Source organism: Carettochelys insculpta, chromosome 13 (genome assembly GCF_033958435.1).
Source record: "Carettochelys insculpta isolate YL-2023 chromosome 13, ASM3395843v1, whole genome shotgun sequence".
NCBI lineage: Eukaryota > Metazoa > Chordata > Testudines > Carettochelyidae > Carettochelys > Carettochelys insculpta.
The window spans coordinates 13900247-14019121 of NC_134149.1; the positions used below are offsets into that span (position 1 = coordinate 13900247).

Consider the following 118875-nt stretch of genomic DNA (forward strand, 5'->3'; position numbering starts at 1 on the left):
GACGTAGCCATGCCGCAGTGACTTTCCAGTGCAGACCAGCCCATAATGTTACCAGGTCTTTGCCCACGAAAGCTTCTGCTCCAGAATGTCTTAGTCTATATGGTGCTACAGGACGTCATGTTGTTTTTGAAGATCCAGACTAACACAGCTACCCCTCTGACACTCAGCTCCGTAATGGTTCATCTCCTGGGGGTAAAGCACCATGTTTTAAAACACATCACCCTCCTATGGCAGGTTTAAAAATGGCACCTCACTGCCTGCCAAACTTATTAGCCTGCAGTTCTGTCAGGTGCCAAGCAACCTTGATTCACGTGGACCTTGATGGGAGTTGAGAGCACTCTGCACCTGCTGGGATCAAGGTTCTCTTGCAGGAATACCAGTTCTTCGTCCTCTCTCTTCTGAAGCCGAAACACTCCAATCGCCAGCATGAGAGGAAGATAAACGCTATCTGATAATGCAGTCCGGTGAAATGCACTTTAATGCACAGGACAATTTAAAATGCAATGCAGGAGATTGCGGCTCTAATAGACGAGGGTTTGCAGCACTGCGTGCTACAGTACACTTCATGGAGCCATTAAAAACCTTCTGCCCAGAGCCAGGAAATGTAACTGCAAGGGGATGATGTGTGCGTGTGATAGACGATATTTCACTTGAACAGGCTCCACCTCTGCTGGAATTTGCAGAGGAACGTTACACCGCACTGTGCAATTATTTGCCTGACATTAGTAACCGAGTCACACAGACAGAGTCAAACCACTGTCACTTTTTTGCAGTTCTGGTTTTCTCCCGTGCATTCCCCACGTTGCAGTGATGGAGGGGTTCTGCCTTTGTGGTGTCTGTCATTTGGAGAAGAACAGGCCGTTCTTACAGAAAGTCCTTCCTGATTAAAGCCCTGTTAATCAGACCCTCCAGCTGGTGTCACATCATCTTCAGTGGTAGCGTCTGAAACAGTGCACTCAGGTCTTCAACTGGTGTAACTGTGCTCGCAGAGTTTGGGGAGTGATGAAGATCTTCTCCCAGTACCATGGAGCCCCACCCCCATCAGGCTTCTGGCAGGAGCAGTTTCATCTCACCCAACACATGCCTAGGACCCAAGCAAATCTAGAACCCGCTGCAGCCTAGGGAAAGGCTCACACTGACTCCAGTAAGGTTTAGATCGCACTCACACTCTGGCCTCCTCTGGGTTCCCTGGAAGTCTAGCCAGATCCCCTCCTGTGCGTTGTTAGGTGTAGATTTGGCTGGTGCTTTTCATGTCCAAAGCTTTCTTTTTCCCCACAAACCTGCTCATTATTCCCCTCATAGTCTACGTCTACACGTGCACACTACATCGAAATAGCTTATTTCGATGTAGCGACATCAAAATAGGCTATTTCGATGAATAACGTCCACACGTCCTCCAGGGCTGGCAACGTCGACGTTCAACTTCGACGTTGGGCAGCACCACATCGAAATAGGCGCTGCGAGGGAACGTCTACATGCCACAGTAGCACACATCGAAATAAGGGTGCCAGGCACAGCTGCAGACAGGGTCACAGGGCGGACTCAACAGCAAGCCGCTCCCTTAAAGGGCCCCTCCCAGACACAGTTGCACTAAACAACACAAGATCCACAGAGCCGACAACTGGTTGCAGATCCTGTGCATGCAGCATGGATCCCCAGCTGCTGCAGCAGCAGCCAGAAGCCCTGGGCTAAGGGCTGCTGCACACGGTGACCATAGAGCCCCACAGGGGCTGGAGAGAGAGCATCTCTCAACCCCTCAGCTGATGGCCGCCATGGTAGACCCCACTATTTCGACGTTGCGGGACGCGGATTGTCTACACGTGCCCTACTTCGACGTTCAACTTCGAAGTAGGGCGCTATTCCCATCCCCTCATGGGGTTAGCGACTTCGACGTCTCGCTGCCTAACGTCGATTTCAACTTCGAAATAGCGCCCAACATGTGTAGCCGTGACGGGCGCTATTTTGAAGTTGGCGCCGCTACTTTGAAGTAGTGTGCACGTGTAGACGCGGCCATTCTGTCCTCTTCCTCACCACCAAAATCCACTCACTTTCCCTTTCTCTCCAAATCCTTTGGCTGTCTCCTTTTCCCATCTCCCCTACCCATCCCCCAGCCTTGGCACTCCCTTGCGCCCTTTCCACCCCAGCCTATCCCAGATCATCCCTTCCCACCAATACCCCTCTCTCCTGCCCCCAAAGCTCCACCCTCGGCAAACCCCCTTTCTTTCCTGCCTTCACTTCCTTCCCACTCACTCTTATCTCACCACAATTCAGTCACTCTCATGGGGTTTATCTACACTACCTGGGAGATCAACTCGATCAGGGTCGATCTTCCAAGGTTCGATTTTGAGTGCCTACAGGACTGTGAAATCGAACTATCCGGGGTCGGCAGCTGACCTCTGTACTCCTCAGTCACGCGAGGTGTAAAGGTGGTGGATGGGAGAGTTTCTCTGGTTGCCCCTCCTTCGTGAGCACAGCCAGCTAAGTTGATGCAGATAGGTCGATTCCAGCCACACAGTTCCCACAGCTGGAACTCCGTACCTATGATCGACTTCAAGGTCTGGTGTAGACTCAGACACAGTGTCTCTCCTTGTTTTCCCAAACCACCTTCTGATTTTTTTTCTCCCCAATTCCTCCATTTTTTTCTCCTTCCTTCCCCAACCTGGTGCACTGTCACCTGCTTCTCACCCCTCCCTTATTGCCTCTTCCTTTTTCCTTCTTCCAAGTATTCAGTCTTTTTCCCCCCCTCCTAGTCGCCTGTGTCTCTCCTCTTCCCGAACAATCCCTCCCAAATTCTTGGCCTCTCTGCCCACTTCTCCGCCCTGCAGGCTCTGTGGTCAGGCAAACCCATCAGTCCGCCGGGGCGTTCGATGAGACAAGAAACTGGAATCCCAAAAGACGAAACATGAAATTTGCCCCAAGTAACTGGAACAAAACCAAACCAGACAAGATTTTGAAACTGTCCCAGGCCTGATGTGATTTTCCCACCATGCTACATCTCACGCTAACAGTCCTCAGCACAGCACAGAACCACAGATCATGAAAGAGGTTTTTCAGGGTGTTGTGGCTTATTTGAAACAAGATGGGCAAGGAACTGCGTGGGTTAGCAAATGTCAGTTTCCGGAAGACTGCTTGCCACAGGGCCACAAGAGAAGGTGAGGTAAATCTGATTTTTTAGTCTTGGGGGGTTAGATAGACTCATGTTAGCCTAGATCTCAGCAGTTGGACTTCATGGATGACAGGTAGGTGCAAGTTTGGGATGTTAACAGTTAACTGGTAAGCTTCACTCTGAATGTATCACTTATAGTTAACTGGTGAGGGCTACTCTAACCCCATGGGATCTGCTGCCTGTGGAGGCCACTCCAGCCCAGCTGGAGCAGCCTTTGTACATGGCAGCCCAAGGCACACCATAAGCAGGGGTGCTTCAGCTCGGGCAGAGCAGTCCTTGTCTGCAGCGGACCAGGCCTGTGTCGCTGCAGGCAGGAGTGCTACAGCCCAGCTGTCTACAGTGGGGGAAGGAGGTGGTCCCTCCAGCTCAGCTGGGCTGGTGCAGCCGCCCAGCCCTTCCTCCTCTTCCCATGTAATCAGTTAACCAGTTTACCTTTAACAGGATTTTACATCCCTAGTGCAAGTGCAAAGCCAGGAGGTATTTTGGAGACAAAGTGCATCTCATCCCGTGAAAAGAAACAAAGCCTGTGGCCATGTCAGAAGACACACTGGTTGGCTCTGGTCCTAGTGTGCAGCTGCATCAGAGTGAAGTCAGAAGGCTGGGGCCTGAAAACTTACCAAATGGCGCTCTCATATGCAAAGGGCAGTGCCTGGCCCTGAACGTTAACCCCTGGCGAACTTCTCGTGAGGGGAGAAACCCTTTTTCTCCTCGGCTGAAGTGGATCAAACAGCCAACCCCATCCACATGGATAACAACGAAGGGCCAGGCTTGTGGGGGCGCAGGGAACAGCAGGGAGGGGGGCAGGCAGTGCAGGGTCAGCAGTGGGTTAAAAAAGGGCCCCTTGTGCCTGGTGCAGGAGGGGTTTGGCGCTTCCGTGGAAGAGCCAATGTGAGAGCAGGGCTGGCCCTCAGGTTTGTGGGTCCCAGAGCAAAGTAGCACATGGGCGGCCCCATCCTGCCCTTGCTCGCAGCCCCTTCTGCTGCAGGCTTCCACCACACGGTCTCCTCCAGCTGTGTAACCTGCCCCCCGGCCCGTCTCCCCACACATTTAGACTGGGCCGGGAGAGGAAGCCAAAGGGCAGCTTTCCAAGCATGCACTGGAGGCGGCAGGTGGGGTCAGATGAAGGCCTGGGGACGGTGGTTTCGCAGGCAGGGTGGGTGGCCCAGGAATAAAGGGGACCTGTGTGTCTGCACAGAATACACAGGGAGCCAGCAGCCACGGGGCCTGATCCTGCAACCTTCACTACTGAGGCAGGTCTCTTGCCGAGGACCAGAGCAGTGCAGACTCCAGGCTCCTGGGAGTTAGCAGAAGCCCTGCTTGCTCTGTGCACAGCAGCAGGGACCTCAGCATTGCAGCACCACTAAGGGTTGGGCAGGGCCCTTCTCAAGGTTCCCTGAATTCACAGGGGGCTTTTGAGATGTAATTCCAGAGGGGCCAAGCACCTCTGGCTGCTATCACCTTCAGTGGGTGCTCAGTGAGGGTGGAAGCCAGACCCCGGGCGTTTGAGCCACAGGCTGCTCAGCAGTTGCTGGTGGGTTTCTGACTCTAACTTTATCTGTAGCCTAAGAAGGGGGTTCAGAAAGTATGGAAGGGAAAAGCTCCTGCATCATTCATTGCAGACTCTGCCTTCCTTTCTCAGTGCAGCCACTTGTCTCTTGCAGCCCAACAAGGATGTTGTGTTCCCCCGAGCTGTCTATTTGCACTCAGGAGATGTTTATGTAACCCTGATCTGGGCTCTCAGATGCTCTGAAAACATTTCAGGCTTCAGCTGGGAGTAGCAGCTGGGATTTGCTGAAACAGCAGCCTGGGAATGGAAAATGAACAGGAGCAATTGGCATGAAAGTCAGCCCATCTCATCCGGGAGGGACTATGTTTGTCTCTGTACGGATAGCAGCCCAAAGATTCGCTTTCTCCTCGCCATCTCCCAGCCAAGCGGGATTACTCCATGCGGAATGATACAGGAAGGCCAGCGGATGTGTGCACACACAGTTGGAAAAAACCCCACCTCCACTGAGACAACTGCAAAACCAGATCAGAACAAAAGTATTTGGCGCATCGGTTTATCAGAGCTTTGATCCAATATTCTCCAGCTGCTTGGCCTCTGGCAAGGGTCAGAACCTGCGATCTCAGAGCCTCCCTCCTACACACCACATGGAGACATTGAGCAAAGCCAGTATAGTGGCCTGCAGGGTGCTGGTTGGAGTCCCGACAATGAAATCAAATTATGATTTATTGTTAGTTATATTGCAGCAGCAACTGGTGCCTCAATTGTGGACCATAACCAGGGTTCCCTTTCATTTTTTCCATCATGGGGCAGAATAAGTTTTGTTATGTGCACCAAGGCATATGGAGATGCACTGCCTGTGGGTGCTCTGCTAATTAGCTGAGTGGCACCTGAATCTCTCCTGGATGGCTGCCCAAGCATGCAGCTTTCAGGGAACACTGACCAAGACCCCACAGTGCAAGGCGCTGTACAAACGCAGAGCAGACAATCCCAGCCCCAGAAAGCTTCCACGCTAAGTAGTAACGCTCACCTGAGCTTGCACAGCTACAGGCCAGAACGGCCACTCCAGTTTTCATGCACAAGCTTTGGTTCTTCACCTGCATCTGGAGCAACTCCACTGATGGCAAAGGGCCAACTCCTCAACTGGTGTAAATCAAGGTGGCACCACTGAAGTCAGTGCAGCCACAGCCCTTAAAACTAGCTAAGGGCCTGGGCCTCACACCAGTGTATAATGGGCACGAGAGATTGTGAGCCAGGCCCTCAGATGTTCAGAATTCAGCCACAGCCAGTGCAGGTCCTACTCAGCTGCATGTAAAGCAAATGCAATTCTCTTGAAATCTATAATCACACCGGGGCAGAAATTGACCCACGGGCTTCTTGGCCAATGGGGGAGGGGCAAAGGGGGTGGTTTACTCCAGGGCCCAGCAGTTCAAAGTGGTTGGGGGGCTCCTGGCCACCACCTCTGCTACTGTGGCAGCAGTCTGGGAGGTGCTGAGGGCTGGACGCCTCAGCTCTGCCACTTCCGCCTGTGGCCCCACCCCTCTGGGGTGCAGAGCCGCTTCCTCCATCTGGCCTTGGGGGTCTGAAGAAGCTGCCAGCCCCCTATTCCTGGGGCAGTGAGCTTTGCAGGCTACCAGCTGGGCAACATCACTTGCCCCTTCAGCATTTCTCATGTGTACCAGCCCCTTGTACTCCATGCACAGGAGGAGCCATGAAGAGCAAACGGATCGATGTTTGCTGTGTCCCCATGACACCTGACACCCAAGCTCCTCCTGAGGCACAGGAAAGCCTGTTACTGCCAGGCTGGACTGGAGAGCACTGGAGGTTCTAGCAGTGATGAAAAGCCAACAAATGGAGGCTGAAGAGGGGACAGCAGCTCCTCGATAGAACTGAGCTGGTTCCCCAGACGCCCGCGCCCCAGAATTCCTGCGTGTCCAAGCCCCTCCGCTGTAGGTCCAAATTCTGTAGCCAGCCCCTCCTTTTCTCAGGGACTGAACCAAACCCCCAGATTCAAACAGCTCCAATCACTGGGGCATTCTAAAGCCCGGTCCCCTTCCAAACCCTGCACTGTGAGCCCAGGTGCTCTGTTACCAGGTGGCGTCTGGAGTCTGTGTTTCTTCACTGCCAGATGATCATTGCTGAGGCCATGGGCAATACTTGTGATTTCCTGAGGCCCATAGAGAGGGCTAGAAATAAGTCAAAAAGCTTCCCCTTCCCCACTGCCCTGCGATGCTGTTGGCTTGAGCGTGTGGAGCTGAAGCCCACCCGGATTTGACTCAAGGAGTCTAGACATAGATAAGGTTCTACAGAGCAGTGATGGACTGGACCAGTTGGTGGACTTGCTGCAAAGGCTTCACCAAAAGCTGACAGGAGATGAGTTGGGGCTAAATTTCTCCCCCAGAGACACATTGCCAGCACAGGAGGAAACATCTCCGTATTACTGAAAAGGAGACGTGGATAGAGAATGGCACCAATTCCCAGGGCCAGATCAGGCCTGTTCCCGGCTGCTAGGGTCAGCACAAGGCAGCAGTCCTGGGGCCCCTTTGCTTTGGGGGCTGATCACTGTTCCAAATCCTGGGAAAGCAGGTGGCCAACTGGGGAGCCATAGGACCCTGGGTCCTCTCATCTACACCAGCCTGAAGTATGTGTCTAGCACACTGCAGGGAGCACTTAGCACCAACTGAATGCATGGTGTAAAGCAGGCACCTCAGGGCATAGGAAGTCTATTGGGGTCAAATCTCCCCAGTGCTGCCCCTGTAGGATGGAGTCTGATCTCTTCTACCAGTGTAAACCTACCTGCCAGTGGAGTCTCTCCACAGTTACATCAGTGTGTGCCCAAGAACGGAACCTGTTCCCAGTGTGCCAGTTTACAGGCCCATAGATCACCAGACAATGCAAATCACAACCCTGGGCACACGTGCCCAACCCACGTTCCATCCCATGTGTCTCTCGGAGTTATACACACCCCTGCTTAAACCAGGGAGGAATTTCGCTCAATGTGCACCATTCACAGTTAGTGCTGATTCCTCTGGACGTGATCTGTCTGGTGCAGCAGCGTGTCATGCCCGTCATTCGCCAAGCCATGAGAGCCACATGCCTGTAACCAGACCGCAGGAGACGCTTGGAAACCCAGCAAGGCTGCCTGCTGTTCTTGGCTGTTTCTTCGGATTTTCTCCAGCTGGTCAGGACCAATTCCTGGAGTTATATCTGTCTGGGAAACTGACACTGCACAGTCCTAGCTGCTGCCTGCTTTGATGCAAAGGGATAAATATAGCACCCCTGCTGCAGAAGTTCCTTTGTGAGCATTCAGCAAGGGCTTGCCATGACTGACAAGCACACATTGACGTGCAGCTTCAGCTGGCTAATTTGTTAATCGCTAGCAAGCGACTCCTGGGCTCCAAAGCCTGAGGGGATGGCGACGACCTGCTCCCTAAGTGGCTCTCTTATTGGGAACCGAATGGTTGTGTTGTAAGTGGAAGAGACCCGCAAGCATTGTCCTGGCCCCTGTTGCCTGAGCTCAGCCGGCTGATGAAAGAGTTATTTTTTGAGCCCTTCTCAAACATCTGCCTCTTCTTCGCAAGATCAAAAAAGACGCAGCTTCCAGCGGAAAATAAGCAGAGGTCTCTCAGCATTTGCATTTGGTGTTCGGGCTGAGCCAGCTTTCTGCCGCCTTTTCTTGGGCAGGTAGTTGGAACACACGATGGCAGTGTGCTGACTGTGTCGGGGTGGCACGCACTGTGCGGAGAGCAGCTTGTGTTGTTAACTCCAGACGTGGCTTTCTACAGCACCAATTGGTCCGTTTTTCTGCCTTTTACACAAAGCCATGGAAAAGAACGCCACCTCCGGAGGGGCAGAAGGGCAGCAGGAGAACTACCGCCAGAAGCTGGTGAGTCTTTTGGCTGTTGCCAATGGACCCTTAGAGACATAAGGAAGGGGCTATGCAGAAAGAAGGTCCCATGTCATGTCTGAGGGCAATATATAGCGTGGCTTTGCCTGAGGGATTGCTCTTGCTCGGGTCTCCTTGTACATAGTGTGTGCACTTACTGTTAATCTAGAGTGACCTCCTGCTGGACATGGGGCAGGGAGGGCGAGGCACATAGGCAAACCGGATTGGAAACTGCAAACAAGCCAAGCTTTCTCTGCTGCACCCAGGACAGGATTAGCCCTTTCCAAGGAGAGCTACAGGGCCTGGATGGGGAGTGAGAACAGCCCAAGGAAACAGGTCAAGAGCTCCCAGGGTTCGGAGCAGGAGAGTCGCAGCCTGAGTGAGCCAAAGTGATTTCATTTAGGCCAATGAGTGCTGCCTCTGGCTGGGGTCTAGTTCTGTGTGACCATTACGTCTTCCAGCCCTGCTTCAGAAGCAGGGCTGGAAGGAGACATGGAAGGGCAGATTCTGAGCTGAGCTGCACCACAGTCAACGGGGCATAAGGGCCAGTGAAATTAATGGGAAAAGGTCTTCCTAGCTGGCAGCCTCCCCCACCCCAGAGGTCTGGGTTAGCGCATGGGTTGCACACCGTGCTGGGACGTGGCAGGGCTGCGCTGGGAGAGCAAAGTAGGTATGCTGGCTATTCTGGGAGGCTAACTGGCCCCACAGGGGCTGTTCATCCTGGACTAGGGTTGCCAGTTTGGGCTGGCTATATTCCTGGAGTAATCTGTAATTCCTGCTGACTCCAGGACACTCCTGGAAGGTTGGCAACCTTATTCAGAGCATGTCAGGGCATGCCTCGAGGCAGGACAAACTTCCCCACAGCAGAATCCTGAGGCGGAGGTGCCAGAAGACACTGTTCTCCTCCTGCAAGGCATGACAGGCTCCACCAGGCTGCAGGCTCCCACCTCACTGCGGGGCTGTTTTCCCTCAGAAGAGGGACAGTGCGTTTCATCAGGGAACTAGGTAAGTGCATAGGTGAATGGACAGCACCCTGCGCACCCCGGCAGAGAAAGACTTGCCCAGGGAGCTGTGCCAGGACAAATGATCCAATTGAACGGCTGTGCCCTGGGAAAGGCTGCCAGACACTTAAATAGCCCCCTTGGTCTCTCTCAGGACAAGCTGTGCTCTGATGTGTCCTGTGGATCTGGGTTACCTTAGGTAAGAGTGGTTCAGATGAGTCCACTCTGCTTAGACCAGGACTTAGCTGCTGCGTGAACCTGCAGAGATTCAGTACAGAAGGTGCATTCAGTGGCTCATCCCAGTGGTCCCCATTTATGTATCCAGTTTCCTGCTGCTGGTCCATGACGACAGGGACATTGAGGCAGGGTTCCCGCTAATTGCTTCCATCCAGGGGTGGAATAAATTTTGTCATGTGCACTAAGGCATGTGCAGATGTACACCACCAATAGAAACACAGGCTGCCGGCTGTGGGTGCTCTGCTAATCAGCTGGGCAGCACCTGAATCTCTCTTGGGTCGCCACCCAAGTGCTCAGCTTTCAGGGCACTCTGCATTCAGGGCTAGATTCTCATCTCAGTGACATCAGTTTGGATCTCGGTGGAGCTGAGCAATATCCTGGTCCCGTCGACATTAATAAGAGTTTTCCCATGGGTGGTGGGGATGGCACAACTAGGGAAGTCAAGCCCCAGCCCTGCCCCTTCCACCCAAGGCCCCCACGCTTTATACCCACTGAGGCCCCACCCCTTCCACAACCTGCCCTCCTCCCCAAACCCCCACAGAGCCAAGATGTGGCCAGGGAGCTGGGCTGTCCCATCACAGCCCCAGCCCTCCCAGGGGGTAGGGAGTGTAGGCAATTTTGGGTAGGCAATGCCCTCCCTTGCCTACATTACCCACCACCCATGGCCAGGCCCATTGGTGCACCTGAGAGGCTCTAACTCCACACCTTAACAAAGTGACTCCATAAACCCATCAATGAAGAGCAGTGGGATGCAAGGGTCACACACATGTGGGAGAGCCCTCCAGCACCCCCCAGCCAGTGGGACACTGTGTCCTGTCCCAGACACGTAAAGGAGCTCTTAGCGCATTGTGCTCTGTGTGATTTGTCCCATACATTCGCTAGCTGATGGCTCATTAAGAAAGAAGATCAGGAGCAACCCATGAAGGGTTCATCTGGGCTCACCTCCAGGTTACAAGTGGAATGGCTTTGCCAATGCAGTACTAATGGACTCTCTGCTGTATCCATCGCAGGAATCCACTGCATTTAGAGACAGTCTCTGGAATGTTTCCAGGCGCTCCTGTAATAGCCCTTTTGGGGATGTGTAGAGAGGAGGGAAAGGAGAATCTTCTAATCATTTTCACACCACCTTCCTCACTGGGAGCGTAATATAAGCTGCTGTTACAACTCACATATTCAGCTACTGGTCCAGTGTAGCGGCAAGGTAGAACCCCATTGTGCAGGCAACTTCCTGTGCTTCTCTTTGGCCCAGTCTTCCTACGGAAACCCAATCAGAATTCACAGTGCTCCTCCAAACAGGTTCAGGGAAGCCCCCTCTGCTGTAACTTCAGGTTTTGTGGTCTGTCCTGCACCCTTGATTCGTAGTGAGTTGGTGGGTTGGACTAGTCAGCTGTGAACCTTGTAGGCGCAGGTTTAAGACCAGCCCATGTATACGTCAAGGAACAAAGACTGCAAGTCACAATTACAGGCAGGACTTTCTCAGGGGAAGGAGGGATGCTGAAAAAGATAATGTGTTGGATAATCAGCTGAACATGAGCTCCACAGGTGACACATGAGCCAGAAGAGCTGATGTGATCTTGGATTACATAAACAGGGACCCTCCAGCGGGATCAGAGATTCAGGTTACCTCTGTGCTTGGTGTGGCAGCTGCTGGAATCCTGTGTCCTATTCTAACTTGGTATCCCCAATTCAAGCAGGACGTTGGTAAAACTGGAGAAGGTTCAAGTCAGAGCCTGAAGAATGTCTAGAGGGTTACAAAAAGATGCCTTATAGGGTAGATTTGCACTGCAGTAAAAGTCCCATAACTGACCCCGGTTTGCAGGGCTCAGGCTGTGCAGGGTAGACATTTGGACTTGGCCTGGAGCCTAGTCTCTGAAATCCCCACAAGGGGGAAAGTCTCTGAGCCCAGAACACAAGTGCTGCAACATTTAGCATAGAGATCAGTGTGCTTGAGTCAGCTGATCTGGGCTCTAAGACTTGGTGCTGGCTTGGGGTCGGGGAGGCGTGTTATTGCGATGTATATACCCAAAGTGACAGACCCACAGCGCTACGTGGATTAGATATGAAGATGCACTAAACTAAGCGGAGTGGCTGGTGTCCAGTGTGACTGTAGAGCATAATTACCTTGGGAAAACGAATCCTGGGTTCCAAACTATTATAATCCACTACCACCAAAAAAGTGCCTCTCCATAACAGAGGCACAACGATGGAGAAATGGAAATTTGAAACGTCTCCAGATATTAAAATACTCTCTTTATTTTTGGCCAATGAGGTATTCGTGTGTGTGTGTGTGTGTGTGTGTGTGTGTTCCGTAACTATTCCAGGAAAATAAAGCTGCAGAGAGAGCACAGCACTGTGAAGACGAGCAGGAAGAGAGCAAGAAAAAGATGGGGAAGAAAACTTTGGCTGATGTAATTCAAGAAATAAAAACTTTCCTGTGGAATTCAGAGAAGAGAGAATGCATGGGAAGAACAGCTCAGAGCTGGGGTAGGTTAAAGAGCTGAATTTCTCTCTTGATGCACTATCAGTGAATTTCCCTCCTAGGACACAGCAGAACACAGGTTATCCAAATCCTAGGCCAGTGTTTCCCAATTTTATTTGCCCATGGAACCCTTTTAAACATGAAATAATTTTGCAGAACCCCTAATAACAGTCTTATATTTGGAGCTGGAAAAGTAGACCACAAATAAGTAAGGATAATAATAAACAAACACTACACTAGGTCATAAGATCAACCTTTAGTTTAACTGCACATATTTAAGAACAAAAATCACATTTAATGCGTACAAAAAATTAACCTAAAAATGAATATGCATTTCATTGGCAGCTTGCAATGTGCACAGTGGACTTTCCTCTTTTCTTGGCATTCAGTTTAATACTGGAAAGTTGGGTTCGCATGTCTGATGCGGCATCCAGTCGATTTCTGCATTTCATTTTTGTTGCTGCAGAATTCAAGAACCCAGTTTCACACAAGTACGTGCTGGCGAAAGGCAACAACTGACAAATTGCGCCTCTTGATAAGGCTCAATATTCTTGATGTAAGCTGCCCCAAAATGATCCACACCCCCTGAGAATGAGTCTGGGGATTTACTGTGGAATACCACTGGCTATCGTACCACACAGTGACTGCCCACGCAGCACTGAGTAGCGACATCATTGTCCCGCTCTCTGGCTAAGCTGGAATTACACCAGGACATTTAACGTGGCAAACGCCAATGAAAATTGTTTTTGATAAAAGTCATAAATTGTTAAATAATTATTATTTTTAAATAATAAAATGCTATTGTAATGGAGCTTTCTCACAGAACCCTTATTTTCACTTCATGGACCCCTGGGGTTCTGCAAAACCACTTGGGAAAGATCGTTTTGGACTTTTAAAGCCCTGTACGCACATATCTAGCAGGTGGCTCAATAAAGACCGACAAAAAGCTCGGCAAGGTGCCCATAGCACATACAGCTATGGGAAAGTTACCCTTGGTTTTGGTTGTGCCAGAAACATATTGCTGCCGTTAATTTTCTGGTAAACGCCTCCCAGCCAGAGCCTGCACTTGCCACCTCACCCCCTCCTCCCAACCTCTGCCCCCCCGTTGTGTCCCCACCCCAGGTCACCACTCAAGCCCTCTGCACGCCACTCCTGCACCCATCCCCATTCCCACGCTCCAGGTCACAATCCTAATCCCTGCAGCCAAATTCCCTCCCGGACCCCACATCCCCTCCTGCACCCCAGCCTCTTACCCCGAGCTCCCTTCTGCACCCAACCTTCATCCCAGACCCCACACCTCCTCCATTAATACCATAGAAGAGTGCAGCCCTTGAGCACTTACCAAATTCCTGGTGTGCCCACCATCAAAAACTATCACCCACCCCTGTATTGACATCTCCAGGATTATTTACAATACCCATCAGGAGACTGCTGCTGATGCAGGCGGACTCCAGTCCAATCCTGGAGGCTTGACAACCCTCCTCTCCACTGGGTGTTACAACCTGGCGCCTGAGCTTGCAGTGCTACTGAGGTTTGGCCTGGCTGCCCTTTATCACCAGGGTGGACAGCCAGAATGGGACTGCTGCTCCAGGTGGTCTGGGCTCCTTGGCAGGGCAAGGCACAGGCAGTGGCAGGGGAAGGATTTCTGTATATTATTGTTATTAAAAAGGCCTAGCTGAATTTCCCTACCCATGACTCACACACCGATTTCCCCAACTCAGCACTTGCCGAATATGTCCCATGGCTGCTCCAGGATATCTGACAAAAAATGCTGCGACCACGCTGCAGCCCTAGCTACCATCCAGAGGGAAGGACCAAGGTAAATCCCGGCCTAGCGTGTGAGTGCAGGTACTTCAGATGTCCAAGGCTGAGGGATTTTACTTAGAGTGAACCACAGATCTGCCCGGCAGCCTGTAGGACCTCAGTGGGTTTCCTGCTGAGCTGACACTCAAAAAATTGTCCTCTGGGCAAACCGTGTGCAATGGGTTAAAAACAGGCCTCGGAAGAAGGCCTGCCACTCCTCCAGTCCCATAAGCACTGCTGCCTCAGCTGCACACCCACATTCAGTCTCACAGCCCTCACACGCCAAGGGGCATTTGTGGGGCTGTTTTCTAGCCTTAAACAGCTTATTCATGAGCATGAAAATGGTTAGGCCTGAATCTCAAGTAAAACAGAGCAAGCAACTTTGGCTTTATGGCCTCAGAATACAGCCAGTCATGGTCTTAGTCTGTTTCTGGAGTAGTAGAACCAGCCCAGGCAATGCCAGGGCTGGCATCACATTAAAAAAACCAAGGAGAGGCATTTTGGCAGCACTGAGCCTTTGGCAGCAGTGATGCGCCTACCAGCCTTGCAGCTTGCTTCCTCTTCCTGCCAAGTTTTCAGCGTCTCCAGCAAAGCCTGCAGTGACAGGCTGAGAGACCTGTTGTTGGAGATCAGCTGAAGCAAGATCAAACAGGGAGTGCTTTACAGACGCAGCAAGAGCTACCTAGGCAGTGAGCCGAGTGCCAGGGTGTTAGTGGTGAGTCAATGGTAGTTTTGTAGCAGAGCTGTAGCCCTGTTCACTCCCTGGACATGAGAAAGACAAGGTGGGGGGAGGTCATCTCTTTTACTGGCCCAGCTTCTGCTGGTGAGAGAGACAAGCTTTCAAGTTTACACAGAGCTCTTCTTCAGGGTCACAGCAAAATGCCACGTGCAACGGATAAAGGGACTAGTTAACCAGTGGTTTTTTTGTGCTGGTACTGAGTACGGGCACCTTGGCAGCCCCAGCTGCAGGACTGGCTGCCGGAGGGGACAGGGGGAGCCAGCTGAGTATCAGATCCTCTTATTTGTTTAACACAAAACAAAAAAAAATGGACACTAGTTAACATGTATTTCAAGGGGAAAAATCAAGGCCCCGGGCTCATCTTCGGACGGTGTCATGTAGGTTTCCTATGAGATCTCATATTCTCCCACTGATTTCCCGCACGCTGGTGGAGTACTGGGGTTGATGGGAGAGCGACTAGCAGTCAACGTAGCACATCCCTAGTGGACCTGCTAGATTGACCCCAGGAGATCAGTCTCCAGAGCATCGATCTCCCATAAGGGTAGAGAAGCCCTGGGATGAGTCAGTTGTGAGTAGACACCCGGCCAGCACAGATGCATTGACTGACACTGCATATTCTTACTGCACCGCAGGGTGAATTAACTCCAAGCTCCAGCGAGTCTTGAAGCAACAAACACGCATTTTCTGAAAAATTATCAGAATCATCAAACCCCTTATGTAATTCTGTTGGATTGCCTCCCTCTCCCTTTGCGAATGCACAGGAGGGGCTGAATATACAAGATTCCCCCACTCACAGCTCCCAGCAGCCTCCCCGCTGAGCTCCCCTGTGGCCCTCCTGCACTGTAACCCTGCCCTGTTCAGTCCTCAGAAGAATTTTCCTTTCCATGTTGTTCCCATCACTAACAATTCCACCCAACATAAACGCCTAGAGAATGCAGAGGTGAAAGGGCACATCTGTGTCCTCAAGGCTTGTTCTGCAGCTCGAATCATGGATCCCCTGGGAAATGGCTGTGTTACTGTAGTTTCTATACCACTGGTTTTTATTTAAGGCTTTATTCTCCCAAGACAATCCCCACCCTCCATCGGCACCTGGAAAAAAGAAAACCCCAAACAGTTCTCTGGGCACCGGGCTTATGAAATAGGAAAATGTAAGGTGTATTTGGAGCAGCTGAATTTCTAGTGGGTGGTATTTGTGGTGTTCTCTGGTATTTTGATACCTGGATTCGGGGGAGGAGCAAGGAGGCAATTTATTTATCTGTTGAGTTTCCTAAGGAATTCAGAATGTGTTAGAGGCTGGCTGGTCATTGCTTCTTCCTATCTACAATGTCGGTGTTGCTACTCAGAGAGGGTCTGAAGCTGCTGTGGGTGAGATCTGGGTTCAGTTTGATCCAATGTAGGAAAGTAGGTAAGCAGGTCCTGTTCAGACCATCTATGATTGCGATAGCACAGAATCTGAATTTTCCCATCACCTGGAAGGGTTCATATCCCTGGTTTGCATGGAAACAGCCACAGACAGTGGCTGGCTGAGAACAGGCTCGGATCCAAATTTTCCCAAAGTTTGAGGCTTGTGGATTGGGGAAGGTCATTTTGATAATTGAAGATTTCGGTCAGTGTTAGTAAAAACCGTACAGAAGAAGAGTGATAGGGTCTGTCCTTTGCGAGGGCAGCAGTGCCAGCGGCTGTGCTAACAGCGACACGTCCTCTGTGTCTTGCAGGCTCGATCTTACTCTTTTACCTCGTTTTGTACGCATTTCTGGCGGGGATATTCTCCTTTTGCATGTATGGGATGCTGCTCACGCTGGACCCCTACACGCCCACCCACAGGGACAGAGTCTCCCCACCAGGTAAGCTCTGCAGCTCAGCTATTCCGACAGCCTTTGCAGACCCAGTCGGGCCTACAACTGCCGGAAAGGTCTCTGTAGCCACCCACAGGCATGTTCTGTGCTTGCGGCTGGTGGAAGTGCATCAGTTAGGTAGCTACCATCTCACTTCCTGGATGGAGAAACCTAATGGGAGATGCTGCTGAACAGATGACAACTGCACATTTCTTGTCATGCTTGGATGAGTTCTTTTCAAAGGTGAGATGCACAGAGGAGAGCCTGCTGGAGGGATCTGGATTAACGTGAAAGGATCCAGCTAAAAAGACAGTGGTTGTTTCCCTGGTATAATGTTAATGTTTCCACAGTGGGCTAAATTCTCGGCTGGTGGGAAGCAAGGTAGTAGCAGTCCACGCATTTACCCTAGGTGAAAATCTGGCCTGGTGTGTTTCAATGGCCTGTCCTGGCCTCTCTTATTAGAAGAGGAGGATTCACATCCATTTCTAGGAGGCCAGTAAAACGGTTAGTAAAATAGATTGTAAGTTCCTTGAGGCAGGGACTCTGTGCCGCTGTGTGTTTGCACAATGTCAAGCACATAGTCAGACACCATAACTACGATTATCATAATCAATTATGATATGGAATGTCTATCCTGACATAATGGTGTCATGAATGATGCTACAAAGCCTCCAATCAAAGGATCTCAAGAAGATGCAACCCTTTTAAATATCCTGACATGAAGTATCTATTCTCATTTATCCTCAAGATGTACAAATAACCTAACATTCGCGGGACAGACTCTTAGCAGATAACGCCCACGGGTGCACCTGATGTCCTTTTAAACTGAGGTCTTAAAAGTGAAATCAAGGCAAAAGAAAAGCTTTGGCCTTTTTACTTCTTCTCTTTTTCGGTGAAGTAGAAACACTGTTGAAATAATTGTTTAAAATGTATTTTTCCAGCCTGTCTGTTATTTGCTTTCCTCTTGCCTCGGTAAGATCTTGGGGGACCATGAATGGGCATATCCTCAAAGGCTTGAGTCTCCTTTCACTTTCGCTGTGGCTCATCAGAAGGCCTCCCTTTGAGGGCCAAGGAACTACACGTGTGTAAAGCTAACATGGGAGGGAAATCAGCCCTCCAGTCTTAAACCCTCTCCATAAAAATCAGGTGGAAGCTTAAATTCGTTTGCTAACTCACAAGGCAGCTCTGTAATATTTTATGCTCTACATGTAAGTGGGGGAACGGTCCTGCTATTGAGGGAAAAATCCCTAGTACCTGCACTTTCCCTGTGAAATGGGCCAGCTGAAGGATCGGAGGCCCTCCCCTACCTCCTTTACCCAGGAGCTCCCCTTCAACTCGCCTGTGTGTCAGAGTTTGTGTAACCCCAATAAGACTGGGCCCAGGATTCCTGGGGGCTCAATCCCCAACCTTACTGTTATCAGCTAGGGCACAGGCTGGGGTGTCCCACCTCTGGGGCCCTCTCTTCAGACTTGCCTGACCCACTGATGATTATGGACAGTTCAAAGCAAATACAACTTACTAAATATCAATTTAAAAAAGACAAAGAAAAAATGGGAAAAGCTCATGGGCAAATACATTACTCTGCCCTGTGACTCACAAACCGTATCCCTGGAACGTCACAGCCTGTGCCTGTAGGTCCCAGGCCACCTTCTCAGCGCCCACCAATGCTGCAGGTCAGACATTTGCTCTGGGCGGCAGGACCCTCCTCCCCAGCATCAGCTCCTGCCGCGTCTGGCCTGCAAGTTTTCTTAGCTGGTGGAGTCCTCCTGCCCTGGGCCTCTACCCAGAGTCTCCCCTGCTGCCTCCCACACCCAGCTCCAGCCCCAGCTCCACTCCCTCCATCTGCTGGGCTGTTTCTCTTGCCCCCCGGCTCTGCAGATGCAGCCCTGCCCCCAGTGTGGCTCTGCTCTCTGTCCTGCAGGTCCCCGGCTGGCTTCCTCTGGCTGCCATGACTCTGCTCCCAGCTCAGCGCAGGCACGTTGTCCCCTTAGCTAGGCCCCAGTCAGCCTGACCCAGCAAATTTAGCTGACAAGCAGGAGGACAGGACTCTCCCAGACTCTTCACTCCCTCACTGGCCTTCCCACCCTGGCAATCAGGCTGACCTGGAGGGCTGGCTTCTTCCCGTTGTTCCTGGGGGCCGTCAGTCTCAGGGTCCTGATGACTCAGAGACCCTTCCCCTTCCTTTGAGCCTGGGAGCGAACCAACCAAAAATCCCCACCGAGTTTCAGTAGGGGGCCAACCGTCCCCTTGCGTACAGCACTCTAGCACACAGGGGCAGAACCTGGGTTTGGGCTTCTGACGGGCTTTACTCACCGCAGTAGTGTCTCCTTCTGGCTGCTCCAGGGGTTCTCTCTGCTGCCTGGTGTTCCTGCTTCTGGTGATGTCCTGCTGCCCTCACTTCTGCCCCACGTCACTCCCAGGCTGTGTTCGCTCTATGTTTTTTCCATCCAGGTGTGGAATACATTTTGTCATGTGCACCAAGGCATATGCAAATGTGCACTACCAGTAGAAGCACAGGCTGCCTGCTCTGCTAATCAGCTGGGTGGCATTTGAATCTCTCCTGCCCAACTGCTTAGCTTACTGGGAACACTGCTCCCAAGACTGCAGCCCTCTGTTCCTGACACAGTCCTCCAGCCCTGTCATGCTTTCTTCTCCTGCTTTCAGGAGTACTGTGGTCCACTGTCCAGCCATTTGCCTCATTGGCAACTGCAGCCAATAGTCTGGCCGCTTCAGTGGTAAGCAGTCGGGGGTGTTATGCCAGGTCTAACCCCAGGGACCGTATAGATGTCCTCCACCTGCTATGCTCCCTCCAAGTCATCAGTGCATTTCCCTGGGCAACTTCCCCGCATAACCCAGCACCCTCTTCACCCTTGCTTCAAAGCATCAGCCTGCGAATCCCCACAGCTAAGCAGGAGCCATCCTTAGCTCCCCCCAAATGCTGGTTGCTCTGTTCAGTGTGCCAGTTTTGTTCTGCTAGGAAGCCAAATCCCCTCCTTAAACACCAGGGAATAACTGAAGCTGCTGTGCCCTGCAGCTCTTTTTATATGGGCCCTGCCTGGCCCTGATTGGTTGCTATTTGCAGCCTTCCAAGAGCCCTCTCTAATTGGCTGCCTCTTGCCAGCCTCTCAGAGGCACTTTTAACCCCTTATGGGTTGATGTGGGACGGACACCCCATCACAGCCCCTGCGTGCTACCACAAGATAAATGCTAAATAAATAAGACACCATGCAATGTTGAAGAATAAATATCAATCTGCATTACTCAAATTAATCCCTTGGACGTATATCTGAGCCAACAGAATCTCCATGACTAACTAATACAACAAAGGCCTTTTTTGTTTCCCAGGAGTAATGATTAGACCATACTTACATGGATTTACCATTGCCTTCAATGTCTCTGACCCCAGCACATGGACACCTTATGTGAACAGCATGCATCACTTCCTGGAAGGTAAACTGGTGGGTGCTTTTTAAAAAAAAAAAACCAAAACGAACAAAACACAGTCTTGATATAACTTTGTTCTAGTTGCTTTTATTTTTCACCCTCTGGACACTGGGCAACAGCAACAAGGTGGTGTTCAACCCACAGGTCATGTCAGCGAAGTTGGTGTCAATAGCTCAGTGACATTTGCAAAAGAGCTGATGTTATAAAGGCTCTAGGAGGTGGCAGTGAGCTTGTCCAAGCCTAGGCAGGGCCACACGAGAAGTGGGGTGGGGTGAAATGTTTCCCTGTCTGAGGATCTCTCCTGAAACCGGCAGTGCGCTGTGGCAGCTTCCTGGGAGAGAAATGAACCTGAGCATTCACTCCTCTTATTCCTGGCTTTTGCCTTCACTCCCAAGTGTTCGGTGTTGCTTTTTCCCCCTGCCGTGGCATCCTGCTAAGAACACAGGCCTTGTCTCCACTGGCAAAACAAACCGCAGGAAACAAACAACGTGAGACCCCTGTAAAGATGGGAGACTAGTTCGGGGAGAGGTTTGCGTACACCACAAGCCCAGAGTTAGGAAGGGCTTGATTCTGCTTCTTAGTAGACTGCAGAGCAGCAAGCCCAACCCCTTTGCTTTCACTTGCCATTGTAATAAATAAGAACGTAGCCTGAGGAAAAGGTGAAGCATAAACTAAGCTATAAAAATCAGGGCTCTTACTTCCACAGCTGCTCAGCCATTTTTCAGGCTGGAGGAGTGAAGGGCTGTTCTCACAGGTGCAGCCTGCACAAAACTCTCATTGAGAGGGGCTGGAATGTGAAGTGGGAGAGAAATGAACGTCTAGGTGTTATTTCCAGCCCTGCCATTGACTAAGGTCCCAGTTCAATGACGATCTCTGCATGTAGGTCGCATTACGCAGCATGGCCCATAGGGAGAGGTTCCGCTGAAGTGAACTGCTCTGAAGTTAAGCAGAGGCCTAAGGTCCCAAGTGTGTAATCTTGACACCACAGGTCAGCCTCTGGTGCCTCAATTCTCCTACCGTGGGGGCCGGGAAACAGTACCGGGGACCGTGATACTGCCTCTGTATCAGGGGTTAGCTACGTGCTCATACACGGCCACAAGTGTCTGTCTTAAAAAAATTGAGGCCTGGGATGATTTTTCAAAAAAATCGAATGACTGAATGACATAACTCCCTACGTCCGTCCCAAAGTGCAGTCGTTTTGGTCAAGTGTCCCGCACCCAACATGGTGGTGCCGAGCCCTGCTCCTTATGAACAATTCACCGTTGCTAAAGCTGGTGCAGTTTTCATACATGGAACTTCTGTATTAAACTTTGTCTTCTGGGAGATTTCCCAGCTCCCTCTGGTGCCTTTGATAATCGCAGCCTTGATGTTTGGATGGCTTGTGATCATGCAAAAAAGCATTAACCAGCTCTTGGTTCGTCTTAGCTTACAATGACAGTGTTCAAGAGGAAAAGAATATGGAGTGCCCAGCAGGCCGGTACTTTGTTCAAGATGGGAAGGAAAGCGAAGAGAAGAAAGCCTGCCAGTTCAAGCGATCCCAACTGCAGAACTGTTCTGGGATTGAGGATCCTACGTTTGGCTACTCCACGGGCCAGCCGTGCATTTTGTTGAAGATGAATCGGGTACCGAAAAATCCAGTCATTTCAATTTCCTCCTTGGGCAGTAAACTATATATTATTATGCTGGGTTTGAAATTAGGCTAATTCTCTGAGCCAGTAAAATCAGCTCTAAAATCAGCTCCCCATATCAGGTGGAAAAATAACAGCTCCATAAACCATCAGGGACATTCCCAGAAAGAAAATTTGCAAAGCCCCATAAACCTTGGTTTGCTGAATAAGCAGGCAGCAAGAAGATGATTCTTTGCTGGTAATTCTTTCCAAGCATGGAGCTATTTTCTGAGGTCAGGATGTCCCGTACGCTGCTCTCTTTATAACTGTGCATTTTTACAGACCAATGCATAATCTGAATGTTTCAAATAGTATAGAGTTAAAGGGCAGGTTGGTGGCAGAATAAATATATAATTCATATGTTGCTTGGAAAAGTTTTTGAAGAACTAGGAGTAGGTGTTTGATTGTGGTCAGTGTTGTAATTTTCAATATATGATGCTTCTGTTTGTCTGTCAAGCTAGGGTCAGGCAGCCATTTGAAGAACCAGCAAAAATTGGCTGCCTAGTAGACCTGGTTCTTTCTTCAATGGGTGAAAACCACACTGGAAATCTGCCAGAACGCGTGAAAGTGAGGTCTGGTTAGTGGGTGGGGGCCCATCCTGCTGAATTCACTGTACAACCTCAACTTGAAGGGGCAGAGAGTCAGTGGTCTTTTCCATTCGAGTTCTGAGAGGTCAGGTCCATAAAGACACGTGGGCATGTGCATGGGGTGAATGACATAATTTGTTGGTGGCAGAAAATGCCTCCAAGATAACTTGCATTCATACGCAGTGTGATCAGCTAAAATGGAGACAGAGACTGGCTGGGCACTGCAGGCCAAGCTTCGCAGCTCACACCCACGAACGGCTTTTCTTTTCCTAGATCATAGGCTACCGACCTGGCTCTGGGAGGCCGGTGAGCGTGGACTGTGCCATTCAGGTAATGCTTTCACCTATATCCAGTGTTATTTGCAGGAGGGGCTGTACCGCTCCCCAGAGACCGTGATGAATTGCAATGGAGATCCAAATGTTTTACCAACCCCTGCAGCAGTATTGCAGGTCCCACTGCATTTGTGGGAGTTGGCCCAGGCCCTTAGCTAGTAACAAGGGAGCACTGAAGCCTGGAGACAGATTTATGGGAGGCAAACATGACCTTTGTCCTGTTTGCTATTGCGCACCTGCCCTTTGACGCATTCCAGCAGCAGTTGGGTCTATTAGTCAGCATATTGGGTATAAACAGGTGACAAAGCGCCGAGTCCTTTGTGGTCTCTAGAGGAGCCTGCCAAAGCCCAGCTGTGTTGTTGATCTGAGGGGAGCTGTACTGTACTGCCCACATACTACACATCTGCCTATTTTTAATCACAGAAAGGCAATGAAAGTGCTCTTAAATCAGTGGACTTCTATCCAGGCAATGGAACGTTCGACCTCATGTACTACCCCTACTATGGGAAGCTCACTCATGTAAGTAGAAGCTCAGGGGCAGGTGCTCTATTGGCTTCCCTGTAATCTCTCCTAGGGGAAGTAGGGTGGACGGTAATGGCTGATTGTAAAGTATGCTTGTTTGCCTGAAACAGCTAGAAAGCGCAACCCAGCAAGGAGGCACTGAGGGAGGAGGGAGGAGGCAGCAGGCTGGGGGCTGGCCGTTAGGCCTCCTGTGTTGTATTTCTTGCTCTGAAGGGCTCCCTATGTGAGCAGCTTGTTTGCCTCAGTTTCCCCAGCTGTAAAATGGGCATGCAAATATTTACCAGGGGCTCAGTCTTGTTCAAATTATTCTCCTTAGACGCAGAGGATAGGACAAGAAGCAATGGGCTAAAATTGCAGCAAAGGAGGTTTAGGCTGAACATGAGGAAAAACTGCCTAAATGTGAGGGAGCAGTTAAGCAACAGAACAAACTGCTGAGGGAGGTTGGAGAGGAGATTTTTTTTAAGAGCACATTAGAGAAGCACCTGTCAGGAATAGTCCAACTATTACTTACTTCTGCCTTGCAGGTAGGGGAGTGGGCTAGACAGTAGGATTTCCAGGTGCCCAGCTTTTGACCAGAAGACCCCATTGAAAAGGGACCCTGCTTGCTCCAGTCAGTACTACTGACTGAACAATTAGAAGTCTGGCGTGTGAGGGGCTGGCTCCCTGGAAGTGGCTGGATGTCCCTGTGACTCCAGGGCAAAGAGACAGCCCCAGGGGCTCTGTGTGCTCCTCCCCTGCCCCCCCACCCAACCACCTCATGCACAAACGCTGCAGCTCCGGTTGGCCAGAAACGGAAGCCAAAGGGAGCTGCAGGCATGGAATGCTTGGCCAGAGCCAGCACACAGGCTCCTGACTGTGCCTCTGCCTAGGACCACGTTGTTACTTGTGGGGAGACACCCAAGGTGAGCGCTGCCTGGAACCTGCTCCACAACCATCTGCCCCAGCTGTGAGCCCCCATAACCAGCTCCAGCCCATAACCACCTCCTGCATCCCAAAGCCCTTGGCCCCAGCCTGGAGCCCTCTCTTGCACTGCAAACCCTCATCCTCAATTGCACCCAGAGCCCCCCTCCTGAACTCCCCAATCTCTCATCCCCAGCCCACTGCCCACATCCCCAGCCCCTACCGTGGCCCTGAGCACCCTCCCACACTCCAAAGCCCTCAGCCCCAGACCATGGCTCCCTCCTGCACACCAAAACTTTCATCCCTTGCCCCACTCCAGAGCCCCCATCCCCTGCCCCAGCCTGATGAAAATGAGTGAGGGTGGGGGAGAGCAAGTCACAGGGATGGGGGATGGAGCGACCAGTTGTCAGGACTCAGGGAAGGGGCAGGGCAAAGGCATCTTGTGCCTCCCTCCCACCTTGCCCCAGGGCCCACAGCAGCTTTGGCCCCACTCACTATTTGTAGGGTTTGACCTAGAGTGGTTTAGATGGGCAGAATACATTCAAATAAGAGTTCAGGCAGAGAGATGTGGGAGCATCAAAATGTCCCTTGTAAAAACAACCGTACGTGAGGGCAAATAACAGTTCCCTTCTGAACCGTGAGCTAACTGCCCTGCCACTGCCTTTTACATGGGGAACACAGGTCACATGGAGCATGACTTCTGTTCTTTATTATTGCAGACAAAAAGAGCATCAGCTTAAAGTGGCAGAAGGTATTTTATACCTCATTGGCCTTCTCTTCTCATCATAGCTCTGGGCTTAACTAGTAACAGATCAACCCATGCAGAATATTAGGTTGCTCAAAATGTGTCCTCATTTTCAAACATACTGGTTCAGATCTGCAGCCTTGTGCCCATCACTTCCCTGATCCTTTAGGAGCCCATAGAGCTAAATCAGTTGATGCCCCCACAGTATCAAGGCCCTTTTTCTGAGCAGCATCCCATCCAATTGTTGTGCTTATCCAGACTCTCTCCTTTTCAGGTCAACTACACCTCCCCCCTCGTGGCAATGCATTTCACCCATGTGAAGAAGAATGACTTTGTCCCCATTCAGTGCCGGCTGAACGGGGAAGGAATTGTGAACGATGTGAATACTGATCGTTTCCTGGGCCGAATCATCTTTACACTCAGCATTGGAGTGTAGCCACAGCTTCAGCAGGGACTTTGGCTATCTATGTTTATGGTAATCATGTTTCCCATGCCACTACCTTTAAACCATAAGGACAGAATAAAACACCTCTTCCACGGGGAAACAAATCATTTCCCATGTAACAGACATCTTAAATCGGATATAAAGGTCTCCCTGAGCTGTGAATGGAAATTGACTCGCTGTATGGCTATGCAGGGTGGTGCTGGTTAGGGCCACTCTTCTGCCACAAAACTTTTCAAATCCTTAATTCCTCAGAGCCCACAAGATCACAGCAATCGCCTCCCTGAAGGCTGGAAAGGTGGAGCCATTTATCTTTACGGCTGAAATTAACAGCATGTTTTCAGGCAGGGTAGTGCTTTTTTCTTTTTAAAAAAAAAAAAGCTAGTGAATGGCCAGTTGGTTAAATAAGCACCATCCCATCAGCATTCAGCATGCTCACAATGATTTGTTTCACACAGGACTGTTTAGACCAGGGGTTAGCAACCCCCAGCACAGGTGCCAAGAGTGGCACACAAGCCCATTTTCATTGGCACATGGGGGGGGGGGAGCGGAGCGGAGCCAAGCCCTGGCCCTCCTGTCCCCCATATAGCCACACACACGCCCCCCACCCCACTCCCCAGACAGTCAAAGCCATGCTGGTTATGGATCAACAAAAGACCAGCTAATGCTTCCAGCCACCACCCAGGGTAAAGCTCTGCCTCCTTGTTGATTTACTAATTAAGCTGTTGTAAGACTATTAGTGACTTTAAAAAGCATCACCAGCCCCTGGACTGTACATAAAGGTCAAAAGGTGAAATTTCAGCACTCTGCCTCATAAAAGTTACTGACACCTGGTTTAGATCAACCTCACAGAAGTTGAAATTGAAATGTTTCATTGTGCTCACAGCCCCTGATGTAGCATCCTAGGAGTGGGAGGCTGTGGTGCCTGTTTACCTGAGGTTACTAAGGAGTACAAGACTGTCAAGGCTGCTGCTACCTTAGGACTCAGGGGGCATGCTGGGTTATGCAGTGCAAGCCTTATTATGAAAGTGGGGGCTGGCTATAGCTCTTTTTAAAAGGAAGTTCTACCCTCTATGAAATGGGCCTGTGGGAGTTTGAGAGTTTTTTTTTTTTTAATCTGACTCCTGCAAATTCAGATTGTGCTCTGACCATGCAGCAGGGTCTCTTTTCTGTAGGTGGAAGAGTGCTGAATGGGCATTTCCTAGGATACTTTACTACTGCTCTTGAAGCCCCCTGCAAAGCATTTTGCAAGCCAGCACTACTGTACAGGCTATGACATCAAGAGTCCTGTAGTGCTGTTCCTAAATTGGTCAGGAGAGTCACCTCAACAGCAGTTAAGTGCTTCCTCTTCTCCAGCCCCTGAACCAAAGCTCAGAGACTGGCCATCTAGGCTTCTTACTTGGCTACAACCAGGCCCTGTACATTTATTATACATATTTGCTCATTATGATTTCATCACATCAGCAACTGGACCTTGATTAGGGTCCACATGGGGTTCTGGGACCATTTAATCTCACTTTGTGGCCATGGTACCCACCAGCAGAACAGAGCAGGACCTTTGCTACAGCTATAGGAGCAACCCTAGGACATGTTTGCACACTAACCAATTTTCTAAAGTGAATGGGATGAACATGGGAGCACTCAGCCCCTTGTGACAGGTCCAGACTTCACCAACTTCAGAGGTAGCTCTAGCAGCCTTAACTCCAGTTACTGAGCATTATAATTCTGTTCTGACCCCTCTGTCTTTTCCCAGGACAAATCTTTTGTGGGAAGGTTGTAGGATTCAAATATCATGGGACCCAAAAAAAGTCACAAGCAGCTGTAATTACATTAGGGTTGCAGGAAAAAGACTAACCATGCTCAGCTATTAGCTTGGAGCAAGTTTTTGGACCCTAGGTGTTTAAACACTTAAATCCACATTCAGACATCTAAAATGTGAACCTTCCCCCCCCTACTCCCACAATGTCAGCTGTATTTATGGGTGCTCAGTACCTCTGAAAAAGAACCACCCCATCCCACCATAGCTCTATAGAGTTACTTCGCTTTAGAACTTAACTATGGAAAAAAAGGGGGAGGGGTAAACTGCCACCTTCTAAATAGTTTGCAGAATCACTCTAATCACTTACCTTTAGTGAGGCATCTGTTGATAGTTAGATCATCCGGGACAGCTGACAGGGTTGAACTAAAAACTTTTCTAGGCAAGAGTAGTACAAACATTTCCTCCATCCACTGCAGAAGATTAAGCTGTCCTCAGTGTACAGCCCAGATTTCCATAAGTAATACTTAGCAAGCAGAATTTGCAATTTGTGGGGATGGAAACACTTTTCATAGTTGCTGCTGGTTGTGTTGGTAAGCTGAAGAGACTGAATGTGGAACCATAGAGAGCCCTCTCCCTCCAAGTGCAAAGCCATGCTGCTTAGTGTCACAGGAGTTGAAGGACTCACAGGTGTGACAGGCCAAGGCCATAAAAAACAGAACAGCCACAGACATCTCTGGTCAGCCATAATTGGAGGCAACTACCCCCCCACCACCTATTAATGATAACAGCATGCTAGGCTTTGCCTTGATTAAGGTTAACTCTCCCTCCTCTTATCTGTGGTCAGCCACAGGGTACAGCTCACACAAGCAATAGCAGCACCAATGCCACCTCAGTGAAAGTTGCCTGGGGTGAAGGAGGGCAACAGATGGTTGAGTTTGTACAGCCACTGAAGCCACACCAGCTCCTTCAATAAAGCTTTAAAAGCTACATCGTCTCTACCAAAGCTATTAACGCTCAACAAAACTAGACAAAACATCAAAGTTAACTTTAATATATACACACACTCTTCATCAGCAGATTTGTACAGTCTTTAACACACCCAAAGAACCAGGCTTCCACCACTCTTCATCTTACAGTAATTTTAAAGTGCTTGTTTGATTTTGACTTCTAATAGCACTTTGTTAGGAAATTGTCACCCACCTGGATTAAAAGGATGCTAGGCATGAAGCTCAGATCTGGAGCCTGATGAACAGGACAGCAGGAATAGAACCACCTCATGACATGGTGGATGCAACATGGTTGAAGGGCATGTGTGTGCTTTGTGCAAAGTAGCCCATTTAGTGCTTTCCTGCTTATGGAAAGCACTGCAAGAGTCACATTGGGACACAAACTAACCCCAGTAGGTTGGGGTTTTAAGTCCCCAGCATGAAAGGCTCATCTGTGCAGTGTTCTATTGTTTATTCTGTGGAAGGTACAATCACAGCTTTGCTTTAGTCCTCCGGTCAGAACAAGACCAAAGCAGTTTTTGTGATCCGAGTGAACAGTGTCTCTTTAAAATGAGCACCACCTTTGTAGAATTTTCCCTCCCCAACATTACTCAACTGTAAATCTGTTTGATTACCTCACATGAGCAACCCTCCCCTGTGCTTTTACTTAACTTTGGCTAAGGCAGCTATGCTTCTAGAGAAAGCCAAATTCAGTGCGAATTGGTACATGCTCTGCTTTACATTCAGCACCTCACAGGCTGTATCCTCCTAGGTAGTATCAACAGAACTGGGACATCACAGCTTACTGCTGGGCTTTTCCCTTTTTATTACACTAGGCTTGTCTGCACAGACCACTCCTTTTGTACCTAACAATTATAAATAAAAATGGAAGACCACTTCTCATCTGATTTGACTTCATTAGCCCCCAGCTACCCGCATTTCCAAGATCCAGTCTGTAAAACTAAAGGCACAAAGTGTAATTTCACACCTCTCTCTCTCTGTGTGTGTGTGTGTGTGTGTGTGTGTGTGTGTGTGTGTGTGTGTGTGTGTGTGTGTGTGTGTGTGTGTGTGTGTGTGTGTGTGTGTGTGTGTGTGTGTGTGTGTGTGTGTGTGTGTGTGTGTGGGGGGGGGGGGAAGTGCTCCCCAAGGAGTCTGCTCCTGCAGTGGCTCAGAAAACATCCTAAAAAATCTGTGCTGCAGGAGAGTGCTGAACATATTCCCCCCACTGTTTACTGCCAGCCATGCAAAGAGAGGGTGGGTAAGATGCCAGCACACCTGCTCATCCCAAAACCTTGCATAAGAACACTAATAGTAGCACTTATTTCTTCAGGTCTGCAAAGAGTTCCAAGGCAGAACCTGCCCCATATACTCATTCAGGATGGCAGAATTTAACCAAAAATAACCTTGCTTCTATCCTGCTCCAGCCAAAATATGGAACACATTGAAGGCCCGCATATAACATTAATAGGACAGGGAATTTAACTGGATCCTTCATACCATCCCCTCCTTTGGTGGGATCACTTTTTTTTTTGCTATGGTTTTCTGTACACTCCAACAATCAGCATTTTGCATTGGACTACTGTGGAAAACAGTATGAGCACACCTCTGAAGTTTTAAAGTTAGGCCAGTTCCTTCAATAGGAAGGAAAGCAGAGATCCAGGTTCTCTTTCCCCTACCCAAGCAGAATGAAAGCTTGGAACTAGCAAATTCAAATATCCCCCATTAGTCCAAATACAGACAAAGTCAGACAGCAGAAGAACCTTTTGGTTAGCATACAGAAAATGCTTAAAACTGCCCTATTTGGATAACAGCAGCACAGAATACTACAGGTTGAACCTCTCTAATCCATAATGCTCTCATCCAGCAACATTGGTAATCCAGCATGATTTTAGTTAGCTGGTCAACCACTCATCATGGGTGTGGCCAAGTTTCCCCATCATCCCATAAAATTTATTTATAGCCACCACACTTTCCTCTCAGGATTTTGTGCTGTTACTCAGAAAATATTTAGGGGTAAATTACAGCTAAGAGCCCACTAAGCAGCGGAAGTGTTGATAACATGCTAGACAACACACACTCCAACCTGCCCTGAAGTCCAGCAAATTCTCTCATCTGGCACTAGTCCAGGCCCAAGGTTACTGGATGTGAGCAGTTCAATCTGCAGTAGCAGACATCCTTAAAGGCTTTGTCTATTAATTTCAGGTTCTTCTGTTCTTGGGTAAGTTGTTATCCTATGACTTACCTACTCCATCCACGCTTTAAACCCAAAAAAAGGTCATCCTTTCTTCATTGATAGTCATTACTAAGAAATAGAAACCTCTGGGTGATGTATTGGAGGATAGAGGACTACCTTTGGATGCAACAGGAAAAAGCAGCTACATGGAAGAACAGAAAAGGCAGCAGTGGTAAGTTTGCTTCTAACTGATGAGGAAAGATTCTGTATTTCTTTTTAACAGCATGTACAATTCCTCACTGCACAGCATTTCAAACCTCAAGCAGGTTTTTTAGTTTAACTTCAGCATTATTTGAAATAAACTGAGTTGCTGCATACAAAATAAGAACTTGCTCACCAGCTGTGATATTATGCAAGAGATTGAGATTAAAAATGCTGCATGTAAAATGGCATTCCTATCAGAGGCCTTTCTTGTCAAACAATCACACTGGCCTAGGGACAGATGTTGGTCCTCATCTTAAGTACTTCCTGGAGCAGTTTTACTTTACTCCAAGGCTTAGAGTAGCTTTAAGTGTGGCTGCATTTGTTCTCACAATCATATGCACAAATACACTGTTTTTTTTAATGTCTAGTTGAAGAAAACTATAAACTAATAATTCTGTTAAGGAAAAAAGCAGCAGAGGCAGCATGAAAAGATTATACAGACTGATAGCCAGTACGACTTTTCCTTCGTCCAATGACATAAGAGATAAAGACAAGAATGATAAGGAAGCCGAGTGCCACACCCACTGCGATGGGGATAAGAAAGTTCAGGTCAGAGTCTGCAAAGCATTCTTCAGCTGTAGAAGAGAAAAAAAAGTGAGGGAGAAGCAGCATTAGAAACCAAACCAGCAGGGAGCACAGACACTTGCTTTTTTTTTTTTTTTAAACCCCATAGAGTATATTTTAAAATAATCTGCCATGTCCCCTTAAGTCTAATAGGTACAAAACACCCAGAACAGGAAACATGCTTTGCACTCCTGTGGAGCAAAACCTGAGTTAGTCTAAATATTCATCCATCCATCACAGGTTAGCATAATTCCAGATACACACACACTCCAGCAGCGATCCATACTCAGATCCATCAATTGATGGATGGGTGGGTGTCTAGTAAGGACCTGCCATTTGACCATATATCGCTCTGCAGTTGATCCCTGTATTCTACATTCATTAAGAGTAAGTTGATGGTAGAGTTTGTGTGTGGGGGTTTAACAGGATCCTTCATACCAACCTCTTCTTTGGTGGGATTGCTCTTTTTTGCAATGGTTTTCTGTAAGCTCCTCCTTTACAATCAACATTTTGCATTGACTACTGTGGAAAACAGTGTACAAGCACACCTCTGTGGAGTTTTAAAGTTAAGCCAGTTCCTTCAATAAGGAAAGCTGAGAGATCCAGGTTCTCTTTCCCTTGCCTAAGCAGAATGAAAGCTTGGAACCAGTGAATCCAAATATCCATCATTAGTCAGAGAGCAGAACCACCTTTTGGTTAGCATACAGAAAATGCTTAGCACTGCCCTAGTTGGATAGTAGCAGCACAGGCTACTACAGGTTGGACCCCTTGCACCCCAGCTATACAATTCATACACCTGGAGTTGCATACCTTAGATCGCCTTTCTGTGGTAGTACAGATACACGCCATTGCTCTTCATTTCTCTTTTGGAGAACTGAGGTAGTAACCAGGTTGCCTATGGCTAGAAGGTGCATTTGCAGTGTTCAAAGAAAAGGTTACATTTGGCTCCTTACATGGATCTTATAGGGTAAAAATATCTTTTCAGATCTTCAAATCTGAATGTTGAAAGTGAGTGCTACTCTCTCCAGCCTTGTTGTTCTTCCACTAACAGCAGACACAACCCAGTACAAAGTATTAAATTTTGTTATTACATCATAGCTGATCACGAACATATTGATTTCGGTGACTTAGGTGGATTAATCCCTCCACCCCGCTCCACCCCCCAGCACAGACTTTATTTCTCATTCTTTTAGACACCACCGTGCATTCTCAGAATTGGATGGGAAAGGAGGAAATAAGGATATATGTAAAGCCAGCAATGGCCACATGACCTTAAAGAAAAATCAAAACCTCAAAATATAATCAGGGCAACTGAAAACAGTGAAAGACACTCCACAGGCAGATACAGCTTTATTTTTGATGCATTCAGTACAAAGGAGGTATCACTTTCAGAGAAGAATTAGGTAGCTCTTATTGAAATCAACATAATTGTAAAAATCATTTGCTGTAATGCCAAAAAGTGGTTTTGCAGTTTTGAGTACGTATTTTTGATTCCTCTCTGGTACAAATGCCAAATTCAGAGTCAGTATGGTGTTTTCTGAGCACAGGATTCAGACCCAGCTCCAATACCAGTTATAAGCCTTAGGCAAGTTTAACAGCTCTCACTTTCCCAATTTGAAAATAGGGAGAAATACTTACCTCATTGGACTACTGCAAGGAAGAAGTGGTTTGACATTGATTTTACAAACAAACCTCTACAGCAGCACAAATATCCAATGACCCAAGTTAGTCTGTTACTGGGTGACCACTAAGCAATAGGTAGTATGAGTTAAAGACTTTTATAAACATGCATATCTAGTTCATCCCAATTCAGGTGGTATGATTTTGCAGCAAGGAACTTTGTTAAAGCTTTGGGAGACTCCTGAAGAATTGATTTTGCTCATTATCTTTTAGTAGGTGTGACCTGGACAGCTGTAGCCCACTAAGAAGGTACAAGCTACTTCTCTGAGCACTCCCCAGTAATTTGAATATAACTGACATAGCTTTTATTTAAAGCAGTGATTTTCAACCCATGGCCTGTGGGCCTCTTGCAGCTGAGTCAGCACACCACTACAACCCATGTGACCTCCTCAGGGCTACATGGCATATTGTGGACCACAAAGCAGAGAGCTGACAGATTAAGAATTCCTAGTTTGGAAGAGCTACTGTAATAAATTTAGCTCAGATTAGTAACCTGGTAAACTAACTGCCTCTTACACACTTGAACAGAGGCTGTGCTTATATGAATTTTGCGTTTTCCTCCCTTCTAACCAAAATACAAAGTAAATTCTAGCCCTTGTAGTAGTGCTCATTCCCACTCAGAGGCTGCAGCTGTACAGTTCAGGTGGGGGGGGGGGGGGGGGGAGAAGAGATGACAACAATGGACAAACACAGGGAAGGACAATTTATGGTGTGAGATCTTTAAAAAGATTGATTACAACTCCTTTCAGGCTGCAGAGTAATATTTACAGTTTTACTATGACCACTTTGAATCATTTTTGAATAGTAAGATGACTTGAATACTAAGTCAATATTAAAATTAGCTAATTTAATACTGATAAAGGTGCATTTTTTTTTTTTTAAAGTTTGCATTAGCAAGGCAGGGTGAGAATATTAAAGCAATTTTTAGCATTGCCTTAATTCTGTTAGAGAGGTCCCCTTCAGATCAAAGAAAAAACTGCTGTGGAACCTAACCTTTCAACACTTAGTGTGGCGACCAAGTTTAAGTTGAAATATGGCTAACTGATTTTACTGCTTATGTTCACAAGAAGTCTGTTGTTCCAGAGACAGAAAGGGGAAATATTTTCAGAAGGGTTTAAAAGCTACACAGACTGGCCATGTGAATTCACATTAAGGCTGTGGAGTTAGGTTCCAGTCCAACCCCTCTTCCCTTTCCTCTTGATTACCAGCTTGACACAGATAGCCATGAGCTCCATTAATTAGTAGCTCAAGATAGCCTTAGTATTTGTCTGTATATCAGCTGTTAAATATGAATCAAAGCACATAACTTGCATGTTATGCTTGCATACTCAAAGTTGCAGAAATCAGTTTTAACCGTTCCAGAAGAGGCATTCACACAACAGCTTTAATATTGACAAACTGCATATAAGGCACAACCAGTAGTAATGAAAGTAAGTTGCAACATATGATTATATATGTTAATACTTGATGACAACTACAGCTACCTCAATACTGAAGCCATTCACAGCAATTGGGAACAGAACTTCATTCACATCTAACCACTCTGTAGATACAGATCACAATTACCGAAGTGGTATTTTTGGCAGCATTGCATCCACATCCGGAAGATGGAAACCAACTTTAGTCTGATAGACCAGACTAAAAATCACTCAAGATTGTCAGGTTCAGATGTTGTGCTAATTAAAAACTGTTTCTTAAATGTCACTTTCAAAAAAAGGATTGTCAAATGGTTCAGATGTAAGGAGAGATGTTTGTTCTATTAAACACAACTTTCTTGGAGTTAAAACTGTTGATACCCTGCATTAAGGCGTTTCTTGTGGCCTATAAAATAAGCCATAAGTACTAGAGCAACTAATCCTCCCAAAGCTGCTCCCACTACTATGGGCACAATGAAGTTGTCCACATCTGGGCTGCAGTCTTCAGCTAGATAGGAAAAAAGGGAAGTTTGAAAAGAAATCTGGTTCAACAGAAATATTAAACACGGCAATGTCTCTATAACAGCTTACATAGCTTCACATCCAGTATTAGAGCTCTCCTTCAGCCAAACTTTGTTTATAAGTAAATTCCAGTGCTGCCCCTCCCCGTTTTAAAAGGGGTTAAGATGAAATTTCTGGAATCTATTTTGTGTATTATGAACAGACATGTTATTCCACCCCCCTTCCCCAGTTTTGGGCTTTTTGCCCTTAGTCTTTTTTCCACTGCAAGTCCTATCCGGGTAGGCCTTGCACAGTTAAACGCAAAGAAAGCAGCGAGGCAAAAAATTTAGCTTTGCATCTGAGCATAGTTCAGCTGAAGATATGAACACCCTACTTTTCTTTAATTTTTTTTTTTTTTTTTTTTAAATATTAAGAGTAAAATGCTTTGGAACAAAAGCCATGTTCTACAAGTTTTAGCACTGCAAGATGAGCAAGTTCACTACAAAATGCAAATCTAGTATTTTGCAGTTTTACCACACTGCTGTCATCCTGAAAGATATGTTCCGGACAATCTTTAGGAAATTAGGTGTGTAAGCCTAAAACCCTCAGCCTAACTTTCTAGGCAGTTTTGAAAGAGTTGTGTAAAGGTTCACTGAGCTCAGACTGTCTACATGCAATGTCAGCATATGTATCAATCTAAACTGCTTTTGATGTTAAACATATCTTTGAGTCTAATGAAGCCTGGAAAGAGATTATTTTACTCTGAGCTCAGGCCAAGGGTCAAAAGGAAAGGATTTTATTTTACTCATCACCCTCCCTAATCAGATTATCACCAGTACAACTGAATACCTGATGTTTAGTGCTTCTGCCAAAGCAAGCTAGCATAGGTTGGCAAGTGAAAGTTTTAATATTTACTCTTGAAGCAGGAGACATGCTACAGCATCATTTGTGCTTAGTGCATTGACTCTGTAATAAAGATAAGATCATGGCTCTACAGTGCAGAGTAGATCTACATACCCAGCATTTTCACATGCATTAGATGTAGTTTGTTTTTGTCAAAAAGCACTTACGAAGGCTTAGGACAAGAAGCACAAGTGATGATTTCTGAATCAAAAGCAATAGAGAAAGCACATTTACATCAAGGACTGTATTTTAGCAATGAAAAGATAGGAGAAGAGTCTTCTATTCAGAAGGAGTTATATGCCTGCTCTATGCAGTTCTAAAGAACAAACTTGTTCAATAGGGTTCATGCATCCACCTGGAGTGTACACAGGGCAACTGCTAGGCACCTTTTTGCTCTCTGTAAATTACACGTTTCTTATTAGAGTCTGAACTACCAGAATCTGCTCCAGAAAGCATTCTTGAAGCTTTCCAGGAAAAAACTTATCCCTTCTAAACAGAACCTCAGCAGAACTCGGAGCCTCATATACAGGAAGAGCCTAGATCAAGCAAAATTTTCAGAACAGCAGTCATCAACTTCTCTACTTCTGCTTAATAAAGTTATCCACAGGTAAATTTAGGTTTGATAAAGGGAAGTCTGAACTATTTCCTGCTTTAAGTTATAAAACTAATACTTTTACTGATTTACATGTGCTAGTGAAATTAGTTTTATTTTTAAGTGCACTTGGCTAAGAGGGGTATTACACAGTTCACTAAAAGAGGATAGCCAAGTGATTTAACAATAGTAGTTTTAGGAAAATTACAGCCTATAAGCACACAATCCTTGCCAGTGTTCTACAGAAAAACGTAGTGAGAATTAAGCAACAGGAAGACAGATGACTAGGACCAATTTCCTTACAATTCCAAAAATTAGGTTGGAGAATCTGATCAGAGACCTCAGTCATTTTTAGTCAAGAGGAAGTCTGTTTTTCTTAAGTGATTAGTACAATTCAAGAAATCATTGCTTTAATTAAAAAAGTTACCAAGGTTCCTTAAGAAATAGAAGAATCTTTATTGTTTAAGCAAATATGTAGATTGAACTGACAAGCAAGTCCCTATGAAGAAATACAATACACAAAACTAGTGGTTTAAACATTTTAAGCCAACATGAAACTTAGATGTTTACATGAGCTAGTTACCCGGTCACCAGGTCTAGTATTTTCCATCAGAGCCAACTCCTTGGATAAATTCAGTGCTTTTCCCTAAATTAACATTTTCTATACCTTCAAAGAGAAGGCGAGGGTTTAGAGTGATTCAGGAATAGTTTGCCCAGGGAAACCCTGGAAGAGCCAAGACATTAGAAGGACAACTAACAGTTGTGATAAATGCTGCCTCAAAAGTGTACATAACTGGCACATGTAAACAGTCACTGGAGTTTTACAAAGACTAAGAAATATTGCAGTTAGAGGTATTTTATACAATGTGTTTTTGGAGAAATTCTCAAATTAAGATAGACACTAGATCCTGCCATTTACATTTGATTGTCATTAATTTTTTGAATCATACTAAGGTCTGAGTTCTGCTTGCAACAAGGACTGATTGGATAACTCTTACCAATCCTACAATTTAGCCAGTGTCTTTAATGCATTAGTCACTATGAAACCTCACTATTACTGGAGCACCAAATTAGTACTACTGATTGTTTTTAGAAGCACAAGCAAGTCACAGGCAGCTCTGTATAACCCTAATAAGCAATTACCATGACAAGTCAATTTTAAGAAACTTGGATCTAACTTTCCCCATGAAACTCAGCTTGCCCTATGTTCATTAATATGACCAATCCATGTCTATAATATAAAACCTCAATCCTTTTAGGAAAGGCCACCTTTTTGTGCAGAGCACTATGAATTACAGCACACTTAGATCAGAAAAAACCTTAAGGATATACTGTGAGGGCTAGTCTCTAAATAGCTGCAGGTTAAGGAACAGTCCAATTGCATTACAACTTTGTTTTAAATGGAAAACCTGCTCTAAACAGCAAAGAGAAAGTTGCACTGGGTCAGCCTCAGACTTGTTTTACTTTTGCATTCTTCACAGCATTACTAACTCCTACACACAAATGCACATTTTTACATCTTTGCACAGCACACAATTAAGCACAAAATACATAATTCAGCAGATGAGATGCCATCATAACAGTTACAATGCAAATGTAGTTAGTAAAGAACCATTTAATATGGAGATTTTTAAGAACAGTTAAGTTGACAACTGATTTTGAATCATTAAACTGACAGCTTCTTTTATAGACAAAGGAAGTGACAAGACAGACTCTGTCCAAGGTATAAGTTGTGCCCTTGAAGTTCTAGAAATACTTAAGATTCTTATTCCCTTTTTTTTAATTGCGCCAACAAGAGTGCTGCATTACCTTAGTATATTTTGGCCTTAGTTTTGTCCTTAAGGAATGCCAGGATAATATGTATCAGGAAATGGGTTCCTGGTCACTTGTGCACTGTGGTTTTCTACAGCATTTAGAAGTTGGCCTTTAACCATAAGATAAGGCAATGGAAATTTAAGTGAACCCATTCATTTAGATATGTAAGCTATAGGAACGGCTACTGAAGCCACCAAAATAATTCCAAAGAGCTGCAGTAGCTGATTTTAAAAGGGTTACTTCTGTCACTTGCTTGCAGGGGGTGGAAATAAATTGCATGGTATTTAGTGCTAGGAGCTAAAAAAATACTAGGCACTCTGAAATCCCTGACAAAATATTCCAGGTTTAATATATAGTTAAAGGCAGCCAGGTTACCCTGCAACAGTGACAGTAACTAAGGAATGCAAGTGAGACAAGTTTAACGCAGCTTTACAAGTTGTCCAAGGTCTTAGTGCCCTAGTTTAGGCTGTTTCCTGCTTCACTTCCTAATAGGTACATGATACTCAAGTAATATCTTTAATAGTTTGTCAAACAAGGCTGTTGACCACTTTGAGTGCCTTATAAAACTGTTTTTCTTACATCAGGAAATAGTTATATTCCCAGTGTTGTAACTGAAAAAAAAAAGCAGCACCCCCAGTCTCCCACCCTAAATAGTGATGCAAAGGTTTGCTTTTACTTGAAGTGGTTTGTTTTGCATTTGGGAACTTGCACTTGCTTCATTTAAAAGTGAAACTGCAAGAGTAGTCACATTCAGATTTACAAGGTTTGGTATCCAGCATAGGTTTTTCTTCTGCCAATTATGTAAGCAATCACTATAATGATTATCAAGCCCGCAAGAGCAGCACCAACTATAATTGGTATTAGAATGGTGTCATCATCCAGCGAACACTCCTGGGCTGTAGATGAGAAAAAAAAGGGTTTTGACAAGGAATAAGTGAGACAGCATGCTATGGTACCTCTGAGAGCAAAAAAGGTTTTCCTTAACATGAAGGCTCAAAGTTACCAGCAAATGTTTACCATTTCTGTATAGTTTAATGAGAAACCTGTAGAGATTCATGAGTCATTTCACTATGTACTAATTCAGTTAGATCTCTGCATTTTTGGTCACTACAGTAGCTTATTTACTAAAGTACAAAGTTTAAGAGGCATTAGAGAAGGCACTGTAGGTAATTAGATTCCATGTCAGCTAATACAAATTTGTGTTCAATGAATGAACAATTTCAGTATTAATTCTACTGGAAATTTAAAAGTAAAGCTAGAGGGGGGGGGGAAAAAAAAAAAAAAAAAAAAAAGGAGGTCAGGCTAATGCAAGTCAGGTTAAAGAATGAACATGGATGTTTTAAATGACAAATGCCCTGAGGTTCCAGTGTTGAAAAGCCAACTAAAAGTAGCACTAAGCAAGCATGTGGATGAAGTGGGGCACCAATAGCAGTTCAGAACTCATTTTAGTAGGTGTTCAAGAATATCAACTGTACTGAGGTCTTTTCAGTACACTTTAAAAAGGCATGCTTTCAGCTCCCATACTACGTTCTTGCAGCCTACAGACTGATCTAAACTAAAAGTGAGCTGTACGTAATACTGTAACATACTCAGTTCAAGTACTGTGTACAGAATTATACAGACATGCATTTAGCTTTCCACAAATGAGAAAAAAACTTTAGTATAAATATCTTCAGAATTAATGACAAGACAGATTAGGTCTTTTCATACCCTGGCCAATGTAAGGTTGTACTTGACAGTAAGAGCTTGTACTAGTTTATTTTAGAAGATCCCTATCACCTGAGTCATCCTTTCCACCTCCAGTCTGATGAGAAAAAGCTTGGATTATATTCAGCAGAATGCTTTCCCAAGCTTCACCCCATTATTTCTATCACATTCTGTATAGTCTCCCTCACTCCCAGCATTTGCAGGTTTGCTAAGTTAATAGTAGTATGGCACTTCCCCCTCCTTCCCACTAACAATGCCTTTATACAAAAGGGTCCTTTGCCAGTTTGTGGGTTCTTTAAGAAAAAAATCCTTTATCCTAGGTAAATCATTAAAGACAAGGTGTTCATATCCAACAGGAGAAAAGGTTGGGGCCATTTCCCAAATGGCAGTTTTAGAGGAGCATTTTAGTCTATGTAAAAATAAAGCACCAGGCAATGGATAGTTATGCTTGTTTCTATTAAGCTTTCAACCATGCCTGTGTTATAGGCCTTGTTGGAACATTCTACAAATCTACTTGATTTTGTTTTTTCCTTACCTTTAGAATATTTGTTGTCTTTCACTCTGAATGGCTGAATCCTTAGATCAAAAGTATGTATTTGAAGTTCTTCAGTCACCACAACAGTCTGCTCTTTTCGGCACATGTAGGAACTGCCTAAGAAGGTGTCCCAGGCGCTGAGGTTCTTGTTTCCAGCAATTAAAGGTTCTTAAATAAAGAAGATAGTCTAATATGGACACTTGTGGATGAATTTTCTATGGACTAAAAATATTTATTGTTCAAAAGGTATGCTAACAAAATCATAAGCCTATTCAGCTGAAGGCTACTGAACCCATTTCTCAGCACTGTTTTCTAGTGTGACCACAAGAATTCAACTTCAGTACACAAGAGGATGGATAATTAGAGCTGTTACATTTTCAGAAGAGCTAAATCACTTATCTACTCCTATATGAACTGCGAGGGCACAAACTGCTTTCATGGATATATTTTTCAGCTTGACATCTTGTTAATTATGGAGATTACCAACAATATATTAGCAGTAGGCCAGCATGATTCAATTTCTCTCCCCCTACACTAAGCATTTCAAAATAAAAAAAACCAAACTGATTCTGGAAGTGGTGAGAAGTCTCAGTTATAAGAGTTTGAAGGAAAGATGCATTGTTCTTCTATATGGAAGAAAGTTGTGTGACCTTACATGTTTAAGACAAATGTTGGTGTAGAACAGTGGCTCAAGTATATTTCATGGGACTTTCCTTCATGTCTGTAGTCCTTTATGGCCACCCAGACCCATGTGTGTAAGTACGATCCTGTAGTACAGAGTGCACCTAGCTCTGAAGGAAAATGCTGTGCTAGCAGCAGTGCAGAAATATGGGTGGCAGTGGGGAAAAATGGCATTTTGTTAATATCACTTCACAACATACTTATTAGCCCCCTTGCCACCCTTACTGTGCTATTACTTTCTTGCCCTGAGGTTGACATCTGCAGGCCCCACTACCCAGAAGGCATCTTCCAAAAGTGGATTTAAAAACCCATTTTTAATTTAAAAATTGTTTTTAAATGATAATTTAGTTTTTAAAATCCAGTTACTATTGAATCTGATCACATGCTACACATGTACTTAGTTTCATAAAAATGAATTAATGGCTCTATTCTGACCAGCCAACCTACCAGCTCTTGCTTCTGAAAGCTTTGGGCTTTCAATTTCTGTTTCTCAGCAGACTAAAAAAGTAACATGTGCCAAGATAAGTGGGATAGGACTGTTTTTGTTCTGTCCTTATGTGGTGGTGGACCTTGGTCAAGCACTGCAGAGGAGTTACTTGAGGAAAAAAGTAAGGAAAAGAGAAGCAGCATAGAAAGGAACAGTGGAATGGACTGGAAAGAAAAGGGAAGACATTCCATACACACACTGCTCCCTATATTCCCCCCATGCTTGCCACAGGAAAATTGTCATGGCTTTTGGACACAAGACTCCTTTGCCCCCATCTGGGAACATTTTGAAGAAGTTCATTTCCTGGGCCAAGAAAGGAAAGCATGTCAAGTGCAAGCAGTGCAAGGAGATGATGCAGGGCCTAGTTGCAAGAATAGATCATCATAAGGACAAGTGTTTACTGGGAGAAAAATGATGTGGCTGAAGATATGCCTATGGCTGAGTAGATCAACTAACTGGTTAGTAATTTAAATAATTCACTTGGTATTGATCAGTCAATCATTCTTCAAGGCTCTGTGCATCTTTTAGTACAAGTAAATACCAAGCTGTTTCCCAGGTGGGATGTTGCTAGAAAAGAGGTGTAGTTTAGCTAATCCTTATTGCTTGTTCAATTAGTTAACTAGGTTTAGAATGTATTACCCAACTATACAACAGAGAAAGTCAACAACAGAAGTCTAGGAGTTGCCACTATCATTTTTTATTTCCCAATACATGTCCCTTATTTTGGGGGCATCATTGGTGAGGCCATAAATCTAGTCTGTTTTACTTTGGCATAATTCATCTTTTCCCCAAGGGAACCCTATTCTACACTTGTTCTCTCAAAAAACTGATGTAAAAGAAGTGAAAGCAATAGAGCTTACTCCAAAATCAAAGTACACTAAGCACAGCCAGTCTTAGCTTTTTTGATAATTTGATTTAAGTCATCCACCCTCTTTCTTTCCCTACTGATTTCCCCTCTTCCCTTCCCTCCCAGATACTAAGATAAAGAGCAGCTTACCAGCGCGGATCAGGGTGACATTCACTTCTTTCAGATAGAATCTCTGTGTGTTTGCACTTGTATTCTTCTGTTTAAGAGAAAAAAACCCTGTGATGTTAAAACTGAAGGTTTTATCCCATACACATGAATACATATATATTTGGAAGATCACATCTGCAGTATGTATGTGTGAAAATGCACCTAGTGACAAAGGCTGTACACAAATACAGTCCGTTTAACTGGGAGTATAATTGTGTACTGAGCAAGTTACTGGAACCAGATGTTTCTAAAAGCACAATCCACATTTTGCTAGTAGGCAACCTTGGGCAATCAACTGAGAGACTAGTTGCTTCACCTAAAGAATAAGATACAAGCCACCCCTACAACCCTGTTAGGAACAAAGATGCTTTTAAGATCAGGCACTAGAAGCAAGGTGTTTAGATAAGAGGAGAAGATTTAATCTGAAACGTAGTGCTCAGCTGTAACAGTTTACTTACAACAGCAAAGGTGAAATCAATAAACTTGCTGCTGCTGTCATTCAATTGCAGAGTAGCAGATGTGTTGCCACAGCTACCAGTGACCACAGTTGTCTTTGGGTTGATGTTAATCAAAACAGACTGAAATTAAAACCAAACATGTTAGTCGAGAGGCTTCTATCTGTTCAAAAACAGCATTTTGATGGTGTCAGACGTGCTCCCTGTTTTTCCCCCTCAGTGCCTATTCCAAAAAAGATAAGTCACTTTTCCACAGCATGAAGACTCCTGTTTGGCCAGGATATTTAAGTGACCCTGAAGGCTGACAGTAGTGGACAAGATGGGGAAAAATAAACCTTGCCCATTAACTGTCCCATTCAGCTGTCATGGAGCATATGACATATCCTTTATTTTGTGCATCGACAGTAGTGCAGTTCTGGCAATCAGGTGCCTTAATTTAGGCTCCTTGTACAGCTAAGCAAGAGCATCTGCAGGTCCCAGCCTTAAAAGTTATTGAAATCCCCTGGTCAGGTTACAATATCAAGGTACGCCTCAGCAAGTTACCATTCTAGACAAGTAGGTAGGTAAAGTTGTGGAGCTAGATAGCATCCCTCACTTAGATACATGGATAATAGAGTTGATTTTGTAACATTAAAAGGTAATGGCAAAGTTGTGAGGATCTACTGGTGTATCCACACATTTAAAAAAAAAAAAAAAAACACTGCAGAACTCTTCCTCTTTGCTTTTAAGATATTAAAAACAGCACCTTCTCTCGGGAGACGTTCAGTTGCAGCCCCATCGTAGCAAGAAGACAGGTTTTATCACCATCTTTAAGAGAATAGTTTCCTGGGACTGGTCTCTCCACTGGGTTAGAAGTTGTAGCTGGGGAAGGTGATGAAGCAGTAGTAATAGGTGCAGAAGTTAAGTTGGCAACAGTGGACACAGTGGGTGCAATAGTAGTTTTAATAGGAGGCTTATCAGCATCACATATAGAATCTGAAAAAGATCAGCACGTGACTTCACAGCAACTGCATCAGTGCATTGATACTTTGAAATACAGCCTCTGACAGGCAGTGTTTTTACACATTGCTTTGCAGTCATTTTTGTGCAGGGAGTACTTTGGCCTCAAGTCTACTACAGTCTCCTGCTCTATTTCTTGGCCAAATTGTTGGTGTTTTAGCATTAAAACCTGAGTGACAGAGCAATACTTCAAACAGAATAGCCTTTCCATTAACAGTAACAGAAGGCAAGCTAGTTTTGTTAGTCACTGGCAAAGTTAGGAACAGCAGAGTAGTTACCCTGCTGACAGAGCAGGTGAAGGCAGTAGGCAGAGGACGTTCTGGCAAGGCTACTGGCTTTAAAGAAAAGCAGCCTACAAGCCTCTGAAGAAATGCAGTGTAGTTGCTTTATGTGCTCTTCAGTAAGACTGCTTGCTAACCACTGCCACACCAGCCATCTCAGGCTCAAAATACTGATAGAGGCACAATGACTTGTTTACAGAGTTACCTTGAGACTCTCATGATCTAGGTTTAGTGGTACAATCAATTCATGGAACAGAGTATTTAAAAATCCCAACTGAGACAGCAAATACTCACTTGGAAGTATCTTACACCTTATGTGTTATACAGACAGGCAAGTCAACCCACTCCACTGATTTAGTTTCAGATCAGTGGTTGGTTCACATCATGAACAAGAACAAACAGAGGTTTATATAAAAGTGTTAGTTCTCTAGCATCTAGTCAAGGTAAGCAAAAGTTCACTACTTTATAAACAGCCCACGGTTCAGACCCAGATCACAGCCTGTCTGGATCCAGACCCTGAGGCTCAGGGCTCCCCTCTGTGGTATCCAGCCCACAGTGGGGCAGAAGGTTTGGTGCCCCAAGCCTTGTGGGCTGGATCAGGCAAGCTGCAGTCCACACCTAGATGGCAGGTTGGGGGGCAGGAAGTGGCCATAGGCTCTACTGCCACTTGCTTCAGTTCTCCCAGCCTGTGGAAGGGAGAGAGAGCAGCACTGGCCTTGACAGCCTGCCCATAGGCTCTGCTCTGATGAGCTGGATCCCTGCCAGAGCAGCAGAGGGTGGTGCCTGGGAGCAAGGCCATGTGCATTTGGGAATGCTGTGAAGGTATCCTACACCCTTGTTGCCCAGATCCTGTACCACTCAAGTAGTCCTACACCCCCAACCCCTCCTCTGACCCTGACCCCTCGCTTGCCCAGATCCCCCACCCCAGCCCGCCCACCCCCAGCTCATTTCTGCATCATCTGTCCTGGACACCCCTCAGTTCCCAGCCTGCTCCTTACACCCTCCCTCCTACATAGACACCATAGCCAGAGACCACATCAGAGATTTTTTTTTGGGGGGGGGGGTCTGCTTCTCAGTTCAGGGGCCCCCAACTGATACCCACCAGTCAGTGGCCTCTGACCCAAAAGTTTCCATACCCCTGCTTTACAACACTCAAGTCACTTGGCACTGAAGTCCTAAAGTGAGTCTGTATCTGTATACAGAACCACTGCACGCAATTTTAAGCAACTTACCATTTTGACTAACAGTGCCATTTTGAACAAAAGCCTGAAGAGTGACATTCCAGAAGAACTGAGACACATTTGCAACTTCAACAGAGTCGAGGTGATGACATTTGTAGACAGTATTCAGTTGGATTGGATGCATGGTGTCATTTACAACAATAGTAATTAGCCCTATAAGCAAGAATACAGTTTAACCTTCATGCATTTTAGACAGGAAAAAAGTCACCTTTGATACTTCTGCTAAACGTTCTGCCCCCACCCACCCTTTTCACTCAGCATTTTAAAGTACTGCAGGGTGATACTATAGCTACAGAGCTAACCAAGCAAGTCTTGTAAAAGAAACTGCTCCTCCCAGCAGGATACCTCCTTTTAAAATTCTTTCCAAGGTACAGGAAAGGAAACAAACAAAGCAGTAGCTTTGGACATTAGATATGCAAGCTTCACAATCTCATATTTATTGAAGTGCTATGAACTATAAAGACTTGTATCGGAGGTCAGCAACCCCTGGCATGTGTGACAGTCTCAGCAAGAGCTGAGTTAGAGCAGTATGCAGCAACAGCTCTGGCCCTGCCCTTCCTCCCCCATGCAGCATGGAGGTAGTACTCCCAGGAGCACAGGGCCCCTACCAGACTTTAACAAGCATCAGCAACACTCAGATCATACACAGAAATCAAAAGGTCAAATTGGGGCACTCCGCTTTGAAAAGGGAGCTGACCCCAACTTGTATTGTAACACTAGTGATCTTAGCAACTGACCAATGCACATTAAAAGCAAATCTCTTAAAACTTCCCCATCCATATTGAGGCAGAGAGTCTAGCAGACCGTTACAACAATAAGTGGAGTCTACAATACATTAATAACTGATAAGCACTCTGATTGGTCTACAACAGTGTAAGAAAGACTGCAGCAGAGGAACTGAACAGCTATAATACAGTTAGAGGGATGATCTATTTCAGAAAACACGAGTTTCTGAAGTCACCGTTCAGCCAAACCACAAGACAAAAGTCTCACGTATTACCTTTTGTTTTAGCATCTTTAAAGACTGTGTCACTGGTATTGTAGGTAAATGTGATGATGTTTCCTTGATAAGTTTCATTAGTCTTAGTAAAGTTTACACTCCATGAGTGATTTGCTCCAAACTGTATTGCTAGCAGTGGGGCGTGTGTCTTATTGCCACAGGTGCTTCCCTCATGTGTTACATTGGTAGATGGCTCTAAGGTTGCATTTTTCTAGAAGAGAAAGGCAGTTTAATTCAGACAAATTCTCCTAATGCTGGAGTATTTCCTGGAAAGTGTCACAGTCCTATTGACATGGAAGCTTCCACAAAACAATCCCTAATGTAAACAGAAATAGGAACAGAACACTGCATCAAAGAAGGTTTAAGAAAGTTACTCAATTATACACATTGCTCCAGAGTGCTTACCACTAACTGAAGTAGAAAAGTGCTGTGTTAGATTCAGTCACTAAGACAATGGGAGCTGAAAAGTCTAGTCAAAGACCTTAACTTGCCTGCAAAAACCACTAGCATTTAAATCAGTCGTCTCCAACTTTATGCCCAAGATGACTTCCTGAATTTTAAGGGCAACCCAAGATCTACCCTGCCCTTTCCAAGCCCCGCCTGGCTCACTCCACCCCTCTCCCCTTATTCCCTTTCACTGGGCTGGAGCAGGGGTGCATGAAGGACCGTGGCGTGCTGGCACTGAGAAGGAGATTAGTACTGGGGCAGGTGCTTGGGGTACAGGATAGAGCAAGGGGTACAGGCTCTGGAAGGGGGCACTGGCTTGGACGGGAGTCAGGGCAGGGGCTGAGGCTTGGGGTACAGGAAGAATATGGGGTGCTGGCTACAGGAGGGGCCTGCTTGCCCTGGAAGTATCCAATGCACATCTATGGCCCTGGGGGTGGGAGTGGTCAGGAGACACATGGCTCTGTGCACTGCTCCTCTGTCAGCACCACTCCCTTGGCTCCCAATGGCCACAATTCCCCACTCAGTCTATGGGAGCTGTGGGGCTGGAAGTGGTGCTTACAGCCAGGAGCGCCTCAGACTCTTGCTTGTACTACCTCATCCCCCACCCAGACCGAGCTAGTAGCTTCTGGGAATAGGCTTGTGGCAGGGAGCTGGGGCAAGGAGGGAGCCTACCTTTGCAGCAACCCTACTCCAGAGATCATGATTAATTGGGAGACTCCCCAGAATCAACAAGGTGGTGACCACTGACTTAATACTCTACATCAGTAACGAAAGTGATGCACAACGCAGAAAAGGGACATTTTGCAGAAGTACTTTAGTACAGGCAATGTGGCCTTAACCACACTTAGTTATGGTTTATATGCTACAGGGTTGAGCAGAGCCATGATAACTAGGGCCTTACCAGATTCATAACACAAAATCTGGTGTCCCCCATCGCAGCAAAATCTGATCTACGTGCTTTTACCCTGTACTACACAGGAGAAAAATATTTCTCCAGGTCGGAGGGCCTAACCCAAAGGGCAGTTACAGGGAAGTCACAAGATTTGTTTCCCCACCCATGCAGGGAGTGGGGAGGGTTGATTTCTCATTCAGAGTGGTGGCTGCTGACTTAGGGTCCAGTTCTGCAGATATCAGTGCACAAGTAAGGGTAGAAATATCATACCAAGCCAATCATGCATCTGTGCTGCTGCTGATAGAGGCTCAGAATTCAGAGCTGGGCTCCCAGCCAGCATCTTCCACTAGCCAGCTACTCGTTAGCAGAGGCACACAAAGTAAGGGTAAGTAGTACTGCAACAATAACCCTGTGACACCACCCAGCCCAACTTGTAATTCTAGGGGGTCATAATCCAAAATCATGAAACTGATGGTTTAAAAAGGCTGAAATCATTAATTTTTGAAATCCCATAACTCTGAAATTGACCAAAATGGACCATGAATTTGGCCCTGCCATGATTGATGTATTAGGAAGGACTTTACTGCTGGGGGAATTCTGCCCCACTACACATGCACAGAATGTGCACCCCCTGCAGATTTGTTTCCCCAGAGTGAAATGACAGACAGGGAAGTGACAAGTATGGTCATGTGACCCTCCCTAGAAATATTGTTTCAAATGTCAAGGGCAGCCAGCAGAGAAGTAAATCACTATGTAGTGGGGTGAGACTGGCAAAAAAATCCAGGTAACCCACACCTAGATACTCTGCCTTAGGCCCCTCCCCACTTGGACCCTGCCTGCCCACACCTGCTATGGAGGGGCAGAGCCAAAAGTGTTTCTGGGGCAGGCCTGGTCCTTATGCTGTGTCAGGACCAAGTGCAGTCTCACCACTGAGTCCATGTCTCAGGAGAAGATGAGTGATCTCTCCACTCTGTAGAGCAAGTGCTTGTGCTTTGCAAGGCCATACTTAAGCCTTTGCATTTGACAAGTAAGATTTTCAGAATTTTAAGATATTATGCCCTAGATTTTAACTTTTTACCACTGGCTTCCCTTAGGCATCTTCCCCTCACTATGTGCTTTGTATCCCCAGTCTCACCACCTCTTTTTAAAGACAGATTCTCATTCACCTATTCCGCTTAGTCTGAGAAGTGCTCCCAATTAAAAAAAGAGTCACTAACTAAACTAAGTTGATCCCAGTATCAACCACTCCCTATCCTCATCCCCAAGCGTCCATAACTTCTAATTGAAAAGAATTCTCCACCAAAACTTGTTGGAAGAGTAAGCAGTCTGAGGTCCCTGAGCAGAAAGGCATCCTTTGGCTTCATGTGTCCCCAGACGCTAATGAATTCTGAGCACAACCCACCTAAGTGGAATGCACAATGACCATTCTTTCTTCCACAGCCAGACTCTCCTGGCTCCTGTGACAGCTGCCTTTTCTACTCTATCTTCCTCCTGCCTATCTTGTGCATGAGCATGCACCAAGCCTTCTTCCCAAACTCCTGAACAGTGACACTTGCCTCTATCACTCCTGCACACATGCTCTGAACAATAGCAGTGAAGATAGAAGTAGTAAATAAGTTTTGTTCTGCTGGAAAAGTGTAAGTGATAGATGCACTGGATCAATCCACAACTCAGCAAAATCATCAATTCATGTTTGGAAAGCAATGTTTGCAAATAAAAACTGCAAACTTTTGAAGAGCTGAAGCTTAGAATCTAGTGAGACTCAAAGCTTCCTAAACTACCCCCCCACCCAAACAGATTAAAGCTTAAAAGAAAGTAAACAAGATTCAGAGAGCTTAAAATTACCAAAGATTAGTTTGAAACACTGGGTAATATTAAAACTTTGAGTTAACTCAGAGGACCATATTAAAAAAACAGATCAAGAACATCAAGCTAATCTCTTTTACATGCTGAATACAATTTTATTAAAAATGTAATATGCAAAAGCCATAACATGTTATGTAAGTTAATAAAACCCCAGCTGCCCCTTTAAAATGATTGAGAACAGCTTTTCAAAAGAGGTAAGCTTGACTTACCAGGACTAGGTACAAAAGTAATGGTTTTGAAGTTTCTCAAGACTGAACAGACAAGTGAAATGGACAGTACATCCAACAGCAGAAGTAAACACTAAATTCAGTACTTACATATTCACTATTGTTTGTTTCATATTTTATCAAGAAGCTCATCATCCATTTTGCATATATGCACGTAGTATTGGTGTGATCTTTCACTTCTACTTCCACTGCATGTGATGGGAAAAGCCCTATAATATTATATAGCAATTGTGAGGCACTGATACTTTATTTTATTGTATATTTCACAAAATCATTCATCACAAAATATTTTCAACAATTCTTTCAGACTTGGGTTACTTTTGCTAGAGGCAGAAAAGTTACTTGATTTTCTAATACTACAATTTAGAAACAGCACCTAACTACTGGATTTTGAGATTAAAACTGCAGGAGTTCTGGAGCTTTATCCAATGTTGCTACAAAATTAAGGGATGTTTTCCACACAAAATTTCAGCTCAGCAGAATTTACATTTTGCTGAAAGAACTAGAAAGCAAGAAGTTTAGAAAGTTTGAGCCCAATGGACTTTGTTCTTGACCTAAGCAGCTTGTACATTTTGAAAGATTATGTTAGCCCAATTAGTGTTTAACACTGAAGATGTTCTGTACTTTAGAGAATTCTGTCTTAAACAAGTGAAGACGTTTGTTTTATTAACAATTATGAACTGAGGCAGGGCTGCTGGAGTTTCAACTATGGCTCACAGGCTGCATCCAGCCTGATAGATCTTCTAATCTGGCCTTATGATTAAAAGCTTGGCATCACAATGGAGCAAGGGCTGGCTCCCTGCTTCTCACAGGCCCATGTCACTCCCAGAAGCAGTGACATATTTCCTCAGCTTCTGGGCTGAGGAGGTAGGACATACGGCTCCATAGGCTACCCTCAATGGAAGACTGTCATTGCAGCTCCCATTGGCCAGGAATGCGGAACCTGCATCCCAAACCCAGCCCTGAACCCACTTCCCATGTCTCAACCCCCTGGACTCCTGCCAGAGCCCTACATGTATGGCCTGCCACACAACTGCCCTACTCAGATGCAGCCCTCAGGCCATGGTTTGCTTACTTCTAGGGTGACCCACAAATGAAGAGCCTCTGGCAGAGTGGATAAAATTGATTTTAACAAAATAATTTCAATAAAAATTCCAGATTTTAAGAATTACAGGTTGTGTGTTCTTAAAAATCAGGGCTGCAAAAAGCATGATTTTGACATTAAGAAATCTCATTCACATGCATGGCATCTCTTGAACTGAGGTGTTTTTTTTTTTTTTAAACCAAGTTGCGGGGGGCAGTTTTTTCTTGCTATTTTGGTTGCCAACCCCTGCTCCAGTCCATCCAGCCTAGCTCTCAGCTCTTGGTTCTTGAAAGTTCTGGGCTTTCAACTTCTGTTTCTCAGCAAACAAAAAAACAACATGTGCAAAGACAAACAAGTGGGATAGGACTTTTTATTCTGTGCTTATGTGGTGGTGGACCTTGGCCAAGCACAACAGAAGAGAACAAGAAGTCCTGTGGCACCTTATAGACTAACATTTTGGAGCAAAAGCTTTCATGGGCTTTTGTTTCCAACAACCCCCCCCCCACCACATCATGCATCCGATGAAGTGGGTCTTTGCGCACGAAAGCTTATGCTCCGAAATATCTGTTACTCTATGAGGTGCCACAGGACTTCTTGCTGTTCTCAAAGATACAGACTAACGGCTACCTCTCATACACAGCAGAAGAGTTACTTAAGACATTATCCTGTCCTATATTGTCTCTAAGACAGAGGGAGAGTAGAAGGAATAGTGGAATGGACCACAAAAGAGAAAGGGAAGACATTCAGTACACAGAGCTTCCTATATTCCCCCACACTTCTGCCACAGAACAACTGTTATGGCTTCTGGGTGTACAAGACCCTACCTGGGTATATTTTTGAATCGGTTTCCTGGGCAAAAAAGGAAAAACACATGTCAAGCGTAAGCTGTGTAAGATTATGCTGGGCTTGAAACATCAACAGAAAATTGCTTATTTTGAGAAAATGATGCGGATATGGCTGAGTGGGATCAACTTCTTACTAACTTGAAAAATGATGCATTGCAAAGTGAATTAAAGACTTGCTTGTTAAAACAAACTTACACTAAAAGGCACAGAGCAAGTTCCCAAGCTGCTTGGGCTGGATGTTGCTAGGAAAAAATGTTTATCTTCACTAATTCTTATTGCTCCTTTCATTAGTTAACTAGCTTTTTAATTATTACCTAAGTATACAATACAGAAAGCTGCAGTAAGAAATCTAGAGTTGCCAATTACCACTGTCATTTTCTTTTATATTACGTAACACACACTCCTTATTTTGGGCATCGTGACAAAAGGCTACAAGGGTCTATTCTCTATTTCATGTCAGCACAGCTTATTTTTTCCCCTAAGGCTGGGTCTACACGTTCCCCTTCCTTTCGAAAGGGGCATGTTAATGAGCAGGTTCAAAATATGTTAATGAAGTGCTGCAATGAATATGCAGCACCTCATTAGCATAATGGCCACCACAGTGATTCGAAAGTGCAGCTTTTTGAATTGCGCGCCGCCTGTGGAGTCGGGACCTTCCAAAAGGACCCCCTCCCCAGGTTTTCGAAAGTCCTTCTTCCTGAGGTCCTGTCTCTTGGGCGGCCTGTGATTCAAAAAGCTGCACTTTCGAATTGCTGCAGCCACCATTATGCTAATGAGGCACTGCATATTCATCGTAGCACCTTATTAGCTTATTTCAAACCTGCTTATTAACATGCCCCTTTCAAGAGGAAGAGGAACATGCAGACCCAGCCGAAGGGAACTCAAAACCTTTGCTATGGGTATTTTTAAAAATCAGTGAATTCAACAGAGCTTACTCAAAAAAGTACGTGTACTCTAAGCAGTCATTCAGCCTTTTTTGTAACTTGATTTAAATCAATCCACCCTGATCTGTGCCTTTGGGCCCTTTTAAAAATTGTGTTAAGTTTCTGGACTTGAACTGAAGGGCCTGGATACTATATTTAGTTTCCATTCTGACTCTTTGTAGGCTGTCAGTGCTGCAAGTATGTAAAACAGTCACAAATCTGACTCAGGCAGCACTTGTCTTTCTTGATATCAGCAATATTATATTTTTACTAGCTTGCCAGCTAACCAGTCTTCCAGAGTAGAGGTTAGAAATGCAGGTCTTGCCCAATATCAAGTGAGGTGTTCCAAGTAAAGAGAGCACAAGAATTGTTTTGGCAGCACAGACCATGTTAGGTTTCCTTTCTGCAAGAAGGATTTTACTTTTTTTTTGACCGAGTCACTCTCAGGCATTTCGAGATGCACTCAACAAACTTAACTGTGATAACTGGTTTAGCTCGCAAGCTACCTAGCTGCTGACATGGAAGTCACTTTCAACTACACTGGACTACAGTCTTGCATCGTTTTCAAAAAATCTTTTTTTATTCAGGGGACTGGTTTTTCCTGGCTTTAAATACTATCTGTAAAAGGTCAGTTCTCAGTAGGCCATCACTCACTTCCTGTAAGGGTGACAAGACCTGGCTTGAGAAGTCTTACTGAAGGAACTTTCAGATATGGTAAATTGTAATTGTTACCACTACAAATTCTTTCTAAACAGAGACTACACCAGGTTAGGAAGGTAAGACAGATCTGCACTTGCATCCAAGGGTATAGTAAAGTGAGCGATGAGGATCCAGTTTGGTTTATCCAAAAAGAGTTACGATATTTTAGTTCAAGTGTTGCAATGAGTAAGCCAGCCTCACTGTGCATAGTCCTTTTACTTCCACTCCAGTGTTTTTTTCTTTGGGGGTGGGGGGGAGGGGGGGTGGAGTCAAAAAAAAAACCTCTTCAAAAAAAGTCAGTTAGTACTTGTGGTTTTATACAAAACTATAAACCCATCTCTCCTCCTCCTGCCTCCCTACCCCACTAGAAAGTTTGTAATGCAGGGTTCAAAATGACTCTACGTTCAATATGTATGTAAGCAGTGACTGAGCTCTAAGGACTTGCAAAACCTTGTCTTTTCTATGCGTTCAAGCTTTCCTACTAGACCTCTTATGCACTAGTCAGCTGCCAGTTATTTCCTCATATTCTTTAGGGACAAACCTGTTCCCACCCAGATATAGTTTTTCTTTAACCTCTCCATAATGTTGCTTTCACCTTCACTACTCTCATGTCCCTACCTACAACAGAATAAGCTACCAGAGCACATAACCCACACACCACTAGCTGCTCCCACACATGCCATGTCCCGTTGAAAGTGGCTCAGTCATGAAGCAATTAGAAGCAGGCTAATGGTGGCACCAACATGCATATGCCTCCTTCAAACTGTCTCATTACCATCCTACCAAAGACAGGAGGTGGCATGTGTAGAAGCCACCTACGTGTGGTTAACTGTCCCATGTAGTGGTACCTAGACCACTTCAGAGAAAGAATGTGTCTTCTACAGCCTAAGCTGGCAGTCACCTAGCCTTTAGCTTAAGCTGTAGGGGCACCTTCATGAAACTCTGGAGGTCCCAGGTTTGAACCTGCCTGTGGGCTGTTACAATAGCTTGGAGTTTAGATTACACCCATTACAGAGGCATTTGTACTTTTACCAGAACTTGGGTTTCACTCAACTGCACTTGTTGAGACTGGAAATTTGAACATTTGTAGACTGTCACAGAAAGTTTCACTTTTTTTTTTTTTAAAAACTAAACATTGGGTAAGGATGCTTCATGTTACTAGATAAAGAGAGTCACCATTTCCTGCTCTATGTGAGCCCAGAAAATTTGACAGCACAGTCTTACAACAAGAGGTTAATATTATAAACTTCATAATCTTCATGTTATCAGATACTACATCATGGCATTGTTATTCAAGTCCACAGCACAATTTGTTAAAAAGACATTAAAAAATTCTTAAGTACTGAGCCACAGAGCACAATGCATGCTAGCACTGTAATTACTACATTTATATTGCTTTGAAAAAGCAGCATTGTATTGGGCAAGGCACTCCTAGGACTTGATTCTATTTTGTGCTACTGACCCCTGAAAGAGTCTGCCTCATTTCCATTTTACAAATAAAGAAAGCACCTGATGCACCTTCATAAAAGGCAAAGGTATTTGGAAAAAGTGCAAATGAACTCCAGAATTACCCTTTTGCCTTGCAGATGAACTATTCCAATAGAGCTGAATGGACACAATTTAAAGCAACACCCCGTACACATTAGAAAGATCACTTTTTAAATGTTTCATGATTATGAAGGATGTCCAAGTATAGTGGTAGTCTCTACTCAAATGGTATAGGTTGGATAACTAGTATCACAAGCCAGCGTTCTCTAACCTACCCACCACCACCTAAAGAAATAAATTTGAAAGCAATGATGTATTGCCAGAGGACTGAAGTTATTTGTTCTGATGTGATAGTGGATGCTGCAGAACAAAAGGTTACCATACATCCAGGGTAACCAGACCTAGACTCAAAAAAAAGAAAGAGGCTGCTTTTCTCTGTGGAGAAGGGTTTTCAAGAACTGGGGAAAGGAGGTGGGAGAGGTGGTTTGCAGACAAGACAAGTTGAAGCTCAGAAAGGTTGCTGATTGGTCCCTCCCCTCTGTTTGGGCCACTCCACAGCAAACCACAGCTGCTGTATCCCACTCATCTAGCCCCAAAGGGTTTGTGCTAGCTGCCCTACCAGTGACAAGAGTGACACTGCCCCTCACCTCCAGTGAGTATCCCCCAAGTTCCTCCCTCCCTCAGATGGTCCTTACGTTGGGAAAGAAACATGGTAACCGAGCAATAGCAAGTGGCAGCACTTTGCATTACAAAAGTTACACTGGAATAGGTAGGTCAGTAAGAGGGGCAATGAAGTGCAATTTACAACCAACATAGCTGTTCCAGCAGAAGTTGGTCACATAGAGCAGTGTCCTGATTTAAGAGAGCACAGCTACACTGAGAAAGGAGCTTCTCAAGCTACTCTGAGAAAACAAAACAGCAGTCAGTCATGTAGCACTGTAAAGACTAACAAAATTTTTTATTACGTGATGAGCTATTTTGTTAAAGTGCTACATGACTGCAGTTTCATTTGGTTAGAATACAGGCTAACAAGGCTACTACCTCTCTATTACTTTGGGAAAGGAAACCACACACTACTTTCACTTTGGAAAAAGTAACTATGTGAAAGGACAGTGCACAAAAAGCACCACATAAAGAATGACAAGCATCCAGTAAGGGTTGGGAAAGATGTTACTTAAAACTTTATCCAGCACAGTCTGGACAGTTTTTCTGTTTGGTTCTTTTTGACCTGCAAAACTGTAGCCAAATATGTTTCTACAAGACCACGCTTTAGAGGAAGCAGCTCCTGTCCAGGTACTTACAGTTACAAACTGTTTTAGGGTGCTCTTCTGGGATAACCAGTGTGACATGTAACAACCAGGATTAACGCAACTGTTCAGAAGTCAAAAATGTGTGTTTTATTCGTCCAAATATGTTTGCTATCAGACGAAAAACTAGCTACTTCTCTTATATCCTTTTCCATTTTATTCTATTATCCCTGTGAATAGCTTAATAACAACCATGAAGATTAACCTGATAGTATAAATCAGTAAAAATTTCAAGTGCAACCAGCTAAAAGTTATCAAATTCAAGGTCCTTTTCATTTTGCATAAGACAGCACATATGAAAGATGCAGTCAGAACCATTAAGTCCATGGCTGTCCTCCCTATATAAAAGTATGCGCTTCTATCCAAAACAATAGCAAAAATAAAATAAAACCCTGAAAATTGTTTGGCATTTGGGTGTGAGAAGAAACAGGCCTCTTTGTACAGAGTCGAAACTGAAATGCCACATTACTAACTGCTTTGCTTTCTGTATGCAGGCTAGGGAGATTAAAGCAGCATTTCACAGACATCATGGGTCTGTTTAGAAGAGGCAGGAAATGTTCAGTTAAGACCAGCCCTGAGTTTGTGGTTGAAACTTCTGTACTAACCTTCTGTCTGAAGCTCAGTCATTCTCTTGGGGTACCGCACACTTCCAGTCAGACCAGAAAAGTAGTTATAGAAGTGGAACAAGCATTTGCATTCCTCCCTTTCAGGGCTACCCACCAGCACATCCTTAATGGTCACACAGAACTGGTTTGAACATACAGAATTCTCCCCCTTCACTCCTACAGTGAAAACCTCACTCTCACTGCCCTATGTCCTGGGGCCTTTATTCACAGCACTGCCTGCCCTGTACCATCCTCCTGGCTTATTACATATGTAAGCAAGCATAATAATGCAAGTCCTGCTCAGGGAAAGCCATGACACCTCCTCCCCCATCACCCACTGTACACACCAGGCCTCCAAACCCACCAGGCCTCCCTGCCAACAGCAAACTCCCTCTACCCCAGGCAGTGTTCCCTGTAAGCTGAGCAGCTGGGCTGCCATCACTGACCAACTGATTAGTAGAGCACTCAGAGCCTGCAAGGGTTTCTGTGGGTGGTGCACATACATGCCACATGGTTTGGTGCATATAAAGACTGTATTCCACCCATGGATGGAATGACATTAGAGGGAACACTACCCCTGCAGGGGTTCTGAGCCACAATACCCACCCAGTACCCCACACAGAGTGCACCCTCCCCAGAGAGCCCTGGTCCAGCCCCAACCCACAGCACCCCTCCCTCCCAGAGCACGCCCCCCTCCAAGCCTCAGGCACTTATCACAAGGCACCCGCCTCCCAGCAGACCCCTCCCCCCACAACCCTCCGCCCCGCCCCACCCCACCCCACCCCCGAGAAAATCACCCCCCCAGCCAACCCTCCGCCCCACCCCACCAGAACTCCCCCCACGACCTCCGACATAACCCCACCCCCCGCCGCCAGGGCGCGCCCCGCACCCGGAACTCCGCCGTCCGAAGGACTCGCCCCCACCGCCAGGCCAACCCCCGCCTCTCCCAGGCCTGGCGCCGCCGCCGCCCGCCGCACAGCGGCCCCCGAGCCGGGCCGGGACTTACCAGGGCCGCCGAGCACGAGGATGAGGCTGAGGCTGAGGCTGAGGAGGCAGGAGCCGGGCACGCTGAGCAGCCGCGGCCAGAGGCAGCGCGTCGCCATGCTCGTCAGCGACGGGACTCTGCGGAGCGGGCGAGCGGGCAGGCGCAACGCGAGTGCAAGGCCGGTCATATGAAGGGGCGGTGCCCTCGGCGTGCAGCCAATCCTAGAGCCGGCCTCACCCGGCCTTCAATTTTATGGCTCAGAGGCCTGGGCCAGCTCGGAAGTGAGGCGGGCGGGCGGGCAGGCAGGCGGCACTCCCGGGAAGCGACCCGGGACCCCGTGTGTTCTTCCCGCTGTGTGAGAGAAAGGGGCCGCGTCAGTGGTCCCCAGACTTTTGTCCCGGGGACCCCCGTCACACGGCAAGTCTCTGCGTGCACTAAAATACTTGTCATATATTAACACCGTTATAAACGCTGGAGACAAAGCCGGTTTTTGGGGGTGGGGGGGGGGGGAGATTGACAGCTCCTGACCCCCATGTAATTACCTTGTAACCCCGATAGGGTCCTGACCCCAGTGCTAGAGCCCCGCGCTGCATTTTATCTCCCTGCAGCACGTCTGTGTCTGGCTAAAATATCTGCAATCCCTTCCAGTCGTTCCCTAGCAGACGGTGATGTAATTCTCTGTGCAGTTAAAAGGGTGGCCTGGCTGACCTAGCAGAGCAGGCTTTGCAAGCCGGATGCTAAGCAAGCGGGAGACCACAAACCGGGGCGTTTGAGGGAGGGTTTGTAAGAGGGAGTCCTACTACAGCCAGTATGGTTAGGAAGGGCTGCATCACCTGTGCCAACACTGCTCCTGTCTCCTGTGCCTGCACCTGTACCCAGACAGACCACCTGACCATGGATGCCTCTACCCAGATCCTGGTGTAGTGTGGCAGAGACTTACAGGAAAACCAGGCAGGTGAGACCCATGCAATGTGAGAGGCGCCTGCTGGTGGAATCGCTCAGGAAGCAGGAGGGAGAGCTGCCGGGGGAAGTGGCAAGGCTGAGGAGCATCTGTGTCCATGAGAGATTCCTTTAAAGTGTTCATGTGCAGACATCTAAGGCTGAGCTATCTAGCCACAGAGGACTATTGGCACGCCATTGGGGGAGGCTCTGTCAGAGGGAGGGCATGGGTATCTGGCTACTTAGGGCAGCGGACAGTCCTTCACCTCTATTCCCAACCCACCCACCAGAGCCATTACGCTGTCCTGGCAATGAGAGATGAGGAATCATCCTGTAAGACGGAGAAAGAGAAGTCACATACTCCCAAGGCTGGGAGGTCTGCAGCCACCACTCCCAAGAGAAAATGTAGGGTAGTGGTGACTGGAGATTGTCTCTGAGGGTAATGGAGGCACCCTTCTGTCACCTTGACATGGCATCCCAGGAGGTGTGCGGCCCGCCAGGGACCTGTACCAAGATGTAACAGAGGGATTGCTGAGGATCATCTGGCCCTCTGGCTGCTACCCTATGCTACTCATCCATTTGGGCACTAGTGTTACAGTGAGGTATGATCCTGAGCAGATTAGAAGTGACTAAAGGGCTTTGAGGGTACAGGTGAAGGAGTTTGGAATGCAGTTTGTGTTCTCTTTGATCCTTCTGGTCAGAGCTGGGTGCCTGGGCAGAGACAGATGTATCGTGGAGGTGAATGCCTGGCTGCAAAGATGGTGCGGTCAGAAGAACTTTGGCTTTTTTGACCATGGGATGCTGTTCCTGGAAGAAGGACTGCTAAGCAGTGATGGGGTCCACCTATCAATGAAGAGGAAGAGAGTATTTGGACACAGACTGGCTAACCAAGTGTAATATTGCAGAGTTCTGGGGAACCTCTGAGAGGGTCAAATCAGGGTGCATTGCTTAGAGACTGGGCTACTTAGAGCCCAAGACTGGGGATCCCTTTCTATAAGGTACCCCAAAGCAGTCACAAAGAGCACTTCTATTCGCCATACCGGCTAGCAAGAAGTCATATACGCAATTCTCTTAGACATTCCATCTTTCCTGCATGTGTTTCTACTGGTGGTGTACATCTGCACATGCCTTGGTGCACATAACAACATTTATTCTGCCCATGGATGGAAAACATTAGAGGGAACGTTGCCCCTGCTCCTCACACTTTACAATCTGTATGCATCCAAGTAATTACAGTATGGTAGTGTGAGCTACAATCTTGATTCTGCTCAACTCTGCTGCAAACACTTTAAACAGTCTGTGGCACTTTAGAGACTGACAGATTTATTAGTTCATGAGCTTCTGTCTTGAGCGCATGACCTAATCAATTCGTTAGTCTCTGAGGTGCCACAGGATGGCTTGTTGATGACTTTCTGCTGCAAATATCAGTTAGTTGCCACTGCCCTAGGAAATCTGGGTAATATATAGATCTGTGCACATACTTAATTATACTACCAGAGCCTAAGAAACTTGAGCAGGCAGTTAGTGGGGAGCAGAGTCATGGAAGATCTTGAAGGAGAGGCCAAGGTGAGGAACATGGTGTGGTTACCCTGACGTAGTAAGACAATGGAGGGACTGAAAGAGATCATGATGAAGTAGACAAGATGGAATATCCCAAGAGCTGTGTTTTGTATGGTTCTGAGGGGGATGGTGTTATATACTTAAGTAATTGACATCTAAGATATCAATAATTGAAATTTATGTAATTACTTGTAATGCTTTGTTTCTCCAAAGAGCTGTACATTTAACCAGACCTTGCAAGCCCCTTAAGCACAGAACTCTGTTGAAATCAATAAGTTTTGCTGATGGGAGGTCCTCACATAAAGAGCTTGCAGAATTGGGCATATTAACTAGTTAATTTTTTTCTTTTTTTACTTTTTTTTGCTATTTATGGGATCAACCCAAGCTATGGGTGTGGGTGCATAAATAGCCAATCTCTCTGCACCACTGCATCTGAGAACCATTTATATTTCTGTTATTTCTATTAAAATGGAAATAACAATGACTATCTTCCTTTTTTCGTTCTGAGCACATAGGAGAAATAGCTTGACTAATACATGTTTGTGTTGTGTATATAGAATTTATGGAAAAAATAAACTGAAGAAATTAATTGTACATGTAATAGCTGATTCTGTGTCTGTTTAAGTCAATGGAACAGCTTTCTTTGACTTCAGTGGTGCAGGATCAAGACATTAATTCTAACAGAAGAAGTGTCTGTGATCATTTCTTATCTCCGGTGAAAGTGACTATAGTGAAGTTGTTAGTCCAGGTCCAGCTATCAGGTTCATGAAATGTGATCTCTCAGGCAGATAGGAAGAAAAGAGTCTGAACATTAGAACAGAGGCCTTCAGCTAGATTGACTGTTTTAACGTGGAGCTGCTAAAGAAAGGAGAGCATTCCTAGATACGTTTGTAGCAATATATGCTGGGGAATGCTGCATTTTAGATCAGTTGAAGCTATACTTCAGGGCCTGTAGATTCATTCCTAAATGTAAAAACAAAAAAACAGTCAAGTAGCACTTTAAAGACTAGCAAAATAGTTTATTAGGTGAGCTTTCATGGGACAGACCCACTTCTTCAGACCATAGCCAGACCAGAACAGACTCAATATTTAAGGCACAGAGAACCAAAAACAGTACTCTGTGCCTTAAATATTGAGTCTGTTCTGGTCTGGCTATGGTCTGAAGAAGTGGGTCTGTCCCACAAAAGCTCACCTAATAAACTATTTTGCTAGTCTTTGAAGTGCTACTTGACTGCTTTTTGTTTTGATAGTGTATAGACTAGCACGGCTTCCTCTCTGTTACTATTCCTAAATGTGTTTGTCTTTAAATGTTTCCTTCTATTATTTGCATGCTATACATTCCAGCTTTTTGCCAGGGTGTCAGAACCAGAATGTGAAGATGGCCAGGAGTTCAGCAGAAACAAAAAGGAATCTCATTATAATCTGTTTCGTTGCCTGAGTTTAGTAGAGTGGTAGAAGGGACCAACTCAATTATTAAAACTGAAAAAATGTTAAGAAGATTTGTTTATCACTAAATACGGCAAGATATGATGACAAACTGGTCAGGGATTTCTTAACATAAACCTAATGTTTAACCTAAGAATGCCCCCTTAACAGCATCCCCCTTAATGTCAGGAGCACTACAAACATTTAGGCAGTTTTCTTTTTCATGTGGTTGCTTTGCCCCACCCTAGGTAAGACTGACTGTGATGTCACCTCATTGCATTAAGAGTTAATAATCACGTGCACAGTGTGTGTTTTGGGATTGGCTGAAGTTGCTTGAGTGATGAGTCCTATTGGCTGTTTCAAGCAAGAAGAAAATGAGGAAACCTTTCAAGCTTGGGAATCACGGAAAGCTAATTTTACTAAGACAACTGAGGGGCCCACGCCTGGTATTTGTGGGAGGTGGAGGTGTATGTGCCATTCCTTCTTATTTGTGTATGCGGGGTGGGGGGTTTGAGGTGTATGTTTTACTCCTCCATGTGTGAACCCTAAAGGTTAGGGGTGGAGTGGGGAGGTATGGAGGGACCATCATGTGGCCGGAACACCCCCATGTCCCTCCTCACCAGATACCCCTGTTGGAAGGCTCCTTCCTTCCCCCACTGCCTCTGGCTGGGGTGGCACCCCAGGAAAGCCCAAACCCCTCTGGCTCTATGTGCTGGGCAGGAGCTGAGCCCTACCTTTGCAAAGGTGTCACACAATGCTGGCCCATGGAAGCCCCTTTGCCTTTCACCTAAGCTCTGGGGATGGGGAAGCAATTTCCAGCCTATTCACACCCCAAACTCACAGGCTGCATAGCAGTACTCCAGCTGGAGCTTGGCACCCTCTTCTTATGCTCCTTCCTCCTCACTGTGGTTCTTGCCCCCAGGTGCCTGGGTCACCCTCCCCTGCTGAACCACCTCTCTGGCCAGGTTCGCTGAAGCACCTGAAGTCAGATTCCCTAGGTCCTGGTGCTCAATGCATCCCTAGGTCATTAGCCCCTTCCCACCCATGCTGTAGCCAATAGAAAGGAGGTGGCTAGGCTATATCAGTGGCCAGCAGCAGCTTGTAGGCATTAGCTGCCTTTCAACACTGTGGGGACAGGAAGGGTCAAGCTCTGTCCAGTCACATCAGAGGATGGGCAGGAGACGGAAGGAGCTTTGCAAGGATATGGGCCAAGTCAACCCTTCTCCTCCTCCACAAGGCTCGAAGTAGCTCCTTTCACTTCCCTCTCATAGCGCTGAAAGGCTGCTGCTGGTCACATTCTGATGCGAACCCTGACAGAAATCTGGGGAGGAAGGCATGTGACCCTATCTGCCCCACTTCCACATTCCCTCTGGAAGATACGGCACCAGGTACTAGGAGAGGTGGGTCCACCCTGGTGGCCTAGCCTGGCATGGAAGGAGGAGAGCACAAGACAGGGAAGAGTGGGTCAGTCAGTCCCCCTTCTACTCTCGTGTGTGTGTGTGTGTGTGTGTGTGTGTGTGTGTGTGTGTGTGTGTGTGTGTGTGTGTGTGTGTGTGTGTGTGTGTGTGAGAGAGAGAGAGAGAGAGAGAGAGAGACCTTTTGCTGTGTGGTATTTGTGGGAGGTGGAGGTGTATGTGCTGTTTCTTCTCATTTGTGTGGGGGTGGGGTGGGGTGGAGGAGTTTGTTTTGCCCCTCCCTGCATGAACCCTAAAACCTTAAATATAAGGTAACTAAGAATCCAGCTATGCAGTATTTCTTTTTAATAGGGGCTCAAGTCAGCTTCATTTTAATTTGATTGTTTGTGCTGCATAGTTCTCATTGCCGTTGAATGTAAGGAATTTCATCAGGTAGCCCCCTATTCAGCCTTGGGAAATATAGGCTCCCTAAGCTGAAGGGAAGAGGAGGGAAAAGAGGAGATAGGGTTAGAACAGCAAGGCTGAGATGAAAGACTGTGATGGAGGAAGTTGGAGCAACCAGCTTATCTGCCCAGGCTAGAGAAAGTCCCATCAAAACTAAAAAACGTTTTCTAAATGTCTCAGGGTCTCTACTTGGTTTTGTTCGTATGGCTGCCAACCCTCAAGGAACATCCTGGAGTCTCCAAGAACTACAAATTAATCTTTCATTAAAGATCACGTAACGTGAGGAAACTTCCAGAAATTCATCTGCCCCAAACCGATATTTGACACATTGTTTACCATAGAGGAGGAACCTGTGAATGAGCTGTAGTAGTAAATAGAAACTGTATGGAGAAAAACTTCATACACATTTGGTGTGATTTAGGAAGGTGCTGACTGATGGCCAGCTGATCCAAATTTAATAAGACAATTCGCACTGGGACAGTGTGATCTGAAATTTAACAACTGGGCTATTTCTGCTTGGCACTACATCTGTGGTCCATGATATGCTGAGTTTGAAATCAATAGCTTCAGTCAGGGTAATGGAGTTGACACCATTCAAAATTTCAATTTGTTTAAATAGCAACATAGGTGCTTTACAGACAAGTATAGGCAAGGTTACTATCCTGGGCCAAATTTAGCAAGATAAAAACGTGTCAGAACATGAGTCCTGACTCCTACTGAAGTTACATGCTTACGAACAGCCATACTGGGACAAGCCAAAGGTCCAGCTAGCCCAGTATCCTGTCTTCTGACTGGCCAATGCCAGGTGCCCCAGAGGGAACGATCAGAACAGGTGATCAAGTGATCCCTCCCTTGTTTCCCATTCCCAGTTTCTGGCAAAAAACTCCAAATAAGGATTTGGTTATAATCTGGCCAACGGCTTGAGGCTCAAACTGTATCCACGAGGATGGTACCATTACAGGGATTCTAGTTACATAAAAGCATTAGCCTTTTAACATTAGAAATTGAGTAGATCATGACACAGGTGTCCTTAAAGCAATTCCTTAATACCCAAAGCAAGTAACAACTGTAATAAAGTCATTGTTTACAGTAGCCACCAGTGTTCCTGAAATGAAAGAGGCGGTGACAGTAAACCAAACAATTAAATTCAGCACCTTAATGAAAGTGATGAGTCAAGACTGGCAGTCACCTGATGCATTTTAGTCAGAAACAGGAAATTTCTATTATAATGTATTGGGATAACAAATCATTCTGCAGGGGGGAAAACAAAGACAAAGCAAAACTTCCAGCAAAAGGAAACAGCCTCAGAAGTATGATTTTCTGAACGCAATGGGGACATGTTTTGTATGAGCTGACCAGGACAGGGTTGGAAGCTTCAGACAGCATTTCAACATGAGAAGTTCTATAACTGAGCAATCCGTAGTTGATCCTTTTAAACTTGATTGTATTACCTATCTGGTTCTCTTTGAGCTTACAGCAATTTATCATCAGGCTTTAAATAAAATGGCACCTAGGCCTCACTATGATTCATTGTCTTCTTCAGTGTAGGTGTATTCTGGACTGGACACAGCATGTTTATACAGTCATATGAAGCAGTCAGGCAGCCAGAGTTACCAGTGATCTCAGAATCAAATTTTTATGCATTGTGTAATAAATACCAAGCTAGACAAAGGGATTTTTTTTTTTTTTGGAGTGATGGCCTTAAAAATTAGGGTGCTTCTTCCAAACACAGACTTTCTTTCCCAAGTCAGATTGTATGAGGTACTGTCAGATTACTGCAAGTGGCGACAAGGATTCCAATGTTTGCAGTCTATGTGGAATTCCAAACCTATTACAAAAGCCCCAAATGCAGGACTGACCTGTAGATTGTATTAATAAAAACAAAATGCACTTGTTTTCACAGGAACGACTGTATGCCACTGCTTGCCTGTGGATGGAAGCCACTGCATGGCTTTGGCTCTATATTGCTTCCACAGAAAAAAGAGAGTCCCTTGTAGATTAAGTATTAGAAAGCTGTGTTTGAGCAGGGTGATCTGCTTTCTGTTTGGGCTTTTACAGTGAAGCGGAGAATGGATTACAACAGTGACAACTGTGAGCCAGCACCTCAACTGCTATAGCCAGAGTTGTTATTGCATTGCATTCAGACTAAATAGGAAAAAGAACACAAAGGTGACCAGAAGTTCAGACAGTGTGCTCTCAAAAATCCCCATGTAGCAGCACACTGTTTTTGGACAGATGTCAAATACAAACCTATCAAACATTTCCTATGACCTTAAACAGCATGGCATTTGGTAGATGCTGTGACTTTACAAGTAATGTGCCTCAAAGAGAAAATTCAGTTTGTCTCCCCCCTGGACTTTTAAATAGCCAGAGGAGGAAGCTCATCCCCACCCCCTTGCAGGAAGGCTGAATCCCTAAGCTTTATGCAGTAGTTATTGTAGGGTTTAAGAGAACAGAAACTACTCCCAAGCCAAGAGCCACAACTTCAGTAACAAGTCACTGGAGTCACACAAATAAAGGTTACTTCCTTACTCATAACCAGAGTTCCTAGAGGTAGTTCTGCCCATTCATGATTGTAGTATTATGTTGAGTTGTGGCACTTTATGGCAAGACCTCTTTTAGCTATGTCAGGTAGAGCAAGGCAAACCAGCAGTCATGTAGCACTTTAAAGACTAACAAAATAACATATTAGGTGATGAGCTTCCATGGGGCAGACCAACTTCTTCAGATCTAGCAGAGCAAGGGTGCACAAAATGGGGGGCAGCCCCTCTCTGGGTGCATGAAATTTCATGGCTGCTGGGCCTCAGGCTCATCCATCTCATTACAAATATTGACATGTTACTGTTTTTAGGTGAATTCACATTTATACACCAATTAATAGTTTCTACATTCTACATGTTTTCTTATACACACCCAAAGGGTTTTTTTCCCTTATATAAGCATAAGCAAAATCTCCATCAGTTTGGATTACATTAGCCAGGTTGGCATGGGGGTGAGGGGAGGCCCTGCTCATTGCAGGGATGAAAAGTGGGGCCTGACGTAAAAAGTTTGCTCTCCCCTGAGCTAGAGCAGTCTGCAGCCCCCTTCCCCACCCTGTTGCATCACCACACACTGAGCCAGAGAGACTTCCCGCCTCAGTTATTTTCACAGCAAAGGCAGATGGGCAAAGCAAAGAGAACTCTTGACAGAGAGTAGGAACTGTGACTGCAGATCTAGAATACTGTTACAGGTTACTAACCTGCATTGCTTTTTCAAATGGCTCTGCCACTTACCAGATAAACAGTGCTGAAAAGTAACCTGCAGGCAGGATCAGAGAGCCAGCTGAGGAAAGACTGGAGCACCACCTTGTAGATCCAACATTTGCCCTTGAAGCCAATGCCACTAGAGCTCTCTCTCTTGCTAGGGGGGAGGGGGGCCCGCAGGGAAATGCACCGATGAAGTTCAATGTTTACCAATTTAATGAGCTGCTACAGGTACAGCGTGTAGCATGCAACAGTGCAGGAACAGCTTGGCTGGCGGGCACGTTAGGGGAATGAAGGGTGCTGGTCGGTCAAATATTCTGCTTAACTAAGTGTGCAGTGTGTGGGAAGGGACTCTGGCCTGAGGCAGGTGAATGGGGCATACAAGGGGGTATGGACTCTGGGCTGGGAGTGCGGCGCCAGAGTGAGACCAGAAATGAGGGGTTCAGGGTGTAGTAGGGGGTGCTGGGCTGAGGCAGCAGGGTGGGGTGTGGAGGGTGAGTGCTCCAGCCACAGGGCAGGGATGGGGTGAGGTATTTGGGATGCAGGAGGGGGCTGAGAGATTCAGTGCAGGAGGTAGAGTGGCATTTTTTCCCTGCCTCCTGCCAGGGCACAAGACAACCCACCCACCCTAGGCCCCACCCTGCTACCTTGCCCAAAGCCCACTCTTCTGAGGCACACACAAGCCTGGGCATTGCCCGGCGGCTGGTGCAGGGCAGCAGAAGGGGTTGGGGGCTTGACTAATAGAACTACAGGAACTGAGTCCAGCCCAGGCTTCTTGGAACCCTGGTTGATTGTGGTCACAGGAGACTGGCCTCATAGCACTGGTATCAGGAATAGACTTGGTTCCAAAAACCCTTCAGCACAGGAGTGACTAACCCCAGCTCTGCAGTCTGAAACTTTGGTGCAGTTCAGGACCATACTTATTTGTCACAGCACTAGCTACACTGGTACTGTTATAGAAATCTGAAGCACTCTTCTTGTGTCCCAAAGGTTTCTATTGCATTGAGACAGACTGAGGGTAAAAAAAGTACATGAAGTACCAGCCTTACAGTACAGGGGAGGAAGGTGGGTGGGGGTGGAGGCACTGCATGCAGCTTCCAGCTTTATCTTTCCAGAAGAAAAGGCTTCATAGTCTTAGGCAGAGCCCATTTTACACAGCACTGGAGTACTGTGCTGTTGTACATACACACTGCCACAATGCTATCCCAGCCAGTAAAATCTAGAGCTTGATTCAGCACTTGGTTCTTCTCAAGACAGGCTCACGGGTGTCCTTTAAATCTGATAACTCACAGGGCCACATGTACAGGAGGCTCAGTGGCTTGGAAATCTAATACTTTCCTTCACAAACATTAGTGGAGACATATTGGAATGTTGTTGCATTTTAGTTGGAAGGGCCCTGCTTATGTTTTTGCAATGCTCCTTGCACAGTTTGACTGTATAAATGCCCTTTATGTGGCTGGAAACCCTGAGCAGGTGAATGGCTCAGAAAGAGCAGAGAAGTCTTGGCTAAAGATAGTCCCCGCCTTCCTCCTCTGCTATATCCCTTAAATCTTATCCCCCAGGTGGGGTCACAAGGCACCTCCAATAGGACTTCCAGACTTGCTGTTCATAAGTGGGCAACTTTCAAAAAAAAAGAGAAGGAGGAATACCACTCCCTCTGCCTAGGGATGGTCAGCATCTACCGCCCTTCTTTGTACATTATCCCTGTGCATTGATTCTAATTCCTCTCCCGCAGTACTACTCTACAACTTTTAGTGTTCCCAGACTGGAAGATATCTTTGTACAATATAGTTCTACGTACCTACCCCAGCAAATCTATTTGGATTATTTTCCTAGCTAGACTCTTCACTAGTTTAGTGTTCTCTGCCTAGAAAAACCACATGCATGCCTGCACACGCATATACTTCATGCAGTAAGTAAAACAAAACAATAATTGTTGAAATAGCCTTATGCAATTAAACCACAGCGTAGGAGGCAACACCTTCATTATGCATCTTACATTTTTCCAGAAAGAAGAAGAGATTGAGACCACAGTCTCCAACCCCCTTTCCCCTCTTCCACTCACATTTCACTGGGGAATTATTTAAGCTTAAAAAAAATGCACAGGAAGAAGATACTGATTATACCATCTAGAGAATGCACAATGTAAGCATTAACTTCTTAGCATCTCAGCAGTATCATTCAAGCTCGTTTTTTCAGCAGCGCATCCCAGTTTTCAGCAGACACACTTGCATGGAGCACAAGTGACTTGCTTTGCTCCAGGCTGCCAAACTCTTCAAGCCTGGCACTGTATGTTCCAAACATATGCTCTGCACCTTCACTGTAAAAGCAACTGATCTGGCAAACCTTTACGCCTGCTAGCAGTCCCACTGACATCAGCAGAATTTGCTCTGGGAGAGGAAAGCCGCAATCTGCACAGACAAGTCCAACAAGTTGTAGCAAGTTTTCCCAAAAGGCACCAAGTGTCAGATGGTAACAACACAAAAAGGTGGCCTGGCATCCTACAGCAGAGAGTATCTATGTGTTATTTTTTTCAACCAGAAGCCTTCTTTATATTTCAGGTTAATAGGCGCAGTAATTCTGAGCAGGCTCTCACTTGAAAGCAGTCTCCATAGGAGACAAGAAACATTGATTCAGGGCTAGCTGCAGCCAAGTCCTGGTTTCTCAAAAGTCACTCCCCAGTCTGGTCTCGGAACTTTGTATTTGGGTTCTGTACTATGGACAACAGGCAGCAAGCTCTACCCAGTGCTTTAATGCAGTTTTTAGTACAGGTTGGACCTCCTAGGCTTGGCACCCTGCGGACCTGACTGGTCCTGAACCAGGGGATTTGCTGGACCTGCGGGGTGCCCAATCACTGGTCCTCAGCCTGCCTCCACCCTGATTCCAGCCTTGGCCAGTCCCCATACCTCCAGTCCCAGCCTGGATGTTGCTCGCTGAAGTCCCCTGCTGCTGGCCTCACTGCCGGCAGCCCTGTCTCAGCTTCCAGCTGTGGATGCAGACCTGGTGCCCAGGGCTGTGGACCAGACACAGCTGTGGCTTCACAGCTCTGGCCTCAGCTGCGGCCCCCGCCACTGCCACCGAGAACTCTGGCCCGGTGGTTCTTTGATCGGAGAACATCTGTGGTCTGGCACCAGGCCAGAGAATCTCAGGTTTTTAAGAGGTACAGCCTGTACTCTTGTGCATTTGGGGCCAGGTTCAAAGCTCAGTGAAGTGATTGTATTTAATGGGGTTTGGATCAGACAGTTTGGGTGGTAAGGATAATTTTTAACTCTCTCTTAGAAAACAATGTTAGTCAAACCTTAAAAAAATAAAAGCAAAATAAGTGAATCAAAGAATGGAAAACCCACATAAGTAGGGTACCTCAACCAAAAGGTAACTACTTCATTGGAGCAAAAATCCTGTTGTCAAAATACACCCCAAAGATATTAAGAAGAGTGCCAAAATATATTAGCACAACACTACATACGTCTGATTAAAAATATACATCTCACACACACACAAATAAGAGTTTATCAACACAAAACTGTTTAATATTTATTAAATGACACAAAATACCTAGATAACAGACTCACTCTTTGAAAGGACATGTATTTACATTATTTACCAACTTAAAGATGCTCTGTACCCATTTTAGACTTGTTATGAAACATTAAAAAGGTTTTGCTTTTTGCATTAAAGGACCCTATGGTGACACATGCCCCATTTGCAAATCTGCATAACTATAATATTTTGATGCAGTAAACAAGCACAATTTTATATTCTAGTAGCCGAGTGAAGAGGCTTTTTAAAAGTAACAGGGTTAGTTTTCTTCCACTCCAGACATACTTCTGAAGAATTGTTATACAAAAAGTATATTACATTTTTTGAATGCTGCTGTACTCTTACAACTTTACTGTAACTTTTCAAAGAAAATACTCTTCCTATTATATGAAATCACTAAAAAAATGGCATTTGAACTTTTTTAGATGCACAAATAAAATATTGTTTAAAAGAAAGAATTAGGGCAAATATGTGTGGGGAAATGAAAAATACTGTGACTGAAATATGAGTATTAGAAAGATCAAAATATAAATCACAGCTAAAGCAACTTAACAATTTTGTTCGGTTTCTTATTAACTACTTACTTTGGCACCTCTGTGTGAACTATAGAACAAAACAATGTTTACAACACTTCTGCAATTACAGCATTTAAACAAAATGGTCACTTTTTTTAAACCAGCCAAGACAAAAAAAAAGTCCATTTATGGGTATAAAGATTAAAAACCTAAAATATATACTTCTAAGAATAAACTGCAATTTCTTATGAACAAGTCTGCTATAAACTGCATGCAAGAGTCAGTATTAAAAAAAATATGTGGCCAAACAGACAAGCTGTTTTATAGCCAAATGAGTCGTGGTCCAAGCCCACAAACAAAATTATTATATGGCTCAATAGGCAGGCACGTGATTCCAGCAAGTATGGCTGGATGCTAATCTTGGCTGCAGCTTTGTCACTAACCACGAGCAAAAAGCACTCGCATAGGAAATGAATAATTTGTTGGGGCAGGCCAGTGTGGTAAATAAAGGGATATGAGGGCCTGCTTTTCTTCCGTACCTAGTGGAGCCAGTGGTCTCATAGGCCATTCACTGGCTTACTGCAATAGCTGGACTACCAGACGAAATATTAACTCAGTTCTGGTGCCAGATCTTGACGCATGACGACAATGGGAGACATGAGCTTTCTAAGCAATAGTCTCTGCATTTACTTGTTGAAATAACTGGGTAAAAAAGTAAACAAAACAAAACCTTGCCAAACCTTCTGGTTGGTTATAATTGAAATTAAACATCCACCTAATTAGTGAGTCTAATTGAATCATATTTAAATATGTGCCTTTGGGTGTACTTAACTGCTGCAACAGATCAGAGCGGGGCAAATATTTTGGTTTCCATCTTTCACCTAAAAGTATTTTGAAGCCTCTCCTACATAGACAATAACTTTTTTTATTTGAGAGAACAGAACCTCCACATGGATGGAGAACAGAGACATAATGCAACTGATACAGAAACATGTTAAAATAATGAATATTGAAAATCCATGATTTCAAATTTCATTGTTGTTCTCTCCTTGGTGGCCCTTTGCTTCTGTGCTCACACTTAGCAGCTTATCTGACCTACTGGAGCAGCCTCCCGGAAGAAACACCCATTTGGAAGTATTAGCCCTCTAGAAGGTGAAGGTGACCCTGAATGTCTCCCATTGGATTAGAATGATAACTACAAAAAATTACAAAAAATTGACAGATTTCTTACTGTGGCTTAGGTAGAGAGCTGTGCAAATTTCATAGGAAGCCAGCCTCAAGGGAACGATATGGAATAGGAGGTGCTGTTTACCTGGCAAGAACCCACCTTGTTTGTTATGTCAAGTAACCACTTCATGTAAAACAGCTGGGGGGTGGGGGGAATGGAGGCAACTCACACCATACACACACTCTTGCTACAGGGTTTATATACTCCACATGGCCTTAAATTGATGAAACAGATAAATCAAGAATGAGTGCTAGTCAGCTGAATGAAGCACATTATTAGTATTTTTAAATAAACTAACATGTTCTTGCCCTCCTGGGGCCGTCTCAGGGCTATAGGTGCATGAAAGTGGATCAGAATCTTCATCTTGCTATGCCACATGGTGAGAGTCCAGAGGACTGACCAGATGAAGAGGGGAGGAGAGCTGCCACATGTCTAGGAAAACTTTATATTCTTGGCATATTCTGCTGGGGTGGGGGGAAGCCCCTGTTGCAAAAAGTTCAGGTGATCATCTTACTGTATGGGGAACTTCTGTACTTCAGCTATTTACTTTTCCTCCACAGTTTCATAAAGAGCCAAATAATGCTTTTGTCAACTAAGAAAACAGGAACTGGATGCCCTGAAGCAATATTTAAGTGCCTTTCTTTATAAGAGGTAGGCTTTTGGGTTCTAAGAGGCAAAGCTTGCTACTAACTAGGATTCTAAAACTTTTAGGCTGAGTTAACACCTAAAAGCAATCCAAAGCACTACAGGTCTATAAGATTCTTATCTTGACCTAAGGTGACATTCAAGCCATTTAAGTTGTTGCAAATAATAATTATATTAAAATATATGCATTTTTAATTCATGTAGGGTTTTGTCAATTTTTTTTTTGTTTCTATGTTTGCAAGACCTATTGCTTTTTGCCTCACTTTAAAAATACACTCTCTTCTGCTGAATACTGCTGCAAACAGCTGGACACCTGTCTAGAACTAGCAAGAACAGTCACGGGCTCTGTTGCTCTTGTTTTATGTTTAGAATAGGGTAAATACATTGTGGAGTAAGCCATACAGATACAAGTCTGAGCTTGTTTAATTAAAGTTTTACTGTAGCACAGGTATTTAAAGAATGGTACATATTGTGTAACCTTACAAATAATTTTACATTGGTACCACTTCCTTTACATTTCCTCCTAATTGCAACAGAGAATACTTCTACATCAGTAAGCATGACTTGGTTATTCTTCCCCAAGGGTGAAATCCAAATAGAAGTGAATCAAATCATTGGTCTTTTTGTTACTTGATGAATACATCCAGTATTCTAAACAGGAAATTGAAAGTTTGCATGCAGTTTAAGCATTTTAAAGGGTATTTTCGGTATGTTAATTAACCTCCTGCTTCATAGTTTACAGGTGTAAAAGAACATTTGTTATATACCAAGGGATTCTTCTTCAAGCTCAGAGACAAATGGAATCACGAAGACCAGGTACTTTCTTACAATTTTCTGAACATCATACTAAATAACATGCAAAGAGTTCAACAGCATTCTTCTTAAAATGTAAATAGTACTCTTTAAATGGGCATGTTAACCACTGAAAAAAGTCCACTCTACTATACTTTTCCATTACACCGCTTTCATTCATTCATTCATCGGTAGTATAAAAAGTCAAATAATGGGATCAACAGGCTAGTTTATCCACCGGCAATTCAGTATACACCAACTGTGCAGAAAAACAAAGGCCAACATATGTTTATGCAATATAGTTGTACTGGTTTGGGTTCTCTTTGTCTCTTTCCATGTAGTCCCTGTCAATTAAGGATTCTATTCTCTTCTTAAGGTCAGCAGGCTGTAAAATAATGCAGATCATCAGTACTACCTTTTTTCCACCCCCCAGATATCTGTACAAAAGTTTCTGATTAATCAGTTCCTCCTACTTAAACACACTTCAAATTACCATCTGAATACCTAATATCATATCGATCAATTATGGAAATGTCGCAGAAAATCCTTTCAGTACAAGAGCATGACAGATCTAAAGTGTCTTTTACAGAAACAAAGTGAAAGCGTGAGATTTTCAGTTTTGGGTAGGGTGACCATCCATCCGGTTTTGGACAGCACAGCCCCATATTTCAGGCACCAGAAAGGCATCCTGATTTATTTTAACAAAGGGGATAATTGCCCTGTATTCCCATGGGGTAGTGGCTGCTGCCCAGTTCCCAGCTCCCTGCAGCTCAGGAAAGCCGGGAGTGCACTGGCACAGTAGCTGCCTGCCTCCTGGCTCTCTGCGGCTTGGGTTAGCTAGGAGCTGGAAGGTGTGGCTCCCACCCAGCTTCCCACAGCTTGAGGGAACCAGGAACTGGACTAGGGAAGCCAGGAGGAGCACCAGCGGGCCACAGCCCCATTCCTGGCACCCCAAGGCATGCGGCAGCTGAGAGCCGCAGCTGCCCCCCCCACCAACAGCCAGGAAGCACTCTCCCACCAGCAGGGTGGCAGCCCCCAGAGAGCAGCCACTACCTGCATAAGGTGACCATCCATCCTGTTTTGGCCTGGATAGTTCCCTATTTCAGGCACCATGAAGTTTGTCCAGCTCTAGAATAATATGCTTTGTCTTATAGCTTTTCTTAAAAGAAAGTCCTGGTCCTTCAAGTGAATGGCTATAAAAAGAATATAACTGGTACATCAAACAAAATTTCTAGAAGTGAATATCTTCCTTTCCAAATAAGAGTGCTTCACTGGCTGTATTATTTGACAGATCTCTCCAACACCCATGAGGAGAAAGTACAGTAAGGGACAATTATCTTCTGAAACAAAAGAGACAATCAAAACTTTACCTTTACTGGGAATTTAAGCTGGTTGTACACCTCTGACACAAGCAAATTGTGGCTCAGAGTCTTGCGCATCTTCATGATTCGCACAATTGCTGCATCAATCTGGTACTGCCGGTCCTGAAATACTCTCTCTGTAGTGCTTGCCTGTTCCTCTACCTGGATGAGCAGTTTAAAAAGAAGTTTTAAAAAGCGCTCTAAAACAAAGTAATCCTTTTCTGGCTGGCTGTCCTACAGACAGGTACACATTAGCTCCAGCATTTTTGGGGTCAAATATTTGTCTAATTTCCTTTCTAAGTCCTTTTTTGGAAAGCTACTGTCTATGAAGTGAAAGATATTTATACACAGGATTGAAAATTTGTTTTAGCTATCAGGAGGAATCCAATGATAAGTTAATGATTAGCCATAATACAGAAAAATGCTAATTAAGGCTATGAATTCTCTTATTCCCATGTACTCTAACCAGATTAATCCATGGCAATTTGCAAAGTTTTTATTTTGTAAAGCTTCAGAATACAAAGGTCAATGGAGACATAGCCACAGTTACTATTTAAGTCTGTCACATTCCTAGAAATGTGGACAGATCTACAGATCTGATTAATGGGACAGCTGCAAGGGAATCTGGTTTAATTTACCAATTCAGGATTTAAACCCCATTGTTCAATTGCCTCACAAAGTATATCTGCATATTTCATGTACTACTTACTTACTTACTTACTACTACTTAACCCTTCTACTCTGCGTAGAACATAGGTTATCCAGAGCTTCCTTCACTTCACTCTGTCTTGGGACAAAACTTCTAGTTGGCTCCGGTAGTAACCCAGTTGTTGTCCTTCAAGCTCAGAAGACCTTCTCCATCTCCGAGGTCTTCCTCTTTTGTGTTTTCCTTGGGAGTTTCATGCAAGAACTTGATGACTATGCTGGATGATGGTTTTCTGAGAGTGTGGCCTAGCTATCCCCCCCATTTCTTCTCTTGATTTCAGTGTCAATTGGTTCTTGTCCTGCTTTTTTCCCAGAGCTCCTCATTTGTGATGAAGTCTTGCCATCTGATGTGAAGGATGTGCCTCAGGCATCTGTTTATGAATGTCTGTAGCTTGTGATTTGAAAACTTTTTAGTACGCCAGGTCTCCCATCCATACAAGAGTGCACACTTCACATTTGTGTTGAAGATCCACAGTTTCATCTTTGCAGATATTCTTTTTGAACTCCGCATGGGACGGAGAGTCTTGAATGCAACTGTTGCTTTCCCTATCCTGGCACTGATATCCTTATCTGGTCATCTATGCCCATTACACTCCCCAAGTAGGTGAGCTGCTCCACATCTTGCAGGTCATTATCTCCCAGTGTGATGGTGGTGGTGTTCGACTTGTTGGTCCTCATTGTCTTGGGCCTTTCCCTTGCTAATGTTTGGTCCAGTCATTGAGGCAGTTCCGTCTAGTGTTGTGAACTTTCCTTTCATGTTGGTGTGAAAGGAAGGCAATATCAGCAAAATCAGGGTCCTCTAGCTGTTTGAAAAGTGTCTACTGAATGCCTCATTGATGGCCATTGTTGTCCTGTTCATAATCCGGTCCATTGTGATCAAGAACACAAAAAGTGACAATAGGCCCACTTGTCGCACTCCTGACAGTATGCTGAAGGATTCCGTCAAGACACCATTGTGAACAACTTGGCACATTGAGGGTTCATACATTGAATGAATCAAGTTAATAATTTTGGATGGGATACTATGGTATTGCATCAATTTCCACAAAGTGTCTATCAACACTGTCAAAGGATTTTTCAAAAGTCTATGAAGGTTATGTACAGGGGGGAATTCCACTTGAGCAAGCATTCTACGATTACTCAGAGTTGCTATTTGGTCAGTACAGGATCTCTTGCTTTGGAAGCCAGCCTGTTTTCCTCTGATCTGTCTATCCATTTCTGTCTTCAATACGATTCTCGTGGAGAGAATGAACACTTTTCCTGGAATAGACAGTAATGTGATGCCCCTCCAGTTCTTTCCATTCCTTTGGGTTTCCTCTCTTTGGAAGCTTGATAAGATAGCCATGTTTCAGTCTTGTGGGATCTCTTCAATGTCCCAAATTTTCCCAAACAGATTAGACATTATGTTGACTGATGTCTCACTATCTGCCTTAATTGCTTCTCTGTAGATGTCGCCTAGACCAGGTGCTTTTCCCGCTTTTCAGATGGGCAATAGATTTTCTGATTTCTTGTTTTGTAGGCCTGCTGCTGTTATTTGCAGAGTATTTGGCAGATGGTAACATGTGGGGCAAGGTGGTTCAACAGCTCTTCAGAGTGATCCTTCCACTTACTGAGCTGCTCATTTGGGTTTGTCAGCACACGCCCCTCCTTATCCTGTACTGGCTGATCCACTGTATGTTGTGACCCTGCTAGGTTCTGTGTGATGTTATAGAGCTCTTTCAAGTTTCTCTGTCCTGCAGCTTGTTTGGCTTGTTGTGCAAGGTTTTCCACAGAAGTTCTTCTTGTCCTGTTTTACAGCCTATTTAACTTCTTTGTTGGCTTCTGAATACATTCTCTGAACTTCCACCCTGGCTGCTCTTGTTTTGCTGTTGTTGACTGCTGCTTTTCTGTCCTTTTGTTTCGTCACTTTTCTCAGAGTTTCTGCTGTGATCCATTCTTTGTAATGCCTTGTTCTCTTTCCAGGCTGTTTTGGTGTGTTCCCAAATTTGTTCCACCATAGCATCTTTTGGTAGGAGGTTTGCCAGAAGTGCATATGTGTTGGACAGCTCTACTTGGAAACAGGCTCTTGTCTCTAAATCCTTCAGCTGCTCCATGTTGAATCTCAATCCTGGCTTGGTCACTTTTGTGGTGTCTCTCTTGAACTTGAGTTTGACCGTGACCAAATGGTGGTCTGAACCTCCATCTTCTCCAACTCCAGTGTGGACATCCTGCATCGATCATCTGAAAGAACTGCTGATACAGATGTGATCAATTTGGTTTTCTGACTGTTGGTCTGGTGAAACCCAAGTGACATGATAGATCCTCTTGTGTGGAAAAACACTATCACATACTACCAAGCTACTGAAGGAACAAAAGTCACTGAAGCATTCTCCATTTTCATTCATGTTGCTTAGGCCTTCTTTCCCATAGTCTGTTTTCTGCCTGTATTTATGCTTTCAATTTTTGCATTGAAGTTACCCATCAAAATCAAGATATCCTTCTTTGCTTTTTGGTTCACCACACTTGGTAGTTTCTCATAGGAGTCTGTTTTACATTCCTCAGCTGCTTCACTGGTTGGTGCATAAACATTGAACAATTAGTACCTTTCACACTTTAGGATAGAATCTGGCTGTGATGATGTGCGATGATACTGCTGTCCACTCCATGAAAGCAACAGATGCCTCTGGAGAACATAATACCCACACCTTTTGTGTGTGGTGCACCCTCTTCATGTCCTGAATAGAGGAGAGTTTCACTTTTGTTGCCAGGTGTAGCTGCTCAGACTGTGTCCATCATGTCTCACACAAGCCCATAAGTGTAAGCTTGTACTGTTTCATCTCTGCTGCAATCTGTGCTGTCCTCCCCTCTTGATACATGGTTTGAACATTCCACTTACCAAACTGGGTGGATGTCCTGGGTGAGAGAAGAGTCATCTGCGGGGCAGCTTCCTTTTGGCCTTCCCTGCCATGCTTCATATTCAGTCCAAGCAGATTGTCAACTCCTTCCAAGGCTTGTGTAGTTGTGGAGGTTTTGCAGCTGTTTCTGTAACTTTTGTTTTTTTTATGGATAAGGCTGTTAACCCTAAGCCCACCCCTTTTAACTCATGGACAGGTGATCCAAATTTGTCTTGTCTCCACTCTGACTTGTCCAATTTGGGTGATCCTTCCAGGAGCTGTAGCTCCTGTTGGCATAGCTCTCTGGGTCCTTGAGACACACAAGCCACTTCACTACAACGAGGAATGGACTATGAGGTATATTTCACACAGGTGACCAAATATACAAATGCAACACCAGACAAAAGGAAGTTTACTATATTTTTAACGTGCAAAAATAATTGAACTAAAGGATCAGGGGAAAGGGCAAAGAGGGCAAACGGGACACAACAACTCCCCTCCTGCCCTTCTTCCCCACAAAAAAAAAAAAAAAACACAAAAACAAAAAGAACCACCCCAAAACAAAACAAAAAACAAATAAATAAAAAACTCATCCCTCATACCGTTTCTTTCATCTGGATTTGGTTTATCTTTATCCTGAAGAGCTTGTGTCTGAAATCATCATTGCATGTAAATTTATCACCATCTTCCACATCTTTGCCTTTGGGACTTTTAGTCAGTACTCTGGCTTTGCCACAGGCTAATGACTGGAGTGTTCTCCTTAACTCTCCATCCTCTAAAGCAGAAACAAGCCGTTAGTATTTTAGACAACAGCTGTCAGACACCAATAATTGCGTTTAATACTGACCTATCCCAGTAGCTTGCTTTATTTCCTCTAAACTGAACTCCTCTCCTTCATTAAACATAAGTAGCACCAGTGTCTGGAACAGAGAGACTTGCAGCTCTTTCTTGCCCTGTCATGGTTGAAGTGACCAGATGTTAATAAGTCTTCTTGAAAAGAAAGTCAAATATAATTCACGTGTTGCATGTTAATTCAAAGGAAAAATCAGGCCTGAAGGGAAGCTATCCATTTTATTCAGCTCAGGTGTCCTAAAAGGTATATTACTAGCCACCATATATTAACTATGAAATACATCATGGGTCTTAGACAAGAGACATTCAGTTGCAGTTTGCTCCCCACCATTACACATGGTGTACATACTTCTCTCTACCTTCAGACCAATACATTAAATAAAATTCATATCATTTATCTATGACAGAAGACAGAATTCTCTCACCCAGGACCAGAATCTCTGACGCATCAACAAAATACTTTGGTGCCATTGCAGGAGCTACCCAATCTGGATGGTTCCACACAGTTATTACATTAAGAGAAATTCAAGAAGGTTATTACCAATGCTAAATATTAATCATATTGCAAGAATCTTTCCAAGAGCAATCCAGGGCAATACCTTAAAGAACCTCAAAATTGACAAAAGCCAGACTGCAGGATTACAACTGCAGAAAATAATCTACAGACTCAAATACTTGCCTCTTTAAATTCTGCTTTTAGCACACAGTGACCTAGTGTTGATTGCCACTGAAGTTTTCTACCACTGTGTTTTCCCAGGTAAAAGGTTTTGAAGATCTCCTGAAGTTTTACCATCTAGAGAATAGGAAAGAAAAACTCCACTTTCATTTTCATTTATTTAAAACTTAAATAAAACAAACAAAAACAGTTTAAGGAAGGAGCAAGCTTAAATAGGAAAAAACATATTCAAGGTTTGTTTTCAAAGAGTCCTGAAGGAGGATCTACTTAGAAAAATTCAGAATCCCAAATTTATTTAAAAGGCAGTTAAACATTAACTAATGGCAAGCTTCTCCCAAGAAGTGTTCTATTTCTGTATGCAAAGTCCAACAAAGTTATCCTCACCTCTGGTGGTAAGTGGACTTCCATAGGCACATAGGTTGGCCAATAGCCCATAGTCAGGATGTTCACTGTTAGTTCAATGTTGCCAGGTACATTCTGATTTTGCATATACTATGAGGAGAGACAAAAGCATTTTGAAAAAATGATGCTATTCCCTTATTCTTACAGGCAGAACTACCAGGCATTATTAGTGCCATGTCTGCACAGAAGGCAAGAAACATCCTGATATATTCTTGGCACAGAATGCAAGTTAATTACACAAGTATAGGTTGAACCTCCCTAGTTCAGCAACATCCATAATTCAGCATGAGTTTAGTTCACCAGGCTACCACTTATGATGGGTGTGGCCAAGTTTCCGGTGGTCCCATAAAGTATGTTTACAGTCTCCAGTCCTGGCTCTCACTGTTCTGTGCTGTTATTTAGCTGTAATTTACCCCTAAATGTCTTCTAAGAGCCCAGTAAGCAGTGGAAGTGTTGATAATGAGCTAGATGATACTGACCTCCTGTGGTCTGACAAATTCTCTCGTTTGGCACCATCAGGTCCCCAAGGTGCCAAACTAGAGAGGTTCAACCTGTATTAGAATGAGCAGGACAACACCTTTCAGAGACTCTCAAATCACTTTACAAACAGCAGTAAACTCCGATATCTGGCATCCACAGGACCAGGAGGTTGCTGGATAATCCAATATTCTGGATAAGAGAGAGTTTAGTATTTGTGCTGTGTGGGAGTGTAGAGGAGCCTGCCATCTGCACTCGCAGGCAGCATGGACGGAGGCAGGGCAGCGCTGAATGGGATGTCCCACCCTCCCCAAGGGGCAGGGCTGTACACAAACCCAAGTTCTGACTCCCTGTACTTTTCTTTCTGGCTCTGTGCTCTGCTGTAGGATGGCCACAGGCCTGGTCAGGAGGAGGCAGGTTTGCAGCTGCCATTTCCCAACCCAGGGCTCTGCAAAGCCCTCCAAGGTAGAGTTCCACTGCAAGGAGGAAAAGGTCTGGCTCTGCGGGGGAAGCTGCAGCTGGCTCCAGAGTGCCCCCCTCCTTGCTGCCAGCCCCCAGCCCCGGACTCCCCTTCTGGCAACCAGTCCTTATTTCCAGCTGCTAGTACCTGCTACCAGGCTCATGAAACCAGACCATGGATGTTGCTGGATCAGACTGCCCCAGACTAGAGAGGTTCACACTTGGTCTCTGATCACTTGTTAGGACTGAACATTAAGGTAAGATTATGGGAACTAAAGGAGACACTAACAGGAAGAGAAAAAAATATCACGATAGGATGAGGGAAGAACAACCTTATCTTCAGATGCAGTCTAAAGGTTTAATGTGTTGCATCTGGCGTAGGGGTTGGGGGCAAGACAACACCACCTTGATATTGTTCACTGAGCAAATATATGGACAGAGCTTTCTTTATTACGAACAGGTCTCAGCCTCTCTCTCTCCCCCCTCACTCCCCTCCTTCCCTTCTTGGCTGAATATGCTAGAAAGCTTTGGCTGAAATAAGCTTTTTTGGAAAGCAATGTAAACTGTTAGTTTAGTCAGCAGAAAGCGTGTTATGATTTCGTTTTATATGTAACCATTTGTTTCCAATGTTCTTACTTGCTACCACTTAAATCTTTGTTCTTTGATACAAACTTATGGCTCTCAATATAAATCTAAATGCCATAGTGGTAAGTACATTGGGGATCTTGAGTTGAATCTTATAAGCTGGTGTGTACTGCTCCTCTGGGAACAGCAAGGCCTAGTAATTCTGAGAGTTGAGTGAGTAAGAGGCTGGGCACTGAATACATGAATTCTGGAATGCATGTTGTGTACTCTGTAGAGGTAGCAAGGCCTGGAGGATAGAATTTGTGCTGCCAGAGACAAGTGGGTTCACTGGATCCACAGAAGGCACAGCCAAAATTCCCTCAAGCCAAGAGCAGGCAGAAGTGGGGTGCCTCACAAACCCTGTGTATGCTACATATCCACAAAGAAAGTTATAAAATATTAAAGAACAAGCCATGGCAAGCTTTGCAGCTCTACCTGTTTAAATTGTATCATGATGTCTTTTGAAAGTTCCATATCTTTAAACATTCCTTCAAGTTTGCTGGTGAAAGCAGCTCCACATTCTACAAGAGAGGTTTTCATAATAGAAAGCTAGTCAAAAACTCAGAAGAAGCACTTTTAAAATAGTTGTACCCTATGTCAGAAAGCTATTCAAGTCTAGCATACAAGTACAAATTCAAAAAATTTAACATTTCTAATTTGATGACTGCCCTATGGGCCACACCGTTGACCTAGCACCAACACACTGATTACAACTTTAGTCCCTGCACCATCTCCTTGAAGTTTAGACACGGATTAAAAAAAAATCCTGGCAGACCAGGTATCAGATTGTGTTATGAAACAATGAACATCCATCAGTGAGACCTGACTGCCAGTGGGGCTGTGAGTCCTTACACTGGATAAAAACCACGACCCCCAAAGGAAGAAGCATTTTATATTCTCATAGCTCAAATATTTATTACTACAATTCTCAGGATTTACCTCCAGATATTAAGAGGTTACAAGACAGATCAGGGATGGGAATTACTTTTTGATGGGGAACCACTCCAAGAATTTATAAGAGGTCGTAGGTTGCACCTTTCTACAATATTAATGGAGGAAGTGCGGGATCTGGGATGGAAGTTGGGTGCAGAAGGAAGTAAGTGTGGGATCTTGGAGGAAGCTTGGATGCAGGAGCATATTGTGATCTAGGGCAGGGCTGTAAATGGGCTGGATGCAGGAGGGGGTTGTTACCTGGCGCTAAGGGTCGTGAGGAGGAAGGTCAGGGTTGGCAATCCACCTTCCTCGTACAAATGCAGGCTCTAGTTGAGAGGTGCTTACTGCAGGTTTCCAGCCAATGGGAGCTGTGAGGCTGGTGCTGGGGGGCAGTAGCATGTGGAACCATGGCAGAAAGGTAACCTACCCAAGTGTCCTGCTGGGCTGTGGTGGGCCAGATCCAATTGTTTAGTGGGTTGGATGCAGTCCACAGACCGTATTTTGCTCACTCCTGAGCTAGATGATCAGCCTGAACTTTAATTTCCTGACTTCTGCCTGCTACTAATGCATTTGCTCATACAAAATTGTTTTCTTAAAACAGAATGAAATCGTCCAAGATTTACAAACCCACTGCATGCTCCCTCTTACTTCCTTCAGGAAAGGAAGGAAATCAAAAAGCAATCATAGTCTGAATCTGTCACCTCCAACCTTTATACACCCCAAGATCACATTTTGAATTTAAGGCAGGGGAGGGCAAGGTGAGGCCCAGCAAGCATTTGCATCTGGCCCACCGTGACAGTCTGGGTCACGCAATGTCCTGTCGCCCAGAGGGATCCTCAGGCAGGCTCCCTGCCTGCTGTGCCCCCACATGCCGCTCAAAGCAGCTGAGAGCGGAGGCCAGTATGTACAGCTCTGCGCACTGCAGGCGCCTTGCGAGGAGGATCTCCACATGCTGCCCCACCCTGCTGTATCACCCTCACTGCTCCCATTGGCCAGAAACTAGGAACACGCAGAGATGCACATACTGGCTTCTGCAGCTGGCCACTCCGAGTGTCATGTGAGGGCATGGCTGGCTGGGGGGCTGCAGGAGGCTCCTGCTGACTGGGAGCCATGTATGGTAAGCGCCTCCCAGGCACAGCCTCCATCTTGCACCTCATCCCCTCCTGCATGCCGACTTCCTGCCCCAGGTCACAACCCCAACCCTACACATTGTGTCTGGCACCCCTGCTTCAGTCACAACTCCCTCCTAAACTCTGCTCTACCCCTCCTCCCCCAGGTCACAATCCTCTTCTGCAGCCCCTACCCCGAGCTCCCTCCTGCACCCAACTTCCATTCCACACCCTGTACCCCCTCTAGTAACAGGAGTGTGGCCCTTGATCACTTACCAAATTCTTGGAGTGGCCCCTCCCATCAAAAATCATTGCCCACCACTGACTTAAAGGTAACCCAGGATCGACCCCATCTCTTCCCCACAGCCCCACTGCACTCATCCCACCCTCCACCCCCTATTGCTCACTCTCCCCCACCCTCACTCACTTTCACTGGGCTGGGGCAAGTTGGGGTTGGAAGGGGTGTGGGCTTTCAGCTGGGGCTGAGGGGTGAGAGGTGCAAGCTCTGGTTGGGAGTTGGGGTGCAGTCTGATGGCTCTGGGAGAGGCTCAGGGCTGCAGTTCAGGTACTGGTTCTAGGAGGGTGCTCAATGTAGGGCTTGGGATTCAAGGGGGGGTCGGGGCATGTCTGGCTGAGGCCTCCTGGGAGGAGGCACTTACTGCAGGCAGCTTTCAGGTGGTGCCGCAGCAAGGTTGAGGCAGGCTTCCTGCCAGCCTTGCCTCACACTGCTCCTGGAAGGCAGCAACATGCTGCAGTGGGTGGTGGACATGTGGCTCTGTGCGCTGCTCTCTCTGCCGACACTGCCAGCTTTTTAGCTCCCATTGGCTACAGTTCCCTGTTCCTGGCCAGTAGAGTGGTGGGGGCAGTACTTGTGGGCAGGAGCAGTGCACAAAGACCCCTTGGCCCCTCCCACTCTTGCAGGACCACACTAGCCACTTCTGTGAGAGGTGTGGGGCCAGGTCAGGCAGGAGGGCCTGCCTTAGGACAGCGCCGCTGTACCTTCAAAGATCACGATCAACTGGGAGAGCGCCCAGGATCGACCAGTCCATGACCACCGGTCTAAACTGGTAACAGAGAAAAGCAGGAGGGAGAGCAAGATACTCACCATGTTTGAGTTTGGAAAGCATTGATTTTTCTGCATCTACCGATGCACTCTTCCCAACCAACAGCCGCTTTGCTAGGTCTTTCTTATAAAAGGCCTCAAAGACATCTTTCCCTGTAATGTAAAGGGTGTGATTTGTTAACAGTCACAGAAAACTTGTGTGTGAAAAATGCAATACTACATGAAAGGTTTCTCAATGGCTTCCATCTAAGGTCCATGGGAGCTTTTCAGTTAACTTCAATTAGCTTTGAATCAGGCAGCTTGTGTGCTTTTAGAGCACTCTGTGGCTAAATAAAAACTAAATCCACAGAGATACGGTATACTTATTTTTAAATGCAGATATGTTTAAGTTGATTCTAGTCTAAAATGACTGTATACAAAATTGTAATCCTTACCATAAATGAACCTAAATATAATCATAATTTTATCCAGCATTTTTTCAAGTTCTTCATCAGTAGCTTCTTTGTTGCCAGCACGAAGCTTTGAATCCACATACTTAGCTAAAATGCAAAACAGGTAAAAGGAATTGAAAACCTGCCTCTACTGAGCATCTGAGTGAATGAATATTTAAGTTGTGACATTTAGCTCATTCTAGATAAGTTACAAAATAAACCAAAAACTAAGGTCTTTTTGAAGAGTCAGAACAATTAGCCATTATCATGAAGAAATTTAGCATTGCCATTTTGATATGCCATTTTCATGTATGCTTTGACAACATTATTAATCGCTGTAGGTCACCTTAACTATAAGATGACAAAAATTCACACTCATGATTTCATAGGCTTATTCCTAATACTTTAAAAGCAAGGTTTTTCAGAGATAATAAACAATCATTCACATGCAGTCCCCGACTAAAGAACCAAGCTTAGTATAGTTGACATAGCAGCAAAAGAACAAATTAGGTATCAGTGTAAAATCTGTTAAAATTGTTCCAGAAATTTAAACTTGGGAAAGAAAAATTGTGTATGCCAGTTGATTTCAATTCCCAGGTTCAGTTTCAAATGGTGGAATAATACCTGCTAAAATTGTTGAAACACACCCACCACCGAAAAATAGGGCACTCTAAAGCAAATTTCCACTAAAAGGGCAGTCCTACCACTGTATTAGCATAGACAGCCCAAAAGATATGGTTCCACTGAACAAGAAAAATGAGAGGGTCTGTATCTCTGTACACCACAGAACATGGGCTCCATTCACTGAGATGATAGAGAGATAGTGGGAAAGGAAGTCTTATGGCTGGAGGATCCCCTACTACATAGTGGTAGAGTCTGGCAGACCGCTACATATCTCTGTGCACATAACGGGTATCACAGTGACTGTATCCTGAAGACCAAACTAATTCCATCATTAGGGAAGGTTTTGTCTTATCTCTGTTAGTGACTCACTTGAGTGACATCAACCATGCTTTAGGACCCACCCAACTGTCTCTTCTCCCATCCCCCCCAAAAACAACCTAGCTAGTGAAAGGAGATTCATCATAAGGATATGTAACCCTATTAAACTATTTGCAGAAACACACATTGTGCTAGGAGATTCTACTATTTACTTATGCATTCTGTTACATCTCTTTTCATATATAAAATCCCATTATTCCCACATCTCTGACCAAACTGCATAATCAAAAAAAACCACAAAACAAAAAACCAACCAACCACAAAAGAACATCATCAACTTAAAAAGGAACTGAAAGTGATACCTATCAGTTCAGCTGGTTTATTTGGTCTCTTGTTAATGAAGGTTTCAAATGCTTCTTTCATGGCATTGACAAATTTCTCATTCTTCAGAAAACAGACATCAATAATATGGTCAACTTTATCCTTAAAGTCTAGCAGCTCTTGGACCATAGTTTTGTCTTTTTCTGGGTTAATTACTATAGTGCTACCAAATGCCTGCAAAACAAAAATTCACCCTTCAATCAAAATTCTAAAGACTGAATCTGAATGAAATCTTCAAACCAAAAGGTTAGATAATGTAAAAGTTCGGATTTCACTGTGAAAAATATTTGCTTCTCTAACAGTGATTAAAATGGCATAATGTACTTGCTTCACACAAACAGAATTTTATATTCTGAATCACCATACCAAGAGAGACAGCAATTAAAAAACTGAAGTCAGTATATAGCAGACCTTGCATTTCAGAAGAGAAGCAAACACAATGATAAGCCAGCTTTATGGTACAAACACAAAGATGACAGTCAAACTATATACAACCAAAATGTTACATGCTGTAAGGACTTGTTTTCATACATTTACACAGGTAGGACTCCCAGTGAAGTCAATTTCACCACAACAGTAATACAAAGCACCCTCTTACCAAAATTAGAATGCTTGTGTGACAGTATTATTAAGAATTACAGAATCATCTGCCCACTGAAAACTGAAGTCAATGGGAGTTTGCCTAAGATAATAAAGGTCTTTAGTGTAGTATGTATGTCCTTTGCTTTTTAAGTAGCTTTCCCCCACAAATCAATCATTCAGTGAAAGCAGAGAATTGAAGTGTAATACAGATTGTGGCAATATTCTATTCACGCACCCAGGAATACAAACACTGAGGCTATGTCTACACTTGCACTCCTTTTTTGAAAGAGGAATGCAAATGAGGGAAATCGAAAATGCAAATAGAGCACTGATTTACATATCTTGTGCTTCACCTGCATAATCTCTTTTTGGAAGAGATTCTTTTGAGACAGAAAAAAGCAGGGTAGATGAGGCTCTTTTGAAAATAAACTCCATCTTCAAAATAACCCTTCGTCCTGAAACAAAATAGGAAGAAGGGTTCTTTTTGAGATGGAGTTTATTTTTGAAAGAGCCCCGTTTACACTGCTTTCTCTTCCCTGCTCTTGAAAAGAATCACTTCTGAAAAGAGATTATCTTGAGCTTCATGTGCATAAGTAAATCAGTACCTCATTTGCATTCCTCTTTCGAAAAAGGAATGCAAGCGTAGATGTAACCTGAATGTATGAATGTGTATTCCCACTTAATCAACCAACACACAAAGTTAGAAAAAAAACAAAAGTACTATGGGCAACACAAGGCAACAACTAACAAAACCCCACATGTCCCATTGGGATCAAACTACTCTTTTAGACAAGATCCTAGCCTGGCTATATCTACGATGCTAGTGCACAAATAAAAGCAATCAAAATACAAACATGCAGTTTTCATTGCTAGAAATAGCAATAAGTGTTTTTCTTATAGTATACATAACCCATATGAATTAACATGTTAAATTCCAAATTTTCATAGAATACTAGGACTACAAGGGACCTTGAGAGGTCATCGAGTCCAGCCCCTGCCCTCATGGCAGGACCAAATACTGTTTAGACCATCCCTGATACACATTTATCATTTACCATTTATAAGTGGACTTGTATGAACAAATAAGTATAAACACAAAGTGCTAACTGTAAAACAGATAATTGGCAAGTTGTGGTGGTGTAGGTGAAGCCTATGTTAGTAGAACTCAGGTGGGCAATAATTTTTAACGGGGTGGGGGGTGGGGAGGAAGGGGGGGACACTCCAAGATTTTGTTAAGTGGTCAAGGGCTGCACTTTTCTATGAAGGAGTCTGGGAGGGAAATTGACTGCACGAGGGAACTTGGGGACGGGGGGGAACTGGGGTGCAGGAAAGGGTACAGGGCTGAGAGGGAGTTTGGGTGAAGGAGGGGTTGTGACCTGGGGAGGGGATTGGGATGCAGGACCTGGGGAGTGAAATGGGCACAGGAAAGGATTCTGGCCAGGAGGAGGAGGTGTATAGGAGGACATTGTGACTTACGGTACTGGGTGGTATAGAGGGTTTGGCTGGTGACTTGGGGCAGGGCCTTGGGGTGTGAAAAGGGAGGTAGAAGTTTGGGCGGAGGGAGAGGGTGAGGTGCCATTTGTGGACTCTGGTTGGGAGGCACTTACCTATGCTGCCTCTGGCCAGCAGCCCAACAGGACCCTCAAGAAGGCTCCCTGCTGGTTGCAGCCCCAGGCTGTTCAATGCAGTTGCTGTCAGGGCCATGTGCCTCTCTGTGCTGTGGTCAGGGAAGATTTCACACATTGACCCCACTCCCAGCACAATCTCAACTCCCACTAGCCAAAAAACTGACCAATGGGAGCTGCCAAATTATGCTGGGGGTGAGAGCAGCACACAAAGGCCCCCTCCCTCCACTGGGCACAGCCAACTATGAGAGGAGTTCTTCCTGCCTCGGGCTTGGGTCAGTGTGTGGGTGATGACAGAGAGATGAGAGGAGAAGGGGAAGATGGGGGCCCTGGTTCCTTCCACACCCCAAACACCCATCCATGAGTCCTTCCCATACCCCAAATCCCTCATCCCCAGCCCCACCCCGGAGCCAGAGCCCTCACCTGCAACACACTCTTACCAGGCAGGTAACGGTGTGGGCGCATGATTTGGACCCACTCTGGTCACCACCAAAAGTTATACAAACCTGCAGCCTCTGTAACTACAGTGTTCAAGAGTTCAGACGATCCACAGCTGGATGATATTTGTACCAACCTAACCCCCACTGTAAACAGCACTATGTCTATGGAAAGGCTTCTCCCAGTGACACTTTTATCACTTCTCGGAGGTGGAGTACCTACGTCAATGAGAAGCTCTTCCGTCAGCGTAGGTAATCACTAAGCTCTATAAGTGTAGACAAGGTAAATCTGGCCTAGAAATAAGGTCTTTTCTCAACCAATACAAGTTTTGTTTTTTTTTTTAAACATACACCAAAAACAAACTCAGATTTTGGACTGACAGATACTTCAAGACAACATTCAATTGCTCTACAACATATCACTTCCAGTGCAATTTCATAGGTCATTTGGTTGCATATAAGCATGCTGTTTAAAAGTAATGCAATACTTGTTTAGAAGAAGCAATATTTTTGTGGGCATTCCCCCAGTGATTATTTAAAAAAAAGAAAAAAAAATCAGCGTGAGATCCTTGGAATAGCTCAGTACCTTTATGTATTCAATCCAATGCTGTAAGAGAACTTGCACTCCACCTCTGACCCGACTGAACAACTGATACAAAAGAGATAAGTCTTGAATTCTGTTTTCATCAAGAAGGTGGTTTAAACCTGCGAAGAAAGCTATAAGCATTGGAAGTGGTCCATGCATGTAACAGAACATAAAAAACTTCAAATCTCATGTTAACCCATGCATATCATCACTCAATAGATCCATTTCTTCTCCAATGGATTGTTTGTTGATATTTTTGCAGTCAAACTGTCTAGACAACACACACAAAATGGTAACATGAATTAGCTCTGCACATGAAAGCCCTGGGTATACTGGGCCATGTATCTTGGACTACTGCAGTATACGTAACGGTCATCATGTAAGTGTTGCTCATTCATACTCCATTGTTACTTTAAGTGATAAAGTAGTTTTTGCTCCATTAGCTTCTGGGAAGCTTTGCTTGGAAGCTCAGAAGTCCTAAGCTCCACACCATTTGGCTAACAGGTGTCTACTAATTTTCAAGTCAAAGGGAAGATATTAAAGCAAATCAGATGCACAATTTATGCAGGCTCCACTCATGTACCTATTATTCACTGCTTATCGAGAAACACATGGTCTCATTTTCACGTCTTTTACTTTCTTTAGAGTACAGAAACATGCTTGTTTGCTGCTCGTAACCGGTCTCTGCTATACCTGGGACTAGCGCAAAAGATACCCGACTTGTGATCTTTAAAATATTACTTGACATCCTCAACCCAACATCTCCATTTGAATTCTCGTTTTCCTTCTGCTCTGCAATGTATTTGAAGACATCACTGCGGCTCCTTACCTCTGAAAAGGAGAATGGGACTTGCCCTTCCGCAAAATGTTCAGTGTTATTTCATGAACTGAGTAGCAAGGAGTGTTAAAGAATGATGTGGCTTGTGTCCTCCCCCAGCACCTGAATGTGTCACTTTCTTTTCAGCACAGGAATGAAAGCCCCGAAGCAGTAATTAGAAACATTTCTATAAAGAAGAAAGATTACCTTTCTGAAGAATGGCTGTTAAATGTTCACCTAGCAGTTGCTTTTCTACAGTAGCAATTAGTGGCTTCCTATAGAAGAAATGTTTAGAATTACTTTTCCTTTTTCTATCACTGACCATTTTAAATCCTATTTGAAGAATAGACTAGCCTGACTTAAATCTACATTTGACATTTGGTAGTCTCCTGAATAATAACTCAGGACTGGGTGTTTAACAAAATAATATATCTAACCTGTTTCCCCACCAGTAGGTGACCCTATTTGCTAGATCTGAGTAGGGATTTATAGTAAACTCATCATTATGGTATCTGAGTGTCTTGAGATTAGGCACAAGATAGAGCTTATCAGGGCACAAACTTAGGGAATTGGCTTGCTTCAACCTCATGAAAAAAGGGTATTCAGGTCCTGCAGGAGAGCATAAAGCAAGGAGACAGGGACTAGGAAGGACCACAGACAACAGGTATTTGAACCAACAACTCCTATATAAGAATGGAAATATTTCTAATAATGGACTCAGGAAGAAAGGATACACTGACAGAGCAGCATCCTCTTATGCTAACGGCTGAGGAGGTGGTGAGTGGGGACAGCAGGACTGGAGAAACAGCACACGGAGCAGTCCCATATCCCCTCCCTCAAGGGGTTCATCTTATCCACTAAAGCACGGGTGTCCAACCTTTCGGCTTGCCTGGGCCACATTGAGTGAAGAGGAATTGTCTTGGGCCGCATATAAAATATATAATATAGTTAATGTATATAAATCACATAATAATGTTAAAAGTTTACGATCTTGTGGGGCCACATTACTAGCTGACCAGAGCCACATGCGGCCCGCAGGCTGGACACGCCTGCACTAAAGCAAAGTTTCTCAAATGCAGCCACCAGCAGATTTTTTTTTTTTTGAAGCCACAACAGCCTCCAAAGCATGATTGAAGATCTGGTGGAGGGGGGGAAAGAGAGCAGCTGCAGCTCCCCACAGCACCCAGCTGTTACTCCTGAACAAGCAAGGGCAGGGAGATGCGCAGCCTTGGTGTCTCTCCTGTTGTTGCCGGCAGAGATTGGTATGCCAGCCTCCACAGGGACTCTAGGCAGCACTTCTGGATGCATGTGGAGCTGGTGTGCACAGCGCCAGAGGCGGCTATGGTGTTCAGTCACTGGGACACTCCCCTGGGCAGTTTACCTGTTCCCCCCTGCTAAGGCATGGGGATTCTGGGACTCCACAGGTGGCCAGTGACTTCTCAAGCCACCTTCCCTGGGGCAAGTCCAGAGACATTGATTTGCCAGAGTGGCCACCAAAATATTTGTTGGGAAAACCCCTGCACTACATTAAGAAGCCTCAGTGGTCTGCTCCCTCCCCCACATAAGACACTGTCCATGTACTCCAAGAGATCAGGTATCCCATCAAAGGTCTTTTCTTCCTCCTAGTAACCACAGAACTGGCCTCAAAATATGTATCTCTAGATGAATTACAGGATCCCACTAACTACCCTGTGCACTTAAGCCACCTTAGAAGGTAATCTTCATTTTAAGTTTCCAAGATGACACTTATCTGAGAAAATAACATTCAAGGTATTTTCCTCCTTCAACGGTATCTACTTCCTTAATTAGTTTTTCCACTGACAATACTCAATAACTATTGATGGCCTCTCTCTAATTTCATTAGGAAGGTAACTCAACAGTTGCTCATACAGGTGGTTGCCAGTGCTAGTAGGAACACAGGCTTCACCTCCTAAAATGCCCTGCAATTCAAATTTATATCCCAAAATGTCAAGTCAGCCTTTAATTCTAACCACGCCAGTTAGCGGTGCAAAACACAGCAGTTGATTGGATCTATGCAATTTTGGGGAAGAGGAGCTTTTAATAGCTTAAAGCATTTAATAGCATTCATATACAAACAATAAGTCAGTAAATAACTATAGTTATTTTTGCGGCAAAAAACCTTCAACAGAATTAAAAAAAAAAAAAAAAGAAGGAATGGCTAAAGATACCAAGCCAAGGCAGACCATACTTACTGTGTACTCTGATCCAAATACGTGATAATTCTGTCTGCTTCTTCTTCTAATCGCTTGTTGACATGATGAAGATACTCTGGAACCTGAAATGATGAGTTATTTCACTGGTTAAATTATGAAGAAACATTGAGGAGATGCAGGGATCAAAGTCAGTCAACTGCAACTACAGAATAATTTTGGGTACAACAACACAACCAGACCCTACAGTGACAATGATTACAGGACATTTTTAAAAAGGTAAATGTATGGATCACACTGCTGCTGAGACTATTTCCTTCTAACCGATGCCTGAGGAGAATGTACTGCAGGAAAAGGTGAAAACATAACATACCTCTCGTTCTTGCATAAGCCTCTGTCCCTCTGCTGCATACAGACGATTAGTTTCTTCCAAGAATCTATGTTCAAAAGAATCTTGATAAATCTAGGGAATAAAGCATAGTTCAATTTAAAGCATAGTGTGTTCTTAAACACAAGCATGATGTTTTTTTCAGTGTTATGCAAAATGAAGAAAAAAAGTTACTCACCTGCAAATCAGAAAGCATACTTAGAAGGCTTCGGAGCAAACTCCTATCAATAGCTTCACCATTTCTTTCCCTCTCAATCAGGAGAAGGATGCCATCAATAGTCTTGTTCTGAACTTTCTGATCACTAATTATATGAGTCCTAAACAACTCTAAACCCATATCCCTAAAAGATAAAAAGGCCTCTTAAATAATTTGTGTCAGAACCATCTCCAAGTTATTTATTTTTAACCACCACAACAGAAAACAACAGCATGGCCTTGATTCCAGAGCTCAAAATATTTGCCATCTCATATTTCTAAGCCATTTTAGCAGTATGTAAATTCCTAGTTTATATTTTACACACACAAGTAAACAACTATCTAAACTACAGCTAAGTAATGTACACATGCTCATACCTGCACATGCAAGAGAAATATTTATTTTTGACAGTCACTTTGTTTTAGGAAGTTAGCCATTCTTAGCTTGGATTAATTGGATTTAGAAAGATTTAAAAAAAACTCATAAGGTTTAAAAAGTGTTTCCTCAGTTTAATATGAATACTAGCATATTTTCACAGAAAGCAGTTTTGTCAAAAGAACTAAGAATGGAATAGAAGTGAGGGTTCTAATCTCAGCTCTGTCATTGGGTGTCCTTAGGCGAAGAATGACCAGTTGAAGCCAGCAATTCCTGATTTGAGAGTGGATACTCAATACTTTCTGAAAAAGTTATACCTTTACTAAGAAGTATCATGTTGGACACATGAAAACTTAGGAACCCAATCACTGCAATTCACTTTGAAAAATCCTGACCAGATTTTTCAAAGTGAATTGCAGTGATTGGGTTCCTAAGTTTTCATGTGTCCAACATGATACTTCTTAGTAAAGGTATAACTTTTTCAGAAAGTATTGAGTATCCACTCTCAAATCAGGAATTGCTGGCTTCAACTGGTCATTCTTTGCCTAAGGACACCCAATGACCCTTATTGGTCACATCTTCACTATGAGACAGGGCAGTGGTTCTCAAACTTGTACTCCCCCACACCCCGACCACCTGAAAACTGCTGAGTGTCGTTACGGATCACTTGATGATCTTTCCAAATATTGTTTGTACTGTTTCCTAACTATTGTAAAGCTCATTGGATAAAAATGCTAGATAAAAAAATGCCATAATAAAAAAATGCTTTTTGTTCTACAAATAAAAGCACACCACTCATTTTAATATCAGGAGAGGTCTCTCCCCCAGCACAGCAGCCACAGCACTGAGACTGGGAAGGCGGACATTCTCTCCCCAGCAGCCACAGCCCTTGAGCCAGGGAAATTCACCCTCCCTCTAGCCAACACAGCCCTGCATGTCCCAGACTCCCCTGACCACATGTTCTCACCTCTCTGCGCCTCCATTTTCCCCACCTCACCCCCTTACCCAGCTCAGCTTTACTCAAGACCACCACCTCACCTTATGTGTACATCTTCCCCAGGGTTCAGGCACCTAATTAGCAGAGCCAAGCCTGTGAGCCACTTAGGGGCGGGAGGGGGCACGGCTTTCACCTTCTTGTGTTTGGCTACCTAGGTGCACACCTTAGAGTGAACTATCTGCAGACGACCTGAATGGAGCTCACAGACCACAGTTTGAGAACCCCTGAGCTAGGGGTATGATTTTCCAGCTCACCTACACTTTCTTGTCCTAGCTTGAGGAGAGCAACTGACAGTGTTAACAGCAATGTAGCCATGGTAGCAAAAGCAGTGGTAACAGTAGCATAGCTTAGCCATATTGAATACAACCTGCCTGTAGGTGTGGACTCAACATGGGTATTTCATGCTGTTGCTGTCTGTGCTACTGCAGCAATAGTGCTATTTAACACATGCACTAATTCTCACTAAGGTAATATGAGTATATGTAGATGCCCTGGGAATCACGGCCTTGAGCTGGCATTGTTGATGTAACCATACTTTTCCCTTTATAAAGGTAGGAGTTATACGTATTCATTATCCAATTATTTAAAGCATTTTATCTTTAGAAAGTTACACATATACTAAATAACCTTGCTAACGTTGATAACCAGATGTGTAGCCAATGACCCTCTGACCCTATAAATCTTGGCATTTCAATTACTGAATAGGCTTTCTTGCATTACGCAAACTGGAGCTGGATTATATCAGTTCAGTTAAAATCTGATGAGAGAGTTTTGTAGTGACTAACATTTCGTGGAGTTCAAAGTCAAAATATTGCCTCTCTTCAAGAAGGAAAGAAATATAAGCTAGCTGAAATGTCTTTACTTCAAATAGTACGACCATATAAAAGATTTAAAAAAAAACTATTGTATTCTTTGTATCCTTACCAAATAGATGGCAGCATTGAATTTTGAAGAACATAAGTTCGATCCAGGAACAAAAAGATACTCCTAATCATGATCTGTTGGGGAGGGGAGAAAAATTGCCAGCACTTTTATATCCATTGAAATGCCACATACGCATATATAGGTATGTGCCAAAATTATCAATGACTTCTATAGCGTTGTGCATTTACTAGTATACAGCGAGACGTTTCAAGTAAGAGGATTGACATTTAATATTTTGGTACAGAGTAGGAAAGAATGCAAATAGTATGTAGCCATGAATGAAGGATAAAAACAGCATTAGTTTCTGACCGAAATCAAGAGGGGAACAGCTAGTGAGCCCCCCGCCCCACACGGTGTGTTTCAAATGTTTATTCACGGCCAAAGCCTCCCAGATGTACATCTCGGGGAACTGCTTCCAAAGCTCCAGTTCTAACAAGTCAGATGTCATTTCCTGCTATGAAGGCAGCCTTTACGCAAATCATCATAACATTTCAGATGCACAAAGTGTACTTGTAAGAAAAATATGAGAGATAAGTAAACTGTCAGGGAGGGACAAGTTTGTTTTTAAAAGAAAAAACAAAAATCTTACCATTTGTCTGCAGTGATCTTGCCAACATTTGTCTATTTTCTTTAGAAAAAGAACACTGTCCAGCGAATCCATGAAAAGGCAGTTAAGAAAATTATGACAAAAAAAAAAAAAAAAAAAAAATCGCACAGCTGACATTAGCTTCCTGAAAAGCTCAATAGTACTGGTGGAAAAATTAAAATATTTTCTGTAGAGTGCATCACAAATTCACTAGCTACCTTTTAGAACGGATCACAATTTTTCTTCCATCTGCTTATCTATTTTTAGTATAACCTCAAAATCATGGTTATTCACAGTAGTTCAGGATGATGATAAAATTATCAAAAGCATCTAAAAATTACCAAAGAGCCAGCATCCCATAATCAAAACAAAGAAACTTTTAAATTCAAAAGCCTAACATATGTTAATGATAGTACTTTGCTAACATATGAAAAACTTCAATTACATGCTCTATTAAAACATAATGAATTTAATAAAGCGTAAACAGACAGAAATGTTAGTTTCAGGCTATATTTTCAGGACTCAAACTTCCAAAGTTTGCATATAAGATCATTTCGAAGCACAAATGCCAAAATTAAAATACTAATACCAGACACGTGACCCCAAATCTTATAGGTACATGTCTAAATGTAACATTTGTATGCACATTTTATTGTGGGCACAAAATATGTAGGTGTGAAATTAGTGGGATATTGAAAAGTCTGCCTCTTAATAAAGTACTAGCAATAGTCCATTTTCCAGCTCATCAGATAAGCTTTAAAAACTGCTGAAGATCCCAAACCAGTAAATGACTGCACTTGTACCTCTAATCTGGCAACGTGAGTATTCAAGTATATTTTTGTTTTGGAGGTGAAAATAAAAACATTCTGTAAAGTACTGCATTTTTATTTTGGACATAAGCAGCAGCACAGTCGGGGTCTGGGAGAGAGGATGGAGGAGTGTGCATAGGGTGGAGGTGTGGGGTATGGGAGGAAGGACAGTGGTCACTGTAAGTTGTACATTTGTGCAGCTGCTCAGGTGAGATTTAAATAATGACCAGATGATTAGCAGAGTGCCCACAAGAAAATTCATCCCATTGAAGCAATGGTTCCCAACATTTTTACTAGTGCGGGCCCCAAGCCACTCCTCAAACTGTTTGCAGACCCCCATCAAAGCCAACTCTAGCTCCTATGTACCCTGCATTAAATGAAAAAGAAAACCACAGCGTAGATTTTTGGACAGCAATTAATAACATTATTGGAAGGCAGATAATTTAAAAATGATAACTGACTGTAACTTTGTAATTCATTTAAAACTTATTTTCTATGATTGTTTATATTTATCTTTTATTTTTTTCATGGACGCCCTGCAATATCCTCGTGGACCCCAGGTTGGGAACCACTGGATTAGAGGAAACATTAATGGAGGAGCAGGCTGGGAGGAGGGAGTCTGTTAGAGAAGGACGTGGTGCTTACCTGGAGCCCTGCTCTCAGGGGCACATACAACTCTGCAACTCCCACTGCTACCAGGCACTTCCTCTTGTTGCTATGGATGCAGTGCGGGGAAAAAGCCTCAGGAAAACTGCTTAATTGTGCTGCTGTCCCTCAGCTGGAGGGATGGCAGAGTGGCAATGCACAGAGCTGCTTCCTCCTCCCTGCTGGTATCTGAACCACATGTGTTCCCAGATTAGGGACACTTGGATTAGGGGTGTTCAAATGTACTAGTTAATTCTAGACCCTTAATACAGATCAAAACAAAAGTTGTTGAAATTAATTCCCTCTTGGCTTACCTCTACATAAAGCAGTTTCAGATGTCATCTTCTTGTCTTCTAGAACAGTTGATTCCATTGCTAATTCTTATAAGGTGCCAAGGAAGTGTGTTAAAACAAACAATGCAGGGACTGCATTTGCTTTATTGTTCTCTTTGAAGATCTCAAATGGCTTTACAAACATTTATCTTATAGTTTAGCAGAAGTGGAAAGAACACCCACAATGCCAAGCTATAAGATAATGCTATCATCTCAATACCATCAACTGATGCAAAAGCAACATGATTCTTAAGATTGTCAGACAAAAAGACTTTCAGTTGACCTAGTTAAAGGATATTCTCTGAACTGGTGAATTTGTGCTTTAATGTGGTCTTCACAAATCTGTCTCAACTGTTTATACAAATTTGCAGAAATCTTGTAGGAGCAGAGATTTTCCACAGCCTAAAATAATGAAACAGATACAGTAAGATAAAAGAACTTCTCCACGTGGCTTTCATTTAAAAAAAAAAAAAAAAAAGCACTGCAAGTTTGTTTTTGATCTTTGAGCAAGATCTGCCCACTTTTGAACTTAAGATACTGCTGTTTACAGAGCACAGTAGGTGTACAAAACACTTTACATCAGTAAAAACACACAAAAAGGGCCCACCCTTAAACAGTTTGCAATCCATGGGTTTACAGGCTTCAAGAGAGTCTTAGAATAGGTCTTGTGCGGAATAAAAGACCTATGGCACAGCTGCAGTTGACTCAGGCATACAGCGCTTGGGCTGCAGGGCTAAAAACTTCTGTGTAGATGCTGGGGCTCGTGCTAGAGCCTGGTACTCTCCGAGCTGAATATCTGTGCATCAATTTTACAGCCCAGCAGCCAGAGCCTTGTGAGACCACATCAGCTGACCCATCCCACCTGTGGGTGCTTCACTACTGCATAGACATATCTGAAGCACCCAAGTGAGAAGTGCAGGATGTGTCACTAGGGGAACAAAAATAGCTCAATTTTCCAGCAAAGTTGAGGTTTTATTACTCAGAAGTACAAGCACTTAAGGATTTATTTCACAGGCTACTGAACTTACTAACCCATTTGCAGTTCCACCAGGAGAGACAGGGATGCCTTAGTGCAAGAAAGCACATTCCCCATCTCACATTCCCCCTCAATTCTGAGGTATCCTACAACATCTCTCCAGGGCACACAAACATAATTATAACCTGAGATTTTTTTTTTTGGTCGTGTCCTGTATTCTATACTTCCTCAGTAGAGATATCTTAAGCTAACTGAGGACATAGTTAACTGAGTGTTTGGGTGTGATTTAGAAAAATGGATGCATGCATCATGGATGATTAAGTAAAAGGCTCTTAAAGTCTGTACGCTCAATAGTAATGTGAAGTGACACTGCTCGTTATGTGGATAGCTCCTTACCTGGTGCCCTCCTTATTTTTATTATGGTGACATGAACTTTAAATGGTAGCTTAATGAAGATTTTTTGTGACAGAGTACGTGGCTGTCTGTAGACTAGCTAGGCTTTAGTTCCACATGTATGTTCTCTGTGATTTTCAGACTGCATTTGCTCAGTCCGCAAGTAAAAAAGCATTCTAACTGTCAGTGCTACTAACTCAGTGTGGGATCTGATAATTAAGCTGGGTTCTTTCTACCTTCAGAATCAAACACCATCAGTCAAGACGCCACAGTCAAAATTTAGCATTTCCATGAAATAAATGCTGCTCACTCACCCATGATTATATTGGCCAAAGAGGGAACAGAGTATAAAAAAGCATTATAAACTTCTTTTGTCAGAAGCAAACAGTTATCTCTGAATACATGGGATGCAGATTTACTGAGTTAGAATTCCTCTTTTTTCAATGTACTTTTAGTCATGAAATCCAGTTATATCACCAACACACATCACATGAAATGCTATAAAAGCACAAGATGGATGAATTCTGACTGGTGGGAAAGCCAGAATTCAATTTCCAGATATTTAAGAGTTTAAAGTCAGTTTTGCCCTTAAAAAAAAAAAATCAATTTAATTCAGTGGTTTTCAACCATTTTTCCACGCTTGGATCCTAACACATTTGAATGGAGGTGAGGATCTCTTCTGAAATCTTAAGACAGTCTGTGGACCCCCAGAGGTCCACGTGTGACAGGCTGAAAACCACTGATTTATTTGGAAAACACTGTGCAGTTCTTTGTTCAGTTTGAGAGCATATGAGTTGGTGCTTTCTTCCTTTCTCTCATGCTTCAATAGCCTACCTTATCAAGTTCTGACTTATATCTCATTAAAGCGTGAGAAGTCTGATCAAATTTTCAAGTAAACATAGGATACAAAATGTACATGAGCTTTGAGATTGGAGAGATGAACGCTGGGGGACTGAAAAGATGGAACACCACCTTCAAACCAAACACACAACCCCTCTGGCAGCCATTCTTCTCAGAATTAACAGTGTGTTGTACTCCATAACCCTTGGGCAATGGTTTCTGGTGATCCATCTGCTCCTGATCTATCTCCACTGCACCATTCCTTGCCAGCTTATTTTGAGGTGTTACGCATGTCCTGTACTTCCTGATCTTTGAAAACAGGGGCTGCATACATACCCACTGTTGTCCACTCTGCATATATGCAAAGACTTACACACTTCAGAGGACCTTCTATAGGCCCATTATGAATAGATGACTTCATCTTGTGTACTTATTGTAGGGTATAAAATAAATTCAGCTGAATTTTATTTTAACAGATGAAATTTCACACATATGCATACAGGGCTGGTTTAACTCTTCTGGGGGCCCGGGACTATTAGATTTTGTGAGGGTGCCTAGACCAGGGGTCTGCAACCTGCAGCTCTGGAGCTGCATGTGGCTCTTTAAGGACTTCTTTGTGGCTCCTGGCTCTATCATTGCAAAGTAAAAAAAAACCAAACAAACCCAACACGAACAAACCCCTCCTGATTATTTTTGATAAAATGGCAAACATCTAAAAGCCCAAAAGTGAACAACTCATATCTAAACAGCAAACAATATGTAATCTTGAAACATTGGATAACTCTTCCTAGTGTCTTCCCAAGAGAGAGAAGTTTTGAGAATGAAAGTCAGGAAGACAGTGCTACAAACACACGCAAAGTGGGAGGAAACAGAATATGAAAAAAGTTTGTGACGTTCCTGCAGTAAACACGTATCACATTACAAATATCTGTGTGTGCACTGTTCTTAACGTAGGGGTTACAAAAGTATGGTTTGATGTTATTTATTAAGGACCATCTCATATTCACCTGCATTCCAGCTGTTGAATTATTGAGTGTCTTACCAAAATGGAAAAAATGTCTCTTGTTATTTTGGTTGACCAGCCCTTGCCCTGGACTCTAGGGTAGGGCTAAAAGGGTATTCAGGATGAGGTAAGTGGCTGTAAGCTGAGGCAGGGCATTCAGATGGGAGGGCGGGAGGGAAAGTACTTGAAAATTCACAATGGACTTGTGTCAATAGGATCTTCAAACATTTTGACACAATGTCAATGACATACATGCATTTTAATTTCCATAAAAATGGATCTTAATTAAAACTGAAATTGAAATGCATGTATGTCATTGACATCTAGTGTCAAAATTCCACACAAAGTAGAAATTTTAGGAAAAACAACATACAATTAAAAAAAGGCAGGAAGAGGGAATTGCTAAGCATATGAAAACAGTATCCTTTTAAAATGGAAGTAGCACTATCAATACTATACAATTGATACTGTAACTAAATCAGTATTTAAAGTGATACTGTAGACATTGTGCTATTGCTAACACTGTAAATAAATACACTATAATGAAGTCCTAGACATCTTCTCAGATGTTTCTACTTGTGAGTCACAAGAGTGTGTTACACAGGATTAGGGGCCCTGTTTGGTGGATTCTACATTGTCAGATGTTATTAGCCATACTCAGGACTTGGGATCAAGGCTCCCCACGCTCATCTGGGAATTGTGAAGTTTAGGTTTGTTTTGAGGGAGGATAAGGAAGAAGGAGTGTGTGTGAGTGAGGTTGAAGTTGAAGTGTGAAGTGAGGTTGGGCGGGGAAAGATGGCACATGGCTGTGACAGGCCATAGCAATGGGTACGTCAAGAAATGTTTTAAAAACCTGATCTTTATATCTTTATTTGGAATCATACATTTAAAAAGGTAATTATAGTCAAAGTCTAGGCCTCTACTTTTTAGTGCTTTTGTACCTAAGAAAATTATTCTGGAAAATAAACATTTGTGTAAAGATTTCAGTGTCCCAAGATTCTTTAGCTGTTTATCTATGTGCACTCTTGCCCAACTTCAACTTGACTAACACAGTGCTAAAGGCTAGTGGTCTTAACAAATGAAAGCCTTAAGAAAAGGTTCACTCAGTGGGATTTTACTGGCACACTGTTGTGGCAAACTAAACCCAACTAGCTTAACTCTGTTAAAAAGCAAAGTCTGAATAAATCCTTTTGAAGAGTGGGAAGGAATTTCTATGGGTTTCTTTTTGGCAATTCTCTCTACTTGGATAATGATGTCTGCCAAAGCATATTTGGAATCAGATCTATGTACCAAGCAGCTGTTCACATGCAGCACTGGTTGATGTAGCATTTAGAATATTAGCAATTGCTATTACTATTTTTAAATTAAGACATTTATTTTTAGATTCAACTTAAGATTGCAGTCTAGTATGAAAAGTTTCTATTCACTTACATATATTTAAATAAATTGCAACATTATGGTTGATATTTGCACCACATCAGGATATTCCAAGTCATGATTCTCAAAGTAGTTGTGACTGACTCTCCTTAAGCATAAGCAGTGCAGTGAAACCTGGTATTTTATCAACCTCTAAGAAGATAACTTCCTTTCAAAATTACTATGACATACCGACAAGGTTTTCAGTATGACTTTGTAGATAAAGGCCATTTCTAGACTAGTTAACTGATCTGTTTGTCCTCTAAGTGGTAAATTAGCCCATCAGTGATTGTATTTTGTAAAAACACGTATTTGTAGTTTTGCATTATTCAATACAGTATAAGCTCATTTGAACATAGCTTAAATACCCTGAAATACAGTACTTGCGTATCTAATTTGCTATCAATTCTGCCAAATGCTGCAAAGAAGACACTCTTTATTGTGGAACCATGCACATGCCAACCATGAAATTTCACAACTTCAGATTCTTGTTTTGAATTTTTAAGTCAAAAACTGTGAAGTGCATGGAAATAAATGTGCTGGGTGGAGAAACCTGGGGTCAAAAAATATTTCAGCCCATATTCAAGCAATTCAACCCACACCAAACTTCAATAAGACCTCAAAACAGAACATCACAATGTATTTGCTGATACAACATCTCATTCAAAAATTTACCTTTTTGGAGGGGAAAAAAAAAAGCCTAAAAACACCTTATCAAATGGTGAAAGTTTGGGAAAACACAGAATAGACATACTTCTTCATAACTAAGTGCAGCACTAGGTGGTACAGCCCCAACCAAGCTTACTCAAAATAAGTGATTTCCTAAACAATTTTGGTTAAGTAACTGCATACGAAGAAAGTGTAATTATATGAAGACTGAAGAGCTTATAAAGAAGGTCCACTGTTCAATTTAGACCCGATAGCCTTCTTTAAAATAAATAAATAAATAAACAAACAAACAAACCTTCCCCCATAAGGGCAAAATAATTGCTATGAATGCAGAGAAAAAAGGAGTTTAAAATGTTTTCACTGTTAAGTATAAATAATCCTAACAGCAAGCAATGATAATCAAAGGAGTATGATTTCCATGATAAAATATGGTGACACATTTTATACCTACTGTGGTAGTTAAATTAATTTGTTATTAAAATGGTTATTTATGATCCCAAATTACGAATAGATTGTGTTTAGACAGGCACAGATTACATTTTAATTCAAGTTGCCTGTTCTTACCTAAACACCAAGGCTGTGTCTATACATGCCCCCTCCTTTTGGAGGGGGCTTGTTAATGAGGCTGTTTGGAAGATGCTAATGAGGTGCTGACATGAATATGCAGAACCTCATTAGCATAATGACAGATGTGCACGATCTGAAAGTGTTGCTTTCAGAACACATGCTGCCTGTGTAGATGGGGGCCTTTTAAAAGGCCCTCCCTGATTTCAAAAGCCTCTTCTTCCTCAAACCAAATAGGAAGAAGGGGCTTTTGAAGTCAGGGGGTCCTTTCAAAAGGCCCTCGTCTACAGGGGCGATGTGCATTCTGAAAGTGGCACTTCTGAATAGCGTGTAACACCATTAGGCTAAATGAAGCTCTGCATATTAGCATCTTCCGAACTGCCCCATTAACATGACCCCTCCCAAAGGAAGGGGCACCTGTAGACACATCCCAAATGTTTTAGGATTTCGTGTTTTTCATTGAGCAGCTACACAGCACAAACTTAAAATCAGTAGTAAAGGGAATACATAAGCTCCTTGCCTTATTTAGTTTGTGTTAACTGTTGCGCACCTTAGATTATGCTCTCAGCAGGTAAAGAGATTCTAAATTCAACTTCAGCTCTTGTAAATCCTTATTTATAGATTTTTTAAATTCATTCTGAGAAAAAACTGTTCTAAGTACATAATTTGCTCACTAGGAAAGCAGCTACAAAATATCATATTTACTTTTTATTTTGAAAAAAAAAATCACAAAAATAATTTTGAAAAGTGAAAAAATGAACAGAGAATATTCAGATTTTACAACAAAACTTCGACGTATGCGATTTCGACCTGTGTGTTAATTAAATTAACGTGAGTTGAACTGAATGAGTTAAAAGGTCTGCCTGACCCCAGTTCCCTCAACAGGGGGAGAAAGCAGGCGGACCAGCGTGCCAGCGCAGCTGCTCACCGACTTCCCCCAGCTGTGGGAGCCGGAGGGCAGGCAGACCAACACAGTGGCATGGCTGCTCCCTGGCTTCCCCCAGCTAGGAGCTGGAGCCAGTGGTCACAGCACTGCTTCGCCCAGCCGGCTCACAGCTGCTTTGCTGCTAGGAATCCCACCCCAGCCTCGTGGCTCGGGTTCTAAACACCACCCCCCCACCCCACTCAACTTGCACAAAATCTGACTTGCATGCAGTTGCCGAGACAGGCAACCTGTGCATAAGTCAGGGTTTTACTGTGTTTAGACTGAATGGCTTTAGGCCAACTTACCTGATAGAGCTCTTCTAAATTGTACTTAATTGAAGTACTGTTCTGGATAGCTTCCACAGCTTCTTTCAGTTTTTGCCAGGTTTCATCTGTGTAGTTTTCAGGCAATTTAGGTTTATCTAGGAGATATAAACAATGCTTGAGATCCTGTTTAAGGAAAAACAGAAAATTCTAGCTGCTTTATATAATGGGAAGATGACAGGTTTGCAAAAAACAACTTTAGCTTACACTGAACATGCATGAAAAAAGTCTCAAGGTACAAATCTGTTTGGTAGAGCAAGGAAATTATAAGTTTCAACTTGGTTCACAGTCTTCAAGCCACTCTGTTTGCCTGCACATAACAGAGCTCATAGCAGACACCATACATTGGGGCCAATACATTCTGCAAAATTTATGACCTAACAGTTTCAAGTGAAAATAATAATAAATAATAATAATAATAATAAAAAAAAAAAACAAACAGAGTACAGACTGATAGTAAACTACCAGCAAAGAACAAAATAATTAGAAAGTGACATACAGACTGATCATCACACTTTGGTAAAATGAACCCAGCCCTTTATGTATGACAGATGTTACAAGACAGAAAAGTGTATACAGTATTACCCCAAGATAGATGCATCAAGTTGCTCAAATCTCAGGTTAATGTGACTCTAAGTGGCCGGGAGCTGGTGCCTGGCTCCAAAGCTGCCTGCCAGTCAGGGAAATCAGGAAACTGACCAGCACAGCAGCTGCCTGGTCTGCACCACTCATGATTTTGACTCACATTATTTCAAGAAATGCTTAAGACAAAATCGTGTAAGTTGTAGGTCTACTGTATACTTAATAAGAACTTTTTAATTATTAGTATTTACTACTCTTCATCTGGACTTAAAATACTTTCAAACAATAGCTAAGTGAAGGAGACCAATCCCATTAATGTATGCCAGTTTTTACTTATATTTATTTATACATTAAACATGATTATAGATCTTTGTTTGCAAAGATAATCTTCCAACATGAACCAATGCACAGGTTTTTCCTAGGTCTGCAGGTTCCGAGGGATGGGAGACATTTAAGGCAAAAAGACATGCATGCTTCCAGGTCAAGTATAGTCCCCATTTTTAAAACAAAATTAAGGTAACAGAAAAATTACTATGATTTTTTTGGGGCAGGGTGGAGTCGTAATAAAGATAGTATTTTGTTTCAAATATACACTAGTGTAGTGTTAGCAATTTTAGAGTCCAAGCTGAATGAATTAATTTTAAAAAAAAAGTGAAAAACAGTTTTTAAAACTTCTTATAATTTTGAAGTGTTATTAGTAACACATATAGGCATATTTTAACCTGTTATTTAGTAGTGACTCAATAAATAGCAGTCAGAGACCTAGTAAACTTTTGAAGTGGCAGCCAACAACATTCATAATACGGAACAAGTACTCACAAGAATGTTAAAAAAGTTGAGGAAAAGCTACTGCCTATATACCATTTACCTACAAGCTGTTGAAGAAGCACTAAATGAAGACTAGACTTCAGTTCTATCATTTACCACCATCTTAAAATTCCATAATGGAGCCAAACTAAATGAGGATAGTGCATTCCGCAATAGGGTGGAAGAAATTTTTGTGTTATCATGAGTACCATTGAGCAAAGCTATAATCTGATATGAGCACCATAAATTAGCACTAGATATAGATTTACTACAAATTTATTGTCCCCAATAATTTAAGTCCATCTGCTCTTATATGTCTTTAAAGCACATGAAGCACCTCAGTATCTTTTGGGATTAAAGGGTTATACATTTGTTCAAACCAAGAGAGGAAAAGAGGGGTAGGGAAATCAGTTGTTGGACTAACATGATGTGGTGCAGAGGGAACAAACAAGGAAAACAGCTTGAACTTTGAATTTTTCCACATAGTTTTCAGGTAAGGTTACAGGCAGCTCCTTGAAAGCTATGCATATTCCCCGTCTGCTCTTACAGTGGCCCACAATGCAGCTACTTGCTGAAATAGCTCGCATACGTCATCACATCAGCCCAAGCTTTGCTTCTGTGCCTCTGCAGCAATCAGTTCTACCACAATGATGCTTGGCCTCACACAACACTCTAAAACTCAAGGAACAAGAGCAGGACACATCCTTGTGGTGAGAATACAGAAGTAAAGTGGAGCAAGAAGAACAGGGTAAGAAAAAATGTCAATCTGTTAAGAGATGTAGAGCAGGGAAGAGCAGATCAACCATAAAAGCTTGCTAATCAGTACAAATGTAAGTTATTTTAAATTAAAGAAAACAAACAAAAAAAAAATCAGCAGAGACCAGATTATGATGGACAAAATGAAAAGTGCTGTGCCTATACAATTAGACACTTTCAAGAAGACACCTCCTGCAGAGACCTGTCAAATATCCTGGACTAAACTATTTGCTGTTTCTTGATTCAGAATTACCTCATGGATAGCAAACAGTATCATTTTGAACAACAGGGATTATAAGCAAAGATCAGGAATAAGAGACCTCAAATCCTTCCTCTCAAGAAACACTACAAAAACTGCCTTAAAAGTAATCCCAAATCACCGAGTCTGCCCCCAAGTGTGTATTAGAATTGCAAGTTTTCCCTTTTACATACAGATACAGGTGCTCACCACAGAAGATTATTTCCAGAAATCAATCCCATTTTAAGCCAATTGGATAGTTTGTCAGGCTGCAATTACATGAGTTGAGTGTCAACTCAAAGATGAGGACAAATTATAGCTTGCTGTTACCTTTAAAGTTCTTGATCACTAACTTCTTGGCAGAGCCAGGTTTACTGTTGGCGAAACTGGAGACAGTAGAGGAGGCAGCTTTGGTCAAGCCATTTGCATGGTGCCCCACAGCCACTGAAGAAATTAAAAGGCTTTTATTTTTAAGCTGTTGCTGGTGCTGCTGCTGAGAAGAGGCAGCAGGAGAAGATGAGGAAGACTCTTCAGCCATCTTCACATCAAGTCCAATAAAATCCAAGGAGTCCTCAAAGCGCAGCTTCTTCTGCAGGTGATGGTTGGATGATGGGCCCCCAGACGAGGTGGTGATGATGGAGGAAGATGATGATGAATTATTTTTGGAAGGAGAAGAGGAGCAGGAAGAAATGGAATCAAACTCTTCTCTTTCAGAGTTGTTGCTGCTGTTGTTTAACTTTCTCTTCTTGCAGGAGGAGCTGCTGCTGCTATTACCATCAGTGGCAGGTCTGACCTCCTGAGCTGCTGCTGGGGGGTTGGGGGAAGAGAAACCTGTGGGAAACATGAACACACAGAGGTGAACAGACTGAGGGGCATCAAATTTTTCTGGTGTGACAGACAAAGGGAGAGTTAGAGTCAGTCTCTGGTTTGTCTTCTCTCAGAAGAGTTTCTCAACTCCTCCTTTTTGCCAGGAGAGTCTTTCAGTCCCCCCTCCTTCACTTTCTTCTCAAAGCAGAAACACTTATGTCCTCTCTTCACTGCTCCTTTGTTTCTCCACAGTAGTTTCTCATGCCTCTTTTGCTTTTCCGCTTCTCAACAGCGTATCTTCCTTCTCTCCACCCCCCAGCCTCTCCCAGTCCTCGTCTCTACACCCGTATTCTAGCTTTTCTGTTCCCACTGGGGCCCCTCACTCTCTCCTTCTTTGGCTCCTGCCGGCTTTCTTCAAGAGGAAATAAAGGTGGCAGCTGAGTGAGTCTCTCTCGCTCTCTCTCCTCTATGGATCCCCTTTTCTCCACCCTCTCCCTTCCCCTTCTCGTCAGCCCCGTTCCCTCTCTCGCCTTTCCCTCGCCTCTCGCTTGAGCTCCCCCGCTCTCCCTCCTCCCCCCTCTCTGCCTCCTACTCTCTCCCTCCCGGGAGGGGGGGACGGGACGAATCGGGGCTTGTTATTGTCAAACAAGGGAGAGAGGGAGCCTAAAGATGGCGGCACATCCGGCCGCCAGGCATTCTGGGAGGCAACCCCCGGAAACCCTGCCGAGGGCCCCAGAACGGCGGTAGCCAAAGGGGGGAGGGCCCTTCGCCAGCGACAGACCGGAGGATGGGGGGGGAACGGCCTCCCTGCAGGGCCTTCTCCCCACTCGCTGTCTGGCTTAAGCGGCCCCCTTCTGCCGCCCCTTCCGCTGCCCTCTGACCTACCGGAAGTGATCATGGTGCCGGCTGCTCGCGCCGGGTGACGGGACGGTTCCTTATCCCCTCGCGCTCCGGAGCGTGGGGTACGTCGTACGGCGGGAGGCGTGGTTACAGCCCGACTCCGCGTGGCGGGAGCAGGGGGAGGAGTTGGGTTGGTTCCCTGTAGGGTCCTGTGCCTGGATTGTTCCCGCCCGTCCAACCCTGGCCAGGTTGTTTTGGTCCTTGTCGGAGCTCGTAGCGCGGCCCCCTGGAAGGTCCTGGGCTACCTCTGCTGCCCGGCACGGGGATGGGACGGCTTGTCCCGGTTTCTCTAAGGCTCTCTCCGGAGGCGGCGGCGCCCCCTGCCGCTGCTCCGTGGAACTGCTCCCTCCCCTCCGCCGCTGGCAGAGCCGTCCCGGGAGGAGGGCACAGCTCGCCGCCCCCTTAGCTCGGGGGCTGCCACCGCTCCCGCCTTGGGGCCGCGCTGCCCTGGGACCTGCCCCTCCGGGCCGCGCTGTGGGCTGCCCAGGTCCTGCCTCCTTCGCTTAGCCGGGAGCACCCGGTGGTAACTCCTCTACCTCCGTCCCCCGCTGGCTGTGCCCGGTCTGTAGCTTGTTCTGCGCCAGAGGGCCTGGAGCCTGTAGTCTGAATGGCGGGGGCGGAGAAGAGGAGGGTGTCTGAGCCTCGCCCGCCCACTCATCTTCCTCAATCTTTTCAGCCTCAGCTAGGGGTCGTATTAGCTTCCTGTCGCTCCTCTTGGCTTTTCACAGAAATGACCGGGGATTGGGTATGGCCTACACCCTGAAGTTACAGGGGCAAACACTTAGGTAGCTCGGTTAGTCTGTAGTTTCACAAAAATAACAAGCAGTCTTGTAGCATCTTAAAGACTAACAATTTTATTTATTAGGTAATGAGCTTTCCTGAGTAAGACCCACTTCATCAAATAGCTCATTACCCAATAAAATAGTCAGGCTTTGAAGTGCTACAGACTTGGTTGCAGGGGTCTGAACAACCCACTCCTCCTTTCTCCGCATGTGCTGCAAGAACTCACAATCAGGATAATGTAGTTATATTGTAACCCTGGTCCCCTGCACATGCAGGCATACTGTAAGTTACCTACTTTACAGTTAGGAAAGTATTCTACAAGGCTTGTCCTTCTCTACTGCTTCCTACCAGAGGATGCTCTGCCAATATTGGGCATCATGGGTGCATAGAGAAGCAGGTACAGATGTCAAATGAGGGGACTGAAACACAGCTGTAGTATAGTGATTTGCCCAAAGTTGTGGTAGATGGAACTAGGAAAAAGTCTAGGTTTCAGGAATCCTGGTTTCGTTCTTTAACGAGCAACTACTTTCTCACACAATAGCAAACAGTAATGTGTAAACAAAAATTGAATTAGAAAGTTGAGATAAACTTATTTAAATAGTATGTTTTGTTTTGTTCTTAAAGGTCAGACTTTTTAGCCAGTGGTTGGCTTATAGTGGAAAAAGTTCTCCTACAGCTAATTCTGCAAAAATCAGATTGGTTATTTTTGAGAAAATTATAATTCTTGTGAAAATTTGCATTAGGCGAAAATTTAGCAAACTAATCAAAATAAATGTGGCCTTTTCATAGTTTGGAGTCAGTGGCATTGGGATGGAGATAAATAAATCCCTTTCATAACAAACTTTTTGGTACAGGTGTGTTTTCATCACCAGAAACAAATACAGAACATAGTCCACAGAGTGTACGGTTGTGAGTCACTGAGGACTGAGGGAGGTTTGTGGAAGATATTTGTGGGTGCTATCAGATGCTGCTGCAGAGAGTCTCAAAGGACCATTCACAGGAGCTCACATCTGCCTTTTTTCAGCAGAAGAGGTCCTCAAAGAAAGAGACTGTTAGTAGCTATATTTTGATTGATACACTAACATACCTTTGTAGAAAGTATGACTCTCAGAGACATGGAAGCAACTTTCCTGAGTTTTGCTGGAATTTTTTGTCTGAGTAGTAGAAAAAGAACCCCTGAGACCTAAAACCCAATTGCACTGGTGGATGGAAAAATAACTTAGAAATGGTTTCTCCAAAAGCAAAATATTTTGAACTTCAGTTTACAACAGTGCATAATAAATAAGTGTATAATTGTATGGTTATTAATAATGTGATCAGGAAGATAACATATAAGTGTTGCATTTATCTCTTAATTTTTAGCTTAGTTAGTTTAGCTAGTCTTTATCAGTTTGCTCACTTATCCTGAAGCTATTCAAGAATTTTAAATGCTGTATATTTAGAACCTGATAGGTGATCTCACTGGGAGTTGGGAGGGTAAAGCAGTTTGCACCAGGTGCTCAACATAGAAAGGCAACTACAAATAAAGGTGTTATGCAACCTAAGAAACAGGGAATGCCTTGGCTTCTGTGTAAATCCTGGTGAGATTAACAATCATGGACAGTTGCATTACAAATCTTCATTTTAAGTTCTTTAAAGTTTATTCACAGATATTCTACGCAAACAAATTCTGATCATGCAAAAGTTAATACTGTAACCTTGAAGTTTTTGTCTGCAAATGTGCCTCCAAAGACAGTAGCATGTGGAAAAGAACTCGTGAGAACTGAAAAATAGCTGTAGTGAGATCCTGTCTTGAAACACAGTGAGCTGGAAAGAATATATCTTATCAGAGGAAGGGAGATAGTAGCTTCCCACAGGAAAAAAGCTTTTATGTCAGTGGTGAGCAGCCTGTGGGCTGCTTGCTGAGCTCTAGCTGCCCTCTAGCCCCATGTGGCTCTTGCACACTGGAGCCCTGTATTTCCTAAGCCTCACCCCTCTTCCGAGCACTGTCAGAGTGTGCAAATCACTTCATTCCTTCTCCTCCCAGAGCTGGAATACTGGGAACAGTTGATTCATAGCATTACAGCTCTGGAATGGAGGGGAGAAACAGATACAGAGCATGAATTAGGCGATTTGCATGCTTCAAAAGTGCTGGGAGGTGTAGGTAAATGTGGGACTCCTGTGCACATGAGACATGGAGTAGGGGAACCCCAGTGGGCAACAGGCTGCTGCAGCCCACTGAGATGAAGTTGGGCCACTAATGTCTCCCACTTGTTATTCCTGGTTGCCGATTCCTGCTTTACATAAACTTTTTGATCAAATTATACTCTCAGTTATACTGGTTTTAAAGAAAAAGTTTTGGCTACACTGAAATTACTCCAGGTCTACTCCAGTGTTAAATATTTGGCCTTCTGTTCTTACTGTTATCTGCATATTGTGTGAATATAGTAGCTTCTTAGCTGTAATCCTCTAAAAAGCGTAACCATATCTAGCAAGTGTATGATTACTAAAGTGTTGTTATATTACAGAAAATAAATGTCTTCCAAAGAGCTCAAGAAAATCCTCTTGGAACAGTTTGTGATTGTGACAAATTTTTCCCCTTTTTTGTACTTCAGTGAGAGAAGAACAAGAGTATTTGTGCTAAAGTGTGGTTCCTGATTATTTTTCTCAAATGAAACTGCAAGATGATTGCTTTTTAAGTTACTTAAGCACTTACTTATATAATATTGGAGTTCTGTCTTCTCTCTGTATTTCATGTACAGTATTTATCATTTCCCTTGCATGTTTATTTTACCATTTGAATAAATGTTGCTTTTTATGGAGGTATCATTTTTTATCTAAATACAGCTATAATTGTATTAAGCATTAGGTCCTAATTCATTGTACAGTATTAAGAGTGGCCATATCAATTTTCCTGGAAAAATAACCCAGCAGTTTGTATAGACAACAGATTTAATCCTGTTTTCACAGACAGACCATGCATTGGTTTCAATAGGAGCAGGACTGGTGCCCCTAGGTACGTTTTACTTGTCTATTAGCTGTATAAGGAACCAAAGCATTTATGTCTAATCAGACTAAATAAAGAACAATTGATACTTTATCTAACCTATTTTAACTATTCTAAACTATGGTCTTTACTGTGCTAATCACCATGGTGTTGACCGTATGCCCATTATCACAACTATCAGCAGGCAAAATGTAATTTGGTCCTAATTAATTATACAAAACATAACTGTCTTCACCAGAACCCATTCCCCCCTCAGTAGCTGGGATCTTCATGGAAGGCCACCATTGTTCTGCTCCCCTTCAACCTTCAGAAATGGCTCTTTCCCTTTCCTTACCTGTGGCACAAGGATCTCCACCGGTGAGAGACTCCTTGACCTGCTCAAGTGTTCAGTCTCCAAGAGACGGATCTTTTTCCACCCTGCAATACATGGGGCCACGTTTGGGTTTCACTGGGTAGAGAAGGATAGCTTTTGTTCTGGTTAATTTTAAGAGTATTTTATAGTTTCACAATATTCTTTGTTGCATAAAGTTAATTATTCCCCCTTCCTTTTTGATGGACTACTTTTTCGAAAGAGGGGAGTAATACCCAGGAAAGCGGTGTTAAGGCTGCAAGTAACAAACAAGCAGTGCTTCTGAAAGCATAATGAAGGCTCTGTTGTGCAGTAGCTGATAACATTTTGATAGTGGTACATAAGACAGCATTTCAGCCCATGTATCAAGGTGATTATAGATAGAAGTTACCAAGAAAGAAGGAAAAATAATTGGACCTCTTTAAGTGCAATAGGTTTGTAATCAATTTTGGTTGCATTTAAACTATATGCTAATTTTAAGATATGAGTTTAAAATGTAAAATTAAAATATTCTTTTTTGAGAGTTTAAGATTCAATTTGTCCAATGCATCTTACTGTAGAATCTCAGCACTAGAATTAGAGACACACAAGCATTGCTATACCTGATCAGACTGATGGTCTTTCCAGTCCAGTGTCCAGTTTCTGATAGTGGCCTTTTTGAGCTGCTTTAGAGGGAAGTGTAAAAAAAGATTGCAGAAGAGTTATTGAATAACCTGGTCATGGAGAGAGTTTTTTCCTCCTAATTCTCATACAAAGGTTGGTTTAATGCCCTGAAGCATGATGCTTTATAACCTATCCAAACTTTAGGGTTTTTTTTTAACATCTGTTGTATTTTACCTCTGGGTGTAATATCTATATAAGTATCTAGCTTTTGGCATGACATAAATATTGTAAAAATGAGTTTCATAGGATAATTGTATAGGTAAGGGGTGACTCTGGAGGTCACAATGCCTCTCTTGTACCATGGGAAAGATCAACACTCCCTACTTCTGGGGGCTCTTACAAGGGCTCTGGGGTCCTGCTGGCTCCACTGCCACCTGCTAGCCTTGTGGGCTCTACTGGCCTTTAGAGCCCCATCACCTGCTGGGTGGCAGATATGGGGGGAGGATATGAGCAAAATCAGGCAATGTAGGTGATTCACAGCCTGGCAATGCCAGGGTCCAGGCTGCCAACCCTGGAGGCTCTTGCTACCTGGGGTTCCACTGCTGGCTTGGGGCTTAGCTCCTGGCCTTGGCCCAGGGTCAGCAGGTGTCCCCAGCTGTGGCCCCTTTGTGGGTGTGAGTGGCTAGGTTTGCCTACTCTCCTGGACCATACAGACTGGATGCCACTGCTACAAATGGTGTGTGATTTGGGAAACTTGGCAATTTCTGGATGGGCACAAAATAGGTGTGTGTGGGGGTGTAACTCAGTACCCCCACCCTAAAAATTGTTCCAATGCCACTGGGGATACACAACATCAGCTCCTCCCCACAGCACACTGGGGGACACTTAGTCTGGAGTGGCAAGGGACTCGGGGAAGGAACCCAGAGGAGGGGACTACAGGAGCAGGAGGGGTTGCGCAGAGCATTAGGGCGTGGAGGAGGAGGGGGAACCCCCACCTTTGGAGAAATCAGTTGACTCAGCTATTACTTCAACTGCACCTTGCAGCTTTGTCCCTGCTCCCTGCCTTCCTATGCCTCCCAGCCCTGGCTCCTCTTCCTGCCTCTTTCTCCTTGGCTTTTCTCCCCATCTTACCTTGCCCACTCCTAGCTCTGGCCCCTCTCCATTCTCCGTTTTCTTTGGGGACTTGCCTGGGCGGGGCGGGGCTGTGCATGCATGTATCTGTGTGTGGGTTAGCTGTTGTGGGGCCTTCTAACGGGTTGGCAACCCCTTGTGTTCCTGGATCCAGGTCCTACCTGTGGGGCTAAAGGGCCACGTCTGCTTGGAGCTTGACTGTGTGTGTGCATGTATCTTTCTGTCTCCCTGCTCCTGGCTGTGGTGCAGGCTGGCTGAGGGTCCAGAGTAGTTGAGCTGGCGGGGGAGGCATGGGAAGGCAGGGGGAGGATATGAGCAAAACAGGTAATGCAGGTGAGGTTCTGGCCCAATGTGCTGCACCCATGTACCCTGCAGGTGTGTGTGCCAGAGCCAGAGGAGTGCAGCCCCTGTACAACTGGGGTGTGTGTGTGTGGAGGGCAGTGACCCCATCCTTTAGCCCTGCAGGTGGGACCCATATAAAAATATTTACTACTGGCAGTTGAAATCACAAACATAGTGTTTAAAGAACTAGTATAATATACTACATGAGTGATACACCAATTAACATTTTTTTCTATACAGCTTTGTTTCTTCACTTCTCTATATAGTAGTGCCAGATTAACAGGTGCTCTGTTCCCAGGGGGATTGACACGTCTAGCGTGCAGGGGGCACAGCACTAGTAAACCCACAGAATCAAAATGAATCACTTTCTTAACATTTTCTTTCTACTCTATATTGCTATTGATTTTAGTTTGCTTATTTTCACTTCCTGATTACTGTTTTGCAATGCCTTGAATGAATTCCCATTACGTGCATACAAACACAATCGCTTTAGTTGTGGATTTAATTAATAAAACACTTTTAAGACTACAGTTTTGTCTTTTCTCAGATTAAAATAGGATGTTTCATTTCATGCGTACTGGTGTGGTAATTATAACTCATCTCTAAATGACTTATTTGGTTCTATCATATGTACAGAAGTTCTCTATCTTATAGACCACCATGGTTTTAACTTAGATTTATGATAATAGTAGCTGGTAGATACTACTGGGTGAGAGAGAAATGCCCAGCTATGCAAATCTGATCGCTTAAGGTACTATAGGTCCATTATTGCTGCCAAGTTTTCTTATTTATGCTGGTTTAATAGCTCTTTTCCTCCTGTGATATTGTTCATTTTTCTGCCCTTCATATCCATTTCCAGATTGTAATTGATTATGGAAGCCTTTTCAGGTCTCTCCTACTAAAAGAGATGACATTTGTTTTTCCTTACAGCAGTATGCAAGGAGTGTGCTGTATTTAGATTACATAGGATTTCATCTTCTACCCTAATAAAGTAAGCATAAGTTCATGCAGGCTTTATTTAACAATCCATGTCTTAAAATTGCTGATAGTTCCCTGGAATCTCATTTTTCTTTTGTTTTTTTTCTGTGATGGCAAAATAATATTTTTATGTCTTCCATTACTATACTTGCTGAACATCTTACAAAAAGTAATGAATTTATCTGTGCAGCAGTCATGCGGTATGGAAGTATTATCCCTGCTTTACAGATTGAGGGATAAAGTATGAAATCCACAGTGGACTGGACGACAGTGTGAAAGCTCCCACTGATGTCAGTGGGGGTGGGGTTTCACTTAAAGGCTGCGTCTACACTAGCAAGTTGTTTTGAAAATCTGTACCCTTTTTCAAAAGAACACACAGACCATCTACATACTAAATGCACTCTTTCCATCTGAAATTGAAAGAATGTGGCGCTTCTTCCAGAAGACCTCTTCTGCACTTGGATCAGGAAGAGCTCCTTCTTTTGGGGGGGAAAAAAAAAAAGTGCGTGCAAGCATTCTGTGGGCTCTTTTTTTTTCCCCCCCAAAAGATCAGTCCTCATGGCACCAGATTTTTCCATCCCTGGCGCGTTCTTTTGAAAGAGCAGGGGCTGTGTGGAAGCTCTCTATCGAAAGAGCAGATTGGTCTTTGTCTGCTTTTTATGTGTGCAGATATGATCTTTCTAAAGAAGTGTTTTTGGAAGAGATCTTCCAGAAGAATGTCTTTCAAAAGATGTCTGTAGTGTAGATGTAGCCAAAGAGATTAAGGCCCATGGAATTTAGGAATTTAAATACCTTTGACGATTTAGGCCTAAGTGACTTGGCTGTGATTGCCTGCCAAATCAGCGGGAGCACCTGGATATGAACTGAGATTTCCTTCTTGCCTATCTAGTGCTAGTTACAAAGCCATCTTCCCAAATCTCCTCTTACATGTGTTTTTTATGGAACCCTTGTTGCAATACTGAAGTAATAGTTGTAAACTTTCTACAAAACGAAACTTGGCCTTCTCCAATATATTTTTTTCTCACAACCAATCTGCATGAGATCTATCACCTGTGGTCCCTTGTTAGTGTGTGTTTTAACTTTTCCCAATTTGAAGTGAATCAGACTGTTGTAAAGCTTTTGCACTTTTTGAAAATAATTTGAATTTATTTTGAAATTTCTCAAGAACTGCTGATCTGAGAAACTATACCAATATTTAGTCTGTCATGAGTGAAAAGTAAGAACATAAGAATGGCCACAGGGGGTCAGATGAAAGGTCCATCTAGTTCAGTATCCTGTCTTCTAACAGAGACCAATGCCAGTTGCCCCAGAAGGAGTGAACAGAACAGGTAATCACTAAAGCAATCTCTCTCCTGTTATTCATTTTCAGCTTCTGAGAAACAGCGGCTAGGGACACCATTCCAACCCATCCTGGCTAATAGCCATTGATGGACCTCACTTCCATGAATTTATCTAGTTCTTTTTTTGACCCCTTTTAAAGTCTTGGTCTTCACAACCCCTTCTGGCAAGGAGTTCCGCAGGCCTACTATGTGCTGTGTGAAGAAAAACTTCCTTTTTGTTAGTTTTAAACCTGCTACCCATTAATTTCATTTGATGACCCCAGTTCTTTTGTTATGGGAACAAGTAAATAACTTTTCCTTATTCACTTTTTCCACCCCAGTCATGATTTTATATATCTCTATCATATCCCCCTTAGCCTTTTTTCTAAGCTGAAAAGCCCAAGTCTTTTTAATCTTTCTTAGTATGGCACACATTCCAAACCCCTAATCATTTCTGTTGCCCTTTTTGGAACTTTTCCAAATATATCTTTTTTGACATAAGGCGACCCCATCTGTATGCAACATTCAAGATGTGGGCGTACCATGGATTTACATAGAGGCAGTAAGATATGCTCTGTCTTATTCTCTATTGCTTTTTTAAGCAGTCCCTTTTGAGTCAATTTTGAATTTTTTTTCCCAGTTAGAAATTCTTAATTACAATTAATTCATTTACATTCTCATCAACGCCAGTAGAGGGAGGTTGTAATTTGTTTTCACGTGAAACAGGTAGTGTTCCAAACCCACAAGTGTTGTGGGATCTACCTAGGAAACATGAATCTCAGTACAAGCATAGAAAACACAGGATTTTGTCTTGTGGGATAATGACACTACCAACCTTAGTTCAGTATGATTTATTCTGAAAGCTTTGAGGTGGGTGGAGGAATAATACTCACTAGTGGGACTGTCCCCCACAAGCATATGACTTGGAGCACAGAGGGATGCCAAGGCCTAATGTCCCCTTCAGTTACCCCC

General features: G+C 44.2%; 3 protein-coding genes across 6 annotated transcripts; 1 reads left to right on the plus strand and 2 right to left on the minus strand.

The window, feature by feature from the left end:
* Positions 1 to 7974: 7974 nt before the first annotated feature.
* On the plus strand, positions 7975 to 25399 carry ATP1B4 (ATPase Na+/K+ transporting family member beta 4). Its single transcript, XM_075007962.1, has 8 exons — positions 7975 to 8556; positions 12116 to 12278; positions 16531 to 16659; positions 19996 to 20100; positions 21520 to 21716; positions 22622 to 22678; positions 23104 to 23199; positions 25122 to 25399. Exons 1-8 carry the CDS (start codon positions 8494 to 8496, stop codon positions 25281 to 25283), a joined length of 972 nt encoding a protein of 323 aa, XP_074864063.1. The 5' UTR covers positions 7975 to 8493; the 3' UTR covers positions 25284 to 25399.
* A 3626-nt stretch (positions 25400 to 29025) lies between these two features.
* On the minus strand, positions 29026 to 57899 carry LAMP2 (lysosomal associated membrane protein 2). Of its 4 annotated transcripts, XR_012647334.1 has the most exons (10): positions 57732 to 57898; positions 49865 to 49983; positions 46343 to 46553; positions 45334 to 45495; positions 43567 to 43796; positions 42825 to 42944; positions 42349 to 42415; positions 40184 to 40351; positions 34282 to 34638; positions 30908 to 31046 (listed from the first exon to the last, which is right to left on the minus strand). XR_012647334.1 is itself a non-coding variant. In XM_075007959.1 (9 exons), exons 1-9 carry the CDS (start codon positions 57895 to 57897, stop codon positions 30904 to 30906), a joined length of 1386 nt encoding a protein of 461 aa, XP_074864060.1. In that variant the 5' UTR covers positions 57898 to 57899; the 3' UTR covers positions 29026 to 30903. The 4 variants fall into 4 exon arrangements, 3 of the variants coding, with proteins under 3 accessions (XP_074864060.1, XP_074864059.1, XP_074864061.1); XM_075007959.1 differs by lacking the exon at positions 34282 to 34638 and having other exon boundaries at positions 29026 to 31046; positions 57732 to 57899; XM_075007958.1 differs by lacking the exon at positions 30908 to 31046 and having other exon boundaries at positions 32369 to 34638.
* Positions 57900 to 70256: 12357 nt separating this feature from the next.
* Positions 70257 to 110492, minus strand: CUL4B (cullin 4B). The gene is made up of 21 exons (XM_075007841.1): positions 109398 to 110492; positions 108036 to 108536; positions 105305 to 105420; positions 98512 to 98615; positions 96431 to 96500; positions 95842 to 95915; positions 93528 to 93690; positions 93335 to 93424; positions 93004 to 93086; positions 90998 to 91065; positions 89974 to 90092; positions 86725 to 86917; positions 85424 to 85528; positions 85032 to 85142; positions 82320 to 82405; positions 80307 to 80414; positions 79926 to 80039; positions 79242 to 79347; positions 78997 to 79169; positions 74826 to 74978; positions 70257 to 73840 (listed from the first exon to the last, which is right to left on the minus strand). The coding sequence occupies exons 1-21, from the start codon at positions 109408 to 109410 to the stop codon at positions 73745 to 73747; spliced, it is 2646 nt and encodes an 881-aa protein (XP_074863942.1). The 5' UTR covers positions 109411 to 110492; the 3' UTR covers positions 70257 to 73744.
* Between the last annotated feature and the right edge of the window lie 8383 nt (positions 110493 to 118875).

Bases quoted from the DNA above. Each gene is read 5' to 3' on its own strand.
- LAMP2 (XM_075007959.1), bottom strand. From the start codon at position 57,897: ATGACCGGCCTTGCACTCGCGTTGCGCCTGCCCGCTCGCCCGCTCCGC. The intron at 49,984-57,731 runs GTAAGTCCCGGC...ATAATATTATAG, and splicing joins CCTCGTGCTCGGCGGCCCTG to GGCTTTTCCCATCACATGCA. The intron at 40,352-42,348 runs GTAAGCTGCTCT...TCTTTATTTAAG, and splicing joins TGTCACCCTGATCCGCGCTG to AACCTTTAATTGCTGGAAAC.
- ATP1B4 (XM_075007962.1), top strand. From the start codon at position 8,494: ATGGAAAAGAACGCCACCTCCGGAGGGGCAGAAGGGCAGCAGGAGAAC. The intron at 8,557-12,115 runs GTGAGTCTTTTG...TAACTATTCCAG, and splicing joins AGAACTACCGCCAGAAGCTG to GAAAATAAAGCTGCAGAGAG. The intron at 21,717-22,621 runs GTACCGAAAAAT...TTCTTTTCCTAG, and splicing joins TTTTGTTGAAGATGAATCGG to ATCATAGGCTACCGACCTGG.
- CUL4B (XM_075007841.1), bottom strand. The intron at 95,916-96,430 runs GTAAGATTTTTG...CCTCCCCAACAG, and splicing joins AAGATCACTGCAGACAAATG to ATCATGATTAGGAGTATCTT. The intron at 86,918-89,973 runs GTACTGAGCTAT...TTTGTTTTGCAG, and splicing joins ATTGGATTGAATACATAAAG to GCATTTGGTAGCACTATAGT.